General features: G+C 42.8%; 2 protein-coding genes across 3 annotated transcripts; both read left to right on the top strand.

Annotated features, from left to right (window-relative positions):
• Positions 1–15,088: 15,088 nt before the first annotated feature.
• On the top strand, positions 15,089–84,789 carry LOC139418797 (spermine oxidase-like). 2 transcript variants are annotated; one of them, XM_071168508.1, is made up of 7 exons: positions 15,089–15,111; positions 64,904–65,138; positions 66,195–66,421; positions 77,341–77,514; positions 79,447–80,197; positions 82,639–82,799; positions 84,228–84,776. In XM_071168508.1, exons 2-7 carry the CDS (start codon positions 64,931–64,933, stop codon positions 84,375–84,377), a joined length of 1,671 nt encoding a protein of 556 aa, XP_071024609.1. In that variant the 5' UTR covers positions 15,089–15,111; positions 64,904–64,930; the 3' UTR covers positions 84,378–84,776. The 2 variants fall into 2 exon arrangements, with proteins under 2 accessions (XP_071024609.1, XP_071024608.1); XM_071168507.1 differs by lacking the exon at positions 15,089–15,111 and adding an exon at positions 55,674–55,812 and having other exon boundaries at positions 84,228–84,789.
• Positions 84,790–89,838: 5,049 nt separating this feature from the next.
• LOC139419670 (atrial natriuretic peptide receptor 1) lies at positions 89,839–120,609 on the top strand. The gene is made up of 27 exons (XM_071169657.1): positions 89,839–90,085; positions 90,516–90,706; positions 90,924–91,045; positions 91,211–91,300; positions 91,424–91,569; positions 91,708–91,838; positions 91,973–92,119; positions 92,241–92,395; positions 92,873–93,008; positions 93,542–93,639; positions 95,048–95,186; positions 98,528–98,606; positions 100,003–100,099; positions 100,823–100,921; positions 102,850–102,927; positions 103,086–103,190; positions 103,364–103,435; positions 103,609–103,777; positions 104,071–104,223; positions 104,314–104,503; positions 109,931–110,074; positions 110,441–110,564; positions 118,020–118,088; positions 118,646–118,820; positions 119,066–119,164; positions 119,677–119,768; positions 120,456–120,609. The coding sequence occupies exons 2-27, from the start codon at positions 90,520–90,522 to the stop codon at positions 120,501–120,503; spliced, it is 3,144 nt and encodes a 1,047-aa protein (XP_071025758.1). The 5' UTR covers positions 89,839–90,085; positions 90,516–90,519; the 3' UTR covers positions 120,504–120,609.
• The last annotated feature ends 7,189 nt before the right edge of the window (positions 120,610–127,798 follow it).

Here is a 127,798-nt window from a genome sequence, read left to right as displayed (position 1 = left end):
CAGGAATTCTGAAAAAACTGAGTTTAAATGTATTTGGCTAAGGTGTATGTAAACTTTCGACTTCAACTGTAGATATTCAATTTTTAAAAAATATCGTTGACTTTTTCCAATTTTTTTACATTACAGCCTTATTCTAAAATGTATTAAATTATATTTTTTCCTCATCAATCTACACACAATACCCCATAATGGCAAAGTGAAAACAGGTTTAGAGATTTTTGCAAAAGTATTAAAAATTTAAAAAAATGAAATAGCTTATTTGTATAAGTTTTCAGACCCTTTACTATGAGACTCGAAATTGAGCTCAGGTGCATCCTGTTTCCATGGATCATCCTTGAGATGTTTCTATAACTTGATTGGAATCCACCTGTGGTAAATTCAATGAATTGGACATGATTTGGAAAGGCACACACCTGTCTATAAAAGGTCCCACAGTTGACAGTGCATGTCAGAGCAAAAACAAAGCCATGACGTCGAAGGAATTGTCCGTTGAGCTCCGAGACAGGATGGTGTCCAGGCACAGATCTGGGGAAGGGTACCAAAAATGTATGCAGCATTGAAGGTCCCCAAGAACACAGTGGCCTCCATCATTCTTACATGGTAGAAGTTTGGAACCACCAAGATTCCTCATAGAACTTGTCGCTCGGCCAAACTGAGCAATCGGGGGAGAAGGGCGTTGGTCAGGGAGGTGACCAAGAACCCGATGGTCAGTCTGACAGAGCTCCGGAGCTCCTCTGTGGAGATGTGGACAACCATCTCTGCAGCACTCCACCAATCGGGCTTTTATGGTAGAGTGGTCAGACGGAAGCCACTCCTCAGTAAAAAGCCACATGACAGCCCGCTTGGAGTTTGCCAAAAGCCGCTGAAGGAACTCTCAGACCATGAGAAACAAGATTCTCTGCTCTGATGAAACCAAGATTGAACTCTTTGGCCTGAATGCCAAGCGTCAGGTCTGGAGGAAAACTTGCACCATGTTTTTCAGTGGTAGGGACTGGAAGACTAGTCAGGATCGAGAGAAAAATGAACGGAGCAAAGTACAGAGAGATCCTTGTTCCTGATCACTCTGGAGCAGGTTCTCAGACTGGGACGAAATTTCACCTTCCAACAGGACAACAACCCTAAGCACACAGCCAAGACAATGCAGGGGTGGATTCGTCATCAAGTTTCTTAATGTCCTTGAGTGACCCAGCCAGAGCCGGGACTTGAACCCGATCGAACATCTCTGGAGAAACCTGAAAATAGCTGTGCAGTGACAGAGCTTGAGAGGATCTGCAGAGAAGAATGGAAGAAACATCCTAAATACAGGTGTGCCAAACTTGTAGCGTCGTACTCAAGAAGACTTGAGGTTCTAATTGATGCTAAAGGTGCTTCAACAAAGTACTAAGTAAAGTATTTATTTTAAATAAATTTGCACACATTTCTAAAAACCTGTTTTTGCTTTATCATTATAGGGTATTGCATTTAGATTGCTGAGGAAGTAAAACAAATGAATCCTATTTTAAATTAAGGCTGTAATGTAACAAAATGTGGAAAAAGTCAAAGGGAATACTGAATACTTTCCAAATGCACTGTATGTGTGGGTGTGTGTATGTATGTATATATTAATATAATGGTGTGTGTAGACAGTATGGACAGTATATGAATAGAAAAGGTGTGTACAGTAGTATATTTATAGGATGATCCTTGACTAGAATACAGTATAAACATATGAAGTGGGTAAAACAGTATGTAAACATTATTAAAGTGACCAGTGTTCAATGACTATGTACATAGGGCAGCAGTCTCTAAGGTGCTGTGTAGAGTACAGGGTGATAGCCAGCTAGTAACAGTGACCAAGTATGACTCCAAACACCCAGAAAAGGCTACTCTCCTTGATGTTATCCTCACAAATAATCCTGATAGGTATCAGTCTGATGTTTTCTGTAATGACCTTAGTGATCACTGTTTTACAGCCTGTGTTCGTAATGGCTGCTCAGTGAAACGACCTCTCCTGATTTGTCATAGATGCTTTGCTAAAAAACTTTAATGAGTAAACCTTCCTTCATTACCTGGCCTCTGTAAATTGGTATAGAATAAGCTTGATCCCCTCTGTCGAAGACACCTGGACCTTCTTTTTTAATATTTTCAGTGGTATTGTTAACAAACACGCCCCCATAAAGAAAATAAGAACTAAAAACCGGTTCTTCCCCCTGGTTCGACCGTGAACTTGCAGAGTTACTCCACCTCAAGAATTCCATTTGGCGAAAGGCTCGGCACAAGCACGCTCAGGCTCTCGTTCAAGTAAATTAGAAATAAGTGCACTCAGGCTATCTGGAAGGCCAAAGTTAGTTACTTTAAGGAGCAGTTCTCTCTCTGTGGATCTAACCCCAACAAGTTATGGAAAATGGTTAATTAAAGACCTAGAGAAAAAACCCTTCTCCTCACAGCTGCCCATGTCCCTTAATGTTGATGATGTGGTTTTTACTGACAAGGAGCACATGGCTGAGCTCTTTAGTCACCACTTCATTAAGTCAGGATTCCTATTTGACTCAGCCATGCCTCCTTGCCCATCCAACATTTCCTCATCTCCCACACCTTCTCATGCGACTCCCTCTTTTTCCCCTGTCTCGCTACAAAGTTTCTCCCTGCATGCAGTCACTGAGTCCGAGGTACTCCTTAAACTTGACCCCAAAAAATCATCTGTGTCAGATGGTCAGATGGTCCGAGGAGCTCCTTAAACTTGACCCCAAAAAAACATCTGTGTCAGATGGTTTAGACCCTTTCTTCTTTAAGATTGCTGCCCCTATCATCACCAAGCCTTTCTATTAGCTTTAAAAACCTCTCTCTCCTCTCTGGGGAGGTTGCCATTGCTTGGAAGGCAGCCACGGTGTGTCCTTTATTTAAAGGGGGCGATCAAGCTGATCCTAATTGTTATAGGCCCATTTCTATTTATTCCTGTTTATCAAAAGTGTTGGAAATTAATCAATAATCAACTGACTGGCTTTCTTGATGTCTATAGTATTCTCTCGGGTATGCAATCTGGTTTCCGCTCAGGTTATGGATGTGTCACTGCAACCATAAAGGTCCTCAATGATGTTGTTTTTATTGACTTGGCCAACTTTTGATACGTCAGACCATTCCATTCTTGTGGGCTGGCTAAGGAGTATTGGTGTCTCTGAGGGGTCTTTGGCCTGGTTTGCTAACTACCTCTCTCAAAGAGTATAAAGTCAGAACATCTGCTACCTCAGCCACTGCCTGTCACCAAGGGAGTACTCCAAGGTTAGATCCTAGGCCCCACGCTCTTCTCAATTTACATCAACAACATAGCTCAGGCAGTAGGAAGCTCTCTCATCCATTTATATGCAGATGATACAGTCTTATACTCAGCTGGCCCCTCCCCGGATTTTGTGCTAAACGCTCTGCAACAAGCGTGTCCAACAAGCTTTCTCTGCCCTTAACCTTGTTCGGAACACCTCCAAAACAAAGGTCATGTGGTTTGGTAAGAAGAATGCCCCTCTCTCCACAGGTGTGATAACTACCTCTGAGGGTTTAGAGCTTGAGGTAGTAACCTCATACAAGTACTTGGGATTATGGCTAGATGGTACAGTGTCCTTCTCAGCACATATCCAAGCTGCAGTCTAAGGTTAAATCTAGACATGGTTTCCTCTATTGTAATCGCTCCTCTTTCACCCCAGCTGCCAAACTAAACCTGATTCAGGACCATCCTACCCATGCTAGATTACGGAGATGTAATTTATAGATCGGCAGGTAAGGGTGCTCTCAAGCAAGATGTTCTTTAACATTCAGCCATCAGATTTGCCACCAATGCTCCTTATAGGACACATCACTGCACTCTATACTCCTCTGTAAACTGTTCATCCCTGTATACTCGTCGCAAGACCCACTGGTTGATGCTTATTTATAAAACCCTCTTAGGCCTAACTCCCCCCTATCTGAGATAACTACTGCAGCCCTCATCCTTCAACATACAACACCCGTTCTGCCAGTCACATTCTGTTAAAGGTACCCAAAGCGCACACACATCCCTGGATTGCTCCTCTTTTCAGTTCACTGCAGCTAGCGACTGGAACGAGCTGCAACAAACACTCAAACTGGACAGATTTATCTCCATCTCTTCATTCAACGACTCAATCATGGACACTCTTACTGACGGTTGTGGCTGCTTCGCGTGATGTATTGCCGTCTTGCCCGTTGTGCTGTTGTGTTGCTGCCATGCTGTGTTGTCGTCTTAGGTCTCTCTTTATGTAGTGTTGTGGTGTCTCTCATGTCGTGATGTGTGTTTGGTCCTATATTTTTATTCCATTTTTTGTTTTAATCCCAGCCCAATGTCCTCGCAAGAGGCCTTTTGGTAGGCCGTCATTGTAAATAAGAATTTGTTCTTAACTGACTTGCCTAGTTAAATAAAGTTTTTTTAAAAAAGAAAATAAAAAAGTATACGTTTCGAGGCAGGGTACAGGGTGGATGCACCTGTACTGCCTTCGCCTTCTAGATGGTAGCAGGGTGAACATGCCGTGGCTCGGGTGGCTGCGGTCCTTGAGGATCTTCTTGGCCTTCCTGTGACACCAGGTGATGTAGATGTCCTGGAGGGCAGGCAGTGTTCCCCTGGTGAGGTACTGCGCTGACGGCACCAGCACCACCATCTGGAGAGCCCTGCGGCAGGTTGCGGACGGTGCAATTGCCGTACCAGACGGTGATACAGCCCGACAGGATGCTCTCAATTGTGAATTTGTAGAATTTCGTGAGGGCCTTATTTTTGTTGACCATCTTATCTCATCTCATCTTACCTCATCGTGAAAGGGATGATGTCATTGAATTTCCCACTAGCTTCCGTAGTGAGGAATCTTCCCAGACTATAATAAGAGGATTTGAATGAGTTACCAACGGATACAGGAAGCAGCCATCACCACCCTATCACAAGCCTGTATCCCTCATTTCCCTTATCCTGTGAGAGGCGTCAAGGAGCGCGCCCGTTCCAGACGAACACCACGGCTTTTGCATGCCAACGAGGCGCCCGTGACAGGGACACATTGTGAGACGGAGCACGGCAGGCTGGGAGTGGGCGTGCGATGTGACCACCCTGAATGGACAGCGGGGGTTGGTCAGGAGGGAAGGATGGCAGTGTCCACAAAGGCCCATTGAGTGTGGCACACTGGGTGCTAGACTGGCACCAGTACCCCAGCCACCCTGACATACCCGGGCATGAGTGGGGTGGGTGAGGAGGAAGCCTGCTGCCTGGTACAGGCTGAATAGAATGATTCTTCCAGCTAGAATAGGAGAGCATTTTGCACTTCATCATTCCATGCTAATGTTAGCTATTATGTCCCGTTTTGTACACAGAAGTGTATTATCGACATCTACTCAGAGCGTTTTGCCCATATGGCCTTTATGGGAGAAGATTGCTCATACAAGGCCCAAACCTTATAAAATGGCAATAAAACAATAAAACAGACTATATCAGTGTTTTACTCCCCAAAATGTAGAGGTGAAAAAGACATTTGGCTCATTTATGAGGCATGACACACGTACACACACACACAGAGAGGAAGGACACGTACACACTTAGCCCAAAATAGGTTTGTTCTAGATAAACACGCATATCTAGTAATGTTCACATGATACTCATTCCTAGGACTACTTGACCATGAAGTACACACAAAGACGAGTATAGGAGGAGTCAACAACATTATCTGGGTATGAGTCATCAGAACATTACCTTTTAAAAGTGAGATTTTCACTTTACAGGTACTTTAAGATAGAATGTGTGACAACGCTCACTGGGTTGATTGCCAGGCTACAGCCAGGCTACAGAACGCTACAGAACACAGTCTAGAGAACAGAACACACATAACTAACGGATTTCACAATGAACGTCAAATGACTTGTAGCCCATGAGCAAAAGACGTTGACAATCATTGTTTTTAGTTGAAAAGATGCTGAAAATTAAAATTAATATTGTGCTCCCTGAGTAGGCTACTTGGTATCTCCAAGACAGTCTTTGTTATTCCTCAAGGTTTAGTGTGCAATTTTGGGGGCAGTAATACATAAGGTGAGGGTTAGGGTCAGGTCAAAGGTTAGGTTTAAATGATATAAAGTCAATCTCAATGTGACTTGGATTTAAAGGAATGACGCAGAGACTGGTGCAACAAATATGGTGGAAGGAAACTCTCTCTCACCCATGTTTACACCAGCTTTTTAACATGTAAGAAAATTCAAGTTAGCTACTTAACAATTTTTCCCCCTTTTAGGTTATGATAGCTTGGGGTTGTGATGCACAAGCAAATTATTATTAATTATTTTGTTTTAGTGGACTCAAACGTTTTTTCATGATTTGTTTTAGTGTTAGTTAACTAAAATAACCTCGTACATGTTTTTGTTCCAGCTCAACTATAATAACCTCGTACATGTTTTTGTTCCAGCTCAACTATAATAACCTCGTACATGTTTTGGTTCCAGCTCAACTATAATAACCTCGTACATGTTTTGGTTCCAGCTCAACTATAATAACCTCATACATGTTTTTGTTCCAGCTCAACACAATCGCATCTGATCCAACTAAACATGCATACACATCAGCCCTCCAGAGAGTCAAAGGTCACAGAAGACCCAACTTCTGCTATGGAGCTGACAATGATTCATATCACAAATTTAGAAACCAACATACCTCTGAATTTCACGAGTGTAAGACCCTAAGCCATAAAATGTATTTCATATGAATTACTATTTTTTTTTATTTTATTAAGGTCAGAGGCAACTCAAATATCAGTCATTCTATGTCTGGTTTTTCTCTCTGTTTACTTACTTTGCTGTAACCTTGGTGCTCTTTTGGAATGTGTGCTCAATCGTTGCCTTCTAGAGAAGCGTTTCTTGTCTCGTTTAGGGAACTTTACCGCCAACTTTTACAACGCATTCCATCAAATACATGTGTGGATATTTAGTGTTGAGTTATGTTTCGGCAGTCTGCCCCTTGTCTTGAGAGGCAGCGAAAGAGTTGACTCGTGAGCTGTTTCCACAATATATGAATCTCTACTGCCCTCTACTGTTGAAAACCGTGCCTTACAGGTCAGGTGGCAATGGAATGGTAATTCCGGTAATGTGGCATAAGTTATACAGTAGTATACTCTGCTCAGCATTTTCAAAAATAATTGGGGAAAACAAAAACAAACTCACAACAACACACTCACAACAGAAAGATGATATAGCAAAGTACATGTGAGGAGAAATAGGATTCACAGCTATAGTATTATACATTTATGTACGCACGATTCAAATATGAATGCATCTCTCGTTCTGCTTCCTGTAAATTGTAAAAGATGAAAGGGATGTATTTGCTAAGGGACAGTAGTCAGCCTGTCGGCATGTCATGTGCATACCAGCTCCTCATTGTCCTTCGCTCTGAAAGGGACAGGGTCGCAGTGTTACGTAACCTATGCCCCCCATGGGGCAGCTTGCACACCAGTACAGTGTACAGACCTTTCAATGGGCAGGTGCTCAAAATGTTTTTGTTTTTTTATATCTTATTATTATAATATTTTAGAATAGGTCTATTTATTTCTGCAACAACACACTCACTCAGCATCACAAATTGTAAGCAAGCTAGTCATAGTGCCTCCTAAAGACATGATTTACATCGGGGAAATAGGGTGGGCTATCAGCTCATCATGGATGTTAATGATTTATGTAGATCTGCTAGTTAGCTGATTATGATTTATCTTCAATGCTCTTAAATAATAACTTCATAATATAATCATAATATAATCAGAATATTCTAACCCATGATATATGTCTGGCTGGCTAATGGCTTACGTGGATATTTTAGTATATGGGGATTAGACAGGGCAGACCAGCATGCGCAACCAACCCACGGATGTGGGTAGTGGGGTGGTGAGGCACAACCACTTGCGTCCAGTGGGTTCAGAACAACAACGACGAAAACTGAATAAACAAAAGATATACATACCAGAGGAGGCTGGTGTGGTGAGCTATAGGAGGACTGACTCATTGTAATGGCTGGAATGGAATAAATGGAGCGGAGTCAAACGTTGTTTCCATATGTTTGATGTGTTTGATAACATTCCATGTATTACCCCTATCTGTGCACGTGACTGCTGCACGCGCTCAGTGAACCAGGAGGAAAGCTGCAGGGCTCTCACCATGGGCAAGAAAGGAGTGTTTACTGGGGTAGCGGTAAATGTGAAAGTTGACCAACTAAAGGAAAAGATTCCCGGTGTTTGTGACGCTCGCCGTTTGGTGCGACGCAGGCCGGGTGGCGTGAGTGGAGATCCATTGTCTGTTCTTTTGAGTTTTGATGTTGAGCCTTTGCTCGACAAAGTGACGTTAGGATATACAAGTTATCCGGTGCGAGCGTTTGTGCCGAACACATTACGTTGTTACAGGTGTCAAGCTTATGGGCATGTGGCAGCAGTGTGTGGGAGGGAGGTTCCTAGGTGTGAGAAGTGGGCAGAAGGTCATGAGACAAAGGAATGTGTAGCATTGGGGAAAGTAGTGGTATGTGTTAATTGTAGGGGTGCCCATGAGGCAGGAGATCAGAAATGTCCCGTGTGAGAGAGGCAGGTTGAGGTTTCCAGGGTTAGAGTAGTGCAGAAGTTGTCATATGCTGAGGCAGTGAAGAAAGTAGAGGAAGATGGGACCTACTAAACTTTTGACTAAATGTAATACACTATACAAGTTGTTCTAGAGTTTGGGACAATAAGGTGCAATCTTTCAGAAATGTTTATCTTCTATTCTTTTAACTTAACAACATGAATTGGGGAATTTAGAGCACTATATAGGTAGAGAACATTGAACAGAACAAGACTATGTCAATATCATTTGGACAAAAATGCAGATAGAACCTTATAGTCCCAAACTCTAGATTTGTCCAAATACTTATGGCACCTTCAGGTGACTATAGTAGATACATAGTGCCTTCATTTCTAAATGGTAAAACAGTTCTCCACCACAAAATGGCCACAAAGAATAGAACCGACTCACCCGATTATACACTGTGATTTGATTACTAGATGTTAAATCTTTCTTTTGTAAAAAAAAAAAAAAAAAAAACTTTAAAAAAAGGAATACTTTCACCATATTAAAACGAGAGTCCAGTTCACTTAACAGAGTTGACCTCAAAGTGAATCACTAATCACATTAAATAAATAATCATCTTCAGAAATGACATTGTCAAAGCAACAAAAATAACTAGGGCTTTACAATGATGAGGAGGTTAAGTGTGTCCGAATCTTCCTAGAAGTCACAGAGGGACATGTCAAAATGCTGAATTTGGGCACTTCAGCAAGTCTTTATTCATATAAAAATCAGATTGATTGAATTTTCCATGTGGTCTATATTAAAGGGCACTTAATGTATTATATCAGGCCTTGAAAATGTCATATTTGTGCACAATTTCTACTAAAAATATCAAAGGGACACAAAAAGCAATCATTTCGTGGAACGACCAAGGGAAGTTTCGTATTTTTGGGGGGGTATGATCCTTGTTCCATTTTTTGGGGGGTATGATCCTTGTTCCTCTGTCATTTTCTCACTCATCATTATTCATGATTCAGTCATGATTCTCTATAATCATAGTAGCATCCACATTAATGTAGAAGTTTTCAGAAACTTTTTCTATTCTTATTTACAATAAAAGTGACTCCAAAATGACATAATACACTATTACTCATTCAGTTCCTGTTGGGCAAAACATAATCCAAAATACAACCAAAACAAACTGCAAATGCATCCAACAAGTTTGTAGAGCAACAAGCTTGATGTGGTCATTGTGTTCTAGGAATATGAGACCAAATACCAAACTTTTGACAATTTTTATACACAGTGAATTTGTCCAAATATGTGTGGGGAAAAAACGTATTCACATAAAGTGCTTTCATTTCTAAAAGGTTAAACAGATTACCATGTAAATACCCTCAAATGAAAGGTGACTCTGTACTGTCGCTTCATGTGAAAAATATGGTCTCAAATCAAGAAATGGTGGATTATAGAGAAAAAATGTACAATTTCATCTTCAGTGTTCAAAAAAATATGCAGGGAAGTGTACATACAACACTACTCCCTATATAAAAGGAGAGGTTCACAAAATAACCATGTTCCTTGACCTTTAAAAGGAGGACTCTTCTCTCCCAGGAATGTACGTCCTCCATTAACCATTGTGAGTGCACCTTGTTGTGTTACCTTGAAACAGAATCAATCTTCTATCCAGAATGAGACATACAGCAACGGACCCAAAAGAACAAGACAACAGCATACATATTCTCTTTGTTATCAACTTTGCCAAGCCGTGAACTGGAAGGTAAATATAACAACTGTAATGTCAGCATACAACCTCAAGCTGGCAGCAAACACAACCATACATCAAAAATCCTCCCAACAAAGCTGTTAAGTAAATACCAAGTTATCCTTTACAATTCCGTTGATAATTCATGATAAAGGATGCAATTTAAGGGAGAGAGTATGAGTTCTTGGAGACACTTTGAATCACAATCTGTACATAATATGTGACCCGTCGTTTTCCAGGAAGTAGCCTTGTAGTTTTTGAACTTTTGTAGTCTTATTGAAAGGTGTTCAATGGGCAAAAACGTAGTGCAATGGTCTTTAATGCAAAAACTTCATAAAAGGCATCTGGCAGAAGTAAATTCATCCACAAACACAAATATAATTTTACATACATATCTTCAATGACTGTGTTTTCACGAATTTGATGATATAATCGGCAAAGAAAGGTTTAGGGGACAAAGTAAAGTGAAAGCAGTTACTCTCACAGGGTATTCAACTCAGAAAGCTGCTGAGATTTCTCACGCACAGTTTCTTCTTTCTGTGACTTCCAAGTGAATTTTAAACAATGCACTTTCTGGATATCTTAATCCAGTTTGGCCTCAAAGACTATAGGTATCATAGTAAACGTAAATGTTGTATCCCTCCAATTAGTATGATATGTTACATTTGTTATGGTTACAAAAGATAGATGGTTAATTAACCCAAAAACAAAAGGAGGGAGGTTGGGGAGGATGGGTCGGCATTTATCATGAACATCTAGCAACCTAAAGGTTTCCTGTTCAAATCACCTCATGGACAACTTGATTATTTTAGCTACTTTGCAACTACAAGTGTCAGCTAAACCTTACCATAATGCAAATCTTATCCCTAAACATACACTTTAGCTTAGCTAATGTTAGACACCTAACCAATGTTAGCCACAACAAATTGGAATTCGTAACATAATGCGTATTGCAAATTCATAACATGTTGTACAAATTGGAATTCATAACAAATCGCACAAATTAGAATTCGTAATGTATCGTACAAATTTGAGAATGTAACATATCATATGAAATGGATGATGGACGTACAAAAATTAAAACATAGCATACGAAACATAACATTTCTTACTAACTGGAGGTAGAAAAATGTCGGTCTATCTGCACCCTCAGACTATCTGTGTAACAGTATAACTTTAGACCGTCCCCTCGCCCATACCCGGGCGCGAACCAGGGACCCTCTGCACACATCAACAACAGTCACCCTCGAAGCATCTTTACCCATCACTCCACAAAAGCCACGGCCCTTGCAGAGCAAGGGGAACTACTACTTCAAGGTCTCAGAGCAAGTGACGTCACCGATTGAACCGCTATTTAGCGCGCACCGCTAACTAAGCTAGCCGTTTCACATCCGTTACACTCACCCCCCTTTTGACCTCCTCCTTTTCCACAGCAACCAGTGATCCGGGTCACGGCACCAACGTAACAGTATAACTTTAGACCGTCCCCTCGCCCATACCCGGGCGCAAACCAGGGACCCTCTGCACACATCAACAACAGTCACCCTCGAAGCATCGTTACCCATCGCTCCACAAAAGCCGCGGCCCTTGCAGAGCAAGGGGAACTACTACTTCAAGGTCTCAGAGCAAGTGACGTCACCGATTGACACGCTATTTAGCGCGCACCGCTAACTAAGCTAGCCGTTTCACATCCGTTACATCTGCACTGCCTCTATGCATATTCACATGACTTTCTCAAACACTCACACACATTTTACTATGTTACATCGACCCCTGAGTCCAGGTTGATTGATTTCCACAGCATTGTTACACTTGTTGTGAGTGTACTAATTGTAGCAAGTGTATTATGTGTGTCCGGTTGTATTGCTTTGGCACACATGCATCCTCAATCACATGTTCCTACGTGAGTTGCCAGTGCCACCAGATGTGACTGGTGTACAATGCATTTGGAAAGCATTTCAGACCTCTTGACTTTTTTCACATTGTTTTACTTTACAGCCTTATTCTAAAAAAAAATGTTTAAAAAAATCCCCTCATCAATCTAAACACAATACCCGATAACGACAAAGCAAAAACATGTTTTAGAAATGTTTTGCAAATGTATTAAAAATATTAATAATAATCTAATTTACATAAGTATTCAGACCCTTTACTCAGTACTTTGTTGAAGCACTTTTGTCAGTGATTACAGCCTTGAGTCTTCTTGGGTATGACGCTACAAGCTTGGCTCACTTGTATTTGGGGAGATTCTCCCATTGTTCTTTGCAGATCCTCTCAAGCTCTGTCAGGTTGGATGTGGAGCGTCGCTGCACAGCTTTTTTCAGGTCTCTCCAGAGATGTTCAATCAGGTTCAAGCTCGGGCTACTAACACCACCATGCTTCACCGTAGGAATGGTGTCAGGTTTCCTGCTGACATGACGCATGTCATTCAGGCCAAAGAATTCAATCTTGGTTTCATCAGCCCAGATAATCATGTTTCCCATGGTCTGAGAATCTTTAGGTGCCTTTTGGTAAACTCCAAGCTGGCTGTCATGTGCCTTTTACTGAGGAGTGGCTTCCGTCTGGCCACTCTACCATAAAGGCCTGATTAGTGGAGTGCTGCAGAGACTGTTGTCCTACTGGATGGTTCTTCCATCTCCAAGAGGAACTCTGGAGCGCTGTCAGAGTGACCAACAGGTTCTTGGTCACTTCCCTGACCAACGCCCTTCTCCACCTGATTGCTTAGTTTGTCCTCGACACAATCCTGTCTTGGAGCTCTACGGACAGTTCCTTCGACCTCGTGACTTGGTCTTTGCTCTGACATGCACTGTCAACTGTGGGACCTTATATAGACACGTGTGTGCCTTTCCAAATCATGTCCAATCAATTGAATTTACCACAGGTGTACTCCAATCAAGTTGTAGAAACATCTCAAGGATGATCAATGGGAACAGTATGCACCTGAGCTCAATTTCAAATTTCATAGAAATTGGTATACTTATACTTATGTTAATAAGGTATGTCTGTTTTTTGTTTGTTTTAATACATTTGAAAAAATCTCCAAAAACTGTTTTCGCTTTGTCATTATGGGGTATTGTGTGTAGATTGACGTGTTAAAAAAAATATTGAATACATTTTAGGATAAGGCTGTAACGTAACAAAATGTGGACAAAGTCAAGGGGTCTGAATACTTTCCGAATGCACCATACTTGAGCAGGGATTTTCTCTGCCCATCCAGTCCCTCTCACTCCCTACCTTCCTCCCTCTCCTCACTACCTATTCAGGTGACGTGAGACAGAGGCTGTGATCCAAATGGCACCCTGTTCACTGCGTAGAGCACTACATTTGACCTGAAAAAAAGTAATGCGCTGCATAAGGAACAGGGTACTATTTGGGACTCAGACACACTAAGAAGAGGACTATCAGCAGCCCAGCTGGGCACAAGGGGTTGGGGACAAACACACTCAGAGTCAACGTATTTAAATATAAAAGGGTCATATGATATCAGAAGGAAATATTATCATCCCTTGAGACGCTGACACAGGAGTACATTATGTCTTCGTTCTTTGCTTTAATATCAACAAAATATGAACAAAACCATATCACCGAATATACGTCATTGCGTCTCACAGTGGCAGTGCTGTGATAGATATCTTCTGCAAGCTCTCATTGTGTGCCATTGAAAATGATGGTAAACGGAATGCTTTCTCTATAACCCATTAGATTGACCACATACACTGCTCTATAACCACAGAATACATTGACTTACTTTCCACGTTCATAGAACATTAACAGAGGAACTATAAAATTCCAAAGTATGTGCTTTGATTATTGACGTGGAACCAGCAATGGTTTGACCAATATGCTACCCTTTTCCATAGTGTTACATCAACCCCTGCAGTGTTTCATAATCATAACGCATGAACTCAACGTGCAGCCGATCCCCTTCTTTTAGTAACAGATGTCTCTGACCTCAAACTGATGACATGGAGGCAAAAAAACATCATTTTCAGTCTGTCCATCCAAAGCCCCCTCAAAAAGTAATCACTCCCCCCGCTCTACCCCCCCTCTCTTTCACACACAGATCTTGGCCACAGCCTTTCCCCCCACGACAACATATGAAGCTCTGTTCCCGAATCCTCCGGCCTAGCTGTTGGAGACTTACATAAGCTGCTTACTGTGCCTGCTTCCTCCCTACAACTCCAGCTGTGGACCTTTGGTCATGTGTGTGCCTGTGTGTGTGTGTGTGTGTGTGTGTGTGTGTGTGTGTGTGTGTGTGTGTGTGTGTGTGTGTGTGTGTGTGTGTGTGTGTGTGTGTGTGTGTGTGTGTGTGTGTGTGCCTGTGTCTCTGTGTGGTCTGTGTGCGGATGTGGTGATGGCATTTCTGTATAAGTGTGTGTTTGTGTGGGGGGGGCGTGTCCTCTCTCGCTCTGTGTGTGGATGTGATGATGGCAGGTCTGCGTGCATATGTGTGTGTGTGTGGGGGGTGGGGGGGACGGGGACTATGCATTACTCCCATCAGAAATATGCATTACTCCCATGTGATGACTCTTTCCACCTTTTGAATAGATTCCCCCATTTCAATAGGGTTGACTGTAATCACAAGCACTTACAACAAACAATTTCACACACAGACATGGGGGGGGGGGAAACAGAGGGTTAAATACACAACAAGTAATGAGGGATATGAAAACCAGGTGTGTGGGAAAACAAGACAAAGCAAATGGAAAATGAAAGGTGGATCGGCGATGGCTAGAAGACTGGTGACGTTGACCACAGAACGCCACCCGAACAAGGAGAGGAACCGACTTCGGCGGAAGTCGTGACACCTTTGTTAAGTGGTGAGTGAAATTTTAATGTCAGTATACCGGAAACGTAGTTTAAGGACACAAACACACGCAACAATGGTTGGTGGAAAATTCTCCTTCGATCCCACTTTAAGAACAAGATATGGTATGCATATCTTGTTCTAAAACCTAAGACCGCTAGTGTGTGTATATATATATACGTTACCAGTCAAAATTTGGACACACCTACTCATTCAAAGGTCTTTCTTTATTTTTACTATTTTCTACATTGTAGAATAATAGTGAAGACATCAAAACTATGAAATAACATGTATGGAATCATGTAATAACCAAAAAAGTGTTAAACAAATCAACATTTATTTAATATTTTAGATTATTCAAAGTAGTCACCCTTTGCCTTGATGACAGCTTGACACACTCTTGGCATTCTCTCAACCAGCTTCATGAGGAATGTTTTTCCAACAGTCTTGAAGGAGTTCCCACATTGCTGAGCACTTGTTGGCTGCTTTTCCTTCACTCTTTGGTCCAACTCATCCCAAACCATCTCAATTAGGTTGAGGTCAAGTGATTGTGGAGGCCAGGTAATCTGACGCAACACTCCATCACTTTCCTTGGTCAAATAGACCTTACTCAGCCTGGAGGTGTGTTTTGGGGATTTTTTCCTATTGAAAAACAAATGATAGTCACACTAAGCGCAACCAGATGGGATGGCGTATCGCTGCAGAATTCTAGGGTAGCCATGTTTGTTAAGTGTGCCTTGAATTCTAAATAAATCACTAAAAGTGTCACCAGCAAAGCACCCCCTCACCATCACACCTCCTCCTCCATGCTTCACAGTGGGAACCACACATGCGGAGATCATCCGTTCACCTACTCTGCGTCTCACAAAGACACGGCAGTTGGAATCAAAAATCTCAAATTTGGACTCACCAGACCAAAGTACAGATTTCCACTGGTCTATTGTCCATTACTCGTGTTTCTTTGCCCAAGCAAGTCTCTTCTTCTTATTGTTGTTCTTTAGTAGTGGTTTCTTTGCAGCAATTCAACCATGAAGGCCTGATTCAGGCAGTCTCCTCTGAACCGTTGATGTTGAGATGTGTCTGTTACTTGAACTCTGTGAAGCATTTATTTGGGGTTGGTAACTCTAATGAACTTATCCTCTGCAACAGAGGTAACTCTGGGTCTTCCTTTCCTGTGGGGGTCCTCATGAAAGCTAGTTTCATCATAGCGCTTGATGGTTTTGCGACTGCAAAGTTCTTAAACTTTTCCGTATTGACTGACTCTCATGTCTTAAAGTAATGATGGATTGTTGTTTCTCTTTACTTATTTGAGCTGTTCTTGCCATAATGTGGACTTGGTCTTTTACCAAACAGGGCTATCTTTTGTATACCAACCCTACCTTATAGTAGTAAAAAATAAAGAAAAACCCTGGAACTTTTGACTGGTACTGAATATACACACATACAGCCCCCCCCCCCCCCCCCCTCCTTGGTTTGTTACCATTTGCTGAGCTGGAAGGAACGCAAAAGAACACACTGAACCACGGAGGGGATTTAAACAGATTTATTTATAGTAAATCATGTGTTAACAATATTTTCTCTGGAAGGAGTTTTCTTGTTGAGTCCACCGTGGATTATGCAAGCCCAGCAAGAGTGTGTGTGTGTGTTTGTGTGAGTGAGTGAGTGCCCATACTAGTGTACTACATACTTAAACTGCATACTACACTGAGTATCCAAAACATTAAGCAAGTGCAACTCAATATTGGGAAGGTGCTCCTAATGTTTTGTACACTCATAGTCATTTAAATAGATGACTTTTTTATTTATTTAAATATATTAAAAAGCAGCTTTTCTGTTGTTGAAATGGTGTGGGTGTACCCCAACTGCAGAATGGTGTGGGCGTATACCTTCATCCTGGTTGAGGCTGTTCTAAGGGCAAAAAAAGGGGGCGGGGGGAGTGCAACTCAATATTAGGAAGGTATTCCTAATGTTTGATATACTCAGTGTGTGTACTAATTGCCACATACTATTTAGCACGCAGCGTTTATTAAAAAGTATGCAGTGTGCCACGGCAGCAACGTAGTAGCGGCTTCTGACTAGCTGAGTAGGTGGGGCAGGGGCCGAGTGCAGGTGGATTTTTCCAAATTCAACAGACATGCATAGCTCATTTACAACTCTGAATAAACTCTGAATAGAATAGGAACGCAGCCTACTCAGGCTGGTTATAGGCAGACTATTACATTCAACCCATACCGTAACCAATATCTCCCATCTCTCTTAAAAAGGATTGAAGACAGAAACATATCATTTGGTTCCATTTCAACATATTAGTGAAACCAAAGTGTTCTAACATAGGTCTATATAAATTAAATCACATAGTTTATACACACACCAAAACGAATCAAATGTTCAAATCAAAAGGCTATTGCACAGAACAACGTGGACAGTCAGGTGCAGTACATGGCAAATTCAGAACCGCTGGACAGCAACATAATAAACTAAAGTGATGATTGGTATTGAGATCAGAATGACTGCTAAGGCTTGATCCATAAATGGAATAATTAAATAGGTAGCCTACAAAACTAAAACAATCCATATGTTCAAATCAACATGTCCGAATAACATGACATCAAAAATGCAGCCACACACCCGAGTCCACGGAGCTGACACATTCAGAAATAAAAAAAGATGCTTAGCATTTTGTTTAAAAGCTCTGACTAAGGCCAAGAGAACAAAGAAACACTTTTCAATGAGAAAACAGAAATCCACTTTGGGTAATAAAAAAAAAAAGTACTTCTGTTTTCAAAGATGTAGCAACTTGTGATCTTTTTAAGGAGAACAAGAACTACTCAGCCTACATTTGAACACCACCTCAGAAGCTTCTCTATGTGGCATCTTCCCAATAAAGTAGCCGAGTTTTGTTGTTTGGCTACTTGAAGAGAACTAGCGCCTATCGCTCGCAGCCCACCTCGTCCAATGCATTGTGGGAAAGTATGCATCGAATTCTAGTAGATGGAGAGCCGAAATGAGCATAACATCCTGGCATTTAAACCATACTCGATTTGTGTCATGCGCGATTGGGTTGTTTCCTATTATTCATTGATTTCGGTAGCTCATCCCTATATCTAATTGATCAGCTGTTGTCAAAGCCAAAAAGAGTATGACATTTAGGCATTTGAAGTATACTCGATTTTCGAAATGTCGCATACTATTTACTTTTTTCCCCATACTCAAACTGCCTACTCTCTAGGATGCACATACGGGATATTCGGACACATCCAGTGAGTGAGAGTGAGTGACTGACAGACAGAGTACTTTTTGTGTGCAAGGGACAAAGAGAGCGAGAGACGACTTTAACCCCGTTGGATGTATTCAGAGAGATGGTTAAGTTACTTACATTGCTCGGGTTAAGGTCAAGAGAAATACGAGGTGGCATTTTGACCTTCTTCAGTCTCACCTGGCTTGTGATTTAGATTCTTATCTAAATGTTACTGGATGTGTGCAGTAGCATAATACCAAGCGTCCAGGACAAACCGATTTTTCTATCCAGCTTGGAATGCGTGGCCAATCCAAGAGTTTGACTTATACTGCAATCCTTCACACTCACAAAGTGTGTGTCTGTGTGCTTTGTGTGTTTTTATACTGAGTGTGTGAGCCCACATGTGTGATATGTGGCATGTGCGTACACATTTCTAATGAATGTATGTGAGAAAGAATGTGAGCACATGTGTGTGTGTGTGTTTGTGTGTGTGCATGCATGAATGCATATGTGTGTTTCCCAGTAACCTGATCAGTATTTTCATATTGTAATGGTATTTGGCCAGCTGGTGGTCTGGCTGGCTATATACTCCACTCACTGACCTAGATGATCGGCTGTGTGTTTACTTTATGGTATCAGTTGCCAACCAGACCTGGGTTCAAATACCATTTGAAATGATTTCAAATACTTTATCTGTTGTTGATTGAGCCTCCCTGTTGCAATGGAACTAACAGGGAATGTCCCAAAATGTAAACCCTGTACACCTGGCACTCCAGGCAGGCTACAGCAAACATAAATATTTCAAATAGTAATTGAACCCAGGTATTTTTACAACATGTCTCTCTTTGATTGGTGTGAAGTTGAATACTGATGAGTGTTTTTACTATTTCCAGTCAACAGAAATACTGTCATCATGTTGATTCATTATCGATAACATTGTTTTGTTCCGCATCCGCATTAGATTTAGTTCTGATCACAAGCTGATTGAGGAAAGGAAGCCACAGCTACGGTGTCCATATTAGGAGCGCTTCTGTCTCAGCAGGACTTGCATGTGAGACTTAGACTGTTCTAATATGGACCACATTAGTGGATAACCTGGTTCTCCAAGTCAAAAACGATACAGTCATTATCGTGCTCGGTGGAACTTGTCAAAGTGCAGTAATGGCATGATGTGGACTTCAACCCTCACCTATCAATAATCTGGTCAGGCCTTTACTCCGTGGAGGGATTGTGATACTGACCTTTCCATTTAACACATTTACAACCTGGAGTGTGGGTGTGTGTGTGTTTGCGTGTGTGTGAACAGCCTCCCTCAAAGGTGACATTTGTTCTCAAATGTGAAGGCTTTGGGAAGGTCATATGGAAATCATTTGTACACCGAGTCGACTTCATATGAAGCAACAACAGAACACGGTACACTGTGCCCTACTGAAACAGTACAGTGTGTGTGGATGCATCTATTTATGTGTTTACCAGGGAGCACGTGAAATTTCGCACCAGATCTTGCATTAGTTACAGAGAGTCAAGTCCCTGATTACCTTTATCACGTTAGTCTGACATCATCAGGCTTGTTTTTGCATCAAACCAGCTCCTGAGGCAACAATTAATGAGATTGTGTCCTGTCTACCATAGTCCTGCGGGATGTTCTGTTGACTTGTGCATCATTACACACACGGAGACCCAGAGGTGAGGTCGCAGCAAGGATTGATCAATATGTTCAATTCTCAGTTATGCTGTAGCTAGTGACCTACCAACCACAAACAATCAGTCAAACACTGCCTCCAGGTCATACTATGCCTATAGGTCAAAGGTTAGACATCAATGAGGTGGAAGGTCTCGCAAATCTCCCTTTAAGTCTGGCTGGCCCTCGCTTCATACTCGTCGCAAAACCCACTGGCTCCAGGTCATCTACAAGACCCTGCTAGGTAAAGTCCCCCCTTATCTCAGCTCGCTGGTCGCCATAGCAGCACCCACCTGTAGCTCGCGCTCCAGCAGGTATATCTCTCTGCTCACCCCCAAAACCAATTCTTCCTTTGGCTGCCTCTCCTTCCATTTCTCTGCTGCCAATGACTGGAACGAACTACAAAAATCTCTGAAACTGGAAACACTTATCTCCCTCACTAGCTTTAAGCACCAGCTGTCAGAACAGCTCACAGATTACTGCACGTGTACATAGCCCATCTATAATTTAGCCCAAACAACTACCTCCTCCCCCTGCTATATTTATTTATTTATTTATTTAGCTCCTTTGCACCCCATTATTTCTATCTCTACTTTGCACATTCTTCCACTGCAAATCTACCATTCCAGTGTTTTACTTGCTATATTGTATTTAGTTCGCCACCATGGCCTTTTTTTTGCCTTTACCTCCCTTATCTCACCTCATTTGCTCACATTGTATATAGACTTATTTTCCTACTTTTTCTACCTGGTTAAATAAAGGTGAAATAAAAATGTCAAAAGTCATTTTCGGTGGCAGTGGCTGAGTCTGCACAGCTGAGTAACTTGGCGTACCCTCTCGTCCCTCCTGTGACATTTTGAATCAGCTGCGCTAGTCTACACTTTGTTTTGTCACGCGATAGGTCCACAGCCACAAGACGCCCTAGTCCGACTGCATATAGCATTACGTGGCCCTGTGGCAAGGCTTAGTCTCAGATGACAAACCCAGAAGCAGACATTGTATGTGGAGCAGACCTGGGTTTGAATACTATTTGAAATCTTTCCAATACTGTGAGTGTTTGCTCTAGCCTGCCTAGAGTGCCAGTAGGCAGGGTTTACAGTTCTGGTATTATCATCACTGTTTGACGACAACCCCTTACAGGTATCTCCAAAACAGAAACGTTTTAGGAAATTGAAAAAGTGAAAATATTTTCCCACAAATGAACATACAATTCAGAATTTTCAGAAGCTATTTTGAATACATGTTCTTGATCCTAGAGTCATGAAATGTACTGAGTACATTGATGGGAGTTACTGCTTTCAATAAATGTAACTATTTTTTTTTGTTGCAAAAATGCTTCAAGATTTTTATCAAACAGCAACGCTATTCTATTGGTCTACTAAGCCAGGCAAGTTTAATCAAGCACAGATAAAGTAAATTATTTCAAATAGTATTTGAACCCAGGTCTGGTGACAAGGGTGGGTTTCAGATGACAAACAAACAGATGCTGGTGCTGTAGGCTATGTGGAGCCAGACAGCCAGACAGGAGAGAGTCAAGGCTATCCACAAACCAGATGGAGTCTTGGATGTACTGTACATGCAATGTAACGCGGAATGGTTGTTTTTCTCCAACTGCTCTCAGTTGAAATTCAAAACCATCCCTGATGATTTTGGATGCCATTAAGAATTCCCTCTTTTATGATTCGCAATCCCAGAATCCCTTCGAGGCTTCTGCAAACTTGAGGGAAAATCCTTCCTCTCTTATTATGGAATATTAGCTTGCTTGCTTTGTTGTTTGTGTACAAACAGTTCCAAGCAGACTTTCATGTTCTCAGTGATGAAGTATTCTGACTGATGATCTGGTCTGTTCATTTGCAGTGGAATGGCGTTTCCCCACCTTTCCATTGAAAATCGAATTTACAACAACAGCTTCGAAACCCTCTGGATCAAAGCTGTGCAGTAGATTATTATTTCACTCAGCTTGGAGACCTAGATACCAGCTTTGATTTAATATAGAGCTCTATAAAAAAAGTGACTTGATAATGAATGTGGAAAGCCAACCCACTGAGAGCATGTTCAGTTGTGAAACATTGCTTATACGTAGACATGCATGAATAGAGCTGACGTGATTCCTTGAATCTACATGTCAGACAGAGATGTTTGGTCTGCATAATATTTCTATCTGCTAAACACTAATCCCCAGAAACCCCCAATAGATTCCTGTTGGTTGAGATAATGGAATAATGGGGTAAAGTGGGGTGTGTATGTGTGTGAACGTGCTCAGGGACAGGGAAGCAGGGATCCTGGACAGCTGGGGAGTGGGCCACCATGCTATCAGGGCGTCACTCCATTTCCTGGATGACAAACAAAAATGAACCCCTGAGACAGGTCAGTGGGTCATCTTCACCTCCTCCCATCACCCCTTCACCCTCAGTCACCTCTTCACCATCGGATCATCGGACGAACAACAGGAGGGATTGTTTGGAATGGGAAGGTCCTCCTGATGTTTTTGTCGTTTGAGGTTTTTCTTCCCCTTCCCGGGCCACTGACAGGACACGAACCCAGGTTTGTTATTACAGTCCCTCCCTCCCTTTCACCCTGCCTCTCTCCCCCCTCCCCAACTCCCTCACATTGGGGTCCAGCGGGGGAGAAGCCTTTCGTTTCATTGTTCATTGGACAGAGGGCAGGGGTAAGGGGACAGGGAGACGGGCGGTGGGCTGCATAACTCCCTGACCCAGGCGGGGACAGAGAGACACACCCAGTGTAGCAGCCAGACACAGATTATAGACACCCCAGAGACACAACAGGGACTGAGACTGCTGTAATTTAAAGGGCTCTGACAGCAGCTGATAACCTTTACCCCTGTGGAAAATCAAGATCAGAAACTACAAGAGCTCACTTTTGGATTTTTATTTATTTTACTAGGCAAGTCAGTTACGAACAGCTTCTTATTTTCAATGACAGCCTAGGAACAGTGGGTAGGGGCAGAACAGCATATGTTTAACATGTCAGCTCGGGGATTCAGTCTTGCAACCTTTTGGCTACTAGTCCAACGCTCTAACCACTAGGCTACCTGCCTGAGAACAAAATGAGAATGGGGAGAATCCCACTAGATCCAGTGTCTTTATTTTTACATAACTGATATGGCCTAAATTATCACTGTACCATTTTTGTGCCTTAGTGACATTAAACTGGTTTTCCGGTTTTGTCCAATTTCCTGTCCAAACTAATGGATGGGTTAACCTTTCTAATGGAGATGAAAAGCTACCTCGTTTTTCTGTAGAAGGTAATGTTCTCTATTTGTCCAGTCTCAATGTATTAATCCCACCATTATCAATTAGTGTGTTCTCTCCGTTGAAATGACCAAAACAAAACATTGACATAATGCCATTATGATTCAGAGCCTGAGAGGGTCATGTAGGGCGCTATAAAATCGGAGAACGCACACAGAATCACGAAATTCAGACAATAAAACGGAATTCGACAATATCAGGAATGTAATTGAACTTAGTAGGGAATCAACTAAATGTATTGAACGTTTGTCATAAGGCGTGAACAGAATGCACAAGCCGTTAGCCATGATGCTAATAAAAAATCTTCAGGTAGGTGGAAGGGCTTTCCCAAAAGCCTTCTCATTGAAATGTTAACAAAGTAGCCTATCAGCTACCTAACCTGTCAGAATGACATCATGATTATATTCATCAATGCAGTGGGTATTTGTTTTGCCAACTCTACCGTCACATGTGCGCTATAAAAACATTGCTAAACAACAGCCTCTTGCTTTGTGCACACTGGAATTAAAGGGTCACTACACCCCGAAATCAACATTTCTCTGATTTTTCCCAGACCTCAAAAGTGGTCTCCTGATGTGGTTGAAGCAATGTTGTGGAATTAGAACATCCGATTTATCCGAGTTATTTTTTCTATTAAAAACGTGTGAGCAGGGGAAAACGGAAACCTAGAAGAACTAAACAAAGAACATTTAATTTTAGGGGGGGGGGGGGGGGGGGGATCTATGAAATTAGGCAAGAAATACAGTTGATTTCATTGGAGGATATCGAAAGGAGAAGTGTAGTCTAGTAGGGCAAAGCAGGCTGAAAGTGCTGAGTGGACAAAGCGACAAAGAGAGCGAGACATACATGTGATTTTACAGGCAGATCAAGTTGGATTTTGTATATACCTCAGGGTGAAGGGTGAGAGAGTTTCATTGCTTCATGGGAGTACTGTAACATCAGCTGGATACTGAGCAAACAAAACACATTCTCCTCACACTTGTGTTGCATAAGATCACGTGTCTCAGAGGCCGAGAGTCCCAGAGGTAGCTAAAAAAAGCCTTTTGGTCTCAATGTAATCTGTATGTTTTTAAATATTCCTTTTCAGTATGTCTGCTACACATCATTGAAGTCTCATGGAACTTAGGGAACGTCCAAATCGAACAATCAAAAGCACTTAACATTAAACACTCTTTTATGACCGCATTCATAGCCTGCCACTAGATATTTCTCTAATGATAAGCGCCTCCCACGGAAATGTATCCCAAATTGCACCCTAATTCCCTATATAGTGCACGGCTTTTGACCGGAGCCTTTGGGCCCTGATCAAAAATAGTACACCATATAGGGAATAGGGTGCCATTTGGGGACACACACAAAGCCTCCCACAGGTATCTTTCCCCTGATCTTCTGTACAATCCAATCAGAATTTGTTTTTCCACACAAAAGGGCTTTATTACAGACATAAATACTCCCCACCCCCCCCTTTGGCGATCCAGGTGAAGAAGCCAGATGTGGAGGTCCTGGGCTGGCGAGGTTACACACGGTCTGCGGTTGTGAGGCCGGTTGGACGTACTGCCAAATTCTCTAAAATTACGTTGGATGCAGTTTATGGTAGAGAAATTAACCTTCAATTCTCTGGAAACAGCTCCAGTGGATATTCTTGCATGCCAATTGGATGCTCATTCCAAACTTGAGACATCTATGGCATTGTGTTGTGACAAAACTGTACATTTTAAATGGACCTTTTGCTGTCCCCAGCACAAAGTGCACCTGTGTAATGACCATGCTGTTTAATCTGCTTCTTGATATGCCACACCTGATGGATTATTTTGCCAAAGGAGACATGCTCACTAATAGGGATGTAAACAAATTTGAGACAAATAAGCTTTTTGTTCAGTGTACTTAAGGAGATTGAGATTGTACTTTAGGACTAGAGTTTGGGAAACATCATCTGTGTGTAGATGGAGAGAAAGGTTTACTTCCAAATGGCACCATATTCCATAGGGCTCTGGTCAAAAGTAGTGTATTATATAGGGAAAAGGGAAGCATACAAAGTCTGGTAATTGGCCCTTCTGATATGATGGAGAAAGACAGTGATCTTTCATTAAGGAAAGCACAGCTATTACAATTCAACCCTATTACTGGGATATCTTGTTCAAGTGTCCCTCTCTCTCTCTCTCTCTCTCTTTTTCTCTTTCGGTCTTTCTCTGTGTTATTATTTCTGTCCTTATCTGAATATCTGGATGTCTTTATCACACTTGAAGCCATGCACACACGCACAACATAATTCTCTCTCTCTCTCTCTCTCTCTCTCTCTCTCTCTCTCTCTCTCTCACGCTTTCTCATTTGACCCCTCAAGATTCACACAGTCGACTTCCTGTGAGACTTTACATTCTTTGTAAAAATGTTAGAATTGTTAAAAATTCAACCTTTATTTAACTTGGCAAGTCAGTTAAGAACAAATTCTTATATACAATGACGGTGTAACGATGTTCGTCAGAGGAAGGAGTAGACCAAAGCGCAGCGTGGTAGGTGTTCATGATGTTTATTGTAAACTGAACACTGAAACAAAAACAAAAGTGGAACAAAACGCAACAGTCCTGTCAGGTACTCACACCAAACAGAAAACAACTACCCACAAAACCCATGTGGGCAAGAGCTACCTAAGTATGGTTCTCAATCAGAGACAACAACAGACAGCTGTCCCTGATTGAGAACCATACCCGGCCAAAAACAAAGAAATACTAAAACATAGAAAAAAGAACATTGAACGCCCACCCTAGTCACAGTGACAGTACCCCCCCCCCCCCCCCCCCCCAAATGCGCGGACTCCGGCCGCAAAACCTGACTCTAAAGGGGAGGGTCCAGGTGGGCCTTCTTACGGCGGTGGCTCGGGTGCGGCATGTGGACCCCGCTCCACCTCAGTCTTGGCCCACTTAGGTGGCGCCTCTGGAGCAGGGACCCTCACAGCGAGCCCCGGACTGAAGACCCTCGTAGAGGGCGCCCCTGGACTGAGGGGCGCCTCTGGACTGAGGGGCGCATCTGGACTGAGGGGCTGCGATTCTGGCAGCTCTGGAGTGAAGAGCGACTCTGGCAGTTCTGGAGTGAAGGGCGGCTCTGGCAGCTCCGGTGTGAAGGGTGGCTCTGGCAGCTCCGGAGTGAAGGGCGGCTCTGGAAACTCTGGATTGACGGGCGGCTCTGGCAGCTCCGGACTGACGGCCGGCTCTGGACTGAGGGGCGCCTCTGGACTGAGGAGCTGCGATTCTGGCAGCTCCGGAGTGAAGGGCGACTCTGGCAGCTCCGGAGTGAAGGGCGGCTCTGGCAGCTCTGGAGTGAAGGGCGGCTCTGGCAGCTCCGGAGTGAAGGGCGGCTCTGGCAGCTCCGGAGTGAAGGGCGGCTCTGGCAGCGCCGGACTGACGGGCGGCTCTGGCAGCTCCGGACTGACGGGTGGCTCTGGCAGCTCCGGACTGACGGGCGGCTCTGGCAGCTCCGGACTGACGGGCGCCTCTGGCAGCTCCGGACTGACGGGCGGCTCTGGCAGCTCCGGACAGGAGGGAGGCTCTGGCAGCTCCGGACAGGAGGGAGACTTGGTTCTGGGAGCAGGCACAGGACTCAACAGGCTGGGGAGACATACAGGCGGCCTCTTCCTTGGCCGAGGCACTGGATACACAGGGCAGTGGAGGCGCACTGGCGGTCTCAACCGCATAGCTGGCCCCCCGTTCTGGCTGGATGCCAGCTTCCACCCGGAAAATGCGGGACGCTGGCACCAAGCACACCGGCCTGTGAATACTCGACCAAGACACAGTGCGCATCACCCCATAGCACGAGGCCTGACCTGTCACCTGCTCGCCCCGGGGAGCGGGCTCAGGTCTCCAACATGACTCCGCCACACTCCCTGTGTGCCCCCTCCACAATATTTTTGGGGCTGCCTCTCGGGCTTCCTTGCCAGCCGTGTTCCCTCAAATCGCTGGCTCCCTTTTCCTGCTGCCTCCACTCTCCTGGCTGCCTCCACCTGTTGCCATGGGAGGCGATCCCTTCCAGCCAGGATCTCCTCCCATGTGTAGGATCCCTTGCCGTCCAGAATGTCCTCCCATGTCCATTCCTCCTTATAGCGCTGCTCCTCCTTCCAACGCTGCTTGGTCCTTTGGTGGTGGGTAGTTCTGTAACGATGTTCGACTGAGGAAGAAGGAGTAGACCAAAGCGCAGCGTAGTAGGTGTTCATGATGTTTATTGTAACCTGAACACTGAAACAAAAACAAAAGTGGAACAAAACTGTTGTCAGGTACTCACACAAAACAGAAAACAACTACCCACAAAACCCATGTGGGCAAGAGCTACCTAAGTATGGTTCTCAATCAGAGACAATGACAGAAAGCTGTCCCTGATTGAGAACCATACCCGGCCAAAAACAAAGAAATACAAAAACATAGAAAAAAGAACATAGAACGCCCACCCTAGTCACACCCTGGCCTAACCAAACTAGAGAATAAAAAGCATCTCTATGGCCAGGGCGTGACAGACGGCCTACCCCGGAATTCTGGGCCAATTGTGCCCCCTTGCTGTGCGCACGGTCCTTTGTTGGCAAATTTTGTCATCAAAGAAAGAGAAAGATTTACAATTCCGAGTTGGGATGAGCGTTTAAAACGTTTTTCTCCAGCGCGTTTATTCCCGACTTCCCAGTTGCAATGCTTGCGGTTAGTCACTGTCATGATTCCTTCCAAACAACTCATTGTTGAATTTGCGATTTCCAACTTGTTGTGTAATGTTTACGTCCAATGGCCGATGAGCACCGATATGTTTTATCAAAATGTATCTTCATTATTTCTCTTCATATGACAAGGATTAAAAAGGATTTGCCAGTAGATTGTCAACGTGATTAATGATGATGACTGCTAGCTAAGATTCTGAAAGTAAGATGCTGACGTGATCAGTCCAATCAAAGCTTCTATAGATCTTAAGTGATTTGACGTCATTTTATCAGTGGCCGATGAGCTTGAGCCTTCTTGGAAGGGCACATCTAATCTAAGTCTACGGCAGGACCCAAAGGGCTCACATTCTTGATGTCTACCCTCACTAAAGGCGGGTGATGTAGTGTTCCCATGAGTGACAGAACACCGAGCCAATCACGGTGCAATGCTGAGCCAATCACGGTGCAATGCTCCTATTTTCTACTGGCCTGCTCCACCACCAGAGAAAGCACTGAGCTAAGCTGAAACACCTGCATTTTAGAGCTGCCTGTTTGTACGCGGCTTTATGAACTTTATAGTATATCTATATATATATTTTTACATTGTCTGCAAACTGATATGTGACACATATTAATGGCAAATAGCATGCAAAGACTCATTTTTTAAAAACAACATTTTTGGGGGGGCAAAAAATGTGGGGCTCCAAACAGGTGGGGCTCTGTTTGCGCTCCAAATGACACTCTATTCTCTACATAGAGCACTACTTTTGACCTGAGCCATGTGGGCCCTACTCCCTATAGTGCAACATTAGTACACTTAGAGTTGCAAAATCCCCGTAACATGAAAATAATCCTGGTTGGAAGAATCGTGGAATCAGAAGGGAATCAATAGGATATCTAGGATACCGCTAACCTTTCTGAAAAACGTGGAAAATATCAGAAAGTTACTGGAATTTTGTTTGCAACCCTAAGTGCGCCATAGGGAATAGAGTGTGATTTGGGGCGCAATCTGTATTGTGTGGACAGGATTACGCATTATACGGGTGTCACAGCATTCTGTGTACCCCACCACAACAACAGAGAGAGAGTGACTTCTAGCCAAGAGAATTGCTGCAATTGGTGGTGTGACTGAGTGTAGACAAGGAGGGAGGGAGAGCATGGAAACAATAGTCTAGGGTTCGGCTGCCGATTGTACTTCAGCCGACATGATAGCCATGACAAATCTGTGCCCGTTTGTATGGGCTGAAGTATCCTCACATCTAACCTGTAATAAGAGTCTATGGCAGCAATCTGGTTGGCACCACTTCAGGATCGGTCGAAGCTACACAATTGTTACCCAGGGGAAAATGGGGGAGAATCATGCTTTCCCCACTTCAGTTAGGGGTTGGCTTTAGTATTTTTCAATTTTGTCCAGGGGAGGGTCATGTCATTTGTATGAAATGTCATATCGCTCTGGGTTTCAGAATTAGCTGCTTATCATAGTATCTTGATGTGTGCCCGATGATGCCTGTCATCCCTGATTCCCTGCAGGGCGCGCAATATCAAGTGCACCAAAAACAAAGAATAGCCAATACTATAGGTCTAAGCCGTATGAAGAGCGTGCTCAGAGAAGCACAGGGCAAAATTAGAAGAAAATGTACTTCCTTCCCAAGTTGTTTTAGCCCTGCTGGGATGGTGTATATAAAACTAAGCTACACACAATGGATAGGCATTAAATGGACCTGATTTTATAAAGTGATCTATAAGGACGCTTTAGTCTGCAATGCTTTATGCTAGAAACAAGCTGTAAAATGCCAGAGAAAGACGTGACTCCGATGCACATGGGATATATTTGGTTTGTCTCTATGACGTTCAGAGGCTGCGCTACAACCTTCTATAGCCGAGGAGCCCAAAAAACTTTGGTTGGGAAGTAACGTGTGATTCTGTCACTATCTATTGATGTTTGACAGATCAACAGGCTATGAAACAACATCCACACTCTAAATCAGTCAGCAGCAAGCCAGGTGGCCTAAGAAGGAACGAAAATGAATTATTTAAGAAATCAATTGTGATGCATTTGTGACAACACATCACGAATGGCACATCAACAACATGCCTATACATTTCGCATTTAAGCTGTATAAAATAATGACTTTGAATGAAATACTAATGAAATGAAAAACAGGTGTTTATTGCAAAGGACCACAGGAGGAGGCAGGTAGCTGGGTCCAGGGGCAGGCAGAAGGTCATACACATGGGGTCCAAAAGGTAACAGTACAGGCAGGGAAAAGGCTAGTAGCGTAGTCCGGAAGATCAGGCAAGAGGTTGATGACAGGAAATCTGATAGGCAGACGTACAGACAGAGAAAAAGGTGTCGTTAGTGAGGCAGAAAGGTGTCGTTAGTGAGACAGGCCCAACTATCATACACGGAAGGAGTAACTCACGGGAAAACCAGCACTCTGAAAGACGTGTGTCACAAACCAAACAATACCTCACAGTGATGGGGTTCAAAGAACTGAACTAAATAGTGTGTGATAATGACATACAGGTGTGTGAACAGGTGATTAGAATTCAGGTGATTGGGATCTGGTTACACTTGTGGGGTATGCATGGGTGTCCGAGCTGTGTGCCAATAATTTAGACAGACAGCTGGTGCATTCATCATGTCAATACCTCTCATAAATATGAGTAGTGATGAAGTCAATCTCTCCTCCACTTTGAGCCATGAGAGATTGACATGCAAATTATTATTATTAATATTTGCTCTCTGTGTGCAACCAAGGGCCAGCCGTGCTGCCCTGTTCTGAGACAATTAAAATGTTCCTAAGTCCTTTTTTGTGTCACCTGACCACACGACTGAACAGTAGTCAAGGTGTGACAAAACGAGAGCCTGTAGGACCTGCCTTGTTGATAGTGTTGTTAAAAAGGCAGGGCATCGCTTTATTATGGACAGACTTCTCCCCATCTTAGCTCCTACTGTAACAATATGTTTTGAACATGACAGTTTACAATCTAGGGTTAATCCAAGCAGTTTAGTCATCACAAATTGCTCAATTTCCACATACTTTATAACAAGATTTAGTTGAGGTTTAGGGTTTAGTTAATGTTTAGTCCCAAATACAATGCTTTTAGTTTTAGAAATATTTAGGGCTAACTTATTCCTTGCCACCCACTCTGATACTAACTGCAGCTCTTTGTTAAGTGTTGCAGTCATTTCAGTCGCTGTAGTAGCTGATGTGTATAGTGTCGAGTCATCCGCTTACATAGACACACTGGCCTTACTCAAAGCCAGTGGCATGTCGTTAGTAAAAATTGAAAAAAGCAAGGGGCCTTAACAGCTACTCGGGGGAATTCCTGATTCTACCTGGATTATGTTTGAGAGGCTTCCATTAAATAACACCCTCTGTGTTCTGTTAGACAAGTAACTCTTTATCCACATTATAGCAGAGGGTGTAAAGCCATAACACATATGTTTTTGCAGCAGCAGACTATGATCGATAATGTCAACAGCTGCACTGAAGTCTAACAAGACAGCCCCCACAATCATTTGATCATCAATTTATCTCAGTCAATCATCAGTCATTTGGTAAGTGCTGTGCTTGTTAAGTGTCCTTCCTTATAAGCGTGCTGAAAGTCTGTTGTCAATTTGTTTACTGTGAAATAGCATTGTATCTGGTCAAACACAATTTTTTCCAGAAGTTTACAAAGGGTTGGTAACAGCCGTCAAGGTCCTTGTTTCTTAGGCTACATATGTTCATATGGGCTATTTTTAGCACTCTTCTGGGATGCTTGATTGTTTTTAATCCTTTACTGGGAAGCTTATCGGAAGTAGACTTACTCATGTTATTTACATTGGAGCTGATAAGATGAGCGGCACAAAGTGGTCTTCCTACTAGGTCAGTGCTAACACTGTAACTCTGGTTCATAGGCTCATGATTACTGCATTCAATAGCTGTAGGATTAACATAAGTATTCGGTACAATTAGGGGTACATAAATTCAATTACTTACAAAAACTCATGGTTAGGACTCTACAGTGGATGGTTAGCGATGTTGTGGATGGTTTGGGAAATGAGAATTTAACACATCTTACCACCATAGAAATGTAAAGTTGGCTGCGTTTTTTCTGTTTTGTCCTCTTCTTTGATGACAATTTAGCAATTAATTTAACATCTGAAAAATTCATAATAATAAAACAATAATTATTTAAAAAACATTTTTTTAATTTGAAAAACAATCTTTGTTAAAAGCTGCCATTTTATTGTGAGGAACACTTGTTTATCAGACATTTTTTGGGTTTAGTCCTCTGTTATGTGACACACACACACACACACACACACACACACACACACACACACACACACACACACACACACACACACACACACACACACACACACACACACACACACACACACACAGTACAATTTGATTACATGGAAGTGAACTTTGCCTTCTGTCTGTCTTATGTTGGCAATGAGCTGACCGTCGACATCACTGGGTTTTGTGTCCCAAATGGCACTATTCCCTATGTAGTGCACTACGTTTGACCAGGGTCAATAGGGTCCTGGTCAAAAGAAGTGCACTACTGGGAAATAGTGTGCCATTTGGGATGCAGTCAGTGTCAATTTGTGGCCGTTGCATTTCTGTCTCCTAGAGATGAACGTACTTTGGTGCGAAAACTCAGCCAACTTCAGCAAATGATGGCTTGGAATTCTAGTAAATGAAATCTTATATCCAAGTTGTTGTAATAGAGAATGGAGAAAACTGTATCCTCTTCCTCATAACATAACGGAACACAAACTCAATTATTCCCCATAAAAGGGAAATACTAGAATGTTTAAACCTCCTCATGTTTGTTAGAACAATTCCAGTGGGCAGAACAGTTGAAATTACATTATTATAACCATATTACAACTGGTTATACAACTGGTTGTAATGTCATTTCAACCAGCTTTGCTCACTGCATTTAAGAGACAATTGAATTTGAGACTGAAATAGAATAGCTTTGGTTTGCGCTTTTTCTACTCTAGTTGGAATTTTGAGATACACCAGCCTGCTTGTTCGTCGTCAATGGGAGATTTGTGAAACAAATTGTATTACGCAAGCAGATCTAAAGTAAGTCTTTGTTCCTCTGTTATTATCTGTCATTCATTTTGACCTGCTTTTGGTGTTCATACTGTATTGTACTGCCTTTTGATTGCTTTTCACCAAGGCCTATAGAATAGTCAATGATAACTCTGCCCTCACCAGTGTCTGGATCATTTTTGAATTGCGGTGACTTTTGTGTTCTTCACCTTTGCGACCATGAAAAACACTTTATAAATGACAAATAGTTACACATCATAACTTTTTTTGTTTTTATTGAATTGTTCAGCAATGATAAACCGTAATAAAAACGTTTTTTTTTGCAGTATAAAGGACCCATATGGGACCTACATTGAGGCTCCCTGGCACACTCTAAAAAGGCCCTTCCTGCACGTAAACCAATGCTGATTACACAATAGCAAACAGCCATCAAACACTGGCCCGCCTTCCGGTCCATTTCCATCCTTCCATGCGCACATGCCCTGATGGAGCTGGTAAAATGCCCAGGATTCACATCGGTTGGTGCTGGAGAATCGCTCGATGGGGTGTGCAAAAGCCAGTTGTAGCCGGCTGACTAACTCATCTTCCACCAACTTCCTGTGCATGGTCCCACCAACCCCCCTCCCTCCATCCCACACATGAAAAGGCACTTTCTTTCACTCTTTTGTGTGTTGCATGAGCATTTGAAAAGGGGAGAGGGAGGGATGGAGAGAATACAGTGTGTATCCAAACCGGGCCAGACTCACAATGTGTCGTCTATATACCCCACTGGAGACACAAACAGAGAGGCCATTATACTGAATCAACGGCTCGACCAATCCCAAGCTAACAATCCACTCTCTCTGTTCCTATTTATTCAGTGAACTCATGCAAATTCAAGTGCCAATCACGTAACACCGGCTAGCCCCGCTTCCATGGACCGGACCTGCATCCTGTGTACAATAATGAAGATAAAAAGGAAGCATTTTGGTGCAAGAGGATGGAAATAGGAAATTGAAAAGACGAAGGAGATGTGCCGCCAGTTAATTGCGTAACTGCTTCAATAAAATAATGGGCACAGGTTGTTTCTAATGGTGTGAATATCGCTGTGGGAATACTACAAAGCTCTATATGAAGTCCCTCACTATTTTAGCTGGGAATCCTCCAAGGCTCTGCACTGGGTCCCTTCCTATTTTAGCTGATCTTAAATGAGACTAGGATACCCAGGCTCCATCTCATGTCAAACAGCTGATTACATTAATAGTGCTTCTCGACTACTGTATTACTGTGTATTACATCCTGCCCTTAGGCCCCTTTGATGAACTCAAAGGCTGTGTCAGTCATGCAAATGGTTGTCCAAGCAGTTAGAAGACAGGCTTCAAGCTGACATGTCTGACAAAATAAGACCATCCACAAACCATACAGTGCCTTGCGAAAGTATTCGGCCCCCTTGAACTTTGCGACCTTTTGCCACATTTCAGGCTTCAAACATAAAGATATAAAACTGTATTTTTTTGTGAAGAATCAACAACAAGTGGGACACACTCATGAAGTGGAAGCCCACAAATCAGCTGGGCTTGACAATCTGGACCCTCTATTCCTGAAACTATCCGCCGCCATTGTCGCAACCCCTATTACCAGCCTGTTCAACCTCTCTTTCATATCGTCTGAGATCCCCAAGGATTGGAAAGCTGCCGCAGTCATCCCCCTCTTCAAAGGGGGCGACACCCTGGACCCAAACTGTTACAGACCAATATCCATCCTGCCCTGCCTATCTAAGGTCTTCGAAAGCCAAGTCAACAAACAGATCACTGACCATCTTGAATCCCACCGTACCTTCTCCGCTGTGCAATCTGGTTTCCGAGCTGGTCACGGGTGTACCTCAGCCACGCTCAAGGTGCTAAACGATATCATAACCGCCATCGATAAAAGACAGTACTGTGCAGCCGTCTTCATAGACCTTGCCAAGGCTTTCGACTCTGTCAATCACCGTATTCTTATTGGCAGACTCAGTAGCCTCGGTTTTTCGGATGACTGCCTTGCCTGGTTCACCAATTACTTTGCAGACAGAGTTCAGTGTGTCAAATCGGAGGGCATGCTGTCCGGTCCTCTGGCAGTCTCTGTGGGGGTGCCACAGGGTTCAATTCTCGGGCCGACTCTTTTCTCTGTATATAACAATGATGTTTCTCATGCTGCGGGCGATTCCCTGATCCACCTCTACGCAGACGACACCATTCTATATACTTCCGGCCCGTCCTTGGACACTGTGCTATCTAACCTCCAAACGAGCTTCAATGCCATACAGCACTCCTTCCGTGGCCTCCAACTGCTCTTAAACGCTAGTAAAACCAAATGCATGCTTTTCAACCGTTCGCTGCCTGCACCCGCACGCCTGACCAGCATCACCACCCTGGATGGTTCCGACCTTGAATATGTGGACATCTATAAGTACCTAGGTGTCTGGCTAGACTCTAAACTCTCCTTCCAGACCCATATCAAACATCTCCAATCGAAAATCAAATCAAGAGTCGGCTTTCTATTCCGCAACAAAGCCTCCTTCACTCACGCCGCCAAACTTACCCTAGTAAAACTGACTATCCTACCGATCCTCGACTTCGGCGATGTCATCTACAAAATTGCTTCCAACACTCTACTCAGCAAACTGGATGCAGTTTATCACAGTGCCATCCGTTTTGTCACTAAAGCACCTTATACCACCCACCACTGCGACTTGTATGCTCTAATCGGCTGGCCCTCGCTACATATTCGTCGCCAGACCCACTGGCTCCAGCTCATCTACAAGTCCATGCTAGGTAAAGCTCCGCCTTATCTCAGTTCACTGGTTACGATGGCAACACCCATCCGTAGCACGCGCTCCAGCAGGTGTATCTCACTGATCATCCCTAAAGCCAACACCTCATTTGGCCGCCTTTCGTTCCAGTTCTCTGCTGCCTGTGATTGGAACGAATTGCAAAAATCACTGAAGTTGGAGACTTTTATCTCCCTCACCAACTTCAAACATCTGCTATCTGAGCAGCTAACCGATCGCTGCAGCTGTACATAGTCTATTGGTAAATAGCCCACCCATTTTCACCTACCTCATCCCCATACTGTTTTTATTTATTTATTTTTCTGCTCTTTTGCACACCAATATCTCTACCTTTACATAACCATCTGATCATTTATCACTCCAGTGTTAATCTGCATAATTGTAATTATTTGCCTACCTTCTCATGCCTTTTGCACACAATGTATATATAGACTCCCCTTTTTTCTACTGTGTTATTGACTTGTTAATTGTTTACTCCATGTGTAACTCTGTGTTGTCTGTTCACACTGCTATGCCTTATCTTGGCCAGGTCGCAGTTGCAAATGAGAACTTGTTCTCAACTAGCCTACCTGGTTAAATAAAGGTGAAATAAAAAAATAAAAAAAAAATTATTGGATATTTCAAACTTTTTTAACAAATCAAAAGCTGAAAAATTGGGCGTGCAAAATTATTCAGCCCCCTTAAGTTAATACTTTGTAGCGCCACCTTTTGCTGCGATTACAGCTGTAAGTCGCTTGGGGTATGCCTCTATCAGTTTTGCACATCGAGAGACTGAAATTTCTTCCCATTCCTCCTTGCAAAACAGCTCGAGCTCAGTGAGGTTGGATGGAGAGCATTTGTGAACAGCAGTTTTCAGTTCTTTCCACAGATTCTCGATTGGATTCAGGTCTGGACTTTGACTTGGCCATTCTAACACCTGGATATGTTTATTTTTGAACCATTCCATTGTAGATTTTGCTTTATGTTTTGGATCATTGTCTTGTTGGAAGACAAATCTCCGTCCCAGTCTCAGGTCTTTTGCAGACTCCATCAGGTTTTCTTCCAGAATGGTCCTGTATTTGGCTCCATCCATCTTCCCATCAATTTTAACCATCTTCCCTGTCCCTGCTGAAGAAAAGCTGGCCCAAACCATCATGCTGCCACCACCATGTTTGACAGTGTGTTCAGGGTGATGAGCTGTGTTGCTTTTACGCCAAACATAACGTTTTGCATTGTTGCCAAAAAGTTCAATTTTGGTTTCATCTGACCAGAGCACCTTCTTCCACATGTTTGGTGTGTCTCCCAGGTGGCTTGTGGCAAACTTTAAAACAACACTTTTTATGGATATCTTTAAGAAATGGCTTTCTTCTTGCCACTCTTCCATAAAGGCCAGATTTGTGCAATATACGACTGATTGTTGTCCTATGGACAGAGTCTCCCACCTCAGCTGTAGATCTCTGCAGTTCATCCAGAGTGATCATGGGCCTCTTGGCTGCATCTCTGATCAGTTTTCTCCTTGTATGAGCTGAAAGTTTAGAGGGACGGCCAGGTCTTGGTAGATTTGCAGTGGTCTGATACTCCTTCCATTTCAATATTATCGCTTGCACAGTGCTCCTTGGGATGTTTAAAGTTTGTGAAATCTTTTTGTATCCAAATCCGACTTTAAACTTCTTCACAACAGTATCTCGGACCTGCCTGGTGTGTTCCTTGTTCTTCATGATGCTCTCTGCGCATTAAACGGACCTCTGAGACTATTACAGTGCAGGTGCATTTATACGGAGACTTGATTACACACAGGTGGATTGTATTTATCATCATTAGTCATTTAGGTCAACATTGGATCATTCAGAGATCCTCACTGAACTTCTGGAGAGAGTTTGCTGCACTGAAAGTAAAGGGGCTGAATAATTTTGCACGCCCAATTTTTCAGTTTTTGATTTGTAAAAAAAGTTTGAAATATCCAATAAATGTCGTTCCACTTCATGATTGTGTCCCACTTGTTGTTTATTCTTCACAAAAAATACAGTTTTATATCTTTATGTTTGAAGTCTGAAATGTGGCAAAAGGTCGCAAAGTTCAAGGGGGCCGAATACTTTCGCAAGGCACTGTATATGATGCATCAAGTGTAGGACAGTCAGTCCCCCTCAGCAATCAAATAGTTGTAACACGCATGACTGGACATTAAGACAGTGTACTACATAGCTCGGTATTATAGCGTGATAGAGCCTTCATAAAAAACCTTATCTTTCAATTATACTACAGTATACTGTTCTTGGCATTATGTTTCCCAATAAATATCTCCTTGGAATTTCAATGCAATTTCAGACTTTGCCATGAGGTAAAATTATTTAGATTTAAAATAAAATAATTTTTACTAGTCACATACACATGGTTAGCAGATGTTAATGTGAGCGTAGCGAAATGCTTGTGCTTCTAGTTCCGACAATTCAGTAATATCCAACGAGTAATCTCACCTAACAATTCCCATATACACACACAAGTGTAAAGGAATGAATAAGAATATGTACATAAAAAATATATGAATGAATGATGGTAAAGAATGGCATAGGCAAGATGCAGTAGATGGTATAGAGTACAGCATATACATATAAGATGATTAATGTAGGGTATGTAAACATTATATGAAGTGGCATTGTTTAAAATGGTAAGTGATCCATTTATTACATACATTTTTCCAGTGGCTGGAGTTGAGTAAGTATGTTGGCAGCTGTCACGTTCGTCGTAAGGAGGAGACCAAGGTGCAGCGTGGTATGCATACATTCTTCTTTTATTAAAGAACGAAACACTGAACAAACTAACAAAATAGCAAAACGATATGTGAAGCTAATATGGATAGTGCAGAAAGGCAACTAAACATAAAATAAGAACCCACAAAATACCCAAGGGAATATGGCTACCTAAATATGGTCCCCAATCAGAGACAACGATAAACACCTGCCTCTGATTGGGAACCAATTCAGGCCACCATAGACATACAAATACCTAGACTTTCAAAAAACCCTAGAAATACAAAACCCCCTAGACAATTCAAAAACTAACATACCCAATCTAGTCACACCCTGACCTAACCAAAACGATAAAGAAAACAAAGATAACTAAGGTCAGGGCGTGATAGCAGCAGCCACTCAATGTTAGTGATGACTGTTTAACAGTCTGATGGCCTTGAGATAGAAGCTGTGTTTCAGTCTCTCGGTCCCTGCTTTGATGCACCTGTACTGACCTCGCCTTCTGGATGATAACGGGGTGAACAGGCAGTGACTCTGGTGGTTGTTGTCCTTGATGATCTTTTTGGCCTTCCTGTGACATCGGGTGGTGTAGGTGTCCTGGAGGGCAGGTAGTTTACCCCCGGTGATGCGTTGTGCAGACCTCACTACCCTCTGAAGATCCTTACGGTTATGGGCGGAGCAGTTGCCATACCAGGCAGTGATACAGCCCGACAGGATGCTCTCGATTGTGCATCTGTAAAAGTTTGTAAGTGTTTTTGGTGACAAGCCAAATTTCTTCAGCCTCTTCCCCATGCTGTCTGTGTGGTTGGACCATTTCAGTTTGTCCGTGATGTGTAAGCCGAGGAACTTATAACTTTCTACCCTCTCCACTACTGTCCCGTCGATGTGGATAGGAGGGTGCTCCCTCTGCTGTTTCCTGAAGTCCACAATCATCTCCTTTGTTTTGTTGACGTTGAGTGTGAGGTTATTTTCCTGACACCACACTCCGAGGGCCCTCACCTCCTCCCTGTAGGCCGTCTCGTCGTTGTTGGTATTCAAGCCTACCACTGTAGTGTCGTCTGCAAACTTGATGAGTTGGAGGTGTGCATGGCCACGCAGTCGTGGGTGAACAGGGAGTACAGGAGAGGGCTGAGGACGCACCCTTGTGAGGCCCCAGTGTTGAGAATCAGCGGGGTGGAGATGTAACTAATAGTAACTAATAAACATTATTTTCCAACCATCTTAAAGTGATACTTCAACACTCTTTTGGGGTAATGTAGAAAGCTGAATATAGAATGCTATTTTCCCATTTGTAGACCCAGTAGTGTGTATATAGTAGGTTATTTTAATAAGTTGGCGCCATACTGTATGGCTGCTGTCTTGCGTGCTCTGACTCCACTTTGCTATCTTACGATTCTTTTGGCGTTTATCTTTTTTGCACGAAATGTATACTCTATAATTTCCTATGATCGAAAACACTTTTGAACATCAGATCGGCAGTTACAGACCTCAATTCAGGCTTCAACTTTGACTTCGACTCATCTGCCGAGGAGTATAAGGCCATAAGCAAACAAGTAAATGCTCATCCAGATGCGGCGCTCCTAGTGGCCGGGCACTTTGATAATGGGCAAATTTAAATCTGTTTTACCTCCTTTCTAACAGAATGTCACATGTGCAACCAGAGGACAAAATGATATGCTAGAGGACTGTTTTGCTAGCACAGAATGGAATATGTTCCAGGATTCATCCAATGGCATTTAGGAGTATACCACCTCAGCCACCGGCTTCATCAATAAGTGCATCAACGGCATTGTCCCGAAAGTAACTGTACGTACATATACCAACCAGAAGCCATGGTTTACAGGCAACATCCACACCGAGCTAAAGGCTAGAGCTGCCGCTTTCAACGAGCGGGACACTAATCCGGATGCTTATAAGAAATCCCACTATGCCATCAGACAAAACATCAAATAGGCAAAGCGCCAATACAGGACTAAGATTGAATCCTACTACACAGGCTCTGACCCAGCCGCAAGCTGCCCAGTTATGCAAGCCTACCTGATGGGCTAAATGCCTTTTATGCTCGCTTCAAGGCAAACAACACTGAAGCATGCATGAGAGCACCAGATGTTCTGGATGGCTGGTCATGGCTCACATCAACACCATTATCCCTGAAACCCGAGACCCACTCCAACCGTAGACCCAATCTTATACCTCACAAACAGATCCACAGATGATGCAATCTCAATCGCACTCCACATGGACAAAAGGAACACCTATGCTCCTGTACTCCCTGTTCATCCCCGACTGCGTGGCCAAGCACGACTCCAACACCATCATTAAGTTTGCTGACAACACAACGGTGGTAGGCCTGATCACCGACAACGCTGAGACAGCCTATAGGGAGGAGGTCAGAGACCTGGCAGTGTGATGCCAGGACAACATCCTCTCCCTCAACGTGAGCAAGACAAAGGAGATGATCGTGGACTACAAGAAAAGGAGGGCCGAACACACCCCCATTCACATCGACGGGGCTGTAGTGGAGTGGGTCGAGAGTTTCAAGGTCCTTGGTCTCCACATCACCAACAAACTATCATGGTACAAACATGCCAAGAAAGTCATGACGAGGGCACGACAACACCTTTTCCCCCTCAGGAGACTGAAAAGATTTGGCACGGGTCCTTAGATCCTCAAAAGATTTGACAGCTGCACCATCTAAAGCATCCTGACCAGTTGCATCACCGCCTGGTATTGCAACTGCTCAGCATCCAAACATAAGGCACCACAGGTGGTAGTGTGTACGGCCAAGTACATCACTGCGGCCAAGCTTCCTGCCATCCAGGACCTATATACTAGGCGGTGTCAGAAGAAGGCCCAAAAAAATGGTCAAAGACTCCAGTCACCCAAGTCATAGACCGTTCTCTCTGCTACCACATGGAAAGCGGTACCGGAGCGCCAAGTCTAGGTCCAAAAGGCTACCCCCAAGCCATAAGACTGCTGGACAATTAATCAAATGGCCACCCGGACTGTTTTTACACTGCTGCTACACGCTGTTTAATATCCATGCATATTTTTTTTAACTTGTGTTTATTTAGTTAATATCTTTTTAACTCTATTTTCTTAAAACTGCATTGTTGGTTAAGGGCTTGTAAGCATTTCACGGTAAGGTTGTATTTGGTGCATGTGAGAAATAAAATTGTATTTAATTTGATCTGCCCTGGGCTCTTTGTGTACCTCCGACCAAATCTTTGGGATACCCAAGAGGAAACGTTGTCGAAAAAGAGGCAGGAGTACAGGTGTCCTGGTGAGACTAAATGCCTTCCCACACTGTGAAATGTTACCAAATTAAAATATTGAAGTCAACCTGGCCAGATTGTATGATTTGCTTCAGTTCTGTCGTCACATTCTGCGATTAGCTTGCAAGGCTACAAATCCCATCAGGTAGTCTAATTTAAGATGTCATGTAAACAAGATTGTTAGGGAAATAATTATTCTTGCAATGCATGTAAACTTTTAAATCAAAGTATTATATTAATCTGACTTCATTTTGTGCATGTTCCTATTGGTCAGTCACCAGGATTGTCACCATAACACCAGCCACACTACACAATAAAGCCTCCAAATTTCAGATACTAACAGAACTTTGTCTGACCGTACGACTGCACGTGGTGGTACTTAATCGGCAGACACTGAACGAACCAAGAAGACCAACATTCATTTACGAGCTAAAAATTTGCCCACAACGTGGATATTTTGTCTGGGACGGAGAAATTGTGTCATAAGACAGCTAATATTGTACATTCTGTGCGGGGCCTTAAAGGAAAGATTCACCAATTAATGATGTTATATTGTTTTCATGTGTATCTGAGATATTGTCCTTCAAGCAGGCAGAAAAGTTGGCCGGCATGACGTAGCATTTCGATAAAGCTATCACTAGACTTGAGGTTTATAGGAATGTGACTTTTAGATCGTGAACATGTATATCATACATGTCAGATTTCAATACTAGTTTTCTTCTCTAAAATTAACCATTGATCATATATTTGCAATATTCCTACCTCGAGAGATGTGTAATATAACAGAGGGTCCACCACATTTCTCTCAAGTTGGGGCGGCAGAGTAGCCTAGTGGTTAGAGCGTTGGACTAGTAACTGGAAGGTTGCGAGTTCAAACCCCCGAACTGAAAAGGTACAAATCTGTCGTTCTGCCCCTGAACAGGCAGTTAACCCACTGTTCCCAGGCCGTCATTGAAAATAAGAATTTGTTCTTAACTGACTTGCCTGGTTAAATAAAGGTGAAAAGAAAATGGTGCTGTTGCATGGCCGTTACAAATGTCAGACTCCACTCTGCGAGGCACATTGATCTACAGGTTGAACATCTCTTTAATTGTAGACTCCTAAATTGACAGTGCAATTTGTTTAGGTGATTTTACAGCTAACACACATGCTGATATTCACTTTGGTAATATTGTGTGGAGCTACGTTTGCTAGCTAGCTTCTTAGCTAGCTAGTTAGCTAGCCAGCCCATAGAGAGAACATTGCATTGTGAGTTTTGTAGTCTACTTGAACTGCAACATATTTTGCTAGTAACCTTATTATAATTACACAATGAAACATTTGTTCACAAAAAAATAATTATATCAGATATTAGTGTTATTTAACACTGTTAATTATAGGAATGAGTGGTTTTGGGTGTATTTTTTCTTCAAGATGAAGAACCAGCTACCACTTCCCTCCATCGAAAGTAGTCACTTGATAGTAAGATGGATGACCTCCAATCGTGGATTTGCTATCAACGGGTCTCTCGTAACTGCAATATTCTACATTTTTCTGAAACACGGTTTTCGTACAAGATAGCCCATATGGCTATCAAACTTTGATGGATTCTCCATTCAATGAGAGGACAGAACATCAGATTCAGAGAAATCCAGAATGGGAGGGGTTGTCTCTTTATCAACATCAAATGGTGTGCAGACTTTAGTGCAGTGGAAGTCTCTACTTGTTCACTTGTTTTGGAATATCTGGGCAAATGCCAACCTTTATACCTCCCATGAGAGTTTTAATCTGTTATCGTGACTGCTGTATATATTCCAACTCAGGACTACAACAACAACAAGTTGGCACATGACAAACTGTACAATGCTATAAACAAGCAGGAAACCATGCACCCGGAAGCTCCTTTTCTTATTGCCGGTTATTTTAATTCCGAGTCAGTAAGACATGTGATGTCCAATTTCTATCAACATTTCTCCTTCACCACTAGGGGTGCTAAAGGACAGAGCTACCACTCACAGGGCTATCACAGGTAACCCCAAGGCTATAGTTGAGGACACAAACATGTACAAGAAGTCTCTCTACAACCTCTGCTGAGCAATCAAACAGGCAAAAACACAGCATCGGAACAAGCTGGAATCCTATTATACCGGCTCCGAAGCTCAACACATGTGACAGGGGATACAGTACATTACTGACTACAAAGGAAGCCGTGATCTGCCCAATGATGCCTCTCTACTAGATGAACTAATAACCTTTATGCACACTTATGCACGTCAAAAACAACACAGAGCCCTGCATGAGGGCCCCCACTGATCTGGAGGATTTTAAAAATGTATTTAACCCTTATTTTGCCAGGTAAGACTGGGTGAGCTCTCTATTTGGGGCTGATGTGAGTAAGGCTATTAAACGGGTCAACACGTAAGGCCGCAGGGCCAGATGATATTCCAGGGCATATCCTCAAGGCACATGCAGACCAGCTTGCAGGCGTCTTCAGTCTGTAATCCCCACGTTTCAGTCTGACTACCATCACTCCTGTTCCCCAAATCTCTAAGTCATCCTGACACTATGACTACCAACATGTAGGACTCACATCTGTAATAATGAAGTGCTTTCAGAGGCAGGCCATGGCACACATCAAACAGATCCACAGACAATAGTACTGGGACTGAACACCTCCCTCTGTAATTGGATCCTGGACTTCCTGACTGCCTCAGGTGGTAAGAGTATGCAACAACACATCCGCCAACATGGGAGCCCCCCAGGGGTGTGTACTCTGCCCCTCCCTATACTCCCTGTACTTCCATGACTGTGTGGCCACGCACAGCGCCAACTCCATCATCAAGTTTGCTGATGACACAACGGTGGTAGGTCTGATAACCAACGGCGATGAGCCTACAGGGAGGAGGTCAGAGACCTGGCAGTGTGGTGCCAAGACAACAACCTCTCCCTCAACATCAGCAATACCAAGGAGTTGATCATGGTTGCAGGAAACAGGGGTGAGTGCACACCCCCATCCACATAGACAGGGCTGCAGTGGAGAGGGTCAAGAGCTTCAAGTTCCTCAGTGTCCACACGGTCCTCTCACACCAGCACAGTAGTGAAGAAGGCACGGCAGCGCATCTTCTCCCTCAGGAGGATGAAACGAATTGGCATGGCCCCTCATCCTTCAGAACTTTTACAGCTGCACCATCTGGTTGCATCACTGTCTGTTATGGCAACTGCACCACTTTTGACTGGAAGACCCTACAGAGGGGGGTGCGGACGGCACAGCACATCACTGGGTGTGAGCTCCCAGCCATCCAGGATGAACACGCCAGGCGGTGTGTGAGAAAAGCCCAAAAAATTGGACTCCAGCCACCGAGACATGGACTGTTCTCCATGCCGGCAGGTGGTACCGGTGCATCAAGGCTCAGATCAACAGACTCCTAAACAGCTTCTATCCCCTGGCCATAAGACTGTTGAATGGCGAACAACTTCTGCTCCCCCTCACACCTACTCTGCTGCTAAAATTATTATTGATTAGATATATTACTACCACTATGCTGCTGTTCAATGACACTGAGACTCTTGCGCGCGCACACACACACACACACACACACACACACACACACACACACACACACACACACACACACACACACACACACACACACACACTAACTTCTATCTCAAGGCCATCAGACTGTTAAATAGACACCACTAGCACATTAGAGGCTACTGCCCTATATACATAGACTTGAAATCACTGGCCATTTTAAAGTTTTTTCCAACTGCTTACACACGTTTTCAAAACTGTCTCCTTTTCTTCAAAACTCTACACACAATTCCCAAAACTGCACACACAAAATGCAAAATGCCTCACATCTCCTTCAAAATGTAACACTGCATTCAAAATGCCATAAACACATGTTGGAATGAAGCATTTGCATCAAATGGCAAACACCGCTTTCATAATAGTACATTTTTGGATATACCATGTAAACACTGTTGTTCTAAATCTAAAGCTCTTTGGTATTTCATAGGCTTATATCTACATTTCAATGCAATGTTCTACAGTGAAAGTAATCTGCTGAGAGGGGTAACAAGTACACTGTAAACACCAATGCAATGTAGAAACAAAATATATTTATTAGGCCAAACATTACTGCTGTATACAGTAGCATACAACAAAACTATAAACATATGTAAACCAAAAGTAAATTCTTTAGAATACAGTAAAGGACACAATTGTGTGTGTGGGGTCCCGGGGGGGTAGTCCAGGAATTGGTGGGGGTGGGGGGGTGGGGGGGGGGCAGTCACCAGTGCTAAGTTACGCTTCATCTCTTTTCCGGCCTGGGTCTGGCCACAATACTTTGTCCACATCACAAGATACGTTTTCTCTTGCCAAACATCGAGGGAAGTATCTCCTAGCATGGCGTATCCAACCTTGGACAGAGGCAACCTCTATGTCCCCACATGCGTCCTCCATTGCCTGGAGAAGCGGCATGCGGGCATAGGGTTGACGATCATACACTTTCCAGCGCCAGGCTGAGAAGAATTCCTCCATGGAATTTAGAAAAGGTGAATATGGGGGTAGGTACAAAACTACAAATTGTGGATGGGTGGCAAACCAGTTTTGGACCAGAACAGCCCGGTGAAAACTAACATTGTCCCATAAAAACGACAAATCTAGCAGGCTCCTGATCTGGATCAGGGACAAGCATTGTGTAAATTGCATCCAGAAAAGTGAGCATATGGCCGGCGTTGTACGGACCCAGTGTGGCATTGTGATGGAGAACCCCGTTTTGAGTGACGGCAGCACACAGTTATATTATCCCCACGCTGTCCAGGGACATTGGTAATTGCCCTCTGTCCTATTACATATCTTCCGCGGCGCCTGGTTTTGGTGAGGTTGAAGCCAACCTCATCCACATAAATAAATTCATGGCGAATTACATGGGCATCCAGCTCCAATACTCTCTGTAACAGACAAAAGGATATACAGATGAGTAGATATGGTATGTCTGAAGTACTGGAAGTAGTGTTGCATACATACCTCTACAAAGTCATGTCGCATATTCTTGACTCTGTCAGAGTATCTCTCAAATGGCACCTTGTAAAGTTGTTTCATCGTCACTCGGTGCCGTTGGGGCATGCGTTGTATGGTCAACAGGCTTACAGCATTGATGTTGTTAAATATGGTGTCGTTATTCAAGATATGCTCTCTTATCTCCCGAATCCTAATTGCATTGTTGGCCAAAACCATATTTATAATGACAGTTTCTTGTACATACGTAAACAAGCGTTCTCGTCCTCCAATATGTCTTTGCCTTTCCACTCTGTACAGAATTCAAACACAGTATGTGTTCAGCATAGGAACTGTAAACAATGTACAAAAAAATGTAGTACAGCATGATAACCAACCTCATTCATTCATTGCAGTGCAGTAAATGGATGGCTATAGTTGCATACCTGTTCTCATTTCTGAAGGTTCGAATTATGGACGCCACTGTAAATCGACTCAAGTTGGGCTGGACTCTCAGTCCAGCCTCTCTCATGGTCAAACCGTGGTTGATCACATGATCAACAAGTGTTGCACTAATCTCATCATAGATGGCTCTCCTTCCTTCTCTTCTTTGCCCCTGTCCTCCTCTTCCTCTTCCTCTCCCTCCTACTCCTCTTGCTCTCTGTCCATTGTTGGCATCCATTGTTCAAAACAGGTAATCTGACCTTTGACCTATTTATAGGCCTATACTACAGTAAAGCAGTGATTGGTAAGTGATCAGTTAAGCTATTAGTGTTTGCACATGTGAGGAGTGTGTGTGACCTGATGAATAATTGTAGCATTTTGATTGGTTGTGTTTGGAAAAGGAAAGCAAGTCACTTCCTGTTAGATTTGTGTGTTTTAGGTAGAGAATTGTGTGTAGTGTTTTGAAAAAAGTGTTTTATGCAATTGATAACTGAGTCAAAGGCTGAGAAATAGTTTATGGTTTTGGATATTTGGTGTGTAGTTTTGCACTTTGAGTGAGAGGTTTCAAAAACTGTGTGACATGAAAAGATTTTGTGTGTAAGCAGTTGGAAAAAACTGTAAGTGTGTTTAGTGTTTTGCAAATCACTGTGTGTAGAGTTTTGCAACAAGTGTGAGGTTGACAATGTGTTTATAGTTGTGCAAATATGGGCTGATGTTTTGCTTCTTGAGTGTAAGGTTTCGCTAATAGTGTACTACTTTTAATTGTAGTGTGTAAGCAATCCAAAAAAAACTGTAATCCCATTCCTTTACTTTAGATTTGTGTGTATTGTGTGTATTGTGAAATTGTTAGATATTACTTGTTAGATATTACTGCACTGGTGGAGCTAGAAACACAAGCATTTTGCTACACCTGCAATAACATCTGCACACACCCACCCACCACTTACGCTGCTGCCATACTATTTACTAGTATTATTATTGTTATTTTTATTTATCCTGCTACCAGTCACTTTCTCCTAATCTATGCCTACATATCTACCTCAATACTCCAGTATCCCTGCACATTGTACATTTGGTGCTGGTACTGACCCTGTATATACTGTAGCTTCCTTTCTTCTTTCTTATTACTCATGTTTTTTTATTTATTTTTTCTTATTAGTTATACTTTTTGGATATTGAATACTGCATTGTTGGGTAGGACTTGCAAGTTAAACATTTCACTCTACTTGTGCAGGTGACAAATAAAACTGGAACTAGACTGTATATAAATAGGTAGCCACTGGTTTGGTGCTGGAAGTAATGAGGTTCAAAAGTGATGAAGTGTCCCTTTAAACAGACCATGGAAAAATGTAGATATGACAATGTGCTCTCCTGCTGATGTGGTGTGATGGAACAGCAACGTTTTCCTTCACTGTGCTTCACTATTTAAATGCAGGAGCATGATGTCCTAGTTACTCACATGCCGTTATCCTCCTATCTTCCTATTCTCACATAATCTACAAGTACTGTATCTACAAGAGATAAGCAACAGCTCCACATGTTATTTTCCTAGACTTGGAACTCCAGTTCCAAATGTGAACCAGAGTCACATCAGAGTCAAAAGACTATCTGGCGTTTCACTTAAAGTGGCCTCTTTTAGTTTAAACTATAACGATTCGGACACCCCACCACTGATTTGGTGAACATATGAGTGGAAATGTAACCTCTCTCAAATTCATGGAGCTATGGATGCAAGGACTGACCATCCATGAGATGAAATGTATAGTTTTAACCATGTTTTGAGGCTATACAGTGTTTGTTTACAATGATATTGTTTATACACATTGGAGTAAAAAAGCTTCTATTTTAGGTTCTGATGGGGTATGACAGTTGGACTAAGCTCATGAAGCATTCGTAAGTTACATTCTTCAAGAGTCCCTGGTTATATACTGTAACATTAAAATAAATAAAACATTGACTTGCAATCGCAGATTGACTCTCTAACAGAAAGTTTTACCACAGAAAAGGGAAGAGTTTCAAAGGTCCTTTGTAGCTCAGTTGGTAGAGCATGGTGCTTGTAACACCAGGGTAGTATGTTCGTTCCACCCATATGTAAAATGTATGGTTGCTATTGGATAAAAGCGTCTGCTAAGTGGCATATATTATATTTTTACTTAGATGCTGTGAGAATTTCAATCATTTCAGTGGAATGGGGGAAAAACTTATTTCAGGATATCTTTGGCTCCTAAAATGGTATTTAAGTCAATTATACTGGTTAAAGGAATGGCAACTTAAGTGTGATTATGTTCCTAACTATTAACTTTAGCAACATTATAGCACAAGGGTGGGTAATAAGGAAATCAGTCTAGTTTTGGTGATGTGAAACAAGAATATTTTAAAACTGGCATGGTTTATGGCTATAAATATGACACTATGTTTGGGGCATAAGTACAGGCATGAAAATGAAAGCTGTGTGAAAGTCTGAATGTCTGGAATATACAAGTAAATCCTCTAGTGTTTCCTTCTAAAGCCTGACCAGAGAGTCTGCTTTTATCACATGACCCTGAATAAACCAAATAATTTAGATTTCCCCTTTATCTTTGTGTGTGTGTGTGTGTGTGTGTGTGTGTGTGTGTGTGTGTGTGTGTGTGTGTGTGTGTGTGTGTGTGTGTGTGTGTGTGTTAAAAAGCACAGCTTTTGCACTCTCCTCTATCAGCCTTGTTTGACAATCTGGGCCCCCTGTTACCACTGCCCACTTCCCCTTTCTTCCTCCAGATCTACAGGAGACTTGTCATGTGTTCGTCATGTTGTTCCCTTTCCTCCTCTACTACCCCATGAAACACACTGACCTTTACAAAACCCAGTGCATGTACACACTCTTTTAAGGAAACTCAGTGGCCGACCAATCAAATGGAGCCATATATGGGGCTAAGTGTTCCGACACAGGGCTTTTGAGACAGAGTGAACCTACAATACCTGTGCAGACTTTGTTCAAGAAACAGCATTTCTGACCACATTGTGTGAATGTGATTTCTCGTTAATTTCTTTTGGTCTATTGGTACACAGACAAGGGGATAGATAGTACAGTCCCCCTTCAGCCCCTTACGAAAACACCAATAGAAATAAAAATGGCATCCGTCCACCAACATTGAGTCAATTTTCAAGAATATAATTTTTTATTGAAGCCTTTGTTTAAAAAAAAAAAATCATCAATTCAATTGCTTTCTTTCTTCAGAAACGAATCGGCTCGTTTGATAATAGCACACTAGGCTGTCACATTACATTTGAAGAAGTATTAAATTGTCACAGATTGTACCCTTTTGAAATGAAATTGTCCCTCTGAATGCATCCAGTGTTCTGACAAATGTCATCCGAACAAAACAGGTTCAAATCATTCATTTTCATCCCAAACATTTCAATGTTCTTGTCTAATAGTGATCCCTGTTTGTTACAAGCTGTACAAATTCACTTCAACAAACACAATTACATATGCAGCTATACACAGCTATTTCTGTGGGAGATGGTTGACTGTTTCAACGCCAATGTTCTGATCTCTGCTGTTTGCGCAGACAGACTAACAGATGAACACAGAATGACAATAGATCACATTTTAACAAGACAAAAAGCTGTAGGAGAAGAGTCGTTAGCTTCTGCTCGGTGGCTGAAACATCTTCATAATCAGAGGCCATGATGAGAGAGAAATCAACAGAGTGGGAAAAAGATTGAAGAAGAGGAAGAAAGAGGAAAAGAAAGGAAGAAAAAGGAAAATACAGCAAGAAAGAGGAAAAGAGAGTGATACGGCACGTGAACGACTGTAACACTTTCCAAGTCCCTTTATAGTTTTCAATGTTCAAAATCTTCTTTCCAAATCGAAAAACAACATTTTTTTTCCCCTCTGGTCATAGTCAGCCTGTCTGCATGTGCTTCTTTTCAATATGAACACAAAGGAGCTCAACTGTCATACCTGTGATGAATACTACCCCTTCAATTCAAAATGGCTCCATTCTATGATAAAAACAACAACAATCGGTTTACTATTGATGTGGGGACTTCTGGTTCCCACAAGTATAGTTATACACACACACACACACACACACACTGCACTGTGCTACAATAGTTGTCAGTTTAGGAAATCTTCAAAAGCATTGGTTTATTATTATCAGCGATTAGCGTTGGGGACAATTCCTTTTAATTTGGTAAATTCAAGAAGTAATCAAAAAATCTAATTCCACATTTTCTACAATTCTTCTTTATAACAAAACAGTGGAATAGGAATGTCAGGTTTAATCCTGAATTGACTATATTGAAATCAAAATATGCAATTCATTGGTTGAATATATTGGTAATCCGTTTTATAAAAGCAATAAGGCACTTTGAGGGTTTGTGGTATATGGTCAACATACCACCGCTAAGGGCTGTTTCCAGGAACCTACAGAGAAAACCAGTGGTCTTTAGAGATGTTAAAGGGTCAGTATGCACAGGGCACACCAAAACAAACACCTCCCCCTACTGCCTGAGGGGTTCCCGTGGAAAGTTGTGTACACAAAATGACTGGTTTCCAGCGATGCTCATGTAGAAGACCCTGTAACACAGAGGCCACTCATTTAAAACAGGTGTTGGACCACTAAGAAAGCAGGCAGATATGTACACTCCCCCTATGTACTGTATTTATCTGGACAGTGAGGCGAGAACGTTTTGGATTTGAGAGAAAATGTTTCATATGAGGCGACAGTACAGAACGTCACCTTTATTTGAGAGTATTTTCATACATATCTGTTTTACCGTTTAGAAATGAAAGCACGTTGTCCTCCACAATTGAATGTGTCATAAGTCTTTTGGAGTCATTTTTATTGTAAATAAGAATAGAATATGTTTCGGGAACACTTTTACATTCATGTGAATGCTAACATGATTGCATGTAGTGAATGAATGAATTGTGAATAATGATGAGTGAGAAAGTTACAGAGGAACAAAGACCATACCCCCAAGACATGGGGGAGGTAAGCATTTTTTGAGGGGGGGTATGATCTTTGTTCCTCTGTAACTTTCTCACTCACCCTTATTCAGGATTAATTCATGATTATCCATAATTAATGTAGTGAAGTGTTCAGAAGTGAAGTGTTCAGAAAAAATAATCTACTCTTATTTACAATAAAAGTGACTCCAAAATGACACAATACATTATTCACCATTCAGTTATTACTGTGCAAAACATAATCTGAAACACAACCCCCAAAAAATGCAAATACATCATATAAGTTTGATGTAATCATTGCATACTAGGAGTATGGGACCCATACTACTTCATGCATTTGTCCAAATAGTTATGGAAAAAATGAGTTCTTCAAATGGGAGGACTAGATACATAAAGTGCTTTCATTTCTTTAAATGGCAAAACAGATATGTGTGGAAAAACCCTGAAATAAAAGGCGACATTGAAACATTCATATGAAACATTCAATCTAAAATCCAAAAAGGCTTGATTGTAGAGCCAAATCTACATATTTTTGCTTCACCAAATAGATACGTAGGGGAGTGAAGCTGTCCTCACACCCCCTCTATCTTCTAGTCTAGTGCTCTCTGATGGGAGGGTTGAAGATACTCTTTAATCAACTAATACTAAAAGGTTTAACTGATTGCAGGACTGTCCATGAGCTATTATTGTCCCTTTGGAAACAAAAGGCAGATTAGTTCCCGGCCCCCTGGAACACCCAATGATGGATGGATAGGCACTGAAAGGGCTTTGCTTTTGCCAACTGCCAACTCTTATCCTCAGACAAACTCGGACAAAGACCTCTTTGTAGGGACAGACTGTTTATAGTTTGGCCATGATGAATGCTGAACACACTGAGAACACATATTTCAACAGTACACCGTGCTACAATGGTTGTCGTTATAGGATATCTACAAAAGCATTTGGTTATTATCAATTCCTTTTCAATGCAGTTCAAGAAGTAAACTGAAAATCCAATTCCAATATTCCACAATGCTTCTCTATAAGAAAAACATGGAATAGGAATTTCAGTTTTCCTCCTGAATTGACTGAAGGGAAAATGAATTGACCCCAACTAGGGTTGAAAAATTCCAGTAACTTTCCCAAAATTCCCATGTTTCCTGAAATACTGGATGGATTCCGGATTTCCTGTTTACACACACAGGATGGCGTCGGCAGACATGGCCACCCTGTTTCTAGCTCCTAGCCAACGTTGCATTATTCATTATGAAATTGTTTCGTTTTTTTGTGTTATTTCTTACATTACTTGCTCAGAATGTTTCTTGCATTATTACCTACACTCCAAGGCAGTTCCATTCATCCCGGGGCCTGAACCAAAAAGCAGACGCTCGGGTTGAGGATCTCCTTCCAGCGAGATATCAGGGACTGTAACACACTTTGTTTTATGGAATAATGGCTCTCTCCGGATATATTGTCCCCTTCGATTCAGCCAGCGGTGTACTTCGTCCATCGCACGGACAGGAAGAAAGAACTCTCTGGGAAAAGAAAGTTGGAGGTGTCTGTTTCATGATTAACTACTCACGGTGTGATTTTGGTAACACACAGAAACGCAAGTCCTTTTGTTCTACCAATCTGGAATACCTCACCATCAAATGCTGACCTCATTACCACCCGAGAGGATTTTCTTCAGTCACTGCTGTGTATATTCCCCCCTAAGCTGACACCGTGACAGCTCTCAAGGAACTACACAACTACACTACACTTTGCGGCTAAAAGCTTGGAATATGGAGCAGTCTAAAGGCATGCGTTCTCTGGAGTTATGATCTTGGGTTTGGGTAACCGAAAGGTTGCTAGATCAAATCCCCCAGCTGACAAGGTAAAAATCTGTCGTTCTGCCCCTGAACAAGCAACTAACTCCTAGGCCGTCATTGTAAATAACAATTTGTTCTTAACTGAATTGCCTAGTTAAATAAAGTTTGTTGGAGGAGGAATAATGGTCTGGGGTTGTTTTTCATGGTTCGGGCTAGGCCCCTTAGTTCCAGTGAAGGGAAATCTTAACTTTACGATATACAATGATGTTCTAGACGATTCTGTGCTTCCAACTTTGTGATAACAGTTTGGGGAAGGCCCTTTCCTGTTTCAGCATGACAATGACCCCATGCACAAAGCGAGGTTCATACAGAAATGATTTGTCGAGTTTGGTGTGGAAGAACTTGACTGGTGTGCACGGAGCACTGACCTTAACCCCATCGAACACCTTTGGGATGAATTGGAATGCCGACTGTGAGCCAGGCCTAATCGACAAATATCTGTGCCCGACCTCACTAATACTCTTGTATTGGCTGAATGAAAGTCCCTGCATCAATGTTCCAACATCTAGTGGAAATCCTTCCCAGAAGCGTGGAGGCTGTTATAGCAGCAAAAGGGGGAATAATAATAATATTAATGCCCATGATTTTGGAATGAGATGTTCGACAAGCAGGTGTCTGACACATGAATAGCTCCACTGTTGGCCAATATACAGTTGCAGTTTGTGGTGTCTACAAATGATCCTTTCTCAGTTAGCCATTATGGGCACTCACCTCAGGCAGTGCTGGTTGGGCAAGTCAGGGTTGCTCATATTAATTAAGAGCCAATGCGGTCTTTTTTATTTTTTATTTTTTAATCATCACTGTATGTCTAATAAATCACCGTGTGTGTCAAATTTTATGAAAATAACTCAAAATATATTTCAATTGCCGTTGAAATGCTCAGTCTGATCGTGTGGCTGTTTTGGCGTAGGCCAGTAACCGAAAGGTTGCTAGATTGAATCCCGAGCTGACAAGGTAAAAATCTGTCGTTCTGCCCCTGAACAAGACAGTTAACCCACTGTTCCTAGGCCGTCATTGTAAATAAGAATTTGTTCTTAACTGACTTGCCTAGTTAAATAAATGTTAAACAAACAAAAAGAAAAAATACAGTTGCAAATATAGTTACATACACAGTCCTGATTGGTGGACAGGATTGTCTAGACTAGAGCATACCCTCATACCACTTCAAAGGGGATACATATTATGCCAATAAAAGATGACTGGTGATTGGTCAGAATAATCAGATTGTGATGTCATGGTTTAGGCAAAAAAAACATGATCAGTGCTATTCTGGATCCTTGGGACATCCGTACCCTAACCTTAACCTTAACCTTAACCTTAACCCATACCTTAACCATAACCCTTACCCAACCCTAATCTTAACCCTTACAGTAACCATTGTTAATGTCAACTTCAATTGTGGAAGGGAAGTCCCAAGGATACTGATTAGCAAGGACCAAAACTCCATCCCACCTGAACAGACTGAAATTCTAGGCGTTGTTTTCTCTCCAAAAGCTCTTAAACTAAAAGTGCATTTTCACAATTTCCCCAATTTCAGAATGTTATTTCGATCTCATATTGTGGAAATGTTGGGTAAATCACGTTTTTGATTGTACTGCTCCTTTAAGCGGGGAGGCAGCGGCAACAGGGAACTGGCTGCTTCTGGTTTCAAGGCACATATAAATACAAAGCGGAGCCGGGTACGAGGAAAACACAAAGGAGAAGAGGAGAATTCTCACGTTTAAAACTGAAGACTAACGGAGTCAGGTAATGAGCGCCTCCTGAAATCAAGCTTGTTTCCTAGAAGGTAAAACATGTAAAACGCCATTCGTCGCAGTCCAGTCATGGTTATAATATTCATCAACATTGTGGATAGCAAAGAAGTAAACAGCTGAGCTGCAGCTGTCACAGTAGGGTACGGTGTGTACTTGTTGTAGGCAAGTGTATTTATGCCTAGTGTTGAATTATGTGCCGAATTAGGCTACAAAAAATAGGTAACCAATAAAATATAAAGCAAATGATCCTAATTCGATTGTTTACATCGCTTTGTAAAATGATGCTGTTGGATGTTCAAAACATTATTGCTATAGCCTAAGTTTAATTCTGTGTAAAATGTGTATTCTGGTGTATTTTCTATTCCGTTTTGACTAGATATTTCTCCCCATTGAATCAGGATATCTCACAGAAGACGAACTAGTCGTTCTTCTTTGTTTCGAACTGTGGTCTGGTGGTCTGTGTTGCTACTTTGACTATTACGTGGCAGAGGATGAGATACACACAGCCGTGCGTAGCCTGTCTGGAACTCAACGCTACTTTCTCTGTGGTCAGCAAAATAAACTTGAGAACTTCAATTGCATTTTCTCCCTCTTTCCGTCTCTATCTTGCCTGTATTCATTCATCCCTCTCTTTATTTCATATTATATGAATAGAATATGAATGGGAAGGAAAGTCATTTTATTCAATTAACTTGTTTTACAATGTTATTGTAATTCGATTCAATCCCAGTCCCTTATCTGTAACCCAATGAATAAGAAAATAGATGGGGAAAAAAATAATTCCAGCTGTTCTTGCGAAATTCCACTAGTTTATGCATGAATAATTACCAGCCTATGTACATTGCCTGAAGGTGTAATGCCCTTGTTCTACAAAATAAGTCAAGGTTTATCGTTATGTAAAGTAAAGAATATGATCTGTCTGGACTCAATGCCGTCAGGTGGATCCACATATCTTCACCATTCAGAATCACCGCTCTTTGTTTTCAACGTTTTTAAAAGGCACTACTGTCCATTGTGCACCACCTGACCGCATTCCAACCAGTTCCCCTTGCGGGGCGGTACCCTTTTAACTGCGGCTTACCTTTGGCATTACCACTCTAGTCCTAGGGGCACCGCACTCCTGTTTATACGGCTCCAGGATGGATAACACCCAAGCATCAGTTCTAGCACTGCCAGCCAGAGGCCCTCCCCTAGCCCTAGCGTCCCAGCTCTGGAACACCGGAGCTGGGAGAGAGGTGTGGAATTTCTGGGGCCTGTCTGGCACGGGGCCCGGGGCATCCCAAGGCTCGAGCGCTCTTGTCCTTTTTGATGTTTGCGGTCTTGAGGAAGTGAGACGTCGTGTTGCCACACTAGCAAGCACTGCAGTGCGCTCTAGGGGTTTGATCCAGACCAGAGATGTTCCAGGGTTGTCGGATATGGCATGAAAGCAGCTGTGGAGTGGACTGAAGTGCAGACGGTGAGGAGTTGGATGGAGGAAGGGTGTGTGTGTGTTTTAGGAAGGCCGGTATTTGGAAGGAAAAGGGAGGGGGTGGCCTTACAACTCAACAAATGACAGGCAGACTTCTTTTTAACCCTACAGTCCCTTTTTATGCCCTGGTCTGCCCCTGGAAAGAGCAACCTCGAGCAATGTCAGTCAAATGTAGGCTAGGTTACTCGTTTCTAGGTCAAACGCTGTAGAGTTCCCCACCCCGGGTCCAGCCCCCATTAATCTGCATTCTGCGGCATGACTGGGGAGAGAGGAGTGGTGACATGTGGCGAGTGCGTTAACCAGCCAGGGATAACGGAATCACAGTGGCTCTATGTCTTGGTCCGAGGAGGGAGAGAGAGGTGTGTGTGTGTGTGTGTACATGCGCACGTGTGTGTGTGTGTGTGTGTGACAGAGAGTGTTCCTGGGTAACAGCAGCCCAATTCTGTGATCCTTTTTCTGCAAATCTTATTGCTGTTTTGTAGTAAAACCATAGTATTACTGTAATAGTACTAGGCAGCTTTACTGTATATGCAATACACTAAATACACCATCCTGGGACATTCAATACCTTTTTACTCTCCTGGTGATTCAGAAAGTAAGGCTGAATGTGCGTATTATGTAATTCTACCTGGTGATTTATAGTAGTGCTTGCATACAAAATCCCATATTGCTTCACAAGTAAATGTGGATGCAGGAATAAAGCTTTGGAGAAGCATGTATTATGAGCAGGTTTTTCTGTTATTACAATCAGAAAGGAAGGCCATCTTCCTTCAGAATCCCTGAAGGAATCCAGGGCCCACTAACAGTTTGTCCCAAATGGCACCCAATTTCCAATACAGTGCACTACTTTTGACCAGGGCCCCTAAGTAGTGCACTATTTGGAACCCTCTGTGTCCCATTTATTACATAGTTACAGGCCCTTCTAGCCTCTGGGAAAGGGGATACCTAGTCAGTTGCACACTGAATGCGTTCAACCGAAATGTGTCTTCCATATTTAACCCAACCTCTGACTCAGAGAGGTGCGCGGGGTGCTGCCTTTAACGTCCACGGCGCTGGCCCAACACTCTTAACCACTAGGCTACATGCCTCCATAGAGTGACTGTGGTCTTACGGATGAGAAGGGGTATTTTTCCCGGTTTAGATGTGTTGTGGGGATGGGGAAGGAACAACAGGGAAAGGTGTTTGCTTGATCTTTTTTCCCTGGATTTCCTCTCACTTGATGAGAAGCATCCGTAACACGGATTGAACACTAATAACAAAAAAAGATACAAACTCTTCCCGAGCTGTTTTGGCTGGGACGCCTTTACTTTATCGGCCTGTAACTGTTGATGCTGCTCTGCTGTGGGCCCCATGGGCTCCTTGAGCGAGCTCCACTGTGGGTCCTTCGACAGGAAATGTCTCGGTGACCTACAAAAAGGATGTGCTGACATCACACCCCGCTGTGTGTCCTCACGGAGGCCCGCGGTGTGCACAGTGTGCTCGTGGCTTATCTTACATGTGTCTGCCTGAACTTAGCAAGAGGTCCAATTCATCCCCCATTACCTCTCAATTCAATTACATTAAAACCACTTTTTTTCTTTTGGTCCATGAAACAAGCTGCACCACAAATAGGAAAAGCATAAGTGTGTGTGTTGGTGTGTGTTAACATTTCACCTCTAAAGCTCTGTACACACCCATAAATCATTATTAATATAACACAGGTTAATATAGGTTAATATGTGACAAAAGGAAGGATTGAAAAATACCAAATCATGAGCAGTAAAAATACATTTGAATTTTTCCTCAGCCCGCAGGCACTTAGTCAGCCGACTCTTAACTCCACCATCGTTTCAGTTGTGAGGTGACCCGGGGATGCCTATTAGCCCAAAGAAATGGATGAATGTTGTCATAATTAGGATCGTCATTATCGGGAGTATTATTGCTGTGTGTGTGTGTGTGAGTGATTGATTGTGTGTATGCACCAGTGGAGGCTCCTCAGAGGAGGAAGGGAGGACCATCCTCCTCAGTGAATTCATAAAATAAAAAATTGTGAAACATTTATAACGTTATCCTTTTTAGATTAAACTAAACACGTCACCAAGTAATTTATTAAAACACTGTTTTGCAATGAAGGTCTACAGTAGGCTCAACAGCACTCTGTAGGGTAGCACCATGGTGTAGCCGGAGGACAGCTAGCTTCCGTCCTCCTCTGGGTACATTAAATTCAATACAAAACCTAGGAGGCTCATGGTTTTCACCCTCTCCAATAGACTTAAACAGTATTTATGACAACTTCCGGAGGACGTCATCCAACCTATGAGAGCTCTTGCAGCATGAACTGACATGTCCAACTAATCAAAGGATCAAATAATTAATCTACTACTGAAAGCATAAGCTACATCTAGCTAGCACTGCAGTGCATACAATGTGGTGAGTAGTTGACTCAAAGAGAGAGAAAGACAATTAATTTATGCCAAAATGGGAAGGGAGGGTAGGGGAAGGGAGGGAAGGAGAGAGGGGGAGAGAGAGATTCACTTACTTAGCTAGCTAGTTTTGCCTGCTCAAAGAGGGGGATGTTACAGTATGTGTGTGTAGCCACTCTATTCTTGCTGATGAGGGTTTTCTCCCCGTTGTTGTTCAGTTCTATGCCTCAAGGCCACAAGGCTATTCCTCTGTTCCTAGAATCGTATTAATTTGGAGAATGTGTAGTGGCCTTGTTAGTGTACCACTGTGTATGACTAGGTCCCTGGGTATTCAGTCCACAACGCTGGTCCTGTTCGCTGGATAAAATCAGGCAATAAACATGGTCTATATACGTACAAACCGTCATTTCTATTTCAAATGGGAATCCATTCTGAAATAATAAGTCATTTCACAGGATTATTTAAAAAAAAATATTAGACGTTCGGCATCTGTGACTTTTGTTGATAGTTTACTGAGGTATGATTAGCACTTTTCAGGATCGTGTGAATATTCCAGTCAAGGCATCACCGACATAATGGATGTGAAGAAATAGATGCAGACAGAGAATTGTACTACTTTTGACCATTGAGGGCTATGAAACGGATGCAGAAAGAGGATACATCCCAAATGGAATCCTATTCAGACTCATTGAACGGTCTAGCGAGCTAGGACTTGTCCAGACACGTTTTGCTTCCTTCTCAGCGCGCTACTATTATCATTTCCCACTATTCAACACTCTTAGTCTTGTGACGAAGACAGCTGTGAGGTCAAAGGTGAACACAGCTGGGAAGAAGGTTCTGAACTTCCAAGTGTTGCAATCACTGCTGTTTGTGCTTGAAATGTATCTAACCTTTCTGCAATATACTGTGAACTATATTAGTTCCCATAGTCTGTACAGCATTTTGAATATGATCCTCACTGCAGTTGGTGCCTGAACTTTCAGAGTCTAACTTTCCTGAGCTATTTAGGCTGCGTTTACACAGGCAGCCCAATTCTTATCTTTTTCCCACTAATTGGTCAGCCCAGTTCTCATCTTTTTTTCACTAATTGGTCTTTTGACCAATCCCATCAGATCTTTTTACAGCAGATCTTTTTCAGAGCTGATCTGATTAGTCAAAGACCAATTAGTGAAAAAAAGATCAGACCTGGGCTGCCTGTGTAAACACAGCCACTGTGTACTGTATTCGAGCCTATGAAACACAACTAGTTTGAAACCAGTTTCGAAGAGACCTCTTTCCCACGGTACATAGTGTGAAGAGAATTAGTTCCCATAGTCTCTAAACAGCATGTGATATAATTAAGCAATAAGGACCGAGGGGGTGTGGTATATGGCCATTATACCATGGCAACGCGGAGTGCCTGGATAAAGCCATTAGCCGTGGTATATTGGCAATATGCCACAAACACCCGACGTGCCTTATTGCTATTATAAACTGGTTACCAACGTTAGAGCAGTAAAAGTTTTGTCATACCCGTTGTATACAGTCTGACATACCACGTCTTTCAGCCAATCAGCATTCAGGGATGAAACCACCCAGTTTATAATCCACATTTTGGTCTGGGTGGTAGTAAGTGTACTCAAATTGGTTTGTTTTGAATCCGTCCCCTGCACTTTGTGTACCAAAATGGTGTCATCTGAAACAGTAGACAGCAAACCTTTAGGAAGCTCAGATGAGCAGCATACCCCAGACGCAGCTGCAGTTCTAAATAGACGGTAATGGATTCACTGAACCGGTTTGACCGCGTGACCCTGGTTCGGGAGAAACCGCCTTTTTCTTGTGTGTGCGAGACGGTTTCTCAGTATGGTACCGCAGCATTGCCATGTGCAGCAGCGTTGCCGTGGTGACAGAGCGGGGAGGTTTTGTGGGGGAGAGGGGAGTGGAGTGCGTCACATGTAGGAACTGGAGGTAGCATATGGTCTCACCTCTCAGAGGAAGAGGAGGGGTGGGGGGTGCGCTCAGGGATGAAAAAAGAAAAGAAAAATGAGGATAATGGAACACGTTACTGCTCTGTTTAGTCTGCTTCCTAATGCATTTTCCTCCTTTATCCTTCCATCCCCTCTTTATCTTTCACAAACAGACGTACTTTTTCTCTTTCGTTTCTCTTGCTTATCCTATTTTTTTCTTCCCATCTCCCTCTCTTTCTTTCTCTCTCTTCTCCTGTGTCCTTTCTTCCACTGCCTGCTTTCTGTCAAATGTGCCTATTTTCCATTTGGCAAGGCCCCGTGGTACAGCACTTCAGCTCACTTGCGTACACACACGCTACTTCAGTGAGAGCGGTGGAAGGAAGTCTGTGAGAAAATAATTAAACAAAACGTATTTCACCTCAACATTTCAACCCTGCGATGCCGTCGCCCCAAACAATCGATCAAGGACCCGCATGAGTCTCATTCATTTGGTGTTGCTTAGCGTTTTGTTTTGAGACTACATTAGATTAGTATAATGGGATCAGGGAGATGCGCTTTAAATATGCTCCATTTTGCATTTGTTTCCTCAGACACAGTTGTCTATATGTTATTATAAACTGAGTGGTCGAGCCCTGGATGCTGATTTGCTGACAGCCGTCATTGTAAATAAGAATTTGTTCTTAACTGACTTGCCTAGTTAATAAAGGTAAAAAAAATAGGTATGACAAAACCTTTATTTTTACTGTTATAATTACGTAACCAGTTTATAAAAGCAATAAGGCCTCGGGGGCTTGTGGTATGGCCATTATACCACGGCTAAGGGCTCTGTCCAGGCACTCCGCGGTACGTTGTTGTCACGGTTGTCGTAAGAACGGGACCAAGGTGCACGGGACCAAGATGTTGAGTTCCACATATTTATTTCCAGGTGAAACTTCAGCAAAACAAAAATATACCAATAAACGAACAATTAAACGTGACTACGTGGTGCACATGCACAAATACAAAACAATATACCACAAACACAGGTGGGAAAAATAGCTACTTAAATATGATCCCCAATTAGAGACAACGATTACCAGCTGCCTCTAATTGGGAATCACACACAACACCAACCTAGAAACTATAAACTAGAACACAACATAGAAATTATACACTAGAATACTCCCTAGTCACGCCCTGACCTACTACCATAGAGAAACAAGGGCTCTCTATGGTAAGGGCGTGACAGTACCCCCCCCCCCCCCCCCCCCCCCCCCCAGGCTAGTGGGGCTGATTAGTGTCGGTGGCGACTCTGGTGTAAATCGTAGCCCCTGCCCAGACCCCGGATCCTGCCATCGCGCAGGGCTGAACGCCGTGCCTGGACATCGGCACAAAGGAGGTCTCCGGCCATGGAGCTGGGTTGGTCTCCGTGCCTGGACTGGGCACCGGCGCAGAAGAATGCTCCGGCCATGGAGCAGGACTGGCCGCCATGCCTGAACTGGGTACCGGAGCAGAAGAAGCCTCCGGCCTTGGAGCGGACTGGACACCGGGCTTGGACTGTGCACCGCCGCAGAGGAAAGCTCCGGCCCTGGAGCGGGACTGGACGCTGTGCCTGGACTGGGCACCGGCGCAGAGGGAGGCTCCTGCCATGAAGCGGGACTGGACACCGTGCCTAGACTGGGCCCCGGCGCAGAGGAAGGCTCCTGCCCTGGAGAGCGACTGGGGGCCGTGCCTGGACTCTCCGGGCCGTTGACCCTCGCTGGAGGTTCCGAACCGTGGAGCGTCGCTGGAGGTTCCAGACCGCGGACCGTCGCCGGAGGTTCCGCACTGTGGACCGCCGCAGGTGGCACCGGACTGGTGACCTGCAGTTCGGGACGGATGCGGGGAGCCAGCATCAGACGTACCGGGCTGGGGAGGCGTACTGGAGGCCTGATGCGTGGATCCGGCACAGGTGGCACTGGACTGGTGACACGCACTTCAGGGCAAGTGCGAGGAGGAGGCACAGGACGTACCGGACTGGGGAGGAGCACTGGAGGCCTGATGTGTGAGCCGGCACAGGTTGCACTGGACTGGTGACACGCTCTTCAGGGAGAGTGCGGGGAGCAGGCACAGGACGTACCTGACTGGGGACACGCACTTCAGGGCGAGTACGAGGAGGAGACACAGGACGTACCGGACTGGGGAGGCGCACTGGAGCCAGCCCAGGTTGCACCAGACTGCTAACCTGATCCTCTGGTCGGATGTTGAGCAGAACACACTTGCACAACATCTCTCTCATCTCTCTCTCTCCTAACTTCTCACAATGCTCCATATTCTCCATATTAATTTTCAAGTGATACTTCAGCAAAACAAAAATCTACCAATAAACAAACAACTAAACGTGACTATGTGGTGCACATGCACAAACACAAAACAATATCCCACAAACACAGGTGGGAAAAATAGCTACTTAAATATGATCCCCAATTAGAGACAACGATTACCAGCTGCCTCTAATTGGGAATCATACACAACACCAACATAGAAAATATAAACTAGAACACAACATAGAATTATACACTAGAATACCCCCTAGTGACGCCCTGACCTACTACATCATAGAGAAACAAGGGCTCTCTATGTTCAGGGCGTGACAGTTGTGCATAAGAACAGCCCGTAGCCGTGGTATATTGGCCATGTACCACACATCCGCGGGCATTATTGCTTAAATATAATAAGCCCCCACTACACAGCACAGCTACTTCTTAGCCATGCAACGGTAAGGTGTTTTAACAAAGATATGTATGTTATCCAGAGACAGTGGCTTAGACAGCCAGACCACACTAGGCCACAAAATAGCAAGACCTTTTTGAAATAGCGACTGTTTTAATAAAACGATGAACCCGTTCCTCACTCAAAGTACGCATACTCAGGAAAGCGAGATGAAATTCTATTTCCGGAATAGATTTGATGTCATAACGGGTATTTGATCTGAAAGAGGGTTTGTGTACAGTACTGTGTACGGAGGACTTTACTTTGAACTGAGAACACTCAATTGAGTACCCACTGATGCTATCTCCCCCTGTGTGTAAAGATACTTTCTGTCCTCATCTTGCCTGAGGGAAATTGACTTGCTTTGTTTTTTTTGTGTGTAGTTCCATTCATGTTTATTAGACAGGAGAGTGAGGAAGAATGAGAGAGCAAGGAGTCGGATTTGAACCTGTGCTGGCGGCTGCATGGGTTCCAAAGTCAGCGCTTTATACCGCTGGACCAGGATTGACTTGTTTTTAACTAATGTTTCCCCCTCAGACCCCCTAGAAGAGGAGCTTGGACGGCATGCAAAGTTGTGAAATATCTTCAGACAGCACTGATGACCCCCTTAGTAGAGACCTACGCACTCGTCGACAGCCTCGAATAGTAGTGATCGGCGCGGGCTTGGCCGGTCTCGCAGCTACCAAGAGCCTCCTGGAAAGCGGCTTCACGGATGTCACAGTCCTAGAGGCGTCAGACCGCGTCGGAGGGAGAGTTCAAAGCATTCAGCACGGTAAGAAATGATGCCGTGAACTTTATACACTACAAACACACGAAGCGCGAGTAAGAAACAATACATGGAGGAAATTACGCTAAACCAGACCCTGGAATGTCATGGGTTATGACTCTATGGGTGTTTCTTAAATAGTTAACATTTTCTGTAAGCTGAAAGCTCCGAACCTCACTCACTGAGACATTCGACATGTCTGTGTGAGTGTGTAATCATCAGGTTGTTTCCCCCGCACTCACATCTAGCTGTCAAAAGGTGCCCCCCTCTATTCTCTATGGGGCTACGCTATCAGTGCTAATGCTAAAAGCCTTCCCAAAATAACACTGGATCAGAATGTGTGCTTTGCAAAGCCCAATTAAGCTTTCTCAATTCAAAATGTGATTGGGGAATTTGTCTCTCGGATGGATGTGTGGTTAGTCCTGCAAAATCCCCTTTGAGCTGAACAAGTTCGATTACTCTCATTGCCACACATGGCTTCAATTCAATATAAAAAAATGATTTATTTATCCCTATTCCTCATTCTCTATGAAGCCCTTTCAATAACAAGTATCTCTCGAGTAGGTGGTTGTAGCATCCTCAAAATGTCCAGTAGGCTGCAGTCACATTCATTGAATTGACACCCTCTAACTGTAGTTCCTTTCACGTCCATTCAATTAAAACAACTTCCTGTTCTCATTCCTCTGCTTATTTCATTCAATTCAAGTTCCATTCCATTCAACGTATTCCCAAATAAACTGACACAAACAATCAAGTGCTTGGGGTGGGTAAACAAAGTTTGTAAGTGTGACCCCAAAGGTGCATCTGATATGACACATTATTCCCTATATATTGCACTACTTTTGAACGGAGCCTAAGCCTGTCCCAATATTCTCACTACTTGCATGGCCAAAACATTACTTCATATTGGGACAGACACTAAGTGTATTACGTATTTATATGCCATTTAGCAGAGGCTTTTATCCAGAAAATCGAACCCACTATCCTAGCATTGCAAGCGCCAACTGAGCTACAGTGAGGACTACATTCTTCTTCATCTTCTCCTCCTCCATCCTATTCCAGGACAAACAACTTTGGAGCTCGGAGCCACCTGGATCCATGGCGCTAACGGGAACCCGGTGTACCACCTGGCGGAGGACAACGGGCTGCTGGAGCACACCACGGACGGCGAGCGCAGCGTGGGCCGCATCAGCCTGTACACCAAGAACGGCGTGGCCCACTACCAGACCAACAGCGGTACCAGGATCCCCAAGGACCTGGTCGAGGAGTTCAGTGACCTCTACAATGAGGTGAGGGGAGAGAGGTGTGTGGGAGGTGTGTGTCCAGAGGTGTGTGTGTGTGTGTGTCCAGATTACCGCTGATGTGTGCACAGGGAGCCACCCATGACTGAATGTAGATACTGTACATAGACAGTGGCACGTATGCACAGGTGTGTATAGCACAGGTGTGTGTATAGTACATTCTCGCAACATTGGCTTCCTCCCACTACCCTTCAGTTCAGAGTAAATAGACACTGTGCAGAGGAAAGGGGGACGCTTTCTACACACTTCCCTTTCTCTATGTCCCTGAGTAATTCTCACAATAGTTATGTTCCATAAGTGTTGCAAGCAGCAAAGTTACCAATAAAATACCAAAGTCAATTTTTAAAGGATACACACTGAGTGGGCCAGAAAGAGGTGTATCAAGCTTGTGGCGACTTGTTCGTAACGCTTACGGAACTGGAACTATTTCAAGGCACTTGAACACAGAAGAACCTTCTCTATTATCCACCTTAATAACACAGCATTCTCCACAGCAGCACCCATTCCTTTAAGAACACACTGTACGAACATGGATAACTACACAGTAATAACAGAATTTCTAAACCCAGAGGCGCAACATTGCGAGACGTCCGAGAACGCTTGCGAAGCACTCGGCATACCAGGGTTTGGGGTTTGAGAAGTTAATGAGAGAAGGGAAAAATTATTCCGTCGTGTTCATTTTCTTGTAATCTGAAGGCACCACTTAGAGTCGAGCCAATAAGTAACTGAACATGTTATTACTCCAACATGGGGAAAGTGACAAACTGTCACATTTTCACCAAAAACGACTTCACGTCTAAGGAGTGCCTTTGATTTGACGGCCTGCACATGCAGAGTTCTGCGTGAGATGACCGTTAGACCCGATAACGTGTTTCTGCGCACGAGCTTAGCTAGCCAAAGTCTCCATAACATCGCCTACAAGCGAGATTGAAGATTTCTATTAGAGAAGCAGTTTCTACATAAACTACCGGTCAAAAGTTTTAGAACACCTACTCATTCAAGGATTTTATTTATTTATTTTTTTTACAATTTCCAACATTGTAGAATGATAGGGAAGACATCAAAACTATGACATAACACATATGGAATCATGTAGTATATTTGAGATTCTTCAAATAGCTACCCTTTGCCTTGATGACAGCTTTGCACACTCTTGGCATTCTCCCAACCAGCTTCATGAGGTAGTCACCTGGAATGCATTTCAATTAACAGGTGTGCCTTCTTAAAAGTACATTTCTGGAATTTCTTTCCTTCTTAATGCTTTTGAGCCAATCAGTTGTATTGTTACAGAGTAAGGGGGTATACAGAAGATAGCCCTATTTGGTAAAAGACCACGTCCTTATTATGGCAAGATCAGCTCAAATAAGCAAAGAGAAACGACAGTCCATCATTACTTTAAGACATGAAGGTCAGTCAATCCTGAACATTTCAAGAACTTTGAAGATTTCATCAAGTGCAGCCGCAAAAACCATCAAGCGCTATGATGAAACTGGCTCTCATGAGGACCACCACAGGAATGGAAGACCCAGAGTTACCTCTGTTGCAGAGGATATGTTCATTAGAGTTACCAGCCTCAGAAATTGCAGCCCAAATAAATACTTCACAGAGTTCAAGTAACAGACACATCTCAACATCAATTGTTCAGAGGAGACTGTGTGAATCAGGCCTTCAAGGTCCAATTGTTGCAAAGAAACCACGACTAAAGGACACCAATAATAAGAAGAGATTTGCTTGGGCCAAGAAACATTAGCAATGGACGTTAGACCAGTGGAATTTTGTCCTTTGATCTGGAGTCCAAATTTGATATTTTTGGTGCCAACCGGCGTGTCTTTGTGAGACACGGTGTGGGTAAACGGATAATCTCTGCATGTGTATTTCCCACCAAAAAGCATGGAGGATGAGGTGTTATGGTGTGGGGGTGCTTTGCTGGTGACACTGTCTGTGATTTTATTTAGGATTCAAGTCACACTTAACCAGCATGGCTACCACAGCATTCTGCGGTGATACGCCATCCCATCTGGTCTGGGCTTAGTGGGACTCATTTGTTTTTCAACAGGACAATGACCCAACACACCTCCAGGCTCCTTAAGGGCTATTTTACCAAGAAGGTGAGTGATGGAGTGCTGCATCAGATGACCTGGCCTCCACAATCCCCCAACCTGAACCAAATTGAGATGGTTTTGGATGAGTCGGACCGCGGAATGAAGGAAAAGGAGCCAACAACTGCTCAGCATATGTGGGAACTCCTTCAAGACTGTGGGGAAAGCATTCCAAGTGAAGCTGTTTGAGAGAATGCCAAGAGTGTGCAAAGCTGTCATCAAGGCAAAGGGTGGCTATTTGAAGAATTTCAAATATAAAATATAATTTGATTTGTTTAGCACTTTTTTTGGTTACTACATGATTCCATATGTGTTATTTAGTAGTTTTGATGTAAAAAATAAAGAAACTCTTGAATGAGTAGGTGTTCTAAAACTTTTGACCGGTAGTGTATCTTCATACTAAACCATCTTTGGTAATAATTAGGGAGCTGCAACATACAGTGTGAACAATGCTTTTATCCTGATTTCATGTGTGTCAGTCTGCATACCTCTATGCTGTAATCCCTTGTATAATCCATTTCCAAGATGCCAATCACTTTGCAGTGTAGCAGCAGCATCAACACAGCAGAGCTACGGTATGCATTAGGCTAACCCCCACCGTGCATCATTACAGCAGCACTAAACACTTATCCCTTCCCATGTATCATTACAACTGCGCTAAGCGCTAATCGCCACCGTGCTTCTGCCTGGAAATCAGCATAATTAACTAAGCAGTAGGATTAGCATTCCGAAGCTGACTTGGTGGTTTTGTTTCACATCAGGATTTGAGGTACATAGAAATCCTGTCTGTTTAGATCTAATGTTTCATGGGTGTGAGGCAATGGACAAGAAATAGGTTAACAATTATTTGTCTTTGAAAATGTGTTTCTTGAGGATCCCATTTCAACCGGAGGCTATTTTATATTGTCAACAAAGGTGTGGTGCATCCTGGGTCGAGTTCATTAGGGCACGCAACGGAAATGTTTTTAAAGTTTTGCTAGGGAATTTTAAAATGAAGTTTTCAGGTTGACCCACCCTATTTCAATGTCGACCGCATTATCTACCAAGGGAATTCTCTTCGATTATAATCACAGCCGTATATATTCCCCCCCAAGCAGACACATCGATGGCTCTGAACAAACTTTATTTGACTCTTTGCAAACTGGAATCCACATATCCTGAGGCTGCATTCATTGTAGCTGGGGATTTTAACAAGGCTAATCTGAAAACAAGACTCCCTAAATTGTATCAGCATATCGATTGCGCAACCAGGGCTGGCAAAACCTTGGATCATTGCTATTCTAACTTCCGCGACGCATGTAAGGCCCTCTCCCGCTCTCCTTTCGGAAAAGCTGACCACGACTCCATTTTGTTGCTCCCTGCCTACAAACAGAAACTAAAACAAGAAGCTCCCGCGCTGAGGTCTGTTCAACGCTGGTCCGACCAATCTGATTCCACACTCCAAAACTGCTTCCATCACGTGGACTGGGATATGTTTCGTATTGCGTCAGACAACAACATTGACGAATACGCTGATTCGGTGAGAGAGTTCATTAGAACGTGCGTTGAAGATGTCGTTCCCATAGCAACGATTAAAACATTCCCAAACCAGAAACCGTGGATTGATGGCAGCATTCGCGTGAAACTGAAAGCGCGAACCACTGCTTTTATTCAGGGCAAGGTGACCGGAAACATGACCGAATACAAACAGTGTAGCTATTCGCCCCGCAAGGCAATCAAACAAGCTAAGCGTCAATATAGAGACAAAGTAGAATCGCAATTCAACGGCTCAGACACAAGAGGTATGTGGCAGGGTCTACAGTCAATCACGGATTACAAAAAGAAAACCAGCTCAGTCACGGACCAGGATGCCTTGCTCCCAGGCAGACTAAATAACTTTTTTGCCCGCTTTGAGGACAATAATGTGCCACTGACACGGCCCGCAACCAAAACATGCGGACTCTCCTTCACTGCAGCCGAGGTGAGTAAAACATTTAAACGTGTTAACCCTCGCAAGGCTGCAGGCCCAGACGGCATCCCCAGCCGCGCCCCCAGAGCATGCGCAGACCAGCTGGCTGGTGTGTTTACGGACATATTCAATCAATCCCTATCCCAGTCTGCTGTTCCCACATGCTTCAAGAGGGCCACCATTGTTCCTGTTCCCAAGAAAGCTAAGGTAACTGAGCTAAACGACTACCGCCCCGTAGCACTCACTTCCGTCATCATGAAGTGCTTTGAGAGACTAGTCAAGGACCATATCACCTCCACCCTACCTGAGACCCTAGACCCACTCCAATTTGCTTACCGCCCAAATAGGTCCACAGACGATGCAATCTCAACCACACTGCACACTGCCCTAACCCATCTGGACAAGAGGAATACCTATGTGAGAATGCTGTTCATCGACTACAGCTCAGCATTTAACACCATAGTACCCTCCAAACTCGTCATCAAGCTCGAGACCCTGGGTCTCGACCCCACCCTGTGCAACTGGGTACTGGACTTCCTGACGGGCCGCCCCCAGGTGGTGAGGGTAGGTAACAACATCTCCACCCCGCTGATCCTCAACACTGGGGCCCCAAAGGGGGTGCGTTCTGAGCCCTCTCCTGTACTCCCTGTTCACCCACGACTGCGTGGCCACGCACGCCTCCAACTCAATCATCAAGTTTGCGGACGACACAACAGTGGTAGGCTTGATTACCAACAACGACGAGACGGCCTACAGGGAGGAGGTGAGGGCCCTCGGAGTGTGGTGTCAGGAAAATAACCTCACACTCAACGTCAACAAAACTAAGGAGATGATTGTGGACTTCAGGAAACATCCACATCGATGGAACAGCAGTGGAGAGGGTAGTAAGTTTTAAGTTCCTCGGCGTACACATCACAGACAAACTGAATTGGTCCACCCACACAGACAGCATCGTGAAGAAGGCGCAGCAACGCTTCTTCAACCTCAGGAGGCTGAAGAAATTTGGCTTGTCACCAAAAGCACTCACAAACTTCTACAGATGCTGTATCACCGCCTGGTACGGCAACTGCTCCGCCCACAACCGTAAGGCTCTCCAGAGGGTAGTGAGGTCCGCACAATGCATCACCGGGGGCAAACTACCTGCCCTCCAGGACACCTACACCACCCGATGTCACAGGAAGGCCATAAAGATCATCAAGGACAACAACCACCCGAGCCACTGCCTGTTCACCCCGCTATCATCCAGAAGGCGAGGTCAGTACAGGTGCATCAAAGCTGGGACCAAGAGACTGAAAAACAGCTTCTATCTCAAGGCCATCAGACTGTTAAACAGTCATCACTAACATTGAGTGGCTGCTGCCAACACACTGACTCAACTCCAGCCACTTTACTAATGGGAATTGATGTAAAATATATCACTAGCCACTTTAAACTATGCCACTTTGTTTACATACTCATCTCATATGTATATACTGTACTCGATACCATCTACTGCATCTTGCCTATGCCGTTCTGTACCATCACTCATTCACATATCTTTATGTACATATTCTTTATCCCTTTACACTTGTGTGTATAAGGTAGTAGTTTTGGAATTGTTAGTAAGATTACTCGTTGGTTATTACTGCATTGTCGGAACTAGAAGCACAAGCATTTCGCTACACTCGCATTAACATCTGCTAACCATGTGTATGTGACAAATAAAATTTGATTTGATTTGTTTTCTTCCGTTTGGTGCCTAATAAACACACACCTGGTCTTTGTATGCAAAACGTTCCACCAGGGAGGTAAGACAAGATGATAAGGTTATGCAATCGAATACCATGTCATTATCATATGACCTTTGTGGTTACAATGTAACTTAGTGCAGCAATGGTAAACATAAACATTTTGATTCCATGGAAAAATAATGTGAACTTCACTCTGGGACAGCTAAAGCAGTCATTTGAACTGCTCATGAATTTAAAAAAAATCTGCTACTCTGACATTATTTAAGTCATGCCCCCCTCCTTCCTTGACTTTTCCTCAATAAGTCTATATAACACACTGTCGTTGTTAGAATCTTAATACCACTAACATAGTGGTTTGCGAAAGTATTCACCCCCATTACATTTTTCCTATTTTGTTGCCTTACAACCTGGAATTAAAATAGATTTTTGGGGGGTTTGTATCATTTGATTTACACAACATGCCTACCACTTTGAAGATGCAAAATATTTTTTATTGTGTAACAAACAAGAAATAATAAGAAATACTAAAATACAAAAAATTCTAAAATATTTAGCGCCATCCATCGTTCCTTCAATTCTGACCAGTTTCCCAGTCCCTGCCAATGAAAAACATCCCCACAGCATGATGCTGCCACCACTATGCTTCAATGTGGGATGGTGTTCTCGGGGTGATGAGACGTGTTGGGTTTGCGCCAGACATATGATGGCCAAAAAGCTCAATTTTAGTCTCATCTGACCAGAGTATCTTCTTCCATATGTTTGGGGAGTCTCCCACATGCCTTTTGGCAAACTCCAAACGTGTTTGCTTATTTTGTTCTATAAGCAATGGCTTTTTTTCTTGCCACTCTTCCGTAAACCATGCTCTGTGGAGTGTACGGCTTAAAGTGGTCCTATGGACAGATACTCCAATCTCCGCTGTGGAGCTTTGGTGGCTTTTGGTGGGTGGCCCTCACTTGGCAGGTTTGTTGTGGTGCCATATTCTTTAAAAAAATTTATAATGGATTTAATGGTGCTCCTTGATGTTCAAAGTTTCTGATAGTTTTTATAACCCAACCCTGATCTGTACTTTTCCACAACTTTGTCCCTGCCCTGTTTGGAGAGCTCCTGGGTCTTCATGGTGCCACTTGCTTGGTGGTGCCCATTGCTTAATTGTGTTGCAGACTCTGGGGCCTTTCAGAACAGGTGTGTACAGTCATGGCCAAAAGTTTTGAGAATGACACAAATATACATTTTCACAAATCTGCTGCCTCAGTTTGTATGATGGCAATTTTCATATACTCTATATTGTTGTGAAGAGTTATGAGATGAATTGCAATTAATTGCAAAGTCCCTCTTTGCCATGCAAATTAACTGAATCCCCCCCAAATAATTACACTGCATTTCAGCCCTGCCACAAAAGGACCAGCTGATATCATCTCAGTGATTCTCTCGTTGAGTGTTGACGAGGACAAGACTGGAGATCACTCTATCATGCTGATTGAGTTTGAATAACAGACTGGAAGCTTCAAAAGGAGGGTGGTGCTTGGAATCATTGTTATTCCTTACTTACCTGCAAGGAAACACGTGCCATCATCATTGCTTTACACAGGCAAGGATATTGCTGCCAGTAAGATTGGACCTAAATCAACCATTTATCGGATCATCAAGAACTTCAAGGAGAATGGTTCAATTGTTGTGAAGTAGGCTTCAGGGCGCCCAAGAAAGTCCAGCAAGCGCCAGGACGGTCTCCTAAAGTTGATTCAGCTGTGGGATCGGGGCACCACCAGTACAGCGCTTGCTCAGGAATGGCAGCAGTTAGGTGTGAGTGCATCTGCACGCACAGTGAGGCAAAGACTTTTGGAGGATGGCCTGGTGTCAAGTAGGGCCGCAAAGAAGCCACTTCTCTCCAGGAAAAACATCAGGGACAGACTGATATTCTGCGAAAGGTATAGGGATTGGACAGCTGAGGACTGAGGAATGGGCCAAAATACCAGCAACAGTGTGTGAAAACCTTGTGAAGACTTACAGAAAACGTTTGACCTCTGTCATTGCCAACAAAGGGTATATAACAAAGTATTGAGATAAACTTTTGTTATTGACCAAATACTTATTTTCCACCATAATTTGCAAATAAATTCATAAAAAAATCCTACAATGTGATTTTCTGCATTTTTCTTCTCATTTTGTCTGTCATAGTTGAAGTGTACCTATGATGAAAATTACAGGCCTCTCTCATCTTTTTAAATGGGAGAACTTGCACAATTGGTGGCTGACTAAATACCTTTTTGCCCCACTGTATACTGAGATCATGTGAAACTTAGATTGCACACAGGTGGACTTTATTTAACTAATTATGTGATGAAGGTAATTGGTTGCACCTGTTACGCTTGTTGATGGAAGGATCAGACAAAGATGCAGCGTGGTAGGCGTACATCTTACTTTAGTCAATGAACACCGAAAAAAACAATAAATACAAACGAAACGTAAAGTTTAGGGCTAAACAGCACAGTACCAAAACAAGATCCCATAAACTACAGGTGGGTAAAAGCTGCCTAAGCATGATCCCCAATCAGAGACAACGATAGACAGCTGCCTCTGATTGGGAACCATACCCGGCCAACAAAGAAATAGAAAACATAGTTTGCCCACTCTAGTCACACCCTGACCTAAACAAAATAGAGAATAAAAGGGCTCTCTAAGGTCAGGGCGTGACAGCATCAGATCTTATTTAGGAGCTTCATAGCGTGAATACATATGCACGCACCCTTTTTCCGTTTATAATTTTTGATACTTTTTTGAAACAAGTACATTTTTTTTGTTTCACTTCACCAATTTGGACTATTTTGTGTATCTCCATTACATGAAATCCAAATCAACATCAATTTTAAATGGCAGGTAGTAATGCAACAAAATAGGAAAATCACCAAGGGGGATGAATACTTTTGCAAGGCACTGTAACAGGAGTTATAACCAGTTTTAGGAAGGCATTTAATTTATTTTTATCTTCTTCTCCGTAGCCCCTCCTTCTCCCGACAGTAGGGCCTGGGCCACTCCTCCCAACAGTTGAAGGTGCGGTGCCCAGTTGATAATCACCCCGTAAATTGCCTCGAAACTAAAGTATACCAAAACAAATTTCCATATAACATATATACATATAACAACAAATTAAATACATGATGGAAATATGATGCGGGAGAATGGGTGAGTTGATGAGCGAGGGGAAGCAAACGAATCCAAGCAGCCTTATCGGTCTACTTTGAGTACATGGTGAGAGCATGCGTAATTTACAATGCCAAGAAGATCAAGACGAGCGGATGCACACGTTGCATTAGCGTTGCTACAAACTCAGAATGAAAACGACTCAGATGGTGGGGGAGAAATGAATCATGACATCTCTCATGATTCGTCTTCTGATGCCGAGCCTCAGCCTGAAGGTACTGTACACCTCCGAAGCTTAAAGCACAAAAAGCTAGAACTATGTGCACCCAGCAGGTGCCCGAGCCACCACCGAATGAAACGGCGAGACAGGAGAGAGGAAGGGACTGCACCGTTCGGATAAAACAAGCCGGTGACAATGCTACGGGGACGATTATCGTCACAAAATGTCATCACTGAGAGAGCACACCCTCGAGCATTAAAACAACATCAGTAATGCACTCACCAGCTTTCCTTCTTTATGTGACATGCACATGCTCCAACTGATGCCATTGCGTTAAGACGCACACCATGTAAGCAAGACCTGACAATAATAGCATTTTATTACTACTGTCATATCGACACTTATATTCATTACAATGCCATTATTGCTTTTGTGCTGATGTAGCCTACCCCCATCACCCTCATACATGGGCAGAAAACCCCCAGGCTACTGAATAGGCTCCTTTCGGCTACTTTACGGTAGCCTACCATAGCTCCTATTTCCCAGTGCCAGTGGTGTTTACCTGTTGTAACCCGGCACTCCCTTGGAATGGCCCCCCCGGGCGATCACCAGTCTCGTGACTGACGGCTCAGCTCCAGTTCCCTCCACCCTCTTTGTTCAGCTCACCGTTTCACTTCATTAGATAAGACACCTTCACGGTTGCACCGTTTTTGACGGCACAGAAATGGCTGTATCCCAAATGGAACCATATTGTAGTGCTTTTGACCAGAGCCCTATGGGTCAAACGTAGTGCACTAAATATGGAATAGGGTGCCATTTGGCGTCATCCCAGGTATTTCCTGAGAAATGGCATGTGAAATGGTGCACAGTAATAATCTATGAATTACTTGTTTGTTTTTAAAACAGGCACCATTTGGTACCAGGTCATTTTACCAGTTGTGTTAAATTGTTGTAACTAAGTACCAGGAAGTATTAATTAAAACAACATAGTTTCCTAGTAAATTCCATGTAAATACCAATGGGAATAATACTGTGTGACCTCCTACACAATGATGCTCCCCATTTTTGTCCAATGAGTGGGCAGTTCCTTCTAAAAGAGGTGTGTGCTTTGGATAGAAGAAGTTCTGTCATGCATGTTTGCTATATATCCTGTATTGTAGAAGTCACAGGCCTCGGAAGAAAGTGTGGAAAAATGTAAAACAATCCGTTGTTGAATAATGTACTAAGTTCCACCCTCCCATGCAGCCATGCCACGGTGTTAAAGGATGTCATACATTCTCACCTGGCTGCACCCTTTAAAGGGCACATTTGGCATTCAAACAACAACAAAGCGATCACCTTACAGATGGCCCCTTTAAAGTTTTAGAAGCACCCCAGTAGATTATGAATGTTCAGACTCTGTTATAGCCACAGTAGCAGGAACACTCTATGCTATTTTGGATTGCTTGGCTGTTGGATAAGGTAGTAGCGAAATACTGCCTGTCTATACCAATGAATCTCTGGGTTGTCCAGTGTAGAACCAGAATGAAAACAGACTGGTACCCAGACAAACCCTGGCTACGTCCCAAATGGCACCCTATTCCCTTATATAGTGCACTACTTTTGACCAGTGCCCTAATTGCCATGGTCAAAAGTAGTGCACTATAAAGGGAAAATGGTGCCATTTGGGATGCTGACCCTCTGCACATTCATTACTTCTTATACCATGGCCATCAAACTCACATTTCTCTCCCCTCTTGCCATCCGCTCTACCCCTCTTCTCTCCTCCCCAGGTATACGAGCTGACTCAGGAGTTTTTCCAGAATGGGAAGCCTGTGTGTGCTGAAAGCCAGAACAGCGTTGGGGTGTTCACGAGGGACGTGGTGCGCAAGAAGATCACGCTGGACCCCGACGACTCGGAGAGCACCAAGAGACTCAAGCTGTCCATGCTCCAGCAGTACCTCAAGGTGTGTGTGTGTGTGTGTGTGTGTGTGTGTGTGTGTGTGTGTGTGTGAATGTGTAAGGGGGAGGGGGTCCTCCTGAGAGACTATAAAAGATGCTAGAGCTCTAGTTAATGATTGGAATGCATTAACTACGCAAACATTATGCAAATCCAATAACGTTCCCTTCTAGGTATGTAAGATTGCTCTATGTGTTCCAAGAAAACCCGTTTTAAAAGTCGTTACGGAGGGTATTTCTTTCTATTTTTCCATATTAAATCAACAGTGCTGTATTCTGAATCACTCATCTCTGGAGAGAATTGGTGCACCTCTTATGGCCTCTCGCACAGTTCTGGTTCAAGCCAGTTCTTTATACGCAGATAATTGACTGAAGTAGCGCATGTGATGCTCCTGCTAGGTTTAGACTTGCACTCTCACACAAGTCTCACACAATACAAGAGTGTGAGCATGCTTTATGACTCAACTGAACAAGCAGGTCAGGAAATCAAGTGTAAATAGGTGCGGCAGGTAGCCTAGTGGTTACAGCTTTGGGCCAGTAACCGAAAGATTGCTGGATCGAATCCCCGAGCTGACAAGGTACAAATCTGTCGTTCTGCCTCTGAACAAGGCAGTTTTTTAAAATATATATTTTTATTTATTTATTATTATTTAATCAGGAAAGCTCATTTACAACTGCGACCTGGCCAAGATAAAGCAATGCAGTGCGACACAACAACAACACAGAGTTGCACATAGAATAAACAAGCGTACAGTCAATAACACAATGGAGAAAAAAAAGGAAGTCTATATACAGTGTGTGCAAATGGCGTGAGTTAACCCCCGGGCGCTGAATACGTAGATGTCGATTATTGCAGCTTAAATGCGGAAGACACATTTCAGTTGAATGCATTCAGTTGTACAACTGTAGGTATCCCCCTTTCCCAGAAACTCTGGCTAATGTTAGCTTTAGCTACATTATCTTGTTTATGTTAGCAATAGCTTCATTTAGCTTGGTAATGTTATTGCTCCATCCTTGCTCCTTGTAATTATACCCAATAACTTATTGGATTCAAATCAGTGTTGATCACTTAAAGGTCAGTTTGCTAATGAAATAGAAACACAGCGAACAACAAAATGGAAGCCCTTTATTACGCGTAGAGCCAGGGCATCCAGGAAAGACAACAACAATTTACCTCAGGAAATATAGCTATTGCAAGCCTTATTGTGTTTGTGTATTTATTCAGTTCGTTTCCTGGTCCACCGGCACTCAATTATTAGGGCTACATCCCAAATGGCACCTTATTACCAATGTAGTGCACTACCATTGACCAAAACCCTATGCACTATGTAGGGGATAATGTGCCACTTATGTCCAAAGTTTCCATTAGTGGCAGCCAAGGCCATGATTTAAGAGTTTTCCTCAGGGGAAACGTTAGGCTCTGTTGTTGAGGCTCTAGTTAGGTAAACAAACTATTGGGTTCGTAGACTTGAGCTAAAAAATGATAACCCAAAGAAAGTTTAATAAGATGTCATGGCCAATAAATAGGCAATTCAACTAGGATTAAGTAGCGCTTTGGTAGAGGAGGTTAATTTGGCCTCAATTCAATAAGGAGTTTTAGCCATTCAAAGAGTAACAGAAAAAAAATCTACTTGAAACAAAATAGATACATTTGACCAGAATTGAACAGACTTGTTTGTCTGTGTTTCTATCCGATGCAGCCATCGTCTGGTTCCTCTTTAGGTTTCTTCCAACCACTGTTCTGCTACTTGCTCTCTGGGCTTCTAGGCTGGGTTATTAAAAAGAGCTTCAATACATTTAACTGATTGATTGATTTATTGATGGATTGATTGATTGATTGATTGGAAAGAGGTGGAGAGTTGTGAGAGCAGCTAATAAAGGAGCTCAATTTGATCCGAGTCAAACTAACTTTGTTTGTTTGTATGTGTGTTGTCCTTCAGGTGGAGAGTTGTGAGAGCTCGTCCCCCAGCATGGACGAGGTTTCGCTGAGTGAGTTCGGCGAGTGGACGGAGATCCCAGGGGCCCACCACGTCATCCCGGGAGGCTTCATGAAGATCGTGGACCTCTTGGCGCAGGACCTTCCGTCCCGCATGATGCGCCTGGGGAAACCCGTCCGCCGCGTCCACTGGAACTACTCCGCCCAGCAACAGGAGGAGATCGCTCACGGCGACAACAACAATCGGCACGACGACGGCGACCATAACGATGACCAACGTTGCCATGGTGAGCCCAACCCCAATCCGGGCCACGCGTACCCCATCAGCGTAGAGTGCGAGGACCTCGAGTCGCTCCCCGCCGACCACGTGATCGTAACCGCCTCGCTCGGCGTCCTCAAGAACCGCCATGAGGCGCTCTTCTCACCCTCGCTGCCCGAGGACAAAGTCCTCGCCATCGAGAAGCTCGGCATCAGCACCACTGACAAGATTTTCCTGGAGTTCTCCGATCCCTTTTGGAGCCCCGAGTGCAACAGCATCCAGTTTGTGTGGGAGGACGAGGCGCAGCTGGAGCAGCCGGTCTACCCCGAGGAGCTGTGGTACCGTAAGATCTGCTCATTTGACGTGCTGTACCCGCCCGAGCGCTACGGCCACATGCTGAGCGGCTGGATCTGTGGCCAGGAGGCACTGCTCATGGAGCGCTGCGATGACGAGACAGTGGCCGAGACCTGCACCAAGCTGCTGAGACGCTTCACAGGTCAGTGTGCATGTCTGTGTGTTTGTCAGTGTGCATGTCTGTGTGTTTGTCAGTGTGCATGTCTGTGTGTTTGTCATTGTGACATTGACATTCGTCCGTTGACTCTGTGTGTCTGTGTGTGAGTGAGTGATATACAGTAACAATGGGAGTTTTCTGAATCGAGCCAGCTTTTATACAGGTCTAGCACTAACTAGATTTCAGCTACTCAAGGTCTCCCCAAGCTGACAAGGTACCAATCTGTCATTCTGCCCCTGAACAAGGCAGTTAACCCACTGTTCCTAGGCCGTCATTGAAAAAATGAATTTGTTCTTAAACTGACTTGCCTAGTTAAATAAAGGTAACATTTTATTTGTATTTTTATGAATCAAATCATGTGTTCTTGATGGAGTGAGGACCACTGACCTACATAACTCACTGAGATAGGCCATCATCAGCATTCCCTCACTGAGTATGAATCATGCTGTGCTTCAACTCATCAGTATTGGGAATGAATACTTTTACACACACACATACACACACACACACACACACACACACACACACACACACACACACTGTTACGAGCACACTGTAACCTTGAGGGCTGAATGAGTGCAACAATACTGTGCTCCCAGTGAGTCACGGTGACCCATTGAAGAGTCATTCCACTTATTCAGCCCTTGTGCGCCTCTAGGTATACATTAAATACAGGAAATGAGATCATCATGTGACGTCATCATTCCAAGCCTTGAGGTATATGGCCTTTCCCAGAAGGGGGTTTGGGGGGGCTGATACTGGTGAGAGTGATGGTGTTGAATACATGTGCATCCCATAACAACTGGCCCAGGGTCAGTTTTAGTCACTGTGATCTTAATAGGTGGAGTAAGGATTGGATGAAGAAATGCTGATCCCACAAAGTTGTTAGAGTTGCCTGTGGGTCTGCATCCCAGACATACATGCAATATTCTCACAGAAGAGATGAGTGAGTCTCTGCCATAGCTGCTCGACTGTGTCAAGTTGTCTTTCACCCATGAACAGGCCCCTATTAAGAGTAATGGTGACGAAAAGAAACACAGCAAATTGAAAATGGCGGCAACTGTGGTTGAGACTCATGGGTCTTTTTTAAGAGAGAACCTGACAGAAAATCAATTGTTCGATTCGACATGAGACGGGAAAAATTGCTCTCTTACGTTAAGGACATATTAAGGTTCCCGCTCCCTGGGAAACACTGTAAATTATAGTGTAGACAGGACACACACAGTTGTCTTTGGGCTGCCCTACACCGTGAAGCAAATAATTACTATTGATCGAGATTAGCCTTGTGGCTCTGTACAGCTTCAGTCTTTTTCATATTGACAGAGAAAATAGGTTAAGGGATATAAGAACGCTGTCCTGGTTTAAATAGTTCAGGTAAAGGTGTGTGTGGAATGAACATTAAAGACTTTTGACAGGGTCACTGTTACGCTATAGACGGGGTTGGTTGTTTAGCAGCAACACCGACGCGTGCCCTACTATGAAGCAAAACAGACGGGGTTGGCTTTGATTGTTGACAACATTTAATCTATATTTTGTCTCCAATGTTTATTGAAAACATAAATGCGTTTTCACAATGAGCACTTGTTGTCTCTTAAATACATCGTTACAGTTGTCGGTTAGCTAGCTAGCGAAGTTGATAGGTTGCCATTTGGGATGCATCCCATCTCACGGGTGGACAAAGCTCAGTGTTGTTGCTGACAGTAAGTGACTGTTGTCCTCCTTCGAGGACTAAGTTATCCTCTGGTCAAGCCAGTTAGCTGACAAACAGATCATTGGAGAGTCCAGTCTAGGCTTAGCATATGTCACCGACCCGGTTACCATCACTTAATGATGACGTCAGAGGCTTTCCTGGACTCACACACGCATGCCTCACTAGGGCTACACAGTTACTCCTCCCTATACAGCCAAGCCAACGGACACAATAAACCATAAACCCTGTCTTCTGCTCTGAGCGATACTCGCTGCCTGCCCTCACATTGTTTACTTCCATAGGGAGTACCCCCCTCACGGAGACTCATTAACCCACACACTGACACACTCCCCTGATGTAGGTCACTTCTGTTTACTCCCCTACGAAGCAGATTCATTGCAGATGGACTAGAGTGTGTATGGCCTCTAAGAGGGACCGTAGCTGATTAGTACTGATACAGGAGATTGGATTGGATGTGTTGGAGGATCACTATGTTAGATGGGTAGAGGATCACTCACCATGCATCGCCATTACCTTAGGAAACTTTCAATGGCTTATTTCCACCTGCGGAAGAGTTGTGTGTGTGCGTGTGTGCGCGCACCCGTGCCTGTGTGTGTGAGAGAGAGTGTGTTGGTGTGTGTGGATGTAGATGTTTCAGTGTCCCCCCAAAGGGTTTATATTGGACTGACCATCCTCTCCATCCACCTCACTGTTCCTCCTTCTCTCCCTCCTTCAGGGAACCCCAACATTCCGAAGCCGAGGCGGATCCTGCGCTCGTCGTGGGGCAGTAACCCTTACATCCGGGGCTCCTACTCCTTCACCCGGGTGGGCTCCAGTGGGGGTGACGTGGAGAAGCTAGCCATGCCCCTGCCTTACACCAAGAGCACCAAGGCTCCGGTAAGAACCGCTTCTGGATCTGGATGCAGACTTGGGTTCAAATACCATTTAGGGTATTTCAATCATTTTTAAAGATATTTCAGAGTAAGAATTTAGACTTTTTTTTTTTTTTTTTCTTTCGAAATGGAAGTAGTTGGATATTGGAATGCATTTGAAAATACACTTGGGAAGTATTGGCTTGTATTTGAAAATACGTATACAAGTATTTAAATACTCCATGCATTTTAACCCAGGTCTGTTTGGTCCTAGGGCTATTTGAAATATAGTTGTGTATATTTCTAGGAAGTTATTTGCAAATACTTAAAAATTTGGCCACATTATTTGAAAACAGTCCAACAGAAAATAAGTATTTAAATAACACGTACTTAAATATGCATGTATTTGAACCCAGACTGGATGTAGTGTATCAGCTGGGTCGTGTTAATTAGGGCACACCGTAGCGAGACGTTTCAAAACATTGTACTGTACAATGGAATGGAAAAACAAGCGTTTTTATTGAACAAGTTCAGTTAGTACCTCCCTGTTTCACTCAGTTTCAAAACGTTTTCTACTTACTGAAACATGACTCTGATTAGCTAAGGTGCTGTGAAAAGTAAGGAGCAATGTGTCAACCACGGTGGGTTATAGGGTGAAAGGCCTTCCCCAATGGCTAAGTGGTGTGAAGCGTAATGAGAATGTATTTACTTTCATTGGTCTCTGGAGGCGTGATGCTTCTTTTCATCCACGCAAGGAACTCGTAGCATGTTGTCAGTGTGCCTGTGTTATCACTATGCCACCTAGTAAAGCAGTAAGGGATGTGACGGTCACAGTGTTGGATCAATTATGAATCATGGGTCTTGGCCAGCACCTTAGCCCCTGAAACCTGACGCATGTGTCCTTATCTTAGTGTGTGTGTGTGTGTGTGTGTGTGGTTCTGTCTATATGTGTGTGTGCGTGGCTACTGTGTGTGTGTGTGTAGCCACTTAAAGACTGTTAAAGGAGCAGCGTGACCCTCGAGAAATCCCCCTCCCGTCAAAAGAGTGACAGATCGTCACAAGCAGCCTTCTTACATATAGACAGAGCCTAAAAGAGCTCCCCATGGCTGCATCTAAATGGCTCACTATTCCCTATATAGTGCACTACTTTTGCCCAGGGACCATAGTGCACTACCTTTGACTAGAGCCCTATGTAGAGTATAGGGTGGGGGGGGGGGCGTCATTTGGAATGTAGCCCCATGGCTCGGAGGCAGTAATAGGGTATGCATAACATATGTTGGGTCATGATGACTTTCACTGGTTTGTTAAGGTCTTGTCTTTTTTTTCTCTTGCCCCTCCTCTCTTCTCCATCTCTGCCCTCTCCTCTATCCGCCTATCTCCTTCTCTATTGTATTCTTCTGTATGCCTCTTTATCCTCTCATTTTTTCAACCTCTCTCCTCTTTACCCTCTCAGCCTCTACAGGTGTTATTCGCCGGGGAAGCCACCCACCGGAAATACTATTCCACGACTCATGGTGCATTGCTGTCGGGACAGAGAGAGGCCACTCGTCTTACAGAGCTGTACCAGGACTTGCACAAAGAAACCACAAAGCCTAACATGTAAAAAAGACTAATGAACCACTGACTAGTGATAAAAAAAAATAATAAACAACTTGTGTTTTATGATTTCTATATTTGAAGTTTTTTTTAGATTAAGTTATGCATGTAAACGCATAGTAGGGGCATTAACAATTATAATGATGATAATGATGAATACAGTTTTTACTGTATTGTAGATATATAGAGAGGGAGAGCGTGGTAGATTTGACCACTTATATGAGATGTACTGTAAAAAGGCTGCAAAGGGTGCTGTCATCTCTTGTCCATCAATCTGTTGTTTAAAAATATATATATAATAACACGTCTATAATTTAACTGTTTTTTTGTAAGTGCCTTCTTTATTTAATGTCATGTTATTGAAAACAAACAAAAAAATGATGGCAAGAATGAATAAACTTGTATATTAATGTGAGAAACGGTCGTGTTTAATTGTAATGCCATTTCAATGTGTCCCAGACGGTTCCTGTCGAGGACAGACATTGGCAGACGCTGACACTGTGTTCCTTAACTCGACCAATCATAGGCGAAGACACTGAAGCCCACTGTGTAACTGTGCCAAGGTAGCAGATGGCAGTGGAGCCTCAGTCAAGTCTTCACGCCTCTCAGATGTGTTATTATGTGTGTTTGTTCTTTCCTTGTGTGTGAAATGAAACGACGTGTTGTTGTGCGTGCTACATCAGGTGTTTACCGTTGCAAAGCAATATTGGCTCAGTTAGAACTAGATCTGAGGGATGCAATGCAACAAAACTGCTTCAGTTCCAATAGCATATTTACATGTGCAGGGATACTGGAGTGATGGAGGTATATATGTATATATATGTCAGGTGACTATGCAACAGGATATTAGATCAACCAGAGTAGCTGCAGCTTACATGTGAGCGGGTGTGTAAAGTCAGTATAAATGTATGTGCATATTATGTGTGAGTGAGCAAATGATGGAGTGAGTGTTTGTGTGTGTGTGTGTTGGGGTGACAGTGTGTGTGAGTGTGTAGGGCCCTGTGAGTGTGCATAGAGACAGGGAATATACTGAAATAAAAGATCTGTGTAGCTATTTTGTTAGCTATTTATCAGTCGTATTGTTTGGGATAGAAGCTGTTCAAGAGCCTGTCGGTGTCACACTTGGTGCACCGGTACCTCTTGCTATGCGGCAACAGAGAAAATAGTCTATGGCTTGGGTGGTTGTCGTCTTTGATGATTTTCTGGGCTTTCTTTTCACACCGCCTGATATAGAGGTTCTGGATGGCAGGCAGCTCGGCTCCTTTAAGTGATTTGGACTTGAAGCTGGCTACCTGTTTCACTGCTGCCCCGTCGATGTGGATGGGAGGGTGCTGTACCCTGTTTCCTGTAGTCCACGATCAGCCCCTTGGCCTTGCTGACGTTGAGGGAGAGGTTGTTGCTCCGGCACCACACTGCCAGGTCATTGACCTCCCTGTAGGCTGACTCATCGTCGCCGGTGATCAGGCCTACCACCGTTATGTCGTCAGCGAACTTGATAATGGTGTTGGAGCCGTGCGTGGGGTGAACATGGAATACATGAGGGGACTAAGCACACACCTTTGTGGTGCCCCTGTGTTAAGGGTCAGTGTGTTGGAGGTGATGTTGCCTACCCTCACCACCTGGGGTCGGCCTGTCAGGAAGTCCAGGTTCCAATTTCAGAGGGAGTGTCACGGTCGTTGTATGGAGGAGACCTAAGGCGCAGCGTGGTAAGCGTACATTCTTCTTTAATAAAGAAAGAACACTGAACAAAATAAAAACAACAAAACAAACCGTGACGCAAATATGAGTAGTGCAGACAGGCAACTAAACATAGAATAAGAACCCACAAATACTCTAGTCAAAATGGCTACCTAAATATGGTCCCCAATCAGAGACAACGATTAACAGCTGCCTCTGATTGGGAACCAATTCAGGCCACCATAGACATACAAATACCTAGACTTACAAAAACCCCTAGATATAGGCGACTAGGGGCCGTCGCTGGAGACCCCGGGCTGGGGACCGTCGCTGGAGACCCCGGGCTGGGGATCGTGGTGCGTGGTGCCGGTACTGATGGTACCGGGCTGGAGACACGCACCTCATGGCGAGTGCGAGGAGCAGGCACAAGACGTACTGGACTCTGGAGGCGCACTGTAGGCCTAGTGCGTGGTGCCGGCACTGGTGGTACTGGGCTGGTGACACGCACCTCAGGGCGAGTGCGGGGAGCAGGCACAGGATACACTGGGCCGTGGAGATGCATTGGAGATCTGGAACGTAGAGCTGGCACAATGCGTCCTGGCTGGATGCCCATTCGCCAAATGCGAGGAGCTGAAATGGAGCGCACCGGGCTATACTAGCGCTTTGGAGATACCGTGTGCTCCACCGCATAACACGGTACCTGACCAGTAACCCGCTCCCCACGGTAAGCACGAGGAGTTGGCTCAGGTCTCCAACCTGATTCAGCCAATCTCCTCGTGTGCCTCCCCGTAAAAAAATATTGGGGCTGCCTCTCCATGCTAGTCGTGTCCGTGTCGCAAACTCCATTCTCCGGTATCCCTCCTCGCACTGTTCAATTGAATCCCAGGCGGGCTCTGGCACTCTCCCTTGGTCGACCGACCACCTCTCTACCTCCTCCCAGGTTGTCTCCCACTCATCTTTCTCCGGGTCCAGGATGTCCACTCCTTTTTAGCATGCTGCTTGGTCCTTTATGGTGGGTTCTTCTGTCACGGTCGTTGTATGGGGGAGACCAAGACGCAGCGTCTTAAGCGTACATTCTTCTTTAATAAAGAAAGAACGCTGAACAAACTAACAAAAACAACAAACTGAACCGTGACACAAATATGATTAGTGTAGACAGGCAACTAAACATAGAATAAGAACCCACAAATACCCTAGACAAAATGGCTACCTAAATATGGTCCCCAATCAGAGACAACGATAAACAGCTGCCTCTGATTGGGAACCAATTCAGGCCACCATAAACATACAAATACCTAGACTTACAAAAACCACTAGATATTCAAAAACCCCTAGACAATACAAAAACTAACATACCCACCCTAGTCACACCCTGACCTAACCAAAATAATAAAGAAAACAAAGATAACTAAGGTCAGGGCGTGACAGGGAGATGTTCAGACCCAGAGTCCTAAGCTTGGTGACAAGGATAGGGCTGCTGATTTAGGATCAGTTTTGCCTTTAAGATCACAAACAATATTACACAGACAGACCGACCTGATCCTAGATCAGCACTCCTAAGGTGAGACACTTTATGAATACAGGCCCAGTGTTTGATTATATTTGTCTAGAGTTTACAAAGGACATGACTGCCATCTACAGGATAATAGGATGTACTGTATATGGGACTCAAGTGAATGGTGGTCCCAGCAGTTTTTCCATCTGTTGTCTCTAGTTACTTGATATACTCCATGTAACAGTTAATCACCAACCTAGACTATGACCAGTGGTAGAAATGGAAAGGGAACCCCCAAATGTAAAATCCTTGAATTCGATGTAAAAATTCACATTTTCCATGTCAAAACGATTACAATCCAGGAACCAGGTTCCCCCTGGAATGCCGAATATGAACCGAACAAGTTAGGACATGTTATGTCATGCTATGCTATGACATTGGTAAAAAAAAAAATCAATCCATCTCCACCATTTAGCTCAGCAGCAACCAGCACTAATGCGTGTCATCGCCTTGTTGACAATAAATCACTGCAGCAAAGCAACAGTCCATGACCTGATAGTAATGGAAGGTCACCTAGAACCTCATCAACACCTCTCTATGGCAGGCCTGCTGACACATGACTCTCGCTCACGCTTTCTCTCTCGCTTTCGCCCTGCCCTCACTCACGCAGTCGCAGGCACAAATACAATATCAACAGTAACGGAGAGTAAATGGCTGACCGATATCTGACTAATGACCAACTAGTGCCAGGGGTTAGGGGTTGAGATGGTCATTAATGAGTCGGAGGTCAAAGGTGAGACTGAAAGGGGATGGAAGGTTAGAGTCGAACCGAACCTACTGTGGTGATAGATTAAACTTTTGGATGGGAAAAAACTCAAGTGTGTGTGTGTGGGATAGAAGGGGAAACTTCCCAGAGGGCCTTATTGTGTGATCATTATTCTTATGGACAAGATTAAAGTAGAACCCCACAGGGGTTAAACTGACCCAGATTGTGTGCTCAGTGCTTTTTGGTCCAGGAGTAGGTTTAATCCGGGACAGGGACTCTGACTCTTATACTTTAATCTTACCTGCTCAATGTGACAATTCAATATTTTGACGTTTATTAATCCCCCGTTTCTCACTGGAACATCGCCACCATGAATTACGTGCACAAAGTCAGAAAGTGCTATCCCGTGTTTTAACATTGACTTCTGAATAATTGCTACGACACTGACTTGGGTCCAGTCCTCAATATAAACATAACTGTTTTTCCTAAGAGGAAGCTACTCTTTTCTTAAACCATCCATCTTCGGGCTGAGCAGATATCATTTGTCTTTATTTGTCATACAGACTGGTGGTGTTGAGTCTATTTGCAGTAGTGATTGGCCTCCTTTGGCTTTCAGCCTGGTTGGAGCTTCAAGCCCATTTCCCACGATCCTGTTTTCTCATAGTTCATAGATAAGGGGACTTTTGTCAATTTTAATCCAATTAAAAAATGAGGTTGTTGTTTTATATAAACCTTTTGGCTATTTTACTTCCCCAATCCCCTGTAAAATAAGACAAATGAAAACAATCATTCCTAAAAAGGGAATTGTTTGGAACTGCACTTGGAGAAATCTGTTACATTCAATTTAAAATCCCAGTTGGGACTGCTACACAGCAGCCCCAAGGAGGAAGTGAACCTGAACAACATAATTTATTAAACATTTAACAATCTCAGGGTTGGGTAGGTAACTTTCTAAATGTAATCCATTACAGTTACTAGTTACTTGGCCAAAATTGTAATCAATTACGTAACCTTTGGATTACTTGAAATTCTGTTACATAATTCGATTACATTCTGTTACTTTTGGATTGCTTTCCACTTAAAAGGAATTAGAAGAAAACAAAGATGATCTATTAAACACATTTGGTGTGTCATCATAGTGGTCTCTGATTTATAGTCAGACTCACTCAGGTGGAACAAACTTAAACTTGCACCTTTTTTTCAAATCTGAATTGAATGTCATTGAGAAAACAGAAAAGTGTCAATGTATTTTTTTTTCAAACCAATAATCATATCGTTTTTGTAATCAGATTACATGTAACTAATTACTCCCCCATCCTAATTATCATTGACAATGGATATCTACTGAATTCCCATGTATTTATTCCATGACAACAGGAAGTATTACTACCAATATAAACAAGCACTCAAGTGCTTCCATAATTGTCCATGTCAACTGTTTACTTGTGCAGTCGTTAAGTTAAACAAATTTGTGGTGGGTTGTATCTTCCCAGGGTTTAGCGAACATGTTGTAAGATTAATTTGAGAACCACAAGATGAATCATAGGCAATTAGGGAGCATGCTTGTATTCTCTGTCCAGTAGTTGATGCAGTTGCGAGGGATATCTATTTGAATACGTTTCACGGTTGCAAGCTCATCACAACGGAGGCTTTGATATACTAACTAGGCTAACTGATGGACAACAGGTGGTGCTAAATTGTAATTTGCTGTAGTGGGACCTCGGAGAACATCATTTCGAAATATGCCACGTCTTTATAATATTTGACTGAATGACTGGTAAGTGAATTTCATATTGAAATGTATATTGAACCGTTGCAAACCACGTTTGTACTGTCTATGCTTGCATTTTTGTGTGTGTGAATAGGCCAATATTACTTTATTTTGTGTAAGGTGTCATGTCAAGATTTTTCTAAACAATGTTGAACCCCGGGCCATTTACATCGCTACACTCAAACAGTCTACATTCAACAGCATTTCTTTTAACGTTTTTCCAAATCTTACACATTTAGGATTCTGAGTAAAACAAAGTGAGTTTGGGAAACATATTACTGTATAATGAGCCTATCATATGCCTTAGCTAAAGCATTATCAGAGCACATCCAGACACAAACCATATAGGCTTCACTGAAGGCTTTGTCCTTTTATGGAGCCTCCTCCACAGTGAGTTATTAACCAGGGTCCATACTTCCATTCCTTTATCTCCCAGAGTGATGGCGTTCCTGCTTAGGGCTCTAGTGCTACCTGTCTTCCTGTCCTCGGTGCCCTGGGTGGCAGGGTCAACGTTCACCCTGCTGCTGTCCTTGCCCAACACCTCCATGCCCTTCAGTGTTGGCAGGATCGGGGCGGGCGCCCTCATCGCCATCGACGCCGTGAACCGGAGTCCCGATCTGTTGGCAGGTCAGTACTCAAGAGACATTGTATAGTACATATGTGATACATAATGTACATAACGCAGATCCGTTGTTTGCTATAACAAATGGACAAGGAAGTTGTATTGTATTGCATGCAACCGCTGTGAGTCCCCTGAAGCACACTGAGAAACACTGGCCACGAGGACATCAGAAGTCGTACTCATTCGATAGCCACTGTAAGCTACTGTGTTGTATGTCCTCAGGTCATTGGCTGGAGCATGAGTACGTGGATGATGAGTGTAGCGACGTGAACGGCCCGGGGAAGATAGTGGAGCTACTGCACAGACGGAACTACAGCGCTTTCATCGGCCCCGCCTGCTCCGACGTAAGGCCCCCCCCACCTTCACCGGCGCGAATTAACAAATCACACATTACATTGCACTAACTACATTATCTGCATTTCAAATCAAATCAAATCAAATTTGATTTGATTGGATTGGATTTGATTATCTGCATTTACAATCCAATGATGATAGAACACCCTCTTTAGGTGTGTGCGATCACTGCCAAGCTGGCAGCTTTCTGGAACATTCCCGTGGTCAGTCCCACCTGCGCAGACCAGCAGTTTCTCATCAAAAAGGTCCAATATCACTTTTTAATATAACTCATATGCCAGTAACTATCTGTAGCTAACTTACATCCCTCAGAATCTGGAGTAGACAGTTGCAACATTATCACATGTCATGTTCTGTGGCGGTGACAGGCTTACCCCACTCTTACCAGAGTGTTTGGCCCCTTCACCAAGATGGGCTCGTTCTTTGTCAAGATCTGTGAGAAGTTTGGCTGGAGACGTATAAGCATTATCTACGACCACAGACCTGCCTGGATCGTCCCTGCTGAGGGAATCAGGTACGATACGACGCAGCACGATACAATACATTCGGATACAATACAATAAATACACTTCAAATAGACACTGGAATGTGATGTACTTCTCTACATAGGGAGGAACCTGATGAAATGACCTACCATTTATATTTCTATAAGGTACCAAGCTGAAGTCAGTAACATCACTGTGGCTAAATACCTGGCATTTCAAACACCTCTCGGGCAAGACAACACTCACACAGCCCTCACACAAGCACGTATGCTCCAGGAGGTTGCCGAGGTGTCTCGCAGTAAGTTTTCTGTGTTCCAATGTCCACACCAGCATACTATTTACATTGAAGTAATTGGCCATGCGTGCTAACTGGTATGCTAATAGGGTTATTTTAATGTGGCCTATGTTTGGTGTTTGTGTCTTGCCCTGTAGTCATAGTGATCTCAGCGCGTGGGGAGGTGGTCAGGGACTTCCTGGTCGAGGCCCACAGGAGAGGCCTCACCACAGGGGACTACGTCTTCTTCTGCTTCGAGCCCTACAGGCTGGAGGAGATGTTTGGCAACTTTGACTGGAAAAGAGGTAGGGTGTGTCCCAATTGGCACCCTACGATACAATACAATACTATATGGGGACTTTTGGGAATGCTATTGGGATTATATAACCTCAGGACGAATCAATGAATGGTGTTGATGTGCTGCAGGAGATGTGGATGACTCAGTGGCTAAGCAGGCCTACCAGGCTCTGTTTCTACTCTCTCTGTACAAACCCAACGACCAGAGGTACTGGAACTTCTCCAATGACGTCATCCGCAGATCCAGAGAGGACTTTGGCTATGCCTACGCACCCAACGAAAAGGTGTGCTATGAAACACACACACACACCTGTCGCTTGACCCTGTCTGGAGTGCCAGATGGGGTGGGCTTTGTGCTTTTGGGACTATTTCATTGGTTCCGTTGCACCAGGCAAGCTCAATTGAGCTTGACCAATTTCCAAATATTATTTTGAACCCGGGTCTGGTACTTAGCTACTATGTTTAACTGTATATATACTGTACACTCTTAGAAAAAAGGGGCAATCTAGAACTTAAAAGAGTTTGAATAACCTAGAACCTTTCCCTTTGAATAACCTTTTTTTGGATCCAGGTAGAACCCTTTTGGTTCCAGTTAGAATTATTTTGGGTTCCATGTAGAACCCTTTCTACAGAGCGTTCTACCTGGAACCAACATGGGTTTCTCCTATTGGGACAGCTGAAGAATCTTTGGAACCCTTTTTTCTAAGAGTGTATATACAGGATATGTAATTATCTATTTCTGACTGTTTGTCCAATGGCAGGTGTCGGTGCTGGCAGCCATAGCCCATGACTCTGTATGGCTGTATGCTCAGGCTCTGAATGAAACCCTGGCGGAACGCGGGGACCCATACGACGGCTTCACCATAACCCGCAAGATGTGGAACCGAACCATCACAGGTCAGCCCTTTTGGATGATTCATTTCACCTGTATGTTATCAGGTAGGTAGGTATAACCTTAATGGTTGCAGTTAAAGGTCCATTGATATTATTTACAGATGTTATTTACAAGAGTGATTATATTTCATTTATATAATACAATTATTTCATTTGATTTTTTATGTTTTGCACAGCAGACCCATTGAGGTCAAAATGCCTATTTTTCAAGGGAGACCTGGCCAAGAAGGCAGCTTCATTGCCTCACAGAGAGATGTACAGGTAACTGCAAAAACAAAGAGTAAATGAGGAATACAAAGTATATTGAAAGCAGGTGCTTCAACACAGGAGTTAATAAAGCAGTTTACATCCTATCATGCTTTGGGTCTTGTATAAAAATAAACAGCAGCCCATTCATTTGGCCCAATGCCTTATTAAGACACTATGTTGGTGTTTCCTTGATTTTGGCAGTTACCTGTATATGACGGTGTTTCAAACATAATGACACGTGAGGTGTGGATAGCCCATATGTTTGTTTTCTGGACTCTGTCCGTTAGGTATCCAGGGTGACGTTACCATGGACGCCAATGGAGACAGGGAGTCTGCCTATATGATGAAGCACATCCAGGGCGGAGAGAACGACAGGGAGTTCAAAGTCAGACGCTAACACCCTAATCACACTTTCTCTTTCTCTGTCACTCGCTCTGTTTTCTTTCTATCACTCCAACACTTCCTTTCTGTCTATTTCTATCACTTTGTCACTCTCTATCTTTCAGTCCTTCTATCTCCTACATCGCACTCTCTGTCTCTCGGCCTCTCTGTCACTCTCTATTTCTCCATCTTTATCTTGCCATACCACTGTCTCTCTGTCTGCCTATTTCCGTATTGAAAAAATTATATAAAACCTCTCTCTCTTGCGCTCTCTCTCTCTCTCTCTCTTTTTTTGTTGTTGTTGTTGCTCTCTCTCTCTCTCCCTCCCTCCCTCCTTTCCAACCCTCTGTTTTCCCCTTATTTTCTGCTAACGTCTACAGTGTTCACATCTGAAGCCACTTTTATCGCAGCCTGTCAAAAAGTTTAACACCCATGTTGACACTCTTCTGAACAATTACAGTGCTGATTTAATTCTTTGCCACTGAATTTATTGTCGTTTTGCTTTTCAACCTGAATCTTATCTCTTCGGCCCACATTTCAGTTGTCTGATTTCAGTGTATTTCTGATCCTGAACACCCAACCAGTGGAACACAGAGTGCAACACACACACACACACACACACACACACACACACACACACACACACACACACACACACACACACACACACACACACACACACACACACACACACACACACACACACTCCTCTACTCTTCTATCAAGTACCTACCTAGGACCAGCTTGGTCATCAGGGCCACCACTAAAAGCTCTGGAGAGTGCAGTCTCTTAATTATCACCTTGAAATGGCTTTGAATATTGGACCTTAAAGTTATTTCAAATGACAGTTATTTATTATAAATGTATTTTGTTGCAACATTCTTCTCTGTTGGCCCCTCGCTGCTGGTATCAAAGCAAAACCAAATGTTATTTTGGTTTCTGTCGAACGTGGTTTCATCCGACCATGCATCTCATCACCTTTCAAGTCTCATGTCTTCTCAGCAAATGAGTGATGTGGCAACAAAATGAGTACATTTAAAAAAGATCTAAGGGAAATGTAAACCGATCAGCCAGGAGGTTTTGAGCTTCACAATAGTGAGAGCATGCATACCGGGAAAACAATAATGATCATTTGCATGCACTGCCTATTGACATACTGACATGCAGTATTACAGTAGATCTGACTTGTATTTTGGATAGCATTTTGATGCTATATTGATTACTATGGCAAGTTAAGATCATGCCAGCATCTACTGGTATGTGACATCCATAGAAAATGACTCGTAAACTTTAACTTCCTGTCCCTCCTTCCTGTGATTGACATCCTTGAAATGGGCTGCATTAAACACACAGCCTTTAATATGCCAAAAATGTTAAGTAATCATAGGTCATGCTATCTTCTCACCTGGTAGGTAATCGCCAATTACTTTGGTACGAATAAGGCTTATGAGCCAGTGGAGGGGGTCCAAGTCTACTGGCCAGGAGGGAGGAAGACCCCACCGAAGGACACACCCCACTTTGGCTTCAAAGATGAGCTCTTCATCAATATCGGTACTGTGTGTTTGTTACACCAATGGACCTTCTCTAGTCTTCTCTAGGCTCTGCAGTACTCACATGATCATTTTGTGTTGAGTTGATAGCTGACCCGTATCAGACCTGCTTGGGTTAGGTATATACAGTGGGGCAAAAAAGTATTTAGTCAGCCACCAATTGTGCAAGTTCTCCCACTTAAAAAGATGAGAGAGGCCTGTAATTTTCCTCATAGGTACACTTCAACTATGACAGACAAAATGAGAAAAAAAATCACATCGTAGGATTTTTAATGAATTTATTTGCAAATTATGGTGGAAAATAAGTATTTGGTCAATAACAAAAGTTTCTCAATACTTTGTTATATACCCTTTGTTGGCAATGACAGAGGTCAAACATTTTCTGTAAGTCTTCACAAGGTTTTCACACACTGTTGCTGGTATTTTGTCCCACTCCTCCATGCAGATCTCCTCTAGAGCAGTGATGTTTTGGGGCTGTTGCTGGGCAACACAGACTTTCAACTCCCTCCAAAGATTTTCTATGGGGTTGAGATCTGGAGACTGTCTAGGCCACTCCAGGACCTTGAAATGCTTCTTACGAAGCCACTCCTTCGTTGTCCGGGTGGTGTGTTTGGGATCATTGTCATGCTGAAAGACCCAGCCACGTTTCATCTTCAATGCCCTTGCTGATGGAAGGAGGTTTTCACTCAAGATCTCACAATACATGGCCCCATTCATTCTTTCCTTTACACGGATCAGTCGTCCTGGTCCCTTTGCAGAAAAACAGCCCCAAAGCATGATGTTTCCACCTCCATGCTTCACAGTAGGTATGGCGTTCTTTGGATGCAACTCAGCATTCTTTGTCCTCCAAACACGACGAGTTGAGTTTTTACCAAAAAGTTATATTTTGGTTTCATCTGACCATATGACCTTCTCCCAATCTTCTTCTGGATCATCCAAAATGCTCTCTAGCGAACTTCAGATGGGCCTGGACATGTACTGGCTTAAGCAGGGGGACACGTCTGAGTGAGTCCCTGGCGGCGTAGTGTGTTACTGATGGTCACTTTGTTACTTTGGTCCCAGCTCTCTGCAGGTTATTCACTAGGTCCCCCCGTGTGGTTCTGGGATTTTTGCTCACCGTTCTTGTGATCATTTTGACCCCACGGGGTGAGATCTTGCGTGGATCCCCAGATCGAGGGAGATTATCAGTGGCTTGTATGTCTTCCATTTCCTAATAATTGCTCCCACAGTTGATTTCTTCAAACCAAGCTGCTTACCTATTGCAGATTCAGTCTTCCCAGCCTGGTGCAGGTCTACAATTTTGTTTCTGGTGTCCTTTGACAGCTCTTTGGTCTTGGCCATAGTGGAGTTTGGAGTGTGACTGTTTGAGGTTGTGGACAGGTGTCTTTTATACTGATAAGTTCAAACAGGTGCCATTAATGCAGGTAACAAGTTGAGGACAGAGGAGCCTCTTAAAGAAGAAGTTACAGGTCAGTGAGAGCCAGAAATCTTGCTTGTTTGTAGGTGACCAAATACTTATTTTCCACCATAATTTGCAAATAAATTCATTAAAAATCCTACAATGTGATTTTCTGGATTTTTTTTTCTAATTTTGTCTGTCATAGTTGAAGTGTACCTATGATGAAAATTACAGGCCTCTCTCATCTTTTTAATTGGGAGAACTTGCACAATTGGTGGCTGACTAAATACTTTTTTTGCCCCACTGTATGACCAAAAATGCAGCTGCTGGTTAAATGTTGTCCCATGCTTTCTGGTAATAATCATTATCAGTCTAATGCAATGATGTAGATATACCCGGAATTGCTGATGATTTGCGAGGCTTTGAAGCCATCGGTCGGCCATATTGGCACGCCCCAGTAGGTACAGTCATCCATAGGAATGAATGGATTTCTACAGTATTTTAATTAAATGTTTCAAGGACAAAATGTATATTAGTATTTTGATGTTGAAGTGGGGAAAGTACCATTAGTAATAAAAAAAAATTACTTGAAATAAGGAAAATGTTGTATATATGTTTCTATTTTTATGTTTAGCTCACGTAATATAATTTAAAAGTATGCATTAAGTTGTCTGTAATATTACATTTGGCAAAAACGAATGCAGACATAAATGCATTTCTATAGCTTCCAAAAATATTTGGTGCCAAAATGTGCCAAAATGGAGGCAAAGTGACTTCAACACAGCGCCTCCTGTTAGACATCTGGTGTATATATAAACCATTGGTCTCATGATATAAATTTATAATTTATTTAGTCATAATTTATTTCCAATCTTAATTAATTTATCAAGTACATTCGTTTGATTAGTTCATTTGTTTACTTGATGAAAAACAGCAGGCAGCTGGCATGGTGGTCTGTCCTCTCCAGGCTTGTATGTCCTTATATGTCATGTAAGTATTGTCACTTGACAGCACTTGCAGTGTGTTACCACACCAAATGGGGGGGCCAGAGACCCATATATCCTCTAAAGAACCAGAGAGAATGAGAATTGACTCCCAAAAATAATGACACATTGAATTATTCACTTATGCCTGCTGGACGAAAGGAAATCTTTATTTTATTTTCCACTGAAATATGGACTTCTTTTAATACCGTTTTATGAAAGTCCCCCCAGCTTCCTAGGTAGACCTCAGTCTACCTCATAATGGTCTAGCCAGGGTTATGTAACGGGTTGCGTTACAAATGACACCCTATTCCCTACACAGTCCTGGTCCAAAGTGGAACACTGTGAATGGAATAGGGTGCTATTTGAGAAGGTTTTATTCTTTGTTATCAATTGTGTTCTATCTGGAATTCTCTATCTGGATTTGATATGGTCCGAAAATGTTTTCTTTGCCGTTGCTTCCAGCTTGCTTTGGCAGACAGGGACTTGTACATATGGCCCCTAGAAGAATGTGTGGAACTTATTGATGTTTGGGCTTTATTATTATTATTATATATATATATATATAAATAAAATAAGTGTTAAGAAGGGATTGATGTGGGAGAGATGCAAGAATGCAAATGAGAAAGTTTTATTTGACCACCTGTTTATGAAAATAACACTTTTGTGCATTTATTGATAAGTTAATCCCCTTAAAACGATGATAAAGATTCAAACTTGTAATCTAATACATTAGATACACTACACATTATTGATTTATTTCCCCTTTATTTTTTCAGGAGTTTATATTGAGAAAATCTATTTTCCACATGAGTCATGAAAAGCAATAAAAATCAATGTTTAATAAAAGGTTTGTTTGAGAACAGTCTGTGCTACCACGTATTTCGGGCGTGACCGTTTGGCATTGTTGACCTGTCATCAAAGCTTATGCTACAGTGTACGTGTGTATTTGTGTTGCAGAGAAGAGGTTTGCGATAGCTGTGGGGACCATTGCTGTTTTCCTGGCCACCGGGACACTTATCATATGTCTTCTCTACAGGTACACACACACACACACACACACACACACAATATTGTCCTTTTTCCATCTAGCGGTAGTCCAGCCGTTGCAAATGTACAACGTGCAGCGCTGTTCCGGTAAGTCATGTGCATAGTCCATAGTTTGGAGCTCTCTCTCGCTTTATCGCTCTCTGTCTCCCATGTAATTAGAGGAGTTTGGCAGCCAACGCAGGGATTCATTTTTGAATATCCCAGCATTATTCAGGAAAGTGGGGAGAGGGCATCATAAGGCTCGCATTGCTTTCACACAAAAGATGGATTAATGCAGAATGAATCTGTACCCACTTGCTTATCTTTTTCTCGTCATGAACTCACCCAAAGCCCCATGTGTGTGCGTGCATGTAATTTGTGTGTGTGTGTGTGTGTGTGTGTGTGTGTGTTTGATCCCACTCCAACCTGTGTGCGAGTGAGCATGCAGGAAACTATCATCCTTAGGAATAAGACATTCGCTCCAATGTCTCGGTGGCTCAGCCTCTAGTTTAGCCCACATGACCCTTTCATGTGATAACATTTTCCTTTCCAAATGATTACTTTTAAATTAGCGGCGGCAGGGTAGCCTGGTGGTTAGAGCGTTGGACTAGTAACCAAAAGTGTTGCTAGATCGAATCCCCGAGCTGATAAGGTACAAATCTGTCGATCTGCCCATGAAAAAGGCAGTTAACCCACTGTTCCTAGGCCATCATTGTAAATAACAATTTGTTCTTAACTGACTTGCCTAAATGGGAACATTTATGCAATAATATGAACGGCGTGGTGATTGCTAGTCCTGGGAGGAGGCCTTGATGCCCACAAGCATTAAGAACGATGGTTATGGAGAGAGAGGAAGTAGAGAGAGAGAGAGAGAGAGAGAGAGAATGGTACACTGTACTACTGTGAAGGCCCTATCTGCAGCCGACGTGTAGGCATTGTGTTCACGAAACAAGTTATGCCATTGTTTATTATGTGGAGCAAGTTAGTAGATTTGAAATTGTGTGCAAGTCCCATATAATAGGTCTGCAGTATTCTTGCAGACACTAAAATGATCTAAATGCATGAAACAAGAATTGACAATTGTGCTCCCCTACCTGTCAATTAAGGAGATGAAATATATTTGACATTGTGTATAAAAAGCCCGTTGAACAGGTGCCAGTGTTGTGACCCAGGCACAAACACATGCATGTGTGACAGAGTGGAAATTCCAACAGTTGCATATGCACTGCACCCCCATGGAACAGGCGTTGACGTTGCTTGGCACTGTTATATGAGTTTTGCATACAATAGAAAACATGCACAGTTTCTCAGGAGAAACACAATTCGATGTCGTTGCCCATGTAGTGTTAGGTGCAGTAGGTCATCATGATGTTTTTGACCCAGGGAGTACTTCTCCTGTGACACAGGAAACACATCATCCGGAAGAAGGTGTCTGTGGTCCTATGGAGGGTTAGCCCCGGTGATGTCACCATGATGGGGAACAGCTCGTCCTCGGCAGGAAAGGTGAGGCAGGGGAGGAGGGGTTTGAGTCACTGGCAACGTTCCAGGCTGACTACACAGCAGACACTTGCCAGATCTCTCACGTCTGGATAGGTGTTTAACGTATCAGCTAACATCTGATGCCTGACTGCACAGTTGATGACGTTGCATATTATCTTTGGTTGATGCCAAACCCCCCAAAGCCTATATTCCCTACAGTACCACCTTACTCTCCTTTTCCAAAAACTGCAGCGTTATGACCATACTGAAGCAAGCACTTTTTCTATTCCTCTGCTAAATTTTAGCGCATCATTTCATCCTTATACATTTTTCAATGACCATACTACAGTACCTTTACTATTATGAATTGGTACTCAACTTTGTGCACCCACTCCTCTCAGTTACTGTGCCCTGTTTTGTTGTTTAATGAAAACCACCACTAAGGAGAAATAACAAATGATTCAGTGTAATGACTTTCACAAGGATCAAGTAATTAATGCAGGTTTTCCACTAACATATGTAATTTAGCAGATACTTTTATCCAAAGGAACTTACAGCCTTGGATGCATACATTTTAAGTATGGGTGGTCCCAGGAGTTAAACCAGCTGTCCTGGAATTGCAAGCACCATGCTCTACCAACTAACTAAGCTACAGTGGACCACAGAGAAACTCTCTCTCTCTCACACACACACACACGCACGCTCATATTAAAGTGCATGATAATGTGGATTGTTGTGTGTTTACAGGTACCGTACCTCAATTCCAAGTCCATCGATGATTCTCTGGAATCGATCCTGGGAAATATGAAGGACAAACCATCCTCCCACAGAACGGCCGTCTATAAAGTGAGAATTGCTTGTCCTCATTGCTAACTTTTACAATGTTGCATTTAGGGCCTTGAGTTTTTCCTATAAGTGCGAATCAATTGCTTGTCCATATTGGCAACACTTTACTTATACAATGTTGAAATTAGGGCCTTGAATTTTTCTAATAACTTACTTGACTGGAGGAGGAGTGAGAGGTAGAAAGAGGTGAGAGGGGGAATATAATTTGGGCCCAGAGTTTTAGGGGTAGGCGTTATTTATATTCCATCCCCACCATGCCTCAGAAGTGGAATAACTACACTACCGGTCAAAAGTTTTAGAACACTTACTCATTCAAGGGTTTTTCTTTATTTTTTACTATTTTATGCATTGTAGAATAACAGTGAAGACACCAACTATGAAATAACACATATGGAATCATGTAGTAACCAGAAAAGTGTTAAACAAATCAAAATATACTTTACATTTACTTCAAATAGCCTCCCTTTGCCTTGATGACAGCTTTGCACACGCTAGGCATTCTCTCAACCAGCTTCATGAGGTAGTCACCTGGAATGCATTTCAATTAACAGGTGTGCCTTCTTAAAAATACATTTTTAGAATTTCTTTCCTTCTTAATGCGTTTGAGCCAATCAGTTTTGTTGTGACAAAGTAGGGAGGTATACAGAATATAGCCCTATTTGGTAAAATACCAAGTCTATATTATGGCAAGAACAGCTCAAATAAGCAAAGAGAAACGACGGTCCATCATTAGTTTAAGACATGAAGGTCAGTCAATATGGAAAATGTCAAGAACTTTGAAGGTTTCTTCAAGTGCAGTCACAAAAACCATCAAGTGCTATGATGAAACTGGCTCTCATGAGGACCACCACAGGAATGGAAGACCCAGAGTTACCTATGCTGCAGAGGATAAGTTCATTAGAGTTACCAGCCTCAGAATTTGCAGCCCAAATAAACGCTTCACAGAGTTCAAGTAACAGACACATCTAAACATCAACTGTTCAGGCCTTCGTGGTCGAATTACTGCCAAGAAACCACTTGGTTTGGCATCCAAAATTCAGATTTTTGGCTCCAACCGCCATGTCTTTGTGAAATGCGGTGTGGGTGAATTGATGATCGCTAAATGTGTATTTCCCACCGTAAAGAATGGAGGAGGAGGTGTTATGGTGTGGGGGTGTTTTGCTGCTGACACTGTCTGTGATTTATTTTGAATTCAAGGCACACTTAACCAACATGGCTAACACAGCAATCTGCAGTGATAGTCCCAAACCAGATGGGATGGCGTATCATTTGTTTTTCAATAGGACAATGACCCAACACACCTCCAGTCTGTGTAAGCGCTATTTTACCAAGAAGGAGAGTGATGGGGTGCTTCATCAGATGACCTGGCCTCCACTATCACCCAACCTCAACCAAACTGAGATGGTTTGGAATGAGTCGGGCTGCAGAGTGAAGGAAAAGCAGCATATGTGTGAACTCCTTCAAGACTGTTGGAAAAGCATTCCAGGTGAAGCTGGTTGAGAGAATGCCAAGAGTTTGCAAAGCTGTCATCAAGGCAAAGGGTGGCTACTTTGAAGAATCTCAAATATAAAATATATGTTGCTTTGTTTAACACTTTTTTGGTTACAACATGATTCCATCCATATGTGTTATTTCATCGTTTTGATGTCTTCACTATTATTCTACACTGTAGAAAATAGTGAAAATAAAGAAAAACCATTGAATGGGTAAGTGTTCTAAAATCTTTGACCGGTAGTGTATACTTTGAGACTTTTTATGCAGGTGTCCAAACTCTGACACCTGGTCCTGTGAACTGACATCTAATGAAATGATCATGCCGATTAGAAGCCAGGCTGTGCCATTATGTATTTTTCATCATCATCAACATGGGGATTTGGGTTATTTTTAGTCTGCCATTTTGGCTCTGTCGTTCCCCCTGGTGCTTTCAGGAGAACATCTGTTCAGTGCGACTGCTGAATGTGAAGAGTGTGTGTCTGAACAGAGAGCTGCTCACTGAACTGAAGCAGGTGAGGCCCTCCTCGTTGTGGTGTTTGTGTCTGTTATCGAGTGTTAGTAGAGAGTGGAGTGCTTAATGTACATGTTATGAATTCTGTAAGTTTATTATTTTGTCATATCTGTTTTATATGGACTCCTCTCTCTCTCTCACACACACACACGTGTGCAGTGTAGAGATTTGAGCCACCCAAACATCTGCAGCGTCATTGGTGCTTGTCTGGAACCTCCACAGTTCTTTCTGCTGACTGAGTACTGTCCTAAAGGGAGCCTGCAGGTAACACACACACAAAACACACACACACACACACACACACACACACACACACACACACACACACACACACACACACACACACACACCACTGCTTTAAATGCACATAACCCTCCCTTCACTGCTTCTTCAATACATCACGAGCATAAAGTCCAATTGCACCTCCCAAACTCCAGGACATTTTGAAGAATGGTTCCATTAAGCTTCACTGGAGCTTCAAGTTCTCCCTGATGCTGGACATTGTCAAGGTACATTTTCTCAAAACTCTCGATTTTTCATGCCGTATGAGTTACATAATGTCTATGGCTGTCTCTATGGGCGTGATACGAGGCAAACAAAACTGAAGTGGAAGTTGATATCAGTGTAATTCCAGTCTGTGAGGGAATTGGTCCTATCAAACTGAAATGTGTGTCTGCTTCAGGGGATGGACTACCTGCACCGCAGCCCCCTGCGCTCCCATGGTCACCTGTCGTCATCTAACTGTGTGGTGGATAGTCGCTTCGTCCTAAAGGTGACCGACCATGGCCTCAGTCTCCTCAGAAGACCCCCCGGCCAGGACGAGGAGGGCTGGTCTAAAAAACACTGGACATGTGAGTGTAGGGTCGCAACATTCCGGGTAACATTCCCCAAATTCTCAGGTTTCCCAGAAATCCCAGTTTCTCTGAATCAGGAGGGAATAAGCAGCATATCCAGAATCTTCCAACCAGGATTTCTGGAAAACCTTGGAATTTTGTAAAGTTACAATCAGGCGAAAGGGGCGAGAAAGACGAAAGGAGAAGAGGGAGAAAGAAAGACAGAGAGAAAGAGATTACAGATACACAGTTGTAAACAGTATAACTAACAACAGGAGCTTCTCATACATTAAGCCCCACTCTCTTCCCAGCCTTGCTGTGGAGGGCCCCGGAACTGCTGAGGGACAGCATGCCCTCCTCTGGCACCCAGAAGGGGGATGTCTACAGTTTTGGCATTATTGTTCAGGAGGTGGTGTACCGCAGGGGCCCTTTCCATATCCCCAACAACAACCTCGAGGCAAGAGGTATGTAAGAGAGAGACCCCCATACCTCGCTGCTCTGGGGTGTGTTCTCTCCTCCTCACTGTCTTATTCAACAGTCTCTCTCCCCCCCAGACATAGTGGAGAGGGTCAAGGCCGGGGTGTGTGTGGGGGGCGGAAGTAGCCCCCTCAGGCCCCACACGGACAGGGCAGAGTGTCCAGAGGGTGTGGAGGCTCTGATGGGGGCGTGCTGGAGTGAGAGGCCCAGTGACCGACCAGACTTCTCCTCCCTCAGAGTGACCGTAAAGAGACTCTGCCCCAGCTGGTGAGACACCGCAGTGCACAATCACATATACACTGAGTGTACAGAACATAACGAACATCTTCCTAATATTGAGTTGCACCCCCCTTTGCCCTCAGAAAAGCCTCAATTTGTTGAGGCATGGACTCTACAAAGTGTGGAAAGTGTTCCACAGGGATGCAGGCCAATGTTGACTCCAATGCTTCAAATCAAATCAAATCAAATGTAATTTGTCACATGCGCCGAATACAACAGGTGTAGACCTTACAGTGAAATGCTTACTTACCAGCCCTTAACCAACAATGCAGTTTTAAGAAAATACCAAAAAAATTAAAAGTAGAAAAAGTAAGAAATACAAAAAATTAATGATTAACCTTTCTAGCGCAGCGGAACCCCTCGACAACATTCCGCTGAAAACGCAGCGTGCAAAATTCAAAAATATTTTTTAGAAGTATGTAACTTTCACACATTAACAAGTCCAATATAGCAAATGAAAGATAAACATCTTGGTAATCTACCCATCATGTCCGATTTAAAAAATGCTTTACAGCTAAAGCACAACATATGATTATGTTAGTTCAGAGCCAAGTCGAAAAAACACAGCCATTTTCCAGCCAAAGATAGGAGTCACAAAAAGCAGAAATATAGATCAAATGAATCACTAACCTTTGATGATCTTCATCAGATGACACTCATAGGACATCATGTTACACAATACATGTATGTTTTGTTCGATAATGTGCATATTTATATCCAAAAATCTCAGTTTACATTGGCGCGTTACGTGCAGTAATGTTTTGATTCCAAAACATCCGGTGATTTTGCAGAAATATTCATAATAAACATTGATAAAAGACACAAGTGGTATTCACAGAATTAAAGAGAGACTTCTCCTTAATGCAACCGCTGTGTCAGATTTCAAAAACACTTTACGGAAAAAGCATTATCTGAGAACGGTGCTCAGAACCTAAAACAGCCAGAGGAATATCCCACATTTTGGAATCAACAAAGTTAGAAACACCATAAATATTCACTTACCTTTGATGATCTTCATCAGAAGGCACTCCCAGGAATCCCAGTTCGACAATAAATGACTGATTTGTTTCATAAAGTTCCATCATTTATGTCCAAATAGCCACTTGCTGTTAGCGTGTTCAGCCCAGTAATCCATCTTCATGAGGCGCAAGTATTTCGTCCAGACAAAACCTCGAAAGGTTCCGTTGCAGTCCTTTAGAAACATGTCAAACGATGTATGGAATCAATCTTTAGGATGTTTTTAACATAAAACATCAATAATGTTCCAACCGGAGAATTCCTTTGTCTTCAGAAAAGCACTGGAACGAGAGGTAACTCTGTCGGAAGCTGGTTAGCCATTTGATCAGCTGTTCAGGAGTCTTATGGCTTGGGGGTAGAAGCTGTTTTGAAGCCTCTTGGACCTAGACTTGATGCTCTGCTACCGCTTGCCGTGCAGGTAGCAGAGAGAACAGTCTATGACTAGGATGGCTGGAGTCTTTGACGATTTTTAGGGTCTTCCTCTGACACCGCCTGGTATAGAGGTCCTGGATGGCAGGAAGCTTGGCCCCGGTCATGTACTGGGCCGTACTCACTACCCTCTGTAGTGCCTTGCGGTTGGAGGCCGAGCAATTGCCATACCAGGCAGTGATGCTCTCGATGGTGTAGCTGTAAAATCTTTTGAGGATCTGAGGACCCATGCCAAACTTTTCAGTCTCCTGAGGGGAATAGGTTTTGTCGTGCCCTCTTGTCTTGGTGTGCTTGGACCATGTTAGTCCCACTGTTGTGTTAAGTTGGCTGGATGTCCATTGGGTGGTGGGCCATTCTTGATACACACAGGAAACTGTTGAGCGTGAAAAACCCATCAGTGTTGCAGTTCTTGACACACTCAAACCGGTGTGCCTGGCACCTACTGTACAACCAACCGTACACCGCTCAAAGGCACTTAAAGCTGCAATATGTCACTTTTTGGGCTACCTGACCAAATTCACATAGAAGTGTTTGTTATAGATCTGTCATTCTCATTTAAAGCAAGTCTAAGAAGCGGTAGATCTATTCTATGTGCACTATGTCTATGCTTCCCGTTCTTATGTTTAGTTTTTGCGTCTTTTACTTTCGGTTTTATATATCAGCTTTAAACAGCTGAAAATAAAATCATTTTGATTATAGGAAAGATACAGTATTTCACAGCAATTTGGATGGTACAATGATTCTCCACACTATATATACTTGCTTGTTTTGTCACATAAATTTAAATTAGGCGAACTACTTGAATTTTAGCAACCAGGAAATGGCAGAACTATTTCTGCATAGTGCATCTTTAAAACTTTTGTCTTGCCCATTCACCCTCTTAATGGCACACATACACAATCCATGTATCAATTGTCTCAAGGCTTAAAAATCCTTCTTTAACCTGTCTCCTCCCTTTCATCTGCACTGCTTGAAGTGAATTTAAGTGGATTCACCTGGTGAGTCTATGTCATGGAATGAGCAGGTGTTCCTAATGTTTTGTACACTGTGTATATCACAGATGTCAGAACAAGAACACAGTGATACAGTATTGTAACAAGATGTTTGAAGATCTTGTCGGTTCAACCCCATCACTCCGACCGTAAGATAGGATGTTTTTTTATTTATTGTTGAGGTTCAGTTTGACAACCTGTGTGTTTAGTACCCTGTGCTCTAAATGTTGTAGTGTCAAGGGCAATAAAGGCCCTGTTGGGACTAAAGATCTCTGAGAGGGCCGTTGGCCACGTTACACACAGACTGGGTTCAAATAATATTTGTTTTCTTTCAGACACTTTATCCGTGCATGCCTGGCACAATAGAACCAATAACATTGTCCCAAAATGATCAACCATGCCCTCCTGGCACTGCAGGCAGGCTGAAGCAAACGTTCAACGTATTTGAATAGCAAACCAATACTACTTGAACCCAGGTGATGTACTAGGAAAGAACAATAGAGAGTTGCAGAGTGGCGGAGGCTCCATTATACAGGTTAGGGATAAAACAGGGCAGACTCCTGGGAAAGAGAGAGGGAGAGAAAGAGAGGAAGAGAAAGAGAGAGAGAGAAAGAGAGAGAGAGAGAGAGAGAGGGACATGCAGTGCAGCACACACACAACACACACACAACGTCTCTAGGGACAGGCACTGTCAACATGCATGACATTAATCCTGCTCAGAGATAGAGAGGGAGGGAGAGAAAAGGAAAGGAGGAGAAGGTAGCATGGGGAGCAACAGATAAGGAGAGGAGAGGTACAGAGGAAATACACACGCATATCCATGTGACAACCAACCAAACTTCCTTTGAGCATCCAACTAATACCCTTTCCTGTAGTGTGTGTGTGTGTGTGTGTGTGTGCCTGTGCCTATGAGCGCACCTTCATCTGTGCATGTGTGCATGTGCCATTGTCTGTGTTTGTTTGTGTGTGTGTTTCTGAGTTCATACTGTATGTGTGTATGTTTTTGTGTGTGCATGCATGTACAGTGCATTATCCTCTCTAGGGTATGTGGGACGCTAGCGTCCCATCTGGCCAACATCCAGTGAGGTTGCAGAGAACCAAATTCAATTACAGAAATGCTCATTATAAAAATTCTGAAAACAAAACATATTTTACATAGGTTTAAAGATTAACTTCTTGTTAAACCAACCACAGTGTCATATTTATAAAATGCTTTTTGGCGAAAGCATACCTAGCCCAGAACATACCTAGCCCAGAACATAGCCCAGTTGACAAATTATTACAAACAGTAACCAGCCAAGCAGACGCGTTACAAAACTCAGAAATAGAGATAAAATGAATCCCTTACCTTTGATGATCTTCATATGGTGGCAATCTGAAGACATTCATTTACTCAATAAATGTTCCTTTTGTTCGATGAAGTCTCTTTATATCCAAAAACCTCCGTTTTGTTAGCGCGTTTTCTTCAGTAATCCACAGGCTCAAACTCAGTCAAAACAATCAGAAAAAAAATCAAAATTGTATCTGTAAAGTTCATAGAAACATGTAAACCGATGATTATATTCAATCCTCAGGTTGCTTTTTTAGCCTAAATTATCTATAATATTTCAACCGGACAATAACGTCTTCAATATAAAAGGTAAACAAGAAATGCACATGCGCCTGAAAAAACTCTGCGTCACGTTAGGGTCCACTCGTTCAGACTGGTCTTATTCCCTCATTTATAAGAATACACGCCTGAAACGATTTCTAAAGACTGTTGACATCTAGTGGAAGGCATAGGAACTGCAAATGGAGTCCTAAGTCAATGGATACTGTAATGGCATTGAATAGAAAACTACAAAAACAAAACTACTTCCTGAATGGATTTTTCTCAGGTTTTCATCTGCTAAATCAGTTATGTTATACTCACAGACACTATTTTAGCAGTTTTGGAAACGTTAGTGTTTTCTATCCAAATCTACCAGTTATATGCATATAATATCTTCTGGGCCCGAGTAGCAGGCCGTTTAATTTGGGCATGGTTTTCATCCAAAATTCAGAATGCTACCCCCTACCCTAGAGAGGATAAGAAAGTATTCAGACCCGTTCCCTTTTCCTACATTTTGTTACGTTACAGCCTTATTCTAAAATTGATAAAATAAATAAAAAATCTCATCAATCTACAAACAATAACAAACAAAGTGAACACAGATTTTTCGATTTTTGTTGCAAATGTATTAAACATGGAAATAAGGTATCTGTTTTTTATATGAAAGAAGTTTTATCCACCAAGACTCTTCCTAGAGCTGGTCACCCGGCCAAACTGAGCAATCGGTGGAAACAAGACTCTATTGTCTGATGAAACCAAGATTGAACTCTTTGGCCTGAATGCCAAGCATCACGTTTGGAAGAAACCTGGCACCATTACTACAGTGAAGCGTGGTGACAGAATCATGCTGTGGGGATGGTTTTCAAAGGCAGGGACTGGGAGACTACTCAGGACCGGGGGAAAGATTAACAGAGCAAAGTACAGAGAGATCCTTGATGAAAACCTGCTCCAGAGCACTCAGGACCTCAGACTGGGGTGAAAGTTCACCTTCCAACAGGACAATGGCCCTATGTACACAGCCAAGACAACACAGGAGTGGCATCATGATGAGTCGCTGAATGTCCCTGAGTTGCCTAGCCAGAACCCGGACTTGAAGCCGACCTAACATCTTTGGAGAGACCTGAAAATAGCTGTTCAGCAACGTTTCCCATCCAACCTATTCTTTATAAACTAGCAAAAATTACTACAAACCTGTTTTTGCTTTGTCATTATGAGATATTGTGTGTAGATTGATTGGGGGGGGGGGGGGGGGGGGAGAGAATAGGTATGTAATGTAACAAAATGTGGAAAAAGTCAAGGGGTCTGAATACTTTCCGAATGCACTGTATACGTTTGTGCTGCACAAGTGTGTGTTATTTGCTCATGTAATTGTGTGTCACCCACCAGCGTGGGCGAGAACATTCTGGATGACCTGCTGTCCCGCATGGAGCAGTATGCCACCAACCTGGAGGAGGTGGTCAGCGAGCGCACCGCCCAGCTCCTGGAGGAGAAGAGGAGGGCCGAGGGCCTCCTCACCCAGATGTTGCCACGGTAACACACTCCCACACACACTTGTCTCCTTTCGGTTTCGATGCAGATGAGGAAAGAAGGTTTGTTGATTGTAAACGAGCAACCTTTAAAAAAAATCTTCTGTCTTTATTTCTCTCTTTGTGTCTGTCTTTCTTTTTTGCTGGTATCATGTCTGCCTCTCCTTTGGCTAGCAGCCTGTCTTGTGGACACCTGGGTAGGGATGGATGACAACATGATCTTGTGTATATGAAACACCAGAGTATCATTGTCCACTTTTAGAAGCAGTGCGAAGTTCATGCGATCCCTCCATGTTTGTGTGTGTGTATGTGTGCGAGTGCTTCTGTCTGTCTGTGCGTGTCTGTTTAGATTTGGTTTCTGTATTTATAGATCGGTGGCTGTCCAGCTGATTGCTGGGAAGACGGTGCGGGCGGAAACCTACGACTCTGTCACCATCTATTTCAGTGACATCGAAGGATTCACCGCCATGTCGGCCAGTCTCACGCCAATGCAGGTAGTCAGATGACCTTGAACTTCCTGTCTCCACACATTGAAAGGGGAACTAGATTTCGAGGGTGCATGTGTCTAAAATGGGGTTATAGGGCTCTGGTCAATGTACTGCACTTTATAGGGCAGTGTTATTCAAACTATTCGAACAGCGGAGACCTGGGGACTCAGATCTCATTACACAACCTTAAAATCGATACATTTAGATTTTCTCAAACATTTTTGTATATTGCCCCATACAATAACATGTACTCTTGTTTTTTTTCTCCCTAAATTATATATTTTTTATTTGGCGAACGCACTGCAGTTCCCCCGCGACCCCATGAGGGGACCCCGACTTTGAATATATAGGGAATAAGGTGCCATTTGTGACACAGACTTTAATTATTTCATATAGAAAGATGAGAAGGTCTACAGTGCCTTCAGAAAGTATTCACACCCCTTGACTTTTTCCATATTTTGTTGTGTTACAGCCTGAATTTAAAATGTATTTAATTGAGATTTTGTGTCACTAATCTACACACAATACCCCATCGTTACTAAGTAGAATTATGTTTTTAGAAATGTTTACAAATAAATTAAAAATTAAAAGCTGAAATGTCTTAAGTGTCAGTAGGTGTTCAACCCAAAGTCCAAGTACTCAAAAGTGGAGCTGCAGTTTTTGTGGTAGGCGTGTGTCTTTCCCATTGGAGAGAGGTCTGGGAGGGAGCACCTGTACTGAAACGGACATCAGAACACAACTTAAGACGTTATACATTAAATGCATTAAATAATACATTAAAAACACATGCATAATGCATTTATAGCACATCGTAAGCCATTCATAACATTAAAATGCATTCGTAACACATTTATAAGACATCAAAAGACATTCGTAACACATCGAAGACATTGCAGAAACGCTGTTCTCTTTTATTTGAACAGCAGCTGAAACAGGACACATCCTTCCTCACATTAAGCTGGTTTTTCTGTAGCTCTCTGCATGAAAGATTAGTACCCTTTTCACACGAATGGTACTGTGCTGGCTGGGACATTTTCTTTTCACAATGTCCTTTCCCACACAGTTCCGAATCCAGTATCTATGCTTTGCTCTTCTCAGTAGTGTCTGCATAGGTGCACATACTGTGCATCTCAAACATCCCATCTATTGCCATACTTTTGACCAGAACCCTATGGACACTCCTCAGAAGTAGTACACCTTATAGAGAATCCGGTGCCATTTGGAACGCAGGAATTGGCTGTAGTTAAACGATACTGTAGCATACTATGGTAAAAGGGATACAGACAGACAGTGTATTGATATTTCCCCTGGGGGCTGGTGCTATTACTGGGTCAGTCACTTGTAACCTAAGGTGTCAGACTCAAACAAAGAGTGGAACTGACGCATAGACGCCTGCTATTTCTGGATGTAACACACACAGCTGCATCTCAGCGGAAAATGTTTGTCACCTCCATGTATATTTCTGTGTGTATGTGCATTAGCGGTGCTTAGGTAAAATCTATGGGGATGCCAAGCCAGTAAAAAAAGCCATATTACAACCTATGTTGTGGTGTTTGTGCCGTTTGCCCTATAACCCATTAGTTCATATGCCACCGTGATATACAATAAGGCCGTGACAACAAAAAGAGAACAGTCACACAGTGGAGGAACAAATTCAACTGCAGATACGTCACAAAACTGGAGAGCAACATCTGTCTGGTGAAGTCCACCAAGCAAATATTGCATGTAACGAACAGTTACATGACCTGTAACATGGTCAAGCAAGTTCATGTTTTCGACAGTTTACTTCAAAGTATTCAGACCCCGTGACTTTTTCCACATTTTGTTATGTTACAGACATATTCTAAAATGGAAGAAAATAATTTATACACTGCTCAAAAAAATAAAGGGAACACTTAAACAACACAATGTAACTCCAAGTCAATCACACTTCTGTGAAATCAAACTGTCCACTTAGGAAGCAGCACTGATTGACAATACATTTCACATGCTGTTGTGAAAATGGAATAGACAACAGGTGGAAATTATAGGCAATTAGCAAGACACACCCAATAAAGGAGTGGTTCTGCAGGTGGTGACCACAGACCACTTCTCAGTTCCTATGCTTCCTGGCTGATGTTTTGGTCACTTTTGAATGCTGGCGGTGCTTTCACTCTAGTGGTAGCATGAGACGGAGTCTACAACCCACACAAGTGGCTCAGGTAGTGCAGCTCATCCAGGATGGCACATCAATGCGAGCTGTGGCAAGAAGGTTTGCTGTGTCTGTCAGCGTAGTATCCAGTGCATGGAGGCGCTACCAGGAGACAGGCCAGTACATCAGGAGACGTGGAGGAGGCCGTAGGAGGGCAACAACCCAGCAGCAGGACCACTACCTCCGCCTTTGTGCAAGGAGGAGCAAGAGGAGCACTGCCAGAGCCATGCAAAATGACCTCCAGCAGGCGACAAATGTGCATGTGTCTGCTCAAACGGTCAGGAACAGACTCCATGAGGGTGGTATGAGGGCCCGACGACCACAGGTGGGGGTTGTGCTTACTGCCCAACACCGTGCGGGACGTTTGGCATTTGCCAGAGAACACCAAGATTGGCAAATTCGCCACTGGCGCCCTGTGCTCTTCACAGATGAAAGCAGGTTCACACTGAGTTCACATGTGACAGACGTGACAGAGTCTGGAGATGCCGTGGAGAACGTTCTGCTGCCTGCAACATCCTCCAGCATGACCGGTTTGGCGGTGGGTCAGTCATGGTGTGGGGTGGCATTTCTTTGGGGGGCCGCACAGCCCTCCATGTGCTCGCCAGAGGTAGCCCGACTGCCATTAGGTACCGAGATGAGATTCTCAGACCCCTTGTGAGACCATATGCTGGTGCGGTTGGCCCTGGGTTCCTCCTAATGCAAGACAATGCTAGACCTCATGTGGCTGGAGTGTGTCAGCAGTTCCTGCAAGAGGAAGGCATTGATGCTATGGACTGGCCCGCCCGTTCCTCAGACCTTAATCCAATTGAGCACATCTGGGACATCATGTCTCGCTCCATCCACCAATGCCACGTTGCACCACAGACTGTCCAAGAGTTGGTGGATGCTTAAGTCCAGGTCTGGGAGGAGATCCCTCAGGAGACCATCCGCTACCTCATCAGGAGCATGCCCAGGCGTTGTAGGGAGGTCATACAGGCACGTGGACAACTGAGCCTCATTTAGACTTGTTTTAAGGACATTACATCCAAGTTGGATCAGCCTGTAGTGTGGTTTTCCACTTTAATTTTGAGTGTGATCCAGACCTCCAAATCCAGACCTCCATGGGCTGATACATTTGATTTCCATTGATCATTTTTGTGTGATTTTGTTGTCAGCACATTCAACTATGTAAAGAAAAAAGTATTTAATAAGAATATTTCATTCATTCAGATCTAGGATGTGTTATTTTAGTGTTCCCTTTATTTTTTTGAGCAGTGTATATGTCAGCAATCTACACACCACACCCCATAATGACAAATCAAAAACGTTTAAAAAAAAAACATTTTTGCAAATTTATGATTTAAAAAAAACAGAAATACATTATTTACATAAATATTAAGACCCTTTGCTATGCGGCTCGAGATTGAGCTCAGGTGCAACCTGTTTCCATCGATCATCCTTGAGATGTTCCTACAAGTTGATTGGAGTCCACTTGTGTTAAATTCAATTGATTAGACATGATTTGGAAAGGAGCACAACTGTCTACAAAAGGTACCACAGTTGACAGTGCATATCACAGCAAAAACCAAGCCATGAAGTCGAAGGAATTGTCCATAGAGCTCAGAGACAGGAGTGGCGAGACAGGAGCTTTCCTATGAACAATCGGGGAAGAGGGCTTTGGTCAGGGAGGTGACCAAGAACCCAATGGTCACTCTGACAGAGCTCCAGAGTTCCTCTGTGGAGATTGGAAAACCTTCCAGAAGGAAGGCACCTAAAAACATGATTCTCTGGTCTGATGAAACCAAGATTGAACTCTTTGGCCTGAATGCCAAGCATCACGTCTGGAGGAAACCTGGCACCATTACTACAGTGAAGCATGGTGGTGGCAGCATCATGCTATGTGGATATTTTGCAGCGGCAGGAACTGGGAGACTAGTCAGGATCAAGGGAAAGATGTATGGAGCAAAGAACAGAGAGATCATTGATAAAAACCTGCTCCAGAGTTCTCAGGACCTCAGACTGGGTCGAAGGTTCACCTTCCAACAGGAAAATGACCCTAAGCACACAGCCAAGACAACGCAGGAGTGGCTTCGGGACAAGACTCTGAATGTCCTTGAGTGGCCCAACCAGAGCCCAGACTTGAACCTGATCGACATCTCTGGAGAGACCTGGAAATAGCTGTGCAGCAACTCTCCCAATCCAACCTGACAGAGCTTGAGAGGATCCACAGAGAAGAATGGGAGAAACGCCATAAATACAGATGTGCCAAGCTTGTAGCGTCATACCCAAGATGACTCGAGGCTGTAGTCGCTGCCAAAGGTGCTTCAAAGTACTGAGGAAAGAGTTGAATGATAAATTAGCAAACATTTCTAAAAACCTGTTTGCTTTGTCATAATGGGGTGTTCTGTGTAGATTGATGAGGGAAAAACGATTCAATCTATTTTAGAATAAGGCTGTAACGTAACAAAATGTAGAAAAGTCTAGGGGTCTGAATACTTTCTAAAAAGCAATGTATAACTACTGTATAATTACTGTAAGTCATCACAAAGACAACAGGAGCACTGCCTCTGCTGTTCCAGCACTATTTACACTTAAATATTTAAACATCATCAAATCAACAAGGCTGTATATGCTCAGTTTAATACATTGAAAGCAAACTTAATGATTCCAAAAACAATTTAGTCCAATCAGTGTTGCTAAATATCACTTGGCTGTCCATGGTACTGATTTCTGTGTGTGCGTGTGTGTGTGTGTGTGCGCAAATAAAACCATTTTTTTTTACTCACCTACTTGTAGACTAGTTGAACGCCAATGCCATCCTCCTTTCTTTAGTGTTAGCAAAACGGTCTATGGTTCTGTCATACAGTATGATTTTACTTTTAGTTTTCATAGGCTACCTAGCTAAAATGCCTGATAACCTAACTTACTCGCGTGGGCAACAATCAACCGGCTAAGTTAACTAGCTAGTTAATGTTAGCCTACTAGGCAGTCTGCTTGAACTAATAACACACAAACAATTATGCTTTTTTTTGACTTTATTGAACACACCGTGTAAACATTCACAGTGCAGTGTGGAACAAATATGTGAACCCTTGGATTTAATAACTGGTTAACCTCAACCAAACATTTTCTATAGTTGCGGATCAGACCTGCACAACAGTCAGAAGGAATTTTGGACCATTCCTCTTTACAAAACTGTTTCAGTTCAGCAATATTCTTGGGATGTCTGGTGTGAACCGCTCTCTTGAGGTCATGCCACAGCATCTCAATTGGGTTGAGGTCAGGACTCTGACTGGGCCACTCCAGAAGGTGTATTTTCTTCTGTTGAAGCCATTCTGTTGTTGATTTACTTCTGTGTTTTGGGACGTTGTCCTGTTGCATCACACAACTTCTGTTGAGCTTCAGTTGGCGGACAGATAGCCTAACATCCTCCTGCAAAATGTCTTGATAAACTTGGGAATTCATTTTTCCGTCGATGATAGCAAGCTGTCCAGGCCCTGAGGCAGCAAAGCAGCCCCAAACCATGATGCTCCCTCCACCATACTTTACAGTTGGGATGATGTTTTGATGTTGGTGTGCTGTGCCTTTTTTTCTTCACAGAGTGTTGTGTGTTCCTTCTAAACAACTCAACTGTAGTTTTATCTGTCCACAGAATATTTCGCCAGTAGCGCTGTGGAACATCCAGGTGCACTTTTGCAAACTTCAGACGTGCAGCAATATTTTTAATGAACAGCAGTGGCTTCTTCCGTCGTGTCCTCCCATGAACACCATTATTTTTTAGTGTTTTACGTATCGTGGACTCATCAACAGAGATGTTAGCATGTTCCAGAGATTTCTGTAAGTCTTTAACTGACACTCTGGGATTCTTCTTAACCTCATTGAGCATTCTGCTCTGTGCTCTTGCAGTCATCTTTGCAGGATGGCCACTCCTAGGGAGAGTAGCAACAGTGCTGAACTTTCTCCATTTATAGACAATTCGTCTTACCGTGGACTGATGAACATCAAGGCGTTTAACGATACTTTTGTAACCCTTTCCAGCTTTATGCAAGTCAACAATTCTTAATCTTAGGTCTTCTAAGATCTCTTTTGTTCAAGGCATCGTTCACATCAGGCAATGATTCTTGTGAATAGCAAACTCAAATTTTGTGAGTTTTTTTATAGAGCAAGGCAGCTCTAACCAACATCTCCAATCTCGTCTCATTGATTGGACTCCAGGTTAGCTGACTCCTGACTCCAATTAGCTTTTGGAGAAGTCCTTAACCTAGGTTTTCATATACTTTTTCCAACCTACACTGTGAATGTTTAAATTATCTATTCAATATAGGCAAGAAAAATACTATAATTTGTGTGTTATTAGTTTAAGCACACTATGTTTGTCTTTTGTTGTGACTTCGATGAAGATCAGATCAAATTTGATGACCAATGTATGCAGAAATACAGGTAATTCCTAAGGGTTCACCTACTTTTTCTTGCCACTGTACATATGCAACTTCAAAATCTCAGGCCAGTGGCACAATATATGAATTTATGGTTAGATCAGAATCTCTGTCATAATCATTGGCCTGGACAGAGAATGAAGTCAAAACCACAAGGCCAAATCCACATCTCCATCCATGGCTTAGGAATAGGCCGATTTAGCAAGCTAGCTAATGCAGGACATCAACACAAGCAGACCAGAAACAGACACGTTTTTTTGACCATTGTGATGTTTTGCTTAGGATGTGATTTGATTGGTGTGAAGCCAAATCCAAACTGACCTCTCTTGGGGGCGATTTACTGCGCCAGGACAACCCACAGTTGAGCTCAGCTCAATGCTGATTGGCTAATTATTTTATATATTTTCTTCTCAAGGGAGGCCAAATGAAAATGATGAACACACAGAGAGATGAAAGAGAAATTATTATTAATACATTTTTATTGATCAAATATTTGAGGAAGCTTGGCTTCCCTTGGCAACCATGAATACACACCGGTGTGTGTGTGTGTGTGTGTGTGTGTGTGTGTGTGTGTGTGTGTGTGAATATATAGGATCTTAATTTGATCACCATGTTGCAGAAGAACTACCCTAACTTGTAGTGTATTTGAGGTTTAAAAAGGCTACTGAAGTTTGTAATCAACCCCCACAAAAATGTCTATTAATTATAATCCGCATAATAATTCACATTTCTGGTTGCTGCGGGATTATTTTCCTGCTGTAGTGAACTGGCTCAAATTAAGATCTTACATCTGTGTTCATGCATGTGGGATGAGACCAAAAAATTCCTCAATGCTGAAAGTTTCTTTCCCTTTAGGTGGTGAACGTGCTGAATGACCTGTACACGTACTTTGACAATATCATCGACCACCACGATGTTTACAAGGTAGACCAACAATCCACAGATGTAGGATCTTAATTTGATCACTATTTTGTTGCTGAGAATGTTCCAGCAAAGCAGGAAATGCAAACTTGTAGTGTATTTGAGTTTTAAAAGGGCTTCTAAAGTTTGTATTTCCACTTTGAAATTTCAGATTTGATTTCCCCTAATGAAAAATGTATCAACCCCTACAAAAATTTCCATTAATTATAATCCGCATATTAATTCACATTTGCTGAAATTAAGATCCTACATCTATATTGCTTGTTATATGGTTTCCATGTGTTTGATGCCATTCCATAGCTCCGTTCTGGCCATTATTGGGAGCCGTTCTCCCCTCAGCAGCCTCCTGTGCTGTATAGATTGTAAATGTACTGTTCAATGTGTGTAATGTTGTATGCATGTAATATGTCTGTTTTTACCTTTTTACCCTGTAGGCCAGAGCGCTGAAGTCTAATGGTCATTTTGTGACAATACAATTATCTTATCACCTTGATCTGAGTGGGATCGACATGGACTACTGTCCCATCAAAATGGATGACCTTTACCATCATCTTTTTCAGGTGGAGACCATTGGCGACGCGTACATGGTGGTATCTGGCCTGCCCATTAGAAACGGGGACGACCATGCGAAGGAGATCGCCCGCATGTCTCTGGCAGTGGTGCGGGGCATGAGACAGTACAACAGTCCACACGTGCCCCAGCAGCAGCTCAAAGTCCGCATTGGACTCCACTCAGGTACAAAGCCCATCCTAAACTAAGATAAACTGTAGTCTTAAGGATAAGAAACACCCTAACGAACGTCGGCCATCCGCAGTAGATCATCTGCTGGGTTTTTGATGAAGTGTGGCGATTTCATCATGTAGAATCATTGGGAAATGAACAGGAAATGTTGTTTTGTGGTCAGAGGCGATAGGACAGCCAACCGCTTCGAACTGTTTGCCAGCACACCCTGTTTTTGGCCTTTAAAATCTGTCTCTCAGGTCCATGTGTGGCTGGTGTAGTGGGACTGAAGATGCCCCGGTTCTGTTTGTTCGGAGACACAGTTAACACTGCCTCGCGGATGGAGTCGCACGGCTCACGTAAGCTCACATCACGACTTTCTATACTATCAAAAAATGTCTCCCTTCATTCAAAATGTCTACGAGGAAAATATGCAAATCACATACAAAATAAAGGCTTTTAGGAGTTAAAGCTGGAGTGCCTTCACTGCCTCGAATGAAATACATATATTTTATTGCCAAAAAAGGAATATCATTTTTATTTTATTGCCTTTCATCCAAAGTGCACCCTTCCTAATACTCTGATAATGAACCCTGTATGCTACAGTAAGAAGCACTCTTACTACCACCAACCATTCTCTTCAGTATTCATTATGTCTCTGCTGTTCTCAAAGGTTCTTGAAACCACTGCATTCCGAATTGGTGCTTTTGCCAAAATCAAAACCTAACATTCCGTGTAGAGGGTCAGCACTCCAAAAAGAGAGTGGTTATTTGATGATATTTATTCATTTCAAAGGCGACAAGAGTAAAACAAACATTTTGACTGTAAGGTCATCGTCAGTGTTTGTGAAAGTGTTTATTGTCCTCTTCAGCATTGAAGATCCATGTGAGCAGCTCCACTAAAGCTCTCCTGGACACATTTAGGACGTTCCGCTGTGAGCTGAGAGGAGACATCCACATGAAGGTACAGGAGCTCTTTACACACATACATATCGTAGAGGGACACACTTACACACCCACAACATCCTGCACTTAGGCCTACCTCTAAACCACCATCTCTGACATCAGCTAAATGAAATCATGGTTTCAAAAAGAATGGGTTGTCTTTTTAGTTTGTGACTTGTGAGCATAAAGACACATTTCCTGTGAGTTAATGGACATTAAAGTACATCTTATCGTACCTTATCTTATATCATTAGTGATATAACCAAGGGTCGTGTCCAAGTGAGGGGAGACGATTCTAAAAACTCTGATGTAATAACCTGATACAAATATGTTTCCCCTATAGCTTGGTGAGATGGCTTTAGGTATATGCACTGGTTCAGGCTAACAAAGCATATACAAGTAGACCAATTCCGCTAGGACTTTGCAGATCATTCTGTAGATGGAGAAGAAGATAAATCCAAATTAAACAAATTGGTTACTGCTTTTTGTATGACCCCTATCTCCTCTAATTTGTATCTATTAAGGAGGATACACAAAAGCATACAAAGCATGCAACATGTTTGTAAAGTAGCAGCCATTTTAGTTGATTGGCCACAGCTGGGGCACGGGATAAAAATAAGTTTGGCTGCTTTTGACAGCTTTTTATATTGAAGGCAATTTCTAAGTTTGTCCACTAAAAATGTTCCCTCTCTTTGTTTTGTTGCAGGGGAAGGGGCTTGTGAGGACATTCTGGCTTTTGGGAGAAGACCAATGAAAATGTTATGTTTTCAGTAATTTGATTTGGTCCGTCTCTCAGGAGTAAAGATCAAATCTTTAAAAATAAAAAAAATCTGATATACAGTTGATGTCGGAAGTTTACGTACACTTAGGTTGGAGTCATTAAAACTCGTTATTCAACCACTCCACAAATGTCTTGTTAACAAACTGTAGTTTTGGCAAGTCGGTTAGGACATCTACTTTGTGCATGACACAAGTCATTTTTCCAACAAATATTCACAAACAGATTATTTCACTTATAATTCACTGTATCACAATTCCAGTGGGTCAGAAGTTTACATACACTAAGTTGACTGTGCCTTTAACCTGTTGGATCTCTAGGGGCGCTATTTCATTTTTGGATAAAAAACGTTCCCGTTTTAAGCGCGATATTTTGTCACGAAAAGATGCTCGACTATGCATATTCTTGACAGTTTTTGAAAGAAAACACTCTGAAGTTTCAGTATCTGCAAAGATATTGTCTCTAAGTGCCCCGGAACTCAAAAAAGTTCGCGTTTTGAGGACTGAATTTTCGTTTTTTTTTTGGTAGCCAAATGTGATGTAGAAAACGGAGCTATTTCGAATTCACAAAGAATCTTTTTTGGAAAAACTGAGCATCTGCTATCTAACTGAGAGTCTCCTCATTGAAAACATCCGAAGTTCTTCAAAGGTAAATGATTTTATTTGAAGGCTTTTATGTTTTTGTTGAAATCTTGCGTGCTGGATGCTAATGCTAATGCTAACGCTAAATGCTACGCTAGCTAGCCACTTTTACACAAATGATTGTTTTCCTATGGTTGAGAAGCATATTTTGAAAATCTGAGATGACAGTGTTGTTTACAAAAGGCTAAGCTTGAGAGATGGCATATTTATTTCATTTCATTTGCGATTTTCATGAATAGTTAACGTTGCGTTATGATAATGAGCTTAGGTCTGTAAATAGAATCCCGGATCCGGGTTTGGTAGACACAACAGGTTTTAAACAGCTTGTAAAATTCCAGAAAATTATGTCATGGCTTTAGAAGCTTCTGATAGGCCAATTTGAGTCAATTGGAGGTGTACCTGTGGATGTATTTCAAGGCCTACCTTCAAACTCAGTGCCTCTGCTTGACATCATGGGAAAATCAAAGAAATCAGCCAATACCTCAGAAAAAAATTGTAGACCTCCACAAGTCTGGTTCATCCTTAGGAGCAATTTCCAAACGCCTGAAGGTACCACGTTCATCTGTACAAACAATAGTACGCAAGTATAAACACCATGGGACCAAGCAGCCGTCATACCGCTCAGGAAGGAGACGCGTTCTGCCTCCTAGATATGAACGTACTTTGGTGCGAAAAGTGCAAGTCAATCCCAGAACAACAGAAAAGGACCTTGTGAAGATGCTGGAGGTAACAGGTACAAAAGTATCTATTTCCTCAGTAATACAAGTCCTATATCGACATAACCTGAAAGGCCGCTCAGCAACGAAGAAGCCACTGCTCCAAAACCTCCATAAAAAAGCCAGACTCTGGTTTGCAACTGCACATGGGGACAAAGATTGCACTTTTTGGAGAAATGTCCTCTGGTCTGATGAAACAAAATTAGAACTGTTTGGCCATAATGAGCATCATCATGCTTGGAGAAAAAAGAGGGAGGCTTGCAAGCCGAAGAACACCATCCGAACCGTGAATCACGGGGGTGGCAGCATCATGTTTTGGGGGTGCTTTGCTGCAGGAGGGACTGGTGCACTTCACAAAATAAATGGCACAATGACGAAGGAAAATTATGTGGATATATTGAAGCAACATCTCCAGACATCAGTCAGGAAGTTAAAGGTTGGTCGCAAATGGGTCTTCCAAATGGACAATGACCCCATGCATACTTCCAAAGTTGTGGAAAAATGGCATAAGGACAACAAAGTCAAGGTTTTGGATTGGCCATCACAAAGCCCTGACCTCAATCCTATAGAAAATATGTGGGTAGAACTGAAAAAGCATGTGTGAGCAAGGAGGCCTACAAACCTGACTCAGTTACACCAGCTCTGTCAGGAGGAAAGGGCCAAAATTCACCCAACTTCTTGTGGGAAGCTGGTGGAAGGCTACCTGAAACGTTTGACCCAAGTTAAGCAATTTAAAGGGAATGCTACCAAATACCAATTGAGTGTATGCAAACTTCTGACCCACTGGGAATGTGATGAAAGAAATAAAAGCTGAAATAAATCATTCTCTCTTCTATTATTCTGACATTTCACATTCTTAAAATAAAATGGTGAACCTAATTTTAACTCAGATTAAATGTCAGGAATTGTGAAAAACTGAGTTTAAATGTATTTGGCTAAGGTGTATGTAAACATCCGACTTCAACTGTGTTTGTATGTACTGCAGCTTATTTCATTACATTTTTTTGTGGTTGCAATCTGTAGTTTGAGTGCAATGTCAAGGATCACTGAGCAAATGCTTATTCTTTGAAAAACAGATGTAATATCAACGCTATCACCGTTCCGACTCTTGGATGTTGTGTAATGTACAGCATTTTCTCTATCTTTATGTTTTTTGTATGGCTTCTTATTTATTGGTTCACATTTAAAGAGCCAGCTCTATTCACTAGAGTTGTTATATATTTCAACATTATTTTATATACAGTATATCTTTTTCAAATCTTATGTAATCACAAAAAAAAAAAATATATATATATATATATATATATATATATATTGTTTCACAAATGATTGATGTGTGAGACTCTAGTAGAGTGGAACATATCTGTCATGTTATGTGATCCACTACATTTCTCACAACATTTCTTTGTTAAGAACCAATTTGGATAGATTACGCAACTAATGAAGCTCTTTTATTGAGCAGTGATAATGGTAATTTGACTCTGTACCAGAGAGATAAGCTAGTTCAGCTTAGTTCACTTCCTAAACGGGTGCAGCCTGTGTCAGCACATTTTAATGGAAAACATTGTTTATCATTGTTTTGACTCAGTGGCAGATCGTTTAGGAGAGATCAATCGTTAGGACTAAATTAGACTTGACAATAACAGGCCATTCAGGCCATTGACCGACAGCACACACACAGACACACACACGCACACTCACTCCCCTACTCTTCTATCAAGTACCTACCTAGGACCAGCTTGATCATTAGGGCCACCGCTAAAAGCTCTGGAGAGTGCAGTCTCTTAATTATCGCCTTGAAATGGCTTTGAAGATTGGATCTTAATGTTGCTTCAAATTACAGTTGTTGAAATGAACTTCTTTTGATGCAACATTCTTCTCTCTTGGCCTTTGCTGCTGGTTTCTATGCGGCAAAACAAAATAAAGGACTTTGGTCCTGTCCCATGTTATTTTGGTTTCTGTCAACGGGGTTTCATCTGACCATGCATCACCTTTCAAGACTCGTGATTTCCCAGGAAAAGAGTAACTGACAACAAAATGAATCAATTTATTAAAGAAGATCAAGGAGAAATTTAAACTGATCAGCCAGGAGGTTTTGAGCTTGCCAATAGTTAGAGAGTGCATACAGGGAAAACAACAATTAGAAATGGCATGCACTGTTCAGTTGTACACTAGATTTGGCTTGCGTTTTGGATAGCAGCCGGATGCTACATTGAATACTATGGCAAGTTAAGATCATGAAAGCTACTATGTGAAGTCCATAGACCATTTCTAAAGGGAAAATGACTCATATACTTTTACTTCCTGGTCCTCCTTCCTGTGATTGCCTTCCCTGAAATGGGCCGCTTTCCAAATGGCACCCTATTACCTCAGCCTATAAATTGTAAGCACTATGTAAGGAATCAAAAGTAGTGCACTATATAGGGAATATAGTGCCGTTTGGAACACAGACATAGTCCTACTGATGCAACTAAACTCCTAAGTCAGCGTTTCCAAAACTCGGTCCTGGGTACCCCAAGGGGTGCACCTTTTAGTGAGGGAGGAGGGACAAAAGAGAGACAGATAAAGGTTAAAACCCTTACAAAAATGACTCATAACAGATGGCTTTAAAGGTTGCTCTGCATGCTTGAAGATTGTCCATTGAAAAGGTGATCCTAGTGTGTCATAGTTTAAGGTTCTTTTATTGATCTAAAATGCCAGGCTTTGTATTTCTTAAAGCACTACTTTCACCCTCAGTGTGACTATTTAAAGGTGGCCCACTTGGACAGTTTTCTTTCTTGTCTACTGTTATGGTCTAGTCTGGTCAGGTCTCAAACCTTTATTAAGCAGTTCCCCAAAATATTTTTGATAAATGTTTTATTTAACATGAACCTTTAGTAAACATTTACCCCCCTTTAATGTGTGTTTTTTGATGTGTGTTCTTCAGAATATATACAGTATGTTAATAGGGAACATTATTGCACCAGCTATTGTTGTTTAGAGACGAGGACCAGTCTTCTGCTATCCTTGATTCAATACAGGTTTTTAGTCTGTGGAGTTGACATTTCATACGCATTAGGTGTCGGGTGGTACAGTACATCTAGTGTCCTTCCGAAATGACACATTATTCCCTACATATCCATAGGGCCCTGGTCAAAAGTAGTGCACCATGTAGTGAATAGGGTGCCATTTGGGACACAGCCCTAATAAAACTATTAATAATAAGTACATGGAAGACCTTTAGCAGTTAGGAAATGTGTCACATTTTGTATGATTGGATATTATGGAAGTGTATCAAAGGAACTTAGTCTGAATGCAGCACTGTATTAAAAGATTACGTTTTAATACACACAAATGTCTTATTTGAAAGCATCCCGACTTCATTAAAGGAACGCAGATGAGGATGAATTGATCCCTAATATACAAACTCATGAATATTGAATTGGTCTCCATAGCAATAGCAGTGAAATAGGATATGAAAGTATAATTATGCACAGGGCTGAGATGGGTTTGACAAGCCTCACAAGACTCGTATGAAGTTGGTGCAGCCTCTTCTGCCAACTTTTGTCTGTAGCGTCCGAGCGGTTTGGGCTACACACTAATATGACCCCCCTGTCGGAGTCAGTCTGAGATGCTCACAAACATGATGGTGTTCTCCACAACCCTCACATGACTCGTCTGAAGGTCCCAATACCAGTAAAAAAAAATATGAAAGCATGTATGGAGATAGTTTAGTGCCTAAAATAATGAGATAAATAATCTTTATATTTCTCATATCTCTCAGATATAGGACAGACACTCCAGAACAAACTTCATTTCGATTTTTGGGGGGAATTATCTGTTGTTCCATGTAGTTGTCGTGATGTGATTAATGTGACAATGGCTATTTTATCAAATCAATGAACTATGTTTAATTATTACATGATTCAATTAATAATGTAACAATTAACTCATTAGTAACTTGGGGCACCACCGAAAAAGTTTGTTTAATGTGTTACCGTTTCTCGAATTAACTCAAGAATATATCGATGCCATCCATACTTATTTCCCTCATTAAAATGTAAATCAATTTATAACATTTTAGACATGCATTTTTCTGGATTTTTTTGTGTTATTCTGTCTCTCACTGTTCAAATAAACCTACCATTAAAATGATAGACGGATCATTTCTTTGCCAGTGGGCAAACGTACAAAATCAGCAGGAGATCAAATACTTTTTCCCCCTCACTGTACATGTGGAAGCTATGCTCATGAAAAATGAACATGAAATACCACTCATTCGAAAAGAAATGCAACACACATTTACTCTTGTATTCCTTTGTCATCTCTCTGTTGAAACCACTCGTCGGTCTATGGTGAGTAGTTCGATGTAAGTCTCTGGTTGTCCACCAGAGGTCACAATATTCTCAGTTGTAGTAGTTCATTACACTAGATCCTTCAAAGGTACACACGCGGTAAACAGCTGCAGACTGAAGGTTCCGATGTAGTCTTTATCTTCTTCGCTCGAAAGTTTGAGTTTTATCATTTTCTGGTCTGGTAGTTTTAAACCATTTGAACGTATTCAGCTCACACTGCACATATACTGGTCTTGATGTTTTAAACAATTTTAACGTGTAGCCACCACTCCACACTTTCTGGTCTAGTAGTTTTAAACCATTTCAACGTGTAGCCACCGCTCCATGCTTTCTGTTCTAATGAAAATTTCATTAGCAGTCATTTTATGTACTCACCTTGAAAGGCGGTTCCATCACGTTGTCACAATGCCTCAAGTGGGCGTGGTCACTGACTGGGCAAAAGCTTACATGAAAAACAATTATGCTCTAGAAGGCTAAAATCATATTTAATGTTCACACAAATAGTTTAATATTTAATCACATAAGTTTTACAACATTTAGATGTAAATCAGATATCTGGGACGTATACAGTTAGAGTAGAGTAGAGTTAGTTATTTAGTTATACCGTCATGATATCACAAAACAAACTTTTGACAGGATTTATTGTTTGGAATGGTTGGTGGGGATATAGACGTTTGGATTTGAAAACTAATGCTCCCATGTCCAATCTTTTGAGGTTTGAGATTTTGGCAATAGTCTCTCTCTACACACAAAGGATTTTTGACTTATCCATACTGCAGTGCAAGAGAGAGAAAGTTTACGACCGGTCGTTGATGTCAAAGAACCGGCCCCACTCCCCCTCTTCCTCTCTGGTGGGAGAGTGAGAGGGAGGGGGCTATCTTTGATCCTCACCCAGGAGCGAGAGTCATGACATAGTGAATCTGTTATTCAATGTGTTTCTATTGGCGAATAACAGAAATGCCAAATTACATTTTTCATCCAATAATTTTTTTATATATATATTTTTGATACCTTAATTCAAATTCAAATATCTAAATTATCCTTGGTATGACAGTCTTAAAACAATTCCATGTGTTAGTCTGGGTCACAGTGCCCTGGCCCTGCCCAGAGTAACAGTCAGAGACAATTAGACCTGGATTCAAATTGTACTTGTTTTCTTTCATGAGAGTTTGATTGAAAGTCCCTTCCCATCCTGCACTCTAGACAGTTTCAATCAAATATTCAAAGTGTTTAGAAGAAAACAGATACTATTTGATCGCAGGTCGAGCGAGCCATCCGACTCCACTGTAAGCCATCAATCTCTTGTGGCAGACAACTGATAGCCCCACATTTAGAGGTACTTTTGGGGCAGTTTTTGGGGGATAAGGGTTGAGAGGATTTTGTAATTGGCCGTGAGTGTTTTTTCTGGGACTCACAGAAACAATTAGGTGCCATTGTTGTGAGAAAGGACCCATCTTGAGGGACACAAATAAACAATAGAGCATACAAGTATTTTAGCCAAAGCAAGATAAGGTTACTTGAGCATGGTTTACTCCACCGACTTGCCTCTGTTACATCAGTTGCACATTGACAACATTAAA

This window comes from Oncorhynchus clarkii, chromosome 10, assembly GCF_045791955.1.
Source record: "Oncorhynchus clarkii lewisi isolate Uvic-CL-2024 chromosome 10, UVic_Ocla_1.0, whole genome shotgun sequence".
Lineage (NCBI taxonomy): Eukaryota > Metazoa > Chordata > Actinopteri > Salmoniformes > Salmonidae > Oncorhynchus > Oncorhynchus clarkii.
This window is presented reverse-complemented; position numbering and strand designations above follow the sequence as displayed.

Coding starts and splice junctions, on each gene's coding strand:
- LOC139418797 (XM_071168507.1), top strand. CDS start 64,931: ATGCAAAGTTGTGAAATATCTTCAGACAGCACTGATGACCCCCTTAGT. Junction 80,198..82,638: donor GCTGCTGAGACGCTTCACAG/GTCAGTGTGCAT, acceptor TCCCTCCTTCAG/GGAACCCCAACATTCCGAAG. Junction 82,800..84,227: donor CCAAGAGCACCAAGGCTCCG/GTAAGAACCGCT, acceptor TTACCCTCTCAG/CCTCTACAGGTGTTATTCGC.
- LOC139419670 (XM_071169657.1), top strand. CDS start 90,520: ATGGCGTTCCTGCTTAGGGCTCTAGTGCTACCTGTCTTCCTGTCCTCG. Junction 118,821..119,065: donor CCGCATTGGACTCCACTCAG/GTACAAAGCCCA, acceptor TCTGTCTCTCAG/GTCCATGTGTGGCTGGTGTA. Junction 119,165..119,676: donor GATGGAGTCGCACGGCTCAC/GTAAGCTCACAT, acceptor TGTCCTCTTCAG/CATTGAAGATCCATGTGAGC.